We start from the raw sequence: 144,179 nt of genomic DNA, 5'->3' as shown, positions 1-144,179 counted from the left end.
TGCCATAATTTGTGTGGGGTGGGAAGCGCTGCAGTGCCATACTGTGTATGTATACAGTATGGGGGTTTTATTAGTGGTGTCCAAGTTCTTATTTTCTGAATAATAATCATTTTCTTGTAACTCAGCTTTGCCTTGTGTTTTTGTACTTATGGTGGTGTAGTAGGGAAGGAGTGTTGGTTACTCACGCCCCGGATCATCTCTTTATTTTTTTTTTCTTTCTCTTTGCTGACACTCTAGGACGGCAGTGCATATTATAACCGTGCCGGCTCGAGGAGCGGTACACACTTCCAGCTCTCCTCCTCTACTCCATTGGTTCTCAGCCTTTATTCCTCCAGTGTACCACGAGAGCCCCCATACGCCGGCCCCCTTGTACTTTTGCTGCGGTTCTGGAAAAAGACGCTTGTCTCTTAACTTCCATTTATTAACAGAAACATCTTTACTGCAAGTGCCATTTATGGAAAAGCATAACACAAATTAAATAAACTATATATTTTTATTAAATGAAAGTTATTTGTTACTTTTGCCTGAATTTCTGAATCATAACATTAAATCTGTAGGAATTTGTTAGAGGAAACACAACCAGGAATTTCCAAAGGGCAACTTTGTCACCGTGTGCCGATATTATTGATGAAAGCAAAAGCTGCTTATTACTCACTCGGCTTAAGTTTCACTTTTTAAATTAAGCATAAAATAATTGAGTATTTTGAAACAAAATCAAATGCAGACATTTTGTCATAACGTAACTACAGAAGCTACGTCATTATCCCTTGGATTCAGCCCTGGAGGATTCTCATCATAGATACCTTTAAAAAGATCCCATAGCTGGATTCAGCCCGCAGACCTTAAGTTCAGGACCCATTCTGTATGTTAATTGTTACTGATTTGTGTATTTTGCTGCTGTTTTATAATTTTTTAAATCATCTTGTGGCTTTCTTAAACATTTCCTGGGGCCCTGAAGTGAGCTATGGCCTCCTTGGTTGAGAACCATTGCTTCATTATTTGGTCCTTGAAGTAAAATAACAATAAAGAGGCGTTTTGCTTTGCTAGTATTGACATATTTTGCGCATTTCGTTCACCAGATTTGCCTTACATTTCTCTTTTTTTGAATGTTTTGTTGCCTTTTGTCACTGGACATTCTAGCCCTTACATTCCTCTTTCATTCTTGTTGCTTTCTCTTTGTCGTCCATTCCATCCCTGTTTTGTTGGGACACACGTATGCCGTGTAGTTTTTCTATTTTACGCCAGATATTTCCTCACAGATGGCATTATGCATGGGCAAGGGCTTAGATGGTGTATGGACAGACATCTTTATGCTTTATAAATTGTCAAGTAAACTAAACGCTCCAGACGAAAATAAAGGTTTGGGGTTGCTGCCCCGTATAATATCAGGTCTTGGTGAGTAGTCACTTTACACTGATACTGGTCTTTTCTGCAAATAACAAAAGACAATTGAATGATACAATGAATGAGCTTTTATATTGAGGTGACAGGAAGGAAGATGAGGTAGATGAAAGGAACTGGAAGTGATGTCATCGAGGAGGGCCAGAAGTGATGTCATCGGGAGGGGCCTTAAGTGAGGTCGTCTTGGAATGAGTGGAAGTAGGAAATAAATAGTAATTCCTCTGCTGGTCTGTAGAAAGAGGGACAAAGGCATTAGTGCTTGTTTCCAACCCTTCATGTCTTGTGCTTTCACTCTCGATAGGACCCTTTGGCTGTCCCCTAAGCACACGTAAGCACACAATATATAAATAGAGTCAGTCAGAGCTGTGTGAATAGGGAGCATCCACAAGGCTTTGCCAATATCGGTAATATCACCTTCGAGCACGAAAGGTCCCTGTCGGTAACTCTGTCTCCACTTTTACCTCCAGGACCGACCAGCCACCGGACCTCTAATGACATTTCCTCTGTTGCCAGACCAGAAGTCTTGTCCCTTCTGCCTCAGATGGAAAACAAAGACGGGTGAAGCTGCGGGTCAGCATTCAGTTGTATTTGGTCATAAATGTTGTAATAAAATGCACTTCATTTTTCATTCCAACAAAAGGCGCCTCACAAACATTAGCACGGCAAACCTTTATGAAAGCAATTGTTCAGTTTGTCACAATGAGATTATTGATTTATACATTGATGGGCAAAATGGCAAATGTATCCATTTAAAATCAAATCCTTAAAAATGTGCAGAATGTGAGGGGGTCTCTAATACTTTGTGAAGCCACTGTATGTTACGTGATGCACTTGGACACATCATTAGCGATGTTACCAAGGTGCTGCATGTTGCGGATTTTAGCTTTGAGTTTTTCTTCACATTGTTTATCATGCAGCCAGGCTATTAAATGATCAATGGTGTCCGCAGTGCTTTCTGATTGGTCAGGCTCCTCAGCTTCATGGGTCAATCTGAGGGCCGGTCCAATTACCTCAGTCCAGTGTCCTCAGTGGATTACTTCAAGTAAAAGTTTTTCTCTCTCTTTGTGTTATACTTAATGGTGAAATATGGACAAAAGTCAGACAGTTAGGGTTACTCTTCAGGTTTTTGATTTTCGTTCCACTGATTTCCACTTTGCCTTCTCGCGTTAACATCTCCCAGTTTAGGTGCTCACAATGATGGCTGGGATCATCAGGTAATGCGGGTCTTTCAAATGTCAGACACCCTCAACCGGGCAACAGAACCTGAAGCAATCAGTTCCCAGGCTGGAGTCCAAGGAGCAGCAGAAACCAACAGTTGCCCCAGCTAATCCACAGCCATCTCATGGCTTTCTCTGCTGCCTGTGTTGTTTCTCTGATGGACTTTCTTCTGTGTGCACCGAGGATGAATAGGAGGATGAAGGCTGACTTGCAAAGCCTCTGCAGCCCAATATTATGAGCACACACTGTGCACGCCACCCCCATCTATGGCACTCCAAAATCTGGATACCCAAGAAAACGTGAGCTCCAGCACGGCCACTTACCCTGACGTTTCTGAGAACAGCTCAGTGTCTGGTGTGATAAAAAACCAAACCTTGACACAAAAAGAGGTTTGGGGCAGCGTCCTGTATACTTGGAAATGGCTGCGAAATTGAAGAAAGAGGTTGTCTTTATAGACAAGAGTCCAAAACAGAACTGAGATTTGGCACAGGGTGGGTTTTAAAGTCATAAGAAGGAAGTGACATCTTCAGGGGTAGAACCAGAAGTGACGTTCGAGGGTCCAGGTGGAATTTCCCGCATTTGGTCTGCGGGGTAAAAAGAGAAAGGGTCAGTGGACTCTGCCAACCCAATGGTCTGACCGGGAATTACCTTCTTTCGAGCCCTTTAACTGTCTCCCATGCACATGTGTGTGACACTGGTCTTAGGGTGGTCTCTGTGATGGTTTCTGGGAGCTGTTGAAACATATCTGCTTTCAGAGGCTGCTCTAAGTAGCACCCCTGCTGCTCCTTATTGAAGTTTGAGCTTCCTAATTATTAAGATTAATGCAGAGTCGCCTATCTGCTTAATCTACACGTGTGACTTCCTGGAGTGGTGGTGCTGTGCTGCCAGCCACTGGGCCCCGAGTGTATGCCAGACATAAAGAAGAACAATTCCCATCTTTGTCGGGTGATAAGCAAACTTTCAGCTGGCATGGAGAGCCACTGCCAGCCGACTTTAATTTGCTTTTGCTTGTTCCGGGGGTCATTTTCTAATTACTGACAATCATCTGCTTTGTTTGTAAATTGCCTTTTGTGTTAATAGCCCGCTGCAGCAGTTTGGGAGCTTTTAACGTGATTACTTGAAGAACATCTAGACAAGCGGATCTTTCGCCGTGTTTTGCATCTAATTGTTATTTTTGTTTCCTTTTGTATAGAAGCAGTGAGTGTTTTCCTTCATGAATAATACAGAGGCATTCAGCAGTGAAGCAACGCTGAAAGAATAAAGACGCAGGTAATGTAGGAGGTGGCAGCATCAATTACAACTTTCCAAGTGCGTTGCGCTCACTCGTCTGAGTGCGATACCATTGGGCGGCTTGTGCTTTTCCTCTTCATATGTTTTTGTCTGTCGTGCGTATTTTTGAACAATCATCTCCAGTTCAGCTTTCACCTGCTTCCTGAATCACACACAGGATTAGGTTGACTTTGATTTTTAAAAAAATTTGAATTTATTTATTTATTTTAGTTGAAGAAAATAAGATTGCATACAATCAAGTCAAACTTTTTTTTTTTTCTAATTTGACTTGTAGCCGCCTTTGCATAAGGTGAATTCAGGCACGGGTAAGACGCGTGTCAAAGAAATCTCTCAGTCCAAAAGTTTGTTTTTAAAAATATTTAGTGAAAGTTAAAGGCAAATAATCCATACAAGAATAAAAAGAAAAATAGTTACACACAAAGAATAAAGGCAAAAAAAGGGAAAAATGTATCTTCTATAAACTTAGTTTTTCTTATGAAGCTTTGGTTACTTCTGTACTTAAAGGTTATTTATTTCTTCTTCTGTATGCTTTAAAAATACGGTTCAAAACTTAGATCTTTTAATTTACGAGTTACTTCACACTCAAAAGACCCTTAGGCCGTTGGCACTTAGATATGTGCCAGGCTCAGTGACGTGCATAAGCACGAACGCGAGCACAAAAAGAATTCTTTCAAGGACACGGTTAAAAAACCGTATGCCTCTGTACCTTACACAAGGCGAGGCTAAACACTTACTAAAGAACTAAAGTTTACTCAAAAACTGTTAAGAAATGACAGGAAAATACCAACACAATTCTATTCATGGGGGTTTTAGGAACCTCCCATATTTTATGCATTATCATCTAGTAAATATTCATACATTTTATAGAACTAGGAAAATGGCTCTTACATGACCATAAAGTCATTTATGGTTTGAATGCATACAATCAAGTTTGACTTTCACGCCATAAATGACTTTATAGCCAAATTAGAAAAAAATAAATCAATTAGAAAGTGAAAGAAAAGTAGGCAAGAACAAAAAGAGACAAAAACCTGAAAAACAGAATTCGACCTCCACACGAGAGATGGAAAGGAAAGCCAAGAGATCAGTGAAAAAATAAAAAAAATAAAAAGAAGGAAAATGCCATACCTTCCCACCACCCCCTTTAGGTTGACTTTGGATGAAATTCTGCACTACTGGGGACTGGCACCACCCGTGTTTAGGTGTTCAATCAATCCATTCAATTCAATTTTATTTGTCATTCAATAGAACATCCGAGATGTGCTGCAGAACGAAAAGACGATGCACAAGACATTAATAAAAACTCATGGTTAAAATCAATTAATTCTAATTAAAAGTGCAGAAAAATTCTGTTTATAAGTGCATAATTCTGATTTAAAGTACATTCAGTGAAATGCTAAAGTGCTTCATTTAAAAGATGAACGGCGGTAGGAAAAAAAACAGTTTTTAAACCTGGTGGTTCTGCATTTCAGGCTGTGGTATCTTCTGCCTGAGGGCGTGAGGGAAAAGAGTTCAGAGGCAGGATGAGTGGGGTCTCTGGAGATCCGCACAGCTCTGGCCAGACGGCGTTGTTTTGCCAAGTCTTGTACATTAGGCAGTGGGGCTCCAATGATCCTCTCAGCAGCCCTCACCACTTTCCTCAGTGCTTTCTGGTCCGAAGCGCTGCAGCTCTCCTGCCACAGAGACCTGGTGCTGGTTAGCACGCTATCTATGGTCCCTCTGTAGAAAGTTGTGAGGACCGACTTGCTAATATGAGCCCTCTTTAGCCTCCACAAGAAGATCAGGCACTGGTGAGCCTTCTTGATGATGGAGGAGGTGTGCAGGGACCAGGTGAGCTTGTTTGTCACATTTACTCCTAGGAACTTGGTGGACTGCGCAATTTCCACAGCAGTGTTCTTGATGTAGACCGGGGTGTTTGTCAGCTGTTTCTTCCTGAAGTCGATCACCAGTTCTTTCGTTTTTTCGACATTCAGTGTCAGATTGTTTTAATCACACCATTCCACAAATGACTTCACCTCCTCTCTGTAATCCCCCTCCCCATCACCTCGAACGAGACCCACCACTGTTGTGTCGTCCGCATATTTAATTATGTGGTTTGTGTTGAACCTGGCAGAACAGTCGTGGGTGAAGAGCTGGGGACTCAGAACGCACCCCTGTGGAGAACCTGTGCTCAAGGAGATGGTGTCTGATATATTCTTCCTTACCCGTACGTACTGAGGCCTGTCTGTTAGAAAGTCCAATATCCAGTTTTGCAGAGGTGTGCTCAGTCCCAATAGGCCCAGTTTGCTGATTAGATTCTGAGGGATGATGGTATTAAAAGCCGAACTAAAGTCAACAAACAGCATGCGGACCAGAGCGTCTCTGTTCTCCAGATGTTCCAGCGAAAGGTGGAGTGTAATGGATATGGCGTGTTGAGATGGGGCCTCAGAGTGTCCTCAAGCGAGTCACTTCCCCTGCCACAAGGCCCATGGCACTCAGCCCAGTGGTCATACAGTGAAGAGGACGTCCGTTGTGCTGTGAGAAATAACCAACAGGACACATGAAGGGGAGGTCTTTTCGACAGGAGTATCTTCATCAACAATCACACACACCCTCGGTTGATTTTTTAATGACAGTCTCAGATGAGAAGGAGATGCCGATGCTGCCCTTCTACTGGCATCGCTGCTGTGACGTCACGAGTCACAGGACTTGTTAACCAGGCCACAATGAAACAAATACCTGCGAGTATACTAAAATTATTAGCAGCAGCTCAAATCATTTCTCTCTATTATAAAAAAAATATCTTGAGACGAGAAAAGAGTTTTTTTTTGTGTCCTGCCATGAAACGTGATCTTTTGAAGTGAGACAGAGAGACACTTTCACATCCCGCGAGATGGTCAAGTCACATCATACTTACAACCTTTGGAAGCAAGTCCTGCGATACGGTGACTTTTGCAAGCCACACTCTACTTACAACCATTTTCAAACAACACCACGGTCATCTAACCTCTCAGTTGTTGCAATGCTTTTGGCAGACACACTTCCTGAGCTCTCAGCTCTTAAAAATTTTATACGATCTAGATGACATGTCAACAACTTGGCGAAGAAGAAAGAGCAGCGCGTCGAAAAGAGACCCAAAAGCATTGGAGAGAAAAGAAAGCAAAAAAGAACAAAAATAATCTCTGTGCAAATTCTGAAAATAAGGAAAGTAATAATCAGCCCGTCCCGCAAGACTAGACTCTGGTCCAAGAGATTTAACCAGACCCGATGCTGGAAAAAGACAAAGTAGGACGTCATAGACAATTCAAAAATGTTGGCACGGTACACATGCAGAGCAGGTTAGAAATAATGGAAGTAGGAAAATTCGAAAGTCTCAAAAAAATTATAGTAAAGATCACAGTAGCGCAAACAAACGGAAATTATTACTCTGTGAAATAATGGAACAGCGAAAAGAGATTGAATAGTGTTTGAGAATGTCTGAGCGACAAGGCAGTGAGACAAAAGGACAGCTGCTGTACAGGTTTTTTAATGTTCGAAGCGCCGCGCGAGACGCACATCACGCAACACGGGAGCAGCAACAAGCCAGAAGCTAATGCAGCATAGAGGAGGTAAGCAACTGTATTTGCTCCCATTGCATCAACATTTAAGAGGGGGGTTCGGAGGGGCAAGCGCATCTCCTTGGGGTGCGTTGAGCCCCCCTCTTCACAACGGCGTGTAGTGCTTGGCAGGGGGTTTATCAAGCAAAGCAAGCAGGGGGCAAAGTCCCCTAATTTCATTTAAAAAAATCAAACAAAATATGAACTTAACATGTGAGTGAAAACATCACAGCTCAACAACACAGAGATCTAGAAAAACAAATTAAAATACAAACTACTTCACGACGGAGCCTTCTGTCGATACGCCAGTATCCGGCCCAAATACAAAGATGTACACCTCAGTATTGGCCTGTGCAGACAGAAAGAGTGAGGGAAGAGGGTGAAGGGAAAGGTGAGTCGATAAGGTGGTGTGGGAGAGGGGGAGTGAGAGAGTGAGGGAAGGTGGTGAAAATGAGAATAAAGGAGAAAACGAACGTCAAGCTCACTGAATGACGCCAAGAAAAATAGACTCAGTAAGGCGTTTGAGTTGATGTGTGAAAACGTGAAGAAGAGAGTAACTGAGTGAATTGAGGGAACGAGGGAGTGAAGGAGTGAGTGAGTGAGTAAGTGGGTGAGAGAGAGCCAGGGACTGAGCCAGCAAATGGTTGAATGAATGAGGATGAGGTGAAAGAAAGAGTGAGGGAGAGAATGGACAAGTAATGAAATGAATGAATGAAAAAAAGACTCAGTAAGGCGTTTGAGTTAATGCCTGAGAGTGTGAAGGAGAGAATCACTGAGTGAATTGAGTGAACAAGGGAGTGAAGGAGTGAGAAACGGACTGAGTGAGGATGAGGTGAAAGAAAGAGTGAGGGAGAGAATGGACAAGTAATGGAATGAATGAATGAATGAATGAAAAATACAGTCAGTAAGGCGTTTGAGTTAATGTGTGAAGGTGCGAGTGAGGCAAATGAGAGAGTGAAAGAGAGAATGAAGTCATGAAAAACAGAATCAGTAAGGTGACTGCTTGAATTAAGTGAGTCGATAAGATGAGTGAGTTAATTTGCATGTGTGAGAGAGGGAGCAACTAAGAGAGTGAAGGAGAGAATGAACAAGTAATGGAATGAATGAATGAAAAATGGAGTCCTTAAGGTGGCTGATTGAATTAAGTGAGTCGATAGGGTGAGTGAGTTAACTGGTGTGTGTGAGAGAGGGTACAACTGAGAGAGTGAAGGAGAGAATCAGTGAGTGAGTGAGTGAGTGAGTGACACAGAGAGCCAGGGACAGAGTGAGCAAATGGTTGAGTGAGTGAGGATGAGGTGAAAGAAAGAGTGAAGGAGAGAATGGACAAGTAAATGAATGAATGAAGGCATGAAAAATGGGACCAGTAAGGAGACTAATTGAATTAAGTGAGTCAATAAGATGAGTGAGTTAATTGTGTGTGTGAGAGAGGGAACAACTGAGAGAGTGAAAGAGAAAATGAGCAAGCAATTAAGTGTGGGAGTGAAGAGTGAGTGACGGAGTGAATAAAAAAGTGAGTTAGTAAGGTGACTCAGTTAACTGTGAGGAAGAGTAAGAGAGTGAGTGAGGTGGAAGATGGAAGAAGGTAGAGAATGATTGAGTAATTGATGAGTGAATGAAAAATGGAGCCAACATAATGACTGAGTGAGTGAGAGAGTCAGGGACTGTGGGAGTGGATGATTAAGTGAATGAGGATAAGGTGAAAGAAGGAGTGAAGGAGAGAATGGATAAGTTATTATAACTGAGTAAATGAATGAATGAGAAATAGAGTGAATAAGGTGACTGATGTAGTTAGGTGAGGTATAGGCGAGTAGGAGCGAGTGAGGGAGTGAATCAGGGAGAAACTGGAATGAATGAATGAAAAATGGAGTCGATAAGGTGACTAGCTGAATTAAATGAGTCAGTAAGGTGAGTGAGCTGTTTTTCTCAAAGGCGTTTATCAATTCATTTAAGATGTTTTTATTCTATATATTGTATATGTTTTTCAACATAAACTCCTTTATTTGTGTATTTGCTCTCCTATTCTTCTCATCCCCCTATGCAGACACATTCACTTGTGCTCTTCAGTAATGCGGCCGTCATGTTCACCTGTCAGGACCTCCGCTGTTGTCTTTGGATTTGCTGGTCCTCAAGGTATTTCAACATGCTAGACCCAAAACTCCAAACATGAAGAGGGTCACATTAAAAAAAAATATCAAATCAGGCTCTTCCTTCCTCATCACGAGTTTCATTTCTTTGCTTATTTTTCACACTCAGTAAACACACAGGGACCTGGATTGGGAGAACAGCATAAATAATTTTAATGACTATAAGAATAAACAGTATGGACAGATAACATCCATCCTCTCCTTTGCTATACCCAGTAAAGGAGTACAGGGAGCTGAAGCCTATCTGAGCAGCAGCAGGTGCAGGTTAGCAGGTTCTTCTCAAAGCCATCCCTCTCAGCAGTGCAATCTCAATGTTTTGCTAAATTTAATGATCCAGTGCAGAAGACATGGCAGGATAAAAAGCAAAGAGACCTTGGCAGTCATCAGTAGATCCTCTGCTGCAAACTGAATCGAGGTCCCAGCAGCTGGGAAGCAACAGTGCTATACAAGTTGTGACCTTCAGGGGGCATAGCGGCACCCCACACTCTGATACAACTGACAATACCACAGTCACGGGTTCAAATACAATCATTTTTATTTTTTCCATTACCTTTACAGGCCCTTCTGGAATCATCCCACAGAGTACAGCACAACAATAAGAATGAAAGTCTTCCTCCTTCTCTGTCCTACTCCTCTTCCTCCAAGAAAGTGTTGTCTCCTGCCTCCCGACTGCAACCCCCATGATGTGAGGTGGAGAGACTCCTTTGATTTTGGATCCGGCAGTACTTCCAGTGTTAGGGCATGGTCCGTTGGAAGCATTTCTGGATCATGAGGAAATCCCACAAGGTGCTGCAGATCTCGACAGGACCCAAAAAGGCCATCTTGCCAGACTACATATCCCAGCATGCCTTGCTGGTGTCCGTAAGGGTGCCAGACTCCAGAGATGCTGCCATCTCATGTTCAGGGGAGCAAATAGTTCATATATTTTATCTCCTCCACAGCCTTCCAGCAGAATGACCTCCTGGCCTGGCAAGGGTCCTTAACTAAGTCCTTCCTGGATATCAGCAACTTTCTGCCAATCTATTGCTTGTTGGCCTCTGTTTCTGCCCCGGTATTGGCTTGGCTTCCCACCCGGGTAAGGAGCATTGAACCATCCCAGCCAGGTTTCCCAGCCCATCCTTTACAAAGGATACCACCATGTTGCCTCACATTCACAATTGTAAATGAATTTTAACATAACAATGATGTTAGATTAAGATGAATTCTATGCATATTATTAACGGCTGAACAAGACAAGTCAGTCAGTCAAATCATCTCAACTGAGTAGTGTGTCTATCTTATATGGAGAGCCCAGCCACAAAGCAGCCCCCTAACAGAGGCGGATTAAGACAGCAGCAGCTCATTAAAATATAAGAGTTGACGCGTGGGGGTCCCGACTCACATTACCAATAAACAGGCTGCCTATGTGACGCGGTAATGAGACAGCGCTGCGACTTGCCTCCGTTCCCTTTGAGGGTTTAGGCTTCAGAGTCCTAAAGCGGTGCTGCATTAGCCAGGTAAGCCTGGCATTTGAAAGGCTTAGGCTGAAGAGTCCTTTAAAAGAAATAAAAATAGTGAACGTGGTAAATGAGAAAATCGGAATTCTTTCAGAAAAGTTGACAAATGCCTTCCTGAAGAGGCTCTGATGAGTACAGCAGTGCCATGCCAGAGGCGGCTCAGCAGGCGAGTGAGGTAACACGCTGGCAGCATCATTGGGTATACGCGTCATCATTTGTGGCGACATCCTGATTTGAAATAACTGAATTCTCACTGAAAAGCAACTCCGGCGGAACAGAATAAACCCCCGCGAAGTCTACTTTAAGCAGCGAGGCATAGAGATATTTTGGTAGTAGCTGAATTTTCAGATTTCAGTTACCCTTACTGGGCTGAGAGGAAAATCTTATCGACATACGATGTATGCAGGTCTACAAAATGCACACTAGGGTCAGTTAAAATGTCTCTTTCATTGTACTGTACGTAATACGGCCTCTCCTGGAGATGTTTTCACTTCCCTCATCACAAACCCGTTCACTCAGCTCAATTTGTATAAATGGATCCCACTGCCACACTGCATGAAGCTGAATGTGACTCTGCATGTGTCCGCCGGTTGAGCGCTCCCTTGATCACATTATGTTAATATTCTGGAATGTAAACGGCTCTCTCACCGGACTCAAATGGTCAACAGCCTTGTGTTCACAAGAATTACTTATGGATGCTTTGAAATCACTTTGCTCTTTTCCAATTCAACGTCTCCTGACTCACCTTTATGAGAAGACCCCACATATGGTATACTTTTCTACTTGTCTATTTATGACCCCTATTTTTGGCCCTCTATACCCAAGAAACTCTCATTGTTAGGCCATTTTTGGACCTTATTTTGTGCAGGAAGTTACACCCTTAGGATAAACAGTAAACCAACAGGTTGTCTTCAGTGAAAATGATCATAAGGACTTAAAGTTGTGCGTGCCACATCAACCAACACCAGGGGTACATCTCCTAATGGATACGAGGGGTCAAAGCTTCTCCATGCCTCAGAACTTCAAAAAATGCACGATCAGGCCAAGAGCTGTCAATCTCTGTGCTCTGCCCACAGCAAGGGAACCGACAAGGAGATGCATTTCCGTGGCTCATTCAAAGGTGACAATGCGCACACAATGCTTGATTCTTTTCATAATAGAGAACAGGAGCACCAAATAATAAATGGTCTACAAATGACAGCACACTGCAAGACACCAATTGCTCCAGGATAAAGTCACTCAATTTTAACCAATCACGACGCAGCCTTCCTCTTTGTCTCACCCCCTGAAATGCCATCTCACACTTCAGGGCACCCCAGGCTGGGAACCTCTGCCTTTTTGAGCATAGTTGTATTCACTGTTGCTAGCTTCATTGCTATTGTAGGGTGCCCAGACGTCACGATGTGTAACATCACAATCATGGCAGAATAAAGTTCAGAGTCATTCACTTTCCAGTTGTCCAAGATTCTGGATTGCAACACAACCTTCTTGGGGTGTTTAGTGGTTGTTTAGTTGCGGGCATTCATTTTCCTGACAACCAACAGCGTGTTGTGTGAAGTGTTAGCAGGTATGGAGAGTTCAGATGCAATCTCTGTCTTTTTTTTACTTTCTTTTAGGGTAAGTCTTGGAATCGTCCAAAAATTAGATTTTGTGATTTTGATGAATCTCAACATTTTAGACCTTCCCGAGTCCGAAAATACCATTTTTGGAATTATGTCTGGGTGTCTGTCTCTGAGTGTTTGTGTATGTAAACACAATAACTTGAGTACTTGAGTACATAATATAAACATAAAATCATTATCTTGCGGTTTGTTTCTCAAATATCCATCTCCATATCTGAGTATATTTTAAAGAGAATGTAATCTGGACCTTGTAATAATCCGTAGAGAAGAGCTGATTTCTGTGAAGTCTGAATCATGAAATGTTACTGATTTTGAGTATCGATTTACATTTTTGCAAGGAGGAATCAACTGGACGCAACACCTGTTGCTTACACTCAGTCCATCTCTCCTGCTGGCGGTCCTGGCAGTAGCACAGCAATTTTAACTGTGAGGTACATCTATTTGTTAAACTGCTACGCAGATGTTATTGGGAGACAAAGATTATTGATTGGGTTTCATTGCTTAGTGGCATGCCGGCACTTGTTGCTTCATGGGGGTTTCCACTCCCCCAGACCCATCAATCATTGATCATCGATTATTTCCTTGTGGCGCTTGATGCTTCACTAGATACCTCAATAAAACTTCAATTAAGCATCTAAGTTTCACAGGGGACCCATTTCCAAGGTTATTGACATTTATAAAAGCTTATTGTTTTGATTTCAATTAGCTCATCTGCTGTACTATTTGTGGTTCAAATATTAAAAACTTGACCTTCACCAAAATTTTTGGTTACTTTTGTAGGGGGTGGCAATGTAAACATTTTCTAAGGGTGCGGGGCATAGAAAAGGTTGGGGACCACTGGTTTAAGTTGTCATACTTGGCATTTCAAGTATCACAACTATAACATTTTATAAAGTGTGTTGTTCATTAACTTTTATTATGCCTTTTATATATTAAGGTGTCGCCACATGCCAAAGCTCATCTCAGGTACATTAAGAACAAGGCAGGAGACAACTCTGGGTGGGCATTCAGCCCCTCACAGGGACACCCACAACAGATGACTTTTGAGCGTCCATTTAAATTTGTTTGCATGTGTTTCTGGCATATCTCTCTATTATAAAAGAAAATCTTGAGACGAGACTATTGCCAAGAGATTTTTTCAAGTCCTGTCCTCCTCTCAACCATTTCCGGTTAACGGCCCACGCCTGTGGTCCTCTCACCTCTCATTGGTGTGAATGCTTTTGTCAGACACTGTTCCTGCGCTCTCAGCTCTTATACATTTTAACATTTTTCTCACTTTAAGATCCCAATTAAAGAAGACATATTATGTCCAAATCTTATTGAAGAATTTCATCCCGAAGGGGTATCAACAGGAGAAATGAGTACATGGGCAATCCTAGCACCGAGAAACGATGAAGTCAAACAAATTAATGTGAAAATTGTCAATCGGTTACACAGCAAATTGATTAAATGCGTATCATTAGACTGAGCTGAAACAGTTGGTGGTGATTGTGTGGAAGATGAAAACATCAACTTACAAAATTCTGAAGAATATCTACATCCATTAACACTGTCCGGTCTTCTACCAGGCCAAATTACTGTTGAAAGAAGGATGTATCGTAATGTTATTGCATAATTTATATCTGAGTGATGGGTTGTGTAATAGGACAAGATTAGTTGCATTCAAAATTGGTCGAACAATTCTGACATGTAAAATTTTAACAGACGACAAGAAAGGTAATGTAGGACATCCTCAGCGGATAACACCAAAGGAGATGTTGATATGCTATTCGTATTAAAATGTTTACAGTATCCCGTTAGAATAGCTTTTGCTATGACAATTAGCAAATCATAGGGACAAACATCTGCAAAAGTCATTTTATTTATTAGAGAGAAACAAACGATATTCACTCATGGGCAGTTATACGTTGCATTGTCACGATGTAACTACAAATACGGAATCAAGATTCAATGCAATATTGAGAAAAGTTAATTCCAAATGTTGTATTTACTGAGGTTTTACAGTTAAAGTGTAAATTTAAAAAGTATTTGTGTGTTAATTTCAAAGCCAAACAGAATGAAAACGTATAACGCAACAATTACCTCTAACGCAACATGAAACATAATTTTCTTTCAATTTATTATGTTTACTATTTTTTTTACTGTGGTTAATTACTCACTGAAATGTAAAATAGTTAGGTCTATTATACATATGTAACAATTCCCATGAAAATAACAATCTGTTTAAATTGTACATCCACATCCCCATACGCGAGCGGTAGAGTCGTGAAGTGGGCAGCACATAACGCCCGCCGGGGGATTGGCAAGCGAAGCAAGTAGAGGGTAGAGCCTCCTAGTCTGAAAAAAAAAAAATTATGGCACCAAAGAGACCCTAGAACAGGAGGGGAGTGTGAAACCTTCATGGAGACCCTGACCAAAGGCAGCAGCAGCAGAAGCTTCACAAGTTCCTGCCACAGAGGCCATGGACCAGGATTTGGTTCTGTGGCGGTCTTTCAGTTTTTCTTTTCTTATCATTTTATTTCTCCCTCTGATGTTAAACCAATCAAAGCATTTGAAGATGTTACCTTCACACTTGCTGTTAATTTTGTCATACAGGAGGAGTTTCACCTCCACCGTGGTCAGCTTTGTGAAGAGACACGACTGAAATCCAAAGTACAGAAAAAGGAAATTAAAAACGCTGCAGCTGTCACTAGCAAACAAAGAAGGTGGCACTGAAATGCATGGACATCTTTTGACATTTTTTCCCCTTTATTTTAAGATCAAAGCATTATTTAAACATTGCTTTGTGATGCGATGCGGAAACCTGACTTGGAGAACCTGAAAGCTGTCAGCATTTAGAAATAAAAAAAGAATTAGAAAGGAAACACGGATCCTAACAGAACTGTTCTTTTTAACTGAATGGCCCCTCGGCGCTGAGGATCCTGGAGGCTTTTCTTGTCTGCTTCAGAAGTTTTCTTCCTCCTCATGAAATGTCGGTTACAAATCAGGTTAATAAAAAAATAAAATAAGGACATGAAATCTGAGGAGCCCCTCACAGAGATGTATGTATTTGGTGATGGACTGGCTCAGAGTGACCAAACATTTGGTGAAGATTTGGAAAAGTTACAGGCAGTAAATCAATGGTGGGACACAGCATCCTTAGTGCCACACTTACACACACTGGAAATGACTGACTTCAAACATCAGGGTCATCCACATCTCGTGTTAGGAGTACCACCGGTGTCACTTTACCCACAAACTCACTCACTTGTGGGGCAGATGACCCCTCTCATACCTGAAATTTCTTGGAGATTCTGTGAGCCCAACCCTTGGTGGTCCCCGTGTATTGAACACTGGCATGTTAGTTTGGTTTTGTCCTTCTTTTTGTAGAGCCCTGTGATGCCCTTCACCTGCCTAATGCCATGCTCACACCCCTTACTCACCAATATTAATGTTCTTCCATTTCCTGAAACTGCATTTTCCATCAAAGGGTTGTGAAGAGCGGCCACCTATCCAAGCACCTTTGTGCACAACTAACGCCGGGTGAGGTGCCAACTTATTGCAGGGCACGCATACATGACTGGTGTTGTCAATCAAAGTAAAATGTTCATGTCTGGTATGTGGGCAATGCCCAGAGGAGACTGACAAGGGCACAGGGAGAACCTGCAAAGTCAAGCCCAGGTCGTTAAAGCCGTACAGAAGTCGTATTAACAGCCGTGCCAACTCCTGTAATTTACTAAACCTGCTCACTCCAATGCAAGGCCTGAAGCCGTTCTTGAAAGCACAAAGCAAGAGTGAATTTTGCATGGGTGCCAGTCCACTGAAGGGCACATTGAGACACAAGTTCTGTTCCGATCTGCTTGTCCCCCTAATGTGCAAATATGTGTAATGTACAGAAGACTAGGATTCAATGCTGGGTTGTATGTAGAGGTCATCTAAAGTCTAACAATCCTGACTGGCCACTTGTTATGTCTTACATATCCAAAGCCAGCATTCATGTCAGATGGCACAGGTGTCAGGCCCACCTAGGGTTGTACAAACCCACCCCCATTTATTATATTTGATCCTAATAACCAGAGAGGCATTAATAATAAAATAATACATTTTATTTATATAGTGCCTTTCCCTTATTATTTATTAAATCAGACAGTTATACTCAGAGAACCATTCCCTTTCAAATTACCCTCTCAATTTTTTTTTATTGGGTTGCTTTGAAACAAAAAATAAAAATATATCTGCATTAACTCACAAAAATGACAAAAGCAAAGTGATTGAATGGAGAGCGTCTTTATTGAAAAAAGAAAAAACAAACTACATTTTGACCGCACCGGGTGGTGGATGTGTGATGTCTGCCTGAGCCCAGGTGACCCCTGATCCACATGCAGCTCTCTCTGTTAAACATGGCAGTGCCTTCTTATAGTATTGATGGGAAAGAAAATGAAGAAGGATCGATCTGTCGTTACTTCCGCAGCCTTTCTGGCACCTTTTTGTGTTTGTTATTTTGTTAGCATTGAGGTGTGCGCACTGCAAATGGCTTCATATTAGATCAATATTGATGGGTGCTGACTGGTTGGCATTCTGTGCAAAGAAGAGTTCAGTTTACAGAAATAAAGTGGGAAGGCGTTGTGTCAATCTGGTGTTCAAATGAACCAATGACCATTCAAGATTCTAAAGAGAGGCGGGGCTTCTATTTCACACTGACATCAGTCTCCATTTTTGTCTTTAGTTCAAAGTACCTCACAAATTTTAAACCCCCAAAGATGGAGACTTTTGATAGCACTGTCCTGAGCTGTTTATTTCTGCATTGTAAGGTGGAGGGGTAAAAACATAGACTTTTAAAAATGCAGACTCTAATGTCTAATGTGCTTATTATGTAGCCCTTCCCTGATTGGATGCTGCTCATTACCTGTCATTCCCTGATTGGTCACCCTTCGCGGAATAAAACCATATTCCAATAAAGCTAACCTAGACGAGTTGCATTCCATGGTATTTGTTATGTCAATTACCTATTTGTATCTAAATTGCATTTTGTATAATTTGAATGCTGCATACACATGCAAAAGGCAAATAATTTACCAGTTGCTACAGATTTTGTGATAAATCCATTGGCCGGAGGCTTTACAATCCCTTCACGGATTGTTTTCGCCATTGCACATATTCCCAGTGTAGGCAAATGTCTACATCATGTGTGTTTTTGGTCATTTTAATGTGAATGGAGGTAGTTTCTATGGACGGAGATCATTTTAATTTAAAATCACCATTTTTAAATGAAACATCATAGTATGGATATAGCTATTGATGGCTCTTGTGCAGTGTGAGTGAAATGCTGTTGAAACTGAGTGAATCTGGAAACGAACCACTCTGAAGCTTTGTGAACATCGACTTTTGTATAATTTATAATGTGTCGTATATTGTGGATGAGGTCTTGGTAAGGTTAGCATATCACAGTGGCTACATGGGAGGACTCAAGCTGAACAAAACACCAATGGCACTCCTCTAACAGAATGATTATCATGTGGTCTGAACTTTTAAGGATAATAGGATTGGCTAGAGCGCCCCCTGGTGTCCCAGAACTGGAGATAGTTCTAAGGGGATTGAAAATGTCTGCAAAAGTGGTCAGGTGTTGGGACCTAAAAGGTCAATCTGGTCATAGAAATGAGAGAAATGCTAGCTGGAAATGGAGAAAAGGTGCTGGATGTCAGAAGAGAGTTGGTGGTGGGAAAGTGTAGCGAGCCCCCCATTTGTTACACAAGGGGGCAAACCCATTAATTGGGGCCCAGATGATCAGTAGGTTTATTGGCTTTCCCCTTAGTTTATTTTTACTTTGAGTTCCTTCATTATTGTCCCTCCTTCTATTTATTATCTGTTGTGGTGTACACGGCCGTACAGTATTTGAGTTCACGGATGACCAAACACACCAAAGCACTTTTGATTAGCACTACGTCTGTCCATACATTTTATTTTTGGTTTCCATGAATATAATTTTCGAGTTGCCACTGTAACTCAAGTGGAATAAGATGCAGAGTAAAGATGCCCCACGGTCAGAGACTGCATTCATCACTCAAGTCCTCTTTTGCCTCAACTGACTAAGGTGGTTGCTTTCCACTGTCTGATTGTGATGAGAATCCAAGCCTGGGTCCTGAGAGAACAATGGGATGTATTGTAAATGACAAAGAGAGCAAAAGAAAGAGAAACAAAAAGAAAGAGAGTGCCGCTTGTATGAAGACATCCTGGGTACTCATCACTTAGAAAACAGGAGCTAATGTGGAGATGGTGCAAGGCTGAGATGTTGCTGTCATTTTCACCCTTGTATTTCCTACCCAATAACATAGTTCCTTATATCCCACAATTATATTTGTGCCTAAAGTACACATGTCGTTCAGAACAAATTTACTTGGGAAACACTACCACCCCCTTATTCTGAGAATGCAGAGGTGGGATACAAGCCGAGGACATTGCCAGTTCTGCTGCTCATCTTAGGAAGCTCTCCATTAGTCCACTACAGATCTGCCTCATTTAGCTTGTGATACAGCTTTTCATACCCTGCGTGTCACCACCTTAACTGGTGAATCCTAGAAGTACCTCCAATTTGTCTCTGCTGATCAAATTTATTAACATGCTGATCTGTGGCATCTAAAAGCTCAGAACTACTTTCTGGTTTCAAACCGAGAACCATTGGATTACAAATGAATCTTAAGGAGCTAAAGAGAGAGCCCCCATCACTCTGTGGATGAGACAACTTCTAAATTGCAATGGTGCATCTTCATATGGCAGTCCCAGGCCTGCACTCCTCCATGTGAACTGCTTGGCATTGGAACCTTTGGAGATGTGGACATTCATAATGTATTGACTCCCTTTAACAGCTAATTATGTGTAAGTATGAGACTTTGCTAAAAAAATCTGTCCAGCTCTTCTACCCTTCCCTCGATATTGACATTAGCTATGATAAACATGCAAATAATGTGCCCTTCAGAGAGGGCATCACTAGACAAATGTGATGGCCTTGAGAGCGAGGCCACTCAGTGAGATTTTCAGGCTACGAATGCAAGTCCCTTCTCGATAAAATACATTCTGTGCCAGACAAGGTCTGACATCTTTCGCGACTGAAGACCCCAATTAGCAGTGATGTCATCAGGCACCTGCTTGACTGGGTCATATGACTTGGCAGTATCGAGCAGAGCTTATTGGAATGAATACTTTGCTTATTTATCAGACCATGTCTCAAATCTTCTAACAACTATATTTGTGTTAACTCTCAATTCTGTATTACTGAACACCACCAGTTGAAAGATTCAACATTTAAATTAAAATATAATGCTCACATTAAAGGGATATTTACATTTTAGATAGAACTTCAAAACTTTATTTGCCCTCAGGCAGAAATTTGACAAAATAAGAAGATAAAGAATGTATTTTATCCAGAAGTGACTTGCAATTATAGCCTGAAAATCTCACTGAGTGACCCACTCCCAGGGTCGTCTCAGCTGTCCAGTGATGCCCTCTCTAAAAAGCACTGGTAAGGTATGGCAATATCACCAACAAGTTTATTATTTTAACCAAGATGACCAGCGTTTACAATACACATTTCCAAAGAGCACCATTGCTGGGCAGGTCCGAGTCTCCTGCCTTAATAAAGCTGAATCACGTCACCACAGACAGTCAAGATGGTCCACTCCATAGGTTTCGTTTTGAACCCTTCACTGAACTTTGTGGCTGCTACTCTCTCTGACTCCTTAAAAAAACTTCATTAGTAGGCTTGCTCAATCTAACCTAAAACGTTCTTTTAGAGAACATTGGAAAAGCTTGGATGATACCAGGCCATTCAGCCCAGTCCTAGCCACCTAATTACTCCAAAAATAATATCAAGTTGAGTTTTGAAGGTCCATAAAGTCTCTGTGTGAAGAAAATCTTTCTAACATTTGTGTGAAATCTGCCTTCAACAATTATACAACCATGTCCCAGTGTTCATGTTGAGCAATTTAAAGTAGTGGTCTGGATCAACTGGACTAATTCCTTTCCTAATTTTAAATCCTTCAGTCATGTCACCTCTGTTTGCTCAAACTGAAAAGGTTCAATGCCTTCCATCTATTGTTATGGCTTCAGTCCTAATCAGCCTCGTCGCTCTCCTCTGGACGTTCTACGATGCTATGTGGAGACCAAAACTGCACACAGTGCTCCAGGTGTGGCTTCGCTAGTGCATTCTGTAACTTAAGCAATACCTCCCTTGACTTGTACTTCACAATTCTTGGCATATACTGTAGCTTAGCCTAACATCTGATTAAACTTCTTGATCACTTCTGAACACTGTCTTGACATAGATTAGCAAATTTCATCAAAATTTTGCTGTGAATTTTCTGCATTCGCACTTGCCTTTGTTCATTGAATTATTTCTGGATAATTTGGCTGGTTTATGAGAACTTTTTTCTTCAGCGCCCCATAATGCTATGCAGACCTCAGTATGTGCGTCTCGGGAACTGCAAGTCTATGGCAGAGCGATGGGCGCTGAACAGACTCCTGTCAATCATGGAGAATCCACTGCATCCACTGAACAGGATCATCTCCAGACAGAGGAGCAGCTTCAGCAACAGACTGCTGTCACCGTCCTGGTCTACTGACAGACTGAGGAGATCGTTCATCCGCCACACTATGTGACTCTTCAATTCCACCCGCGGGGTAAACGTTAACATTATACAAAATTATTGTCTGTTATACCTGCATGTTTATCACTCTTTAATTTAAATTTTTTTTTTATCAGTATGCTGCTCCTGGAGTATATGAATTTCCCCTTGGGATTAATAAAGTATCTATCTATCTATCTATCTATCTATCTATCTATCTATCTGTAATGCTAACCGTTTGTATTAAAGAGTCTGTTGGACTTAGTTAGTTGTAATACATATAAGTAAATAATACAGGTTCTCAAATTTTTATTTTTATGAAACATCCATCCATCCATTATCCAACCCGCTATATTCTAACTACAGGGTCACGGGGGTCTGCTGGAGCCAATCCCAGCCAACACAGAGCACAAGGCAGGAAACAAGCCCTGGGCAGGGCACCAGCCCACCGCAGTTTTATGAAACATATACAGCATAAATAATGTGTTATCTCAGCTTGTCGCCAAATGTGCAGGCCGATCTTCGAGTTTCAGTACGAGAGAAGGAGGTGTGTGCCCTATGCTTGCATAATTAGCCACGTGGAGGTAAAAAACAAACCTTGAAGGAGCCTGATGCCCCGCCACCAAACACAGGAGACTCTTTGAAATAATAATAATAACAAAAGATTTATTTCTATTTACAAGATGTTTCTATCTTTTTGATAAAAGAAAAAGTGTAAAGCATCAGCACAGGCAGTTTGGCGAGCCTTCAACGCGACTTCAAAAAAAAAACAGAATGAGCCAGCGACTTCAAACATCAATCACGCCACTTTGAATTTTCTGCCTTTAAAAGACCTATTATTTTTTTTTACATTGGGCTACGATTTCGACATTTCTGCTCGGCTTTGACGAAATATATGACTGCATACTTTCTTCTTTGCTCTCACGGTGGCACAATGGTGCAGTGGTTGGCACTGCTGCTGCACAGCTCAGGTCACCGTTTTGGTTGGCAGTGTAGCTGGCAGATGTTTCCCTAGCCCTCGGGGGCACTTTAAAGACGACTGCACCATTATAATCCTGTCCAATCTAGTTCAGTTAGTCCTTCCCTTTGACTTAAATGCATTTCGGTGATATTTGCAAACACTTCCGTGATTTCTCTGAACTTGAGGCGAAGTGAACACCGTGGAGTTCGCGTATCACTAAGTGATGAGTCCACAACGACTCCCAGGTCCTTCTCATAAGGGCTGCTTTCATGTTTCAGACCTCCCGTTGTGTATTCCAATCTAACATTTTTACTATCATACTCTGTGTATATTTACTTTAAATATCATCTTCCACAAATCCACCCAAGCCTGTATGCTGTCCAGGTCCCTCTGTAGCTTATCTTATTTCCCTTTGAATCTGATACTGTCCTCTCTAATGTGGCCTTTGTCTCAACTTCACTTCAGTTTACTGGAGTTCACATTCCAGCTTTTCTTAGTTACGCTTAAGTTCCTTTCTTATATTCTTTATCGCATATTAAACGCTGTTGTATTTTGTGTTTTTACTCTGAAAAGTGCTCTTGTTTGTGTTGTGGTGGAGCACTCCATCAAGAGCACTATGTAAGACATCAGTCATTCTTTTTCTGAAAGCACACATGCTTCTTTGGAGTTGGATCCTAGCCTGGCAGCACTAGGCATGAGGCAGGAAAGAAAGCCATGGGGGACACCAGTCTAACTTTGGGCCTGGCAGGATGATGCCCAACATTTTGCTGCATCCAAGCAGTGCCACCTTTACACCTGGCGCTGCTGTGTTGTTCTGATGTGTGACTGGATGTTTCTAGTGGGGAGGGTTTCTGGTCTCTTTCTCCGATGTAGAACCCTCATCCTCATCTGAGTTCACCTCTGTTATTTATTTGAAAACTAGCAGTGTCAGATTGGGAGGAGCGTGAACATGACTGAGAGAATAAAACTGAATAATAAAACAAAACGTGAGCTTTTACAAGTACCATAAATTTACACAGTCTGTTACAGACTCAAATACCGTATGTACTCATGTAAAAGTTGGGTCTTGAAACGCGAAAAATTGATCATAAAATCAGACCCCAGCTTATACGACCGTTCAAAAATGTGACACTTAATTATTTTTTTTATATCTTCTTGCCTCCTCCAATATCGCATCAGTTTCACAGTCCCATCAAATTTTGCTGCAGCAGTGCAGTTATCAATTTCTTTTGCTACTTTAACGACGTTTAATTAAAAATCAGCTTCATATTTTCTTCTGATCGAATGCTCCATCGTAGATAAGGGTGTGATATACAAAAAACACAAATCAGTGCCATCGTCGCTTTGGAATAGTTTGGGTATTACCGTGTGGCCACGTAGGCACAATACATAAAAAAAGGCAGTGTGTGCCGTGGTTGCTCTCTCAGGTGGGCATATCATAATCTCTTGGACCAATAGTGTGAGTTTTCTGCATTCAACTTCCAAGACCAAAATTATAAAATACCAGAAATTATACGGTAAAATCAAGTCCCGACTTATCTGCGAGTATATACGGTAAATCAAATGTATGTTTTTATTCTATAACATAACAGTTAATGCATGAAAGCCCTGGGATCGAACCCGCCACCTCTCAACTTGGAGACAGCAGTTCTTACCTCTATGTACTGTATATGAGGGTGTGTGTGTGTCGTACCCTGTCCCAATTTCTTTTACTTTGGTTAAAATCTTGAAAAAAAGCACACCTTGTTTTGTTATACTTGTACCTTTTGTGAAAGTGTTTGATATTTGGACTTCAGTTTTCACACATTATACACTTCACATCAGCATTTGGCCAATTATTAGTAGAACATGAATAAAGTTTCTGTTTCAGTTATGTGTTCAACATTTCTTGCCTGGCATTTCCTGTCATCCATCATTTATCCGGATCATTGTAGACACGGAACACACATGAAATGTATGTATTCCAAATAATGATATACTGTATTATTTACCCCATACAATGCAAGGCACCTCACACCCAGCAGACTTGAGCTCTGTCAGGTAGGATGAGATAGTAGGCTGCCTGCTGCTTGTGCTGATCGACACATTTGCAAAACAAAACGATGCTGATGAGGAGGTGCAAAGGAATTTAAGGTGGCCCAGGATTACGAGTTTTTTCGTAGGCTTCTAGTGTTAAACCCTTGGGATGTGAAAGGAAGTGCCAGGTGTGAGCCTGGTCAGCTGGAGCTGTCACAGAAAAAATTGATGCTCATCACAATTTAATTCTCCCATTCAATTTATTTGTGTATAACGCCCTTTACTGAGTACAGCTGACACACACTTATAACCACCGTTGGATGACAGCATGGGTTCTCCTCCTCTTTGGAGCAGAAATTTTTTCTGATACCAACCTCCTTTAGTCAACCATTAACGACACACGATGGGGGTGGTCACCTTATTCTAACTCCGGGTCAAAGGACTTGTGGGGGCAACTGGCTAACCTGCATAAGCCTAGACATTGGTCATTAAACAGGGATGATGATGATGATGGGTGATGTTCTGGGTGATGTGTCTCCGAGACCACTTATTAACATATATGCTGAAGTTTTACAAGACAATAAAGGGCACCTCAAGGAGCATTATATTCTAAGAACTGACCATTAAACACCATGCCACGGTGGTCCCACAGCACTTCAAGTCGTGTGGTGAACAGCAAGCAAATGAAAACTGCAGGCAGATGGATCTGCATGTGAGAAAGTGTAGGGAACCCTAGGGGGCCACGTGTTGCTTTTTGAATTTTCAGCAGATTTTGTTTTTGCCATAAATAACACACCAAACATGCTTACTATGATACGCGTGGTGCACGGGGAGCCTTTGATATTTATATATTTATTCATCGATTTTCCTTTTCCTAATTTAATTTTAGCTTCATTCCTTTAAGAAAGCACTACCTCCTGAAGAAATAGGAAACTGGTGTCAACTAAGCTTACCGAGACAAATAATTAATCTACAGCTTATGATTTTATTTTGTAAAAGCATAACAGTTCTTCAGTTTCATTTTGCCTGAGTCAGAGCACAAATGTTAAAGCGATAAACACAACAAAACTGGTGTGAAGGATGTGCCTCCGCCCTTTTATTGAACCATTTTTTTCGCATATCCGCTCATTAATTCAGGGTCAGAGCTTATCCTGGCAGTACTGGGCACAAGGTGGGCAGGGTGCCAGGCCACAGGCAGACACCTATGTACACAGACACCCGCACACTCACTCAACCAGGGGGCAAATTACAGTCACCCATCCATTTTCCAACCCGCTGAATCCGAACAAAGGGTCCAATGGAGCCAATCCCAGGGCACAAGGCATGAACCAATCCCGGGCAAGGTGCCAACCCACCGCAGGACACACACAAACACATCCACACACCAAGCATACACTAGGACCAATTTAGAATTGCCAGTTCACCTAACCTGTATGTCTTTGGAATGTGGGAGGAAACCGGAGCACCTGGAGGAAACCCACGCAGACACGGGGAGAACATACAAACTCCACGCAGAGAGGACCTGGGAAGCACAAACGGTTCTCCTAACTGCGAGGCAGCAGCGTTACCACTGCACCACCGTGCCGCCATTACAGTCACCCATTTCTCTTAATTATATGTATTATGGAGGGATATCCAAGTGGAAAAAGACTGCCCAGATGGAAATGGGCAAAAAGGAAACCTTCACACTGGCACTTTTTGACACAGGAGCCACTATTGGACGGTGGACCCTCTCATGCATGGTGAAATGGGCCAATGCAACAGACAAACAGTGGTGTCCTTGGCAAATGTGAAAAGCAGCCTGTACCATTTAGGCTGAAAAGACAGTCGCATATGGTGGTAAAATTTTGGGAGCTTTGGGGTGGCATTCTTTTTTAAACAATATAAACTCTGAGGGTCTTCCTACTCTCTGAATTATTGCAACTACACTCTGACTTATTACAACTGTCTTGCTTCCTATAAACCCAATTAAATGGATTTTTATTATTTTTCTATACTAGTGATGCTTGGTCTTAACATCTGACGAGTTCCATGCGCCTATTATGAGTGGTCTTCCAAATTCTGGGATGCACCACACTCAGCTTCTCAGAGGGTCTCTTTATGCGGAAGGTTCTTGATTCTTTATTTTTTTCAGTATTGTTTTCAGAGGCGCCTACTTGCCATAAACACTGGGGACAAAAATCATTGGTTACAATATATATAATAATTTAACAATAACAAGAACAGCAACAAAAAGGACAATAATAATAATAATAATAATAATAATAATAATAATAATAATAATAATAATAATAAAAACTGGTGTAACATAGGGCACACAGACACAGCCAAAAAAACTAAGTGCTAACAGCTAATCTCAATCGAACTAAAATCATCTCCCAAAACTTGCGTTTAAATTTGGTAAATATCGTTCTCCGCTGTTCACCACCGTCTATGACATTCGCCGTCAGCACACTAAAGCAGTTCTCCATAGTCCATCACTCAGTGGTAAACCCTCTCTGAAATCATGTAATGATTGAATAGTTACATGTCGTTATTTGCATATGATAGTGAGGATACAGTAAATAGGAGTCATGGGTAAATATTTAATGATAATCATTTTATGTAATTTAAAAAAAAATTATGATAATATTAAGCTCGTCGACTTATTTCAATAACCTAAATGAAATGTAAATATTTATGGAGCTACCTTGATAAGATTATGACTAGATTGTCACCATCATTGTAAGCTACCTTTTAGTTTAGTGATTTAAATAGATCACTACAGAATGGAAATTGCAGTTTAAGTGATGTCTTGATGAAGGGATGTAGCTGTGTCTTTTCATTTAGAGAGGTTACAAATGTAAAATAAATAAACAACCCAGTAAAGTCTATTAATATGGCTCAGTTCCTACCAGGTTTTTGAAATGACGCCCCTCAATAGTGTATTATCTTTTTTCTAAGACACTCTTGTAAACAGATGTTGCTCTTTTCACCACCCTTGACGTTCTCACATTGTAAATTCACTGTTTTCTTTCCAACCCTCCCTAGCCCTGGCTCCTATTCTCATCTCTCCTGGTTTCCAAGTATATGTTTGGCTGTGATAATTCTACTCAAAACAAAGGGGGCTGGTGGGGCACCATTTACAGCTTCGCTCAGGGCAACAAAAATGCTTAGACCATCTCTGCCTCCATGAAAGCTGAAGGATACGTGACCCAGGAGATACCAAGGGTACTGACCCTGTTCTCGGACAACATGAGGCCACACAGAGCTGGCAGAAGATCACAAGACCACTGGCAGTTCTAGATGCTTAGAAGTTAGAGTTCATGTAAGGAAGAGGACAGGGAAGAACTGCAGGAGTCAATGACTTTCCAATTCAGCACATAATGTCTGATTTAGAGAAGTGGAGCCATCGTGCCCCTTTCAAGTAATGGCCATCTGATCAGCAGCTGTAGTGTCTAAGTCCCAACACTTTAAAGGCTAAGGTTTGCCAAAATACAATAATACTCTCATATGGTGTCCTTGTAGTCCTAGAAAGGCCACTGCTGAGCCTGACAAGTGTTGCCGAGGCTAAGACCCTCAGAAGGATCTTAAAGCCACCAGAGTATAGTCCAGTGCAAGAATGGAGTCTTGAGTCAAGAGGAGATTCGGGAGGATGGGACTTGGGTCACGAGGGAGACAGGAAGCTGTCACTCTCAGTTTGGTGGCAAAGGACCAACAGTCCAAGGGTGCAGGCAAAGCAGTAGAACTTCATCGTATGAAAATTAAACTTTTACATGAGTTGATGGCACAATTTAAAAATAAAATGGAAGGAAAAGAGTGAAAAAACTGGAAGTAATAGCCCATGCCTAGTGATGTGCTTTTTTTCTTTTGCAAGAGGAGCATTTTTGTTTTGTTGATGTGTTTCAGCCCCTGCTGCATGACTGTCTTCATATATTTGAACTTTTACAAAAGATGAAAATGCCCACGAGTATCTCTCAATCGCCCCACATCCCACGTCCTTGCCCTGTGATTCCTTCACTGTGACACACTGTGGCGTGAGGGAGCCAGCTGCATGCTCTATGCCACCCTTGTTCTCTCATACTCAATGTTGGATGCGTGCATCCTGTACACTCCCTTTGTCTCATCCATGGAGGGACAATTAGAAGTGAAATGTTCTCCTCTGTGTGCCCTCATGCTGTCTCACCCACCCTGGTATGTGGTGGAGCTGTCTGCCTCCAATATCCTCCCTCCCTCGCTTTCTTTCTTACTCCTATGCAAGTTGCTGTTAGAAAGAAGGGGACGCAGGCCTCTCATGTTCTCATCCGAGCCCCCAAACGTGGCCTGTACAAATGCTCTGTCTTAGTCGCAGTGTGCTCTTCTCATGTCTAGATGTCAACTGGCTGATTGTCATTTTTGTGAAGTAATGCTGTGTTGTAAATATGGCTGTGTTGGATTGAAGCAAATGCAGTACCTGCAGTTGTAGCTTCATCTGCAAAAATAACACAGAATGCTGTATTTGAAACTACACTCATATATGAGGTGACTGATGTACATATTGTCACCCATAGGTGCCTGTGGAGCACCTTCCAGACTCAAAAAAGGTATGCAATGCAGGGCAAATGAGGGCTCCAATGCTAGCAATACTGTTGCCTTTCTCCTCTGTAGCTCTGAGAAGCTGCCCAGTCAGGGCACCTAAGCCACACCCACAGTCAGCCAAGCCCCGCCTCTTCCTGGTTGGGACAATATATATTTGTGAGGTCCTGGAAGATGGGGTCTCAGTCTGAGGAACGCAGTCCCACATGACGGAGCTCCCCGGGAAAGCTGATTTGTTTATGAAACCTCAGGGGATACGAAGGTAGTTGTTACGCATTGTTTTGTTGTGTCACCGCACGGCCATTTTTGTTTCATTTTTTGAACACTTTCAGTAAACAGGATGGCCTGGTTGGCACCCCATTTTTCTTTGGTTGTCCTCTCCCTCATTTGCACCTCATACTACATAATGTGCACATTAATGGGTATAAAATAAACCATGTTTGCATTTATTTTTAGTAAAGGGCTATCTAGGGACATTTTATTATTAAATTGTCACTATGAGAGTGAGTTAGAAATGGAACCCTTATATAAGATGGGAGCTTACTGTGTAGATACATATTTTTTAATTTGATATTCTTTATTAATCCCTGATGGGGAAATTGTCTTTTCAAATTACCTTTGGGGGTTTAAAAAAAGTCAGCTGTGGAGCAATTTTTAGGTTAAGGCGCTTGCTCAGTGGCCCAACAGAGTAGGATCCCTTCTGGCAGTAACAGGATTTGAACCAGCAAACTTCTAGATGCCAGCGCAGATCCTTAGCCTCAGAGCCACCTCTCTGTATATTATATACAGGTATATACATTCTTCAGTACATAGAGGACCAACAAGGTGGCATAGTTGCTAGTACTGCTGTCTCCTAACTTTAGAGTCCTGGGCTCAAATCCCATCATGGTCACTGCCTTGACACATTCTCCCCATGTTCTGCACAGGCTTATTCTCCCAAAATCCTGCTTTTTCTCCCAAATCCCAAACCCTCCAAGATAGCCTAGTCAGGGCCATCTTAACGCATGGGCACGCTGGGCAGTTGCCCGGGGCCCCATGCTAATCAATGTATGTTGTGACTTTCTAAGTGGTTGTGTTGGTAGGGGCCCCAGTGCACTGCTTTGCCGGAGGGCCTATAATGCTTTTAAGATGGCCCTGGGCTTAATGGGAGTGAGTGCAGGTGTGGGCATGAGTGTGTGGGTGATGGGCTACCTAAAGACAGACAAACCCACACTGACAAATAAAGGGCACTATTACATGGCAGTGGGATTAGATAGGAGTGGTACAGGATGAGAAGCTAATTCCTCAAGATGTAATGATGGATGTGACAAAGGCCCACAAAGTGACAAATTGTTAGGAAGCCTCCCTCAGGAGAGGTGGAACTCTGTGGTGGGGTATCTTTATATTAACGATAAATTGGGGTAGAGCATGCAAGAATGGCTAATTATGCTGGCCGTACAGTGTTAGTTACCATTACAAGGGTGGGCTACCTAGTACCGATGAGTAAGGTGACGTATGTGCTTCAAGTCAGTCATTCCCTCGTGCTCAGATACCATTCAGTGAGTAGATGAAAAGGTTGAGGTATAAAAATTCAGGATGGTCAGACATTTTGGAAGTGAAGACACATTGTAATTTTACACATTATAGGTTGTACGAAAGAGATCCTATATCATATACACACACGCACAAAGCATTATGCACGTGTACAAATATCCGAACAGGTATGGAATTCTACAACACAATGAAAGCTGTTGTGCTTTACTTTTGCTTAGGATCAACGAATCCACATAAAATCAACCAAATGAACTCAAAATACATTTAATAGCATCGCTTGAATCGTATAAGCTTCTGGAAGGCCTGTTTGAACTCATCATTGAAAGCGGTATAGATTACCGGATTGATGAGCGAGTTAAGGTAGCCCAGCCAAGTAAAGAAGTCAAACAACACAGGGTGAAACCAGCAGGTCTTACAGACAGGTAACACCAGGCTAACCACAAAAAAGGGCAACCAGCAGAAGATGAAGGCTCCCAGGATGATGCCCAAGGTCTTAGTGGCTTTCTTTTCTCTGGCTGCACAGATTCGCTTCCTTTCCAACACACTGTCTGCCAGCTTTATTTTGACATGGTTCATGAAGACTGGAGAGCCACCATGCTGAAGCTGTCCTTCCTGGTTTGAGTTTGAATTGATGGAGCAGAGGGAGGAGCCAGCAGACCCTCCAATCAGCTGAGCAGTTGTGAAACGCTTGCCGCTCGAAGAAGGGGTTTTGAAGATCCTGGATCGTGCGGCCACATAGATCCTGCCATAAAGGATCATCAGAAGGACGGTAGGGATATAGAAAGCTCCAAAAGTAGAATAAATGGTGTACATCACTTTATCCGTGTTGACGTTGCAGTCGGTCAATTCCTCGTGTGCTTTTGCCTGCCTCCAGAACAACGGGGGCATCGAGATACAGATAGAAATCACCCAGACCACAGCAATCATGATGGCTGCTCTGCACGTGGTCCTCTTTTTGGAGTACTCAAGGGCATCTGTTATGGCCCAGTATCGGTCAAGAGCGATGACGCAAAGATGCAAAATGGAAGCTGTGCAGCAGGTGATGTCCGAAGAGAGCCAGATGTCACACATGATCTGTCCAAAGGCCCAGGATTTGCTGACAGTGTAAACAATGCTAATCGGCATCACAAGGATTGACACCAGGAGATCTGTCACTGCTAAGGAGCCAATGAGAAAATTGGCAGGAGTGTGGAGCTTTCGGGTCAGAATGATGGTGATGATGACAAAAATATTGGACAGGATGGTAGCCAGAGTCAGAATTCCTAGGACAACCGACAACGAGATCTGAACTCCCAGCAGGCTTTGGTCATCCAAAGTGGTGGGCATCTTACTATAATTCTGTGAACTGTTAGCAACAAGGAGGCGCTGGGAGTAATCAGCAGATTGGTTGATTTGGTCCATTATCAACCAAAGTTAAAAAAAAGGTAATTCACAGCAAAGGAGGAAGAGTTGGTTGCAAAATCATTTTAAATTAGTTGGGGAAGGACAACGAAACCTTAGTGCCTAACTTCACCCCAAGTTTCATCACCTGAGTGCTGTGTTCATAGTAAGTTGATAACCTGCTTGGGATACAATGGTTATTAACCTTAGTGTCGCTTGGACTGGAAGATGAATTCCTAATATGTCAAAAATTCTCGATCCCAAGGAATGAAAAAAATGTTCGATATCGGCTTAGCATCTTGTAGCTTCACAACATACGAAAGCTCGATTTTGGTGATGTCTAAGAAGCTCAGCCCACTTCGGTTAACAGACTCAGCTACATATCACCAAAGGTAAAGACTCCAGCCTCTCGGTCACCATGAGCTCCCTTTATTTTTAGGATCGTTTGTCCTTCTTTGCTCATTCCTGTTTCAATTCGCTTCACGGTAGATCTCTTGGCTGAGTTCTTTTATCTTCTGTGACAGCCCAGTGGCTTGTGCTTTTGATGCCCAATGACCTTCGTTTCACTTTGCTTCCCTTTCGGCTGTAAACCTACGTCAGACAAAAAAAAAAAAAAAAGAAAAGAAAGGAAAATTCAAGTTGAATAGACAATATGAGACGTGATCAAAAGTCAACAAGGTAGCACAACGGGCAGTTCTGGAGTTGAAAAAGATTGCCTGCCAGCGGCAGCTTGCTTTTTATTTGATCCATTTAATAAGGTGTATGCCGGAAGCTGCAAGGCACCGAGACAAAGAAACTTGACAGCTAGAGGATTTCAGATCAATGCCAATTATGCGACTGTACTCGATATTAAAATCATAAACTTGCACAAAGCGGCTAATGGGGGTGACGTAGATGTAAATCAAAAAGAATGCATTACTGTCAGGCGGCGATCAGGTAGGCTGATGAAATTTCTCATTACCCGTTGCATATTTTCCCATAGGATTAAGCAGAGAATTTCTTTTTTTTGTGTGTGTGTTTCTTGACCCTCTCTCAGGAGATGATAAAACAGCCAAAAATATGAAATGTTAAGTCCCAGGCTTAGTAAATAATGTGATAAGGGTGTAAATTCTCCGAATGTGAGCACAGTTAATCTAGTGTGGTATTTTCACATTTTTTTTTATCTCCGCTAAGAGCAAAAAGCTTGATGTCATTTCAAAGGTCTTTCTTCAACTTAATCAAGGCTTGAAAGATATACGCACAAGGTAGACGTCCTAAAAGCAGAGCGACTGCAGGCTTAGCAAGCTTTGTTACAAGATACATTGATACGCATTTTTATCCATCAAGACCAAAACTGAATTATGCATTCTCAACAACCTTGCCGTCTCCTAGTCTCTAGTAATATTTACCTGAAAGAGACATCGCCTCAGCCCGTTTCGTATTCTCAAAGTCGATGCTTCACATGTGCACCAGAAAAGTGTGATCCTTATCTAGCTCATATATTTTAAATAATGCTGTATGGCCTAGAGGCGCAAGTTGAGTCAGTAAGAACAAAGTTAAGTACCGTATGTGATCACAGTGTCCACAGCCGACTTGTTGGATGACCCTTCACCTGCCTGACCACCAAATGGAACATTTCATTTGATTTTTAGACTGGCTGATTCCATTATTGAGCATTGAGCACTTTATGGGGATCGGCCCCAAATGAGAGTGCATTAGGCTGCGCTGACATGCACACTCATAGTGTTGTGTTGCAGCTGTTTTTTTTACCCCTTGCTTGTTTTTATCTTCTTTTTTTGTTTTAATTATTCTTTTTTCTCATTTTGATGTAATTTTTCCTATATTTGTCTATGATTTAGTAATTGTGCACTGCTGCTTTAAATGTGCCACTGTTCTATATATTTTGTGGGTGGAGCCCCAGGAGGCGGGGCCACCATGACATTACTGCTGCTGACTTTTTATTGAACCAATGAGAGAATCTCAGGAGTGAACCTTTGAAAGTTGTGGGAGTCTTTTCGTGAGTATTGTTATTTCTTTGGATTTCCTGATTTTGGTGATTGATGTGCTTTGTTTATTGGATTTTCATTTTGGGACTTGTTTGACAAATTTAAACTTTAGAACATTAGATTAATCTAAATGAGAACAGGCCGTTCAGCTCAACAAAGCTTGTCAGTCCTATCCACTTAATTCTTTTAAAATAACATCAAGTCGAGTTTCGAAGCTCCCTAAAGTCTTACTGTCTACCACACTACTTGGTAGCTTATTCCATGACTTAGTGGTTCTCTGTGCAAAGAAAAAGTGCGTAATGTTTGTGTGAAATTTACCTTGTGTTCTTGATGAACTTATTTTAAAGTCACCATCTCGATCTACTGGACTAGTTCCCCTTAAAATTTTAAACACTTCAGTCAGGTCTCCTCTTGATCTTCTTTTGCTCAAACGCTAAAGGCTCAGCTCTTTTAATCTTTCCTCCTAAGTCATCCACTGTAGTCCTGGACTCAGCCCAGTTGATTTTCTCTGGACCTTTTCCAGTGCTGCTATGTCCTTTTTGTAGCCTGGAGACCAAAACTGCACACAGCACTCCAGATGAGGCCTCACCAGTGCATTATAAAGGTTGAGCAGAACCTCTTTGGACATCAAGGCGCTATATAACCTAACACTCTGTTAGCCTTCTTAATGGCTTCTGAACACTGTCTGGCAGTTGATAGTGTTGAGTCCACTATGACTCCTAAATCCTTCTCTTAAGGTGTACTTTCAAATTTCAAACCTCCAGTTGTGCATTCAGACCTCACATATTTACTTCCTACATACTCCTCTACATTTACTTATGTTAAATTTCATCTGCCACAAATCTACTCAAGCCTGTATGCTGTCCAAATCCCATTGTAATCATCCAACATATTCTAGATAATCCTTTTTATTACAGCTTTTTTCATTTCTGTGATACATATTTCAATTTTTAAAGATTCTTCATTTGGATTGTTTTCACAAGTCAATGTTTTACTGTTTCTCTTTCCTCCTTTTTGAGACATTGTTGTAAAGCTGAAGTGTTTATATTTTGAAGTTAAAAAGCGAGCTTCCCACTGTTAGGCATGTGTAAGCTGCAGCTTGCAGGCAGCCGTCTGAAGATTTGCGCCTTGAGGAGAGCCACTTCTGGGATGGCCAGTGAAGGTCATTTTGAAGGCTTTACACCCTCTTGCCGTGTTCGAAACTCCTTTACAACACATATCGATTTATTGTCTCTGTCATTAGGATGGTGTAATATTATGATAAAAATATGTACTTAGATAAAAAATAACACTTTAGAAACAAACAGTTTTTGTAATTTCTGCAGGTCAGACATACTATAGGTAAAATCTTAGGAAGGACCTATTGAAAAGCAAGTTCTTGCCAGCTGGCCTGAGGGAATACAGGTGGCTGAGATGAAAGGACATAAACAGGCCAGAATTGTTAATGGTGGCTGAGTCTGCCTGGGAATTACACAGCCACTGGTCCAAGAGGCATGTCAAGGATGACAAAACTGGACTTAAATGAAGTGCAAATTGTCTGTCAGCTGCTCCATTCATTCAAAAGGCCATTCCAACCAAGAGCCATGCCAGAACATACAGTATCAGATAAGAGATCACTCAACATACTAAGATAGAGAACCACCTGGTAGTCTAAGCAAAGTGAAATGAATATTATCCCAGTTGCATTATTATTATTTAGTATGTGAATTTCCCCTTGGAATTAATAAAGTATCTATCTATCTATCATTATTATTATTGTGCCATCACTCACATTTCTACTCTGTTTATATTTTTGGCATATCTTATATATATGATTATATATATTTGGCATATAATACACTACCGTGGCTGTTCGTTTGTCTGTCCAGAATTTTAAATCACCTGTAGCTCGCAAACCATTTCACCTATTGACTTGAAATGTGGTATACATAAACTACATGACGTCTACTATCTGCTTTCGGGATGACAATTTTTATTACTGTTTTTATTTATTTTTTTATTTTATTGTAGAATCAACTCTCGGGAGCACGTAGCAGGCCGGGCCGTGTGCCGCATGCGTATGGCGCCGTTCTCATTCCCTATCACCTTTGCTAATCATTCTTGAGGCAGATTGAAGACTTAAGTGCCAGCTTAAGTGAAAATTCAAAGAAAACGTACTAAGTAATTGCAACACAGAAACTAACTTAATCAGTTTTAATGCGAAAAGATGCTGACGAAAGAAGTGAAGCAGCGGGCCGCTAGGGTGGAGAAAAGAAGAGCTGCTCAGGAAGCAGCAAGCATGTCAACCTTTGAGCAAACGAATGCTAAACGTACAGAGAAAGAGGATGAAAACTAGGAATGCTCAAGTCAAGTGTATTCACTGCACGTTATCGTGCAGTACGCCGTTACTGGTTATCCATAATACATGAAAAAAATATGGAACTTCTTCTCTGCCTGTTCTGGTGCTCTAATCTAATTTCATGGGGTTACAGTTGTAAAAAAAGATGAAAGTGCTGAACTACAATAGCAATCAACCATGTCAGTGTCAGTGAGTGTTAAGAATAAACATACAAGACTATGGGATTTGGAGGATTCTGTTAAGGTCTAAAGAGTCCAAAAGGGAAAACAGGGTCACCACAGGATGACACCACGACAAAACTGTCTCTAATCAAACAATCGCTCACGTCATGAAGTCTTGAGAAGAAGGAGGAGGAGGACCCACAGAAAACTCACACAGACAGAGGGAGAATATGTGGACATCACACCATGATACGGCCAGTATTTGAAGTGGAGATCAAGAATCAGTCTGGTAGCAGTGTTGCCTCCAGATGAAATGCAGGATATAGAAATCTGTGTCGCTGGAAAAAGTACAAACTGTTGTTTCTCCTCTTGTTGTGAAGAGAAATGTCTACTCATTTGTGGCCAAACTTCTTTCACTCCCTATGTGCCAGTGGTGCAGCTGAAAAAGCACTTCTAAGAGGAGATGATGGAAGAAGCCTGCAAGACTGGTGTTCTGTCTGACCTGTCGTTTTGTTTACCATAAAGTTCATTTGGTCTGCCTTTTATAACTGACCATGGACCCTTCAGAGGTTTAATTTCTTCAGGATGCTGCTGACGGAATTTTTTGTTTTCTTTTCCTCTGACGTCAACTGGCCACAGTTCAACAATTAAGTAATGAACAGACATTTCTGGGCTCCATGTATATTAATAATTTATATACAACTTTAATTCTGAGTCTTTATGTGTACTCCTCACGCAATAAGTCATTTGTAAAGTTTGTATTTATTTTGACCCCTGAACCTGTCACAGCAATTTAAACAGTGTAGAACAATAAACAAAAAATGAACTGAACTGTACTGAGTCTAATGTACTCACAACAAACCCAATGTCACTACAAATCCAAAAGACGGTTTTCCATGTAACGCTTTCTTTTTTGTCAGGTTTCTCTAAGGTGTACACAAAATCATTTCCCCCCTTTATGTTCTCCTCTCCTAACCCTGGGTGCTCTTGCTGTTTCTTCAACAGAGACATCACATTTTTTTATCACATATACTACTGTTAAAAAACACTATAGCACATTTACTTCTGAATTTTGGAAAGCTAGAGTATTAGGGTGAGAAAATATCATTTTGTATATTTTTAATAAGTAAGTAGTGTAGTGCGACAATGTGTCTCATAAAAAAGCACCAATTTAATACGATACTAGGGTCACACCAGTGAATCAAGTGGCAATAACAGGCCATGGAATGTCCAACAGAGTTGAGCTACAGACTTCCGGAGCTCTGCTTCGTTTAAGAGCCAATCACATTGTACTTATCCAATAAGAAGCCTTGCATTACGCACGGTGGGGCAGTGGACAGCGCTGCTGCCTCACAGTTAGGAGACCTGGGTTCACTTCCCAGGGTCCTCCCTGCGTGGAGTTTGCATGTCCTCCACATGTCTGCTTGGGTTTCCTTCGGGTGCTCTGGTTTCCTCCCACAGTCCAAAGACATGCAGGTTCGGTGCATTGGCAATTCTAAATTGTCCCTAGTGTGTGGGTGGGTGTGTGTGCATGCCCTGCACTTTGTTTCCTGCCTTGCGCCCTGAGTTGGCTGGGATTGGCTCCTGTGACCCTGTAGTTAGGATATAGCGGGATGGATGCATTACGCGTCAGTCTTGTTATACCCTGTCATTTGAGATTTTCTCAACAGGTGGGTTATCAAACTGAGGAATAGTGACGACTGTCAGGTAGGCATGCAGTACTGCAGGCATCAGTCAGACCCTTCCTGGAGTTATCACTTTGTAAATCATGTGACATAAATGTGTATTCCGATTGGCTGTCCTGAATTGCAGAACTCTAGATGTCTGCAGCTGGACTGTTATAAAAATGTCTCAGAATGAAGTACCAATCATCTGACCTGTCCTGCTGTTTACTATTAAAACATAAGAACTGTTGTGGGGAAAAGAAGGAGGAAACACGAGAAGGACCAGGAGAAGAGACATGTTCAGAAACGAGAAACAAGGTCAAATACATAAGGTCTAGAGAGTAAAGTTGCAAATTCAAAGTCTGAGTCAAAATTAAAATAAAAATGTGCTTCTATAGCAAGAGTTTTGCTGTGAAAAATGGTTTGTTTTTAAACCAGGAAAAATGGAGATTCAGCTAACATGCATTCTGTAAATCATAAAGGTCAACAAAATCTCGAATGAGACTATGATGACAGGTTCTTTGTTTTTGGCTAGAGGTGCTTCTGGCCTTAGATTGAAGGGAGTCAATTAAACAGAGAGGGGATTTGACTAATGTGGCTGCCATTTTCGCAAAAATAACATTGATGAGACCCAACGTGATGCATGGCATATTTTGCTTCCACATAATTCAAGTATCCACATGTGTAAACAAGATGTGACATCTCCCAGAGTCATTCTTGATAAAGCGATTTTAATAAGCAAGAAAGAAAATGATCACAGACCGCTAGATGTCAAACGTGATTAAAGGCTTTTAGCGTTTGTTGGCATTTCCAAGAAGTGCAAAGTCTCACAACTTGAAGAAACCCCTTGGAGCAGCAATCAGACAAAAGTGAGCAGCTCGGGCTCTGAAAATCAGTAACGTGTCACTGGATAGATGAATGAGATCATCAAAATGACAACCAGCTGAGTTTATGGATATAGAATTCACAAAGCCTACGGACATTAGCAGGAGGGCCCAGAACTTCTTTACTCAGTTATGGAATGGATAGCTAAGCTCTCATCACACAGTCATCTGTTTTCATAACCTGCTTACCCAGAGCAGAGTTGCAGTAGCCTAACCCAATAAGCGTAGTGTGTACTGCAGGAACAATCCCTGGACAGGGTGCCAGTTCACGACCGGGTGAACACACACACATACGTCAGGGGCTAATTTTGCATTATCAGTCCACCAAACCTGCATAATTTTGGACTGTGGGAGGATACCAGAGCACCTGGAAGAAACCCATGTAGATGCAAGGAAACATGCAACCTCCATGCAGGGAACACCCAAGGACATGAATCCTAGTCTTCTGGTTGCAAGGCACCAGTGCTACCATTTCGCTATGATGCTGCCACACACAGTAGATTTACATTATACACCCCAGATACATTTATTTTGCTACCAAACATTGAAGATTTTGTTAGAGTGACCAAGCGAGAAGAAACTGAAATCTAAGCGAAACAGGAACAAAATAAGAGGGGAGAAATCGTCAAACTTTCCGTTCACCTTGATTGTCCAAGTTGTGATCTGACGGTCCCTATTGTCCTACTCTTCACTACACTACCTACTAATTTATTCCATATGTCTATGATTTTCAACATTCCTTCATTTAAGGTTTGATGAAAGATTAAACATTTCCCTGATTCTGCTAACCATCATCACACAAGAAACTTTGCTGCCTATTGCCAATCTTTTGTTGACTAGGACTTTCCATGTCCATCTCAAAGTTACTAAGTGAGCTGAAAGGACAAACTTGGGACAGCACTGACCTCAAGAGTAGCACAACCAAGATTTGGAGGGGTACCTTAGGGAGGAACTCTGACCTGGTCTCCAAAGCGATGGCTCCTGGGCAGCTTCATGCCTGCCACAGAAGAAATGTGTGCATTCAACTAATCAACCTGGAGCAACGCTGCATAAAGCCAACATTATATTTCCACTAGCAGTAGGAATCGTCGGGTAGAGGGGTTCTTTCATCGGATTGGCTGGCCCAGCACTGACTGTGCTGTGGAATGGCCAATAGGGGGAGGCAGCTTGATGACCAAGGTCTCCAGTACTCTGAACAAATCCAAATCGCATTATGTGATATCATCTACTGTTGAATTCTGCTCTGTACTTGTAATATTATTATTGCACTATTGTATTGTATTGAGGATTATTGTGTATACTCGTGTTTAAGTTCTCCTGCGGATAAGTCGGAGCTTGATTTTACCATATAATTTCCGGTATTTTATAATGTCGGTCGTATAAGTTGAATGCAGAAAACTCACACTATTGGTACAAGAGATTATGGTATGCTAATGGCCACCTGAGAGAGTAACATGGAAAACACGGCCTTTGTTTTCTATGTATTGTGCCTACGTGACCATACGGTAATACCCAAACTATTCCGAAGCAACATTTGCAATGTTTTGTGTTTTTTGTATCTCACACCCTCATACACCTTTATCGTAAAAGCATCTCTTATCTACGATGGAGTGTTTGATCAGAAGAAAACATGAAGCTGCTTTTAAATTAAAAGTCGTTGAAATGGCAAAAGAAATTGATAACTGCGCTGCTATAACAAAATTCGATGTGTCTGAGAAACTGGTGCGAGACTGGAGGAGGCAAAAAGATGTAAAAAAAAAAAAAATCAAGTGTATGTCTGAACGGGCGTATAAGTCGGGGTCTGATTTTACTATCGATTTATTGGGTTTCAAGACCCAACTTATACGTGAGTATATAAGGTACTTGTGTTCTGTTCTGTGTATTGTATTGTATTTACCCCCTTTATTTGATACCCACTGAATGCCCAACCTACCTGGAAAGGGTTCTCTCTTTGAACTGCCTTTCTTCCATTTTTTTACCTACAAGGGTTTCTCTTGGGAGATTTTTCCTTGTCGTCTTCTTAGAGACTCAAGGCTGGGGGGCTGTCAAAAGGCAGGGCCTGTTAAAGCCCATTGCAGCACTTCTTGTGTGATTTTGGGCTATACAAGAATGAATTGTATTGCATTGTGTATTGTAGGAAGGTCTTACGTTGGTTCTCATCTCAAAGTCACTTTCTGAAGTCAATGGAAAACCTTGAGCACCGCTACCCCAAATGGGATACAGGCAGATGGTTGGTGATGAGTTCTGTCTAATTCATGTTTTTCAAAGGCTGATGATGAGTCTGTCTCATCACCAGCCTTTGAAAAAAGTGAAACCGGAGTCTTTTAGTCTAAATAACACCCAAAAACCCCTCGAGAACACGACAGCAGCCTTGATGACATTCTTTGATTAATGGGATTTTCTAATGAACTGAACAACAGCCTCTTGGTAAAGTGAAAAGAAAGGAAACTTATTTAAAGAGACTTTAAGGATAGAGCTATAAAGCTACATTGTGTGGTTTTTCAAACCAGCATCCTAAAATTAAAAAAAAAATAATACTAAAAAAAACAAAAAAAAAACGAGTGAACAATTTCATCTGCTGCCATGGGACACAATCTGCTCTTAAATGCAAGCATAAATAGACAAGGCACAGTTTCTAATGCGCGTCTAATTGAGGGTGAGGAGTTACAAGTAAGCAAGCCTTTGATCATTAAACGCTTTTAGTTATTTATAAATATTTATTACCAATTGGTCTTGGAAGAGAAGACACCCATTACCTTATAGACAGACTTCTAAATGAGAGGACCTCGCCTTCCAGCCTGCTGACCTACAAAAGTATTGGCACAGGTGCTCAGCGGCAAATCGTCTTCATAGATCTTGCCAACAGCAAAATTAAAAGTAGCTGAAAGTTAAATGTCATAAGGAAAATCTTAGATGGGCAAGAGTCCAATGAGATCTGGGGCAACTCCTATCATCTAGCATGAAATGTACAACTCCAAGTAGTTGTACATACCCAGGAGAGGATGGATGGTCGAGAGTTGTTAGCAATGCTTTGTATTTATCTTTGCTCATTCTTTATGCAGATTTTAGTTGTTTCAAAATGCTGCTGCAAGAATTACTACAGAAACTGAATACATAACTCCAGCTCTCAAGTTCTTATATCGGCTCTCAGTTAGGCTTAGGGCTGATTTCAAATCCTCCTTTAATTTATAAAGCCTGAAAAGCACTGCTTACTTATCTGAGCTTATCATTACTTACAAACCATTGAGATCTCAAGATGCCGTACTACTTTAGAGTCCAAGTACTTACAAAATAACAGTGGGAAGTCGAGCTTTTAGTTACAGGTCCCTAAAACTGTGAAATGATCTGCCTGCTAATATAAGAGATTCCCCTTCAGTCTCAACTTTTAAAGCCAGGCAGGAGATTCATGACTTTAGTTCAGCATACCCTGACTAGAGCTGCTGATTTGCTGTACATACTGCAATTCTGTTTGTTAGTCATTTGCACAGAAACATAAGTACCACAATATTTTAAAAACTGGCGCTAACCCTCCTCTATTCTGTTACTCATCTCGATATCTGGAAGTGCCACTTGCTCTGCTGCCAGGTTGCTCTCCTGCGTATCTATCTATCTATCTGAAATCCAAAGTCTGTCTGTCTGTCTGCTTTTCATGAGGGAACTACAGTACTTAACGGATTTAGGTTGTGTTTTTTTCTATCATTTGCTTGAACATTCCGGTTGATTTTGTGCTGTGTATTATAGTTTGCTTGCGGCACCGATTTATTTGTGCAAATCCGAGAGAGACGCTGTGGACTGAGAGGAGGGGGAAGCAGGCGGGGCCCTCCTCACTTATGCACCAGCTTCCATTCAAGTCGCTCTACCTCTTGCCACGTGTTGGAGCATACCTTGCCTCCACTTAGCTAGCGATAACTGCTTGTTCAGCAGACATTATCATCTAGAGATTTTTATATTTATACTAGCAAAATACCCGCGCTTCGCAGCGGTGAAATACCCGTGGATTAAATAAAACCTACACAATAACTATAAAAATCGTAATAAATTAACAATGAAACAGCGGAGAACCTGTGAATTAAATAAAAAGGTTGCTTCGTTGTTGAAGCAAGGAAAAAGGACTTTCTTATATGTCGTTCGTTTTTAAAACAGTGCAGAAGCTGTGAGAAAGCTGCTTCCTTGGCGAAGCTCATAAACGAAAGAAGACACCGCAGTGAACACAGAAGAGAACCCTTGGATTAAATAAAACCTACACAATAACTATAAAAATCGTAATAAATGAACAATGAAACAGCGGAGAACCCGTGGATTAAATACAAAGGCTGCTTCGTTGGCGAAGCAAGGAAAAAGGACTTTCTTATATATCGTTCGTTTATAAAACAGTGCAGAAGCTCTGAGAAAGCTGCTTCCTTCGCAAAGTAACGACTGAAGACGCGGTAAGTGTTCGGCAAGGCAGCTTAAGCACTGCATTATGGGATCTGTAGTTTATTGTGTTACCAGCGCTTCATATCCCCGGGCCATTAATAACAATAATACAGTATATAAAATGATCTCGGGGCGGATATAATTACACGCGGGCGGATGTGGCCTCGGGGCCTTGAGTTTGACACATATGAACTAAATAGAACTTGAAAAGATATATTTTTTCGTACATCGAGCCCGCGTGCTATTGTGGTTTTGCCTGCATGCCTCAATAAGTCATCCTCCCCTCGCTCTTACTTTTTTACCGTTCATCTAATGAATACACTGAGTATGGCTTTACCAAAACAATCATTGATGGCGAATAAAGTATCCATTATTCGAGTATGTAAATCGGGGTATATATATACATATATATATACCCGCGTATCGCAGCGGAGATGTAGTGTGTTAAAAAAGCTAGAAAAAGAAAAGGGAACATTTTAAAAATAACGTAACATGACTGTCAATATACAGTAATTGTTTTGTGAGTTTTACTGAGTGTTGCTGTCATCAAGGATTTGATTCTCATTATTTCTTTCAATCAGGTTCGTATTTGTAGGATGTGTTGTGTTCAAGTTGCATTCCGTGTTTGTCAATCGTTGTAAAGATGACAGGTTTCATTCATCGATTCGTTTCTTACTGCATCAATAAACAGCTCGTCTTCTTCTTTATCTGAGACCTGACACACTGCATGCACGGGTTTTTTTTTTACACTGTCTTCCTTTAGCGGGACATTGACTTTTTCCACCGTGTGCTTTGTTTCCACAGTAGCAGCATTTATGAATATGCCTGTATGTATCAGACGCTTCATATTTTTTGCTGCCTTTTCAATTGTGTAATTAGTTTTTTGTTCAGCGCTCTTTGGAACTGTTGCTTTTTGTCTGTGCACTGCGTCAGTTCACGTGAGCCACTCGGTGTACATGCATCGAAGTTTGCCAGCTGTGCTGGTGCCATCTCGTGCTATGTCCATGGCTGTATCTAATGTTACCGAAGTCCCGGCACTTAAAACTTTCTCTCGCAGTTTCGCTGAGTTTGTGCCAAACACCACCCTGACCATCTCATCTTCCTCTGCATAAGCACAGTCCTTCACCCGTGAATATTTAGTGGCAGTTTGCTATTGGATTGCCACTGACGGACGGCATTATATGGGTAGGCACTAAATTAGAAACGCCAGCGGCAGCCTGTCTATGAACTTAATTTAAAGTGTAGGTTTACATCGTGCTTTGTTTCCGAAGTAGCAGAACTCATGAACATGGTTGTATATGTCACTCACTTGCTTCTTATTGTTTCGCTGCCTTCTCAATTATATAATGCATGTTTTCTTCAGCGCTTTTTGGGCCTCTTCCTGGTTTTCTACTGCGTGATTACGTGGAAGGCGTGATGATGTCACACGAAACTCCGCCCCCATGGGTTTCAAGCTCATCTCCATTACAGTAAATGGAGAAAAACAGCTTCCAGTTATGACCATTACGCGTAGAATTTCGAAATGAAACCTGCCCAACTTTTGTAAGGAAGCTGTAAGGAATAACCTGCCAAATCTCAGCCTTCTACCTACACGGAAAGTTGGAGAATTAGTGATGAGTCAGTCAGTCAGTCAGTGAGTGAGTCAGTGAGGGCTTTGCCGTTTATTAGTATAGATTTTTTATATTAGATTTTTTATTTTGGCCTTTTTATAACTTCACTTTAACTTAATACTGATACTCTGTATGTTCAATTCTTCATAATAACTATTCATGGTGGCTCTAAAATCCGTACTGACCCCTACTCTCTCTTCTGTTTCTTTTTCCGGTTTCTCTGTGCCTGTGCCACCACCAACCTACTCAAAGCACCATGATGCCCCAGCATTGATGGACTAAAAGCCAGAAGTCCACGTGATCATCATCATCATCAAATCCTTCCGTGAAAACCATAAATACAAAGAGGACTGTTTCATTTATGTTAGGTAGATTGCCCAGAGGGGACTGGGCGGTCTCATGGCCTGGAATCCCTGCAGATTTTATTTTTTTTCTCTGGCCGTCTGGAGTTTTTTTGTTTTTTCTGTCCCCCCTGGCCATCGGACCTTACTCTTATTCTATGTTAATTAATGTTGACTTATTTTATTTTCTTACTGTGTCTCTTATTTTTATATTCTTCATTATGTAAAGCACTTTGAGCTACATTTTGTATGAAAATGTGCTATATAAATAAATGTTGTTGTTGTAGAGATTGTTTGACGTTTTTGAGAGAGAGATCAGAGCTACGTGTGTTTTAAAAGGTAGCTGCTCATTGGCAGAGATTTCACAGGCACATGTTTTTCTCCCTATGTGGGGGACGCTCTCCCATCAGAGGTGAACACGATCAGATACAGTGCTAACTAACATTTGATGTTGGAGTGTATCTACCTTCCGCTTGGCCAGAATTAGATTTTTTAAAATTTTTTTTTTAATTTTTATTGATTTTTAAAGTTTGTCCTGTTTTACTACTATGTGGGTGGAGTCGTGGGGGACAGCTAGTCTCAGATAAAGGAGCATTGCAATCATCAGATGGATGGAAAGATTCTCTCATCAGATTGGATGGCCAGCACAGACTCCACTAAAGAAAACCCAGGAGCAGGTAGGACTCCAGGATGGTGACTTTAGTTTTGACTTTCCTTTTTACAATTGTAATTTTCACCCTAGTCAAATGGCAAAAAGTTCATCAATTAATTACTGGACAGATAGTGCTGGTTTCCATTTAGGTTTAATAAGTTTCTACCATGTACTTTGTGCGTTTTAGCAAATCTGCATTTATATGTGTACCAGTTCTGAATTTTGTATGCCTACTTGCTTTAGCTACCACCTAAGAGTAAAATTGAGAAATTAGAACATTAGAACAGTTGTGACGAGAACAGGCCATTCAGCCCAACACGCTCATCCATCCTATTTTCCTGGGATGTCCAAAATAACATCAAGATAAGATTTGAGGGTCTCTAAAGTCCTACTCTCCACCACACTGCTTCATCATTGATTTTATGTATCTGTGGTTCTTTGTGTGAAGAAAAACTTTCTACAATCTATTTAACTTCCCAACTATGTCCCCATGTTCTGCTTGAAGAATTTATTTCAAAGTAACAGCAGGGATCCATAGTATCAATTCCCTTCATGAATGTAAAAACCTTTCTTAATCTTTGTTTTCTTAAACTGAAGATGTTCAACTTCTTCAGTGTCTCATCACAGCTCATACTTCTAGCACTGTAATCAGTCACTCGACTCTGGACTTTCTCTAGTACTGCTTTGGCTTCTGTGTACTATGGAGACCAGAATGATACGCCGCATTCCAGGTTAGGCCTCACTAGTGCTGTGAGTCTGCCAAAGGAACTTCTTAAATGATGGAGGATTCCAGAAATCCTCCACAGAAGAGGGAGTACTGCACTGGGAGAGACAGAGGACCTCTGCGTGCAAGTGTGGGAAGACAGGGAATGCTAAGGGGCACACAACTACGACCACCAAGGTGGTGATGTCTGAGCAACAGATGCTGTAGAAGGTGACCCTCTGGAAGAAAAGGTAACAAAAACTCCAAGTGTACTAGAAGCAATATGCTAGACTGGTTGACCATCTACTTAGTGAGAATGCGAAAGAAGGCAGCTAACTATATTTTAATAGCGACATCTGGGGTGCACTCAAACCAAATAAGTGTGAATAAAGAATGAAATTAGCATCTTTTCAGATTATAGCACACTGATCAGAAACATCTATGTATGCTGTGTGCACCCTCGGTTCAAATTCTGCACTTGGTCACTGTCTCTGTGGGGTTTACGTGTTTTCCCTCTGTATGTGTGAGAGGGGGGTTTTCTCCAAATGTTCCGGTTTTTCTCCCACATCTCAAAGACCTGCAGGTTAGATTATTCTAAATCAACCCTGTCTGTTTGAATAGGTCATATCCTTAGTGGGTTTAAGAACATAAGAAATATGACAAACAAGGGGAGACCATTCAGTCCACCAAGCCTGCTTGTGTAGCTAAGAGCTAAGCTGTCCAAATGTCTCATCCAGATGCTTCTTAGAGACTGTCAAGGTTTCTACTTCAATTTTATGACTCCATAGTTTGTCCAGATTCTCACAACTCTTTGTGTAAAGAAGTATTTCCTGACTTCAGTCATTTCCACTGGTGTCCTCGGGTATGTGATTCACTGTTAAGTCGAAAGAAATCTACTTTACCAATGGCGTTGAGGATTTTGAAGACCTGGATTAGGTCGCCACACCGCCTTCTCTGCTTGAGACTAAGCAGATTTAACTCTGTCACAGAAGGACATGTCCTTAAGTCCCATGATGCACTTGGTTCAGGCGCTTCTAAGTCCTTCTTGAAGTGTGGTGACTAGAACTGTGCACACCACTAAGCTGTAGGGTAAGGTTGAGTAGGCACAGACATGGGGGATTGTCATGACTTCAACAAGATCTTACTTTTAACCCCCCCCCACCTAGGGGCACCATATACCCTTGAGCCAGCCCTTAGTTTAGGCATAACATCCCCCAATTTATGATATAACTTCAAATTTTATTTTCCCTGTTTTTTGCTTCTGCACATTGCTTAGATGATGAGAACACTGGGTTAACATAAACCCCTGAATCCTTTTCAGATTCTACCTCCACTAGGACAGTGTCTAACATCTTTTCTTTATAAATGACGTTATATAGGGAAATTCACTCGAAAGAGGCCCTGAATATTTCATAATAACACTTGCAAGGATAAAGTAATCTGAACGAAACAATGTGCAATGTTCTCCTCAGTATACGGAGCTTCGAACAAGCTGGTATGCCCCTGTGTCGGAGCGATGAGGTAGGCACCTGACAGCTGTTGTGACATTTAACCTCCGTTTGCATCTTCTGGATCCATACTGCCCGTACCCCTTCACTCATTCACTTGACTTTTCATCATGATGGTCATGTAGAGTATTGAACAGCGCGTCTTCATGGTGCAAACCTATTGGGTCACCAATTTGTCAGAATCAACTGGATGATTGTGAGTTAACGGAAGGTTACTTCCAGCAAGATGGAGCAAAGTGTCACACATCGGCAAGGAGAGTGGCAGAAATTGAGTGCTTCCTCGGCAACAGGGTAATTTCAAAGGGACTTTGGCCACCACGGTCACCGGATCTGACACCAACCAGACTTCTTCCTTTGGGGTCTGCTCAAAAGAAAAGTCTATCGGAACAAACCTCGCATTATGGAAGATTTGAAGGAAAACATACAACATGAAATTGCTGCTATTCCTGAGACGCTTGCCGATACGTTCAGGAACGTGGAGCACTGATTTGAAATGTATGTGGCTGAAAATGGAAACCACTTCCAGCATCACATGTAAACAATTACACATACGTCAAGGTATATAGCATATTTCTTTGGTTTAGATTATTTCATCCTAACGGGAGTTACAACAGAATACTTGGTGCGTCTTTCAAGTCAATCTCCCTGTATTTGCACACATCGACAATCGACTGACTAGACTGATAAGGTAGAATGTCCTCCCAGTGTACTTCAAATGAACTTAAACAAGACTCAGGAGCTTTTTTTTAGACTTTCTGAACAAGCAGAGGAGGTAAAATTTCTGAATGTGTTTTGTGGTTACCCTGTGGTAACAGTCCTTCTAGGTTTCTCCTTAATAAACTTGATTTGCACATTTCTGCGTACTAGCTTGGACTTTTGTGGGCCTATTTTTTCTGCTTATGCATGCATATTACTTCTCATTGGGGAATGGCAATTAAAGTCTTTAGCCACACTTTTCACGCTATGAACAGCAAACCACTTCATGCTCTTAGCGTTCAGAAAATCTCCTCTTAGATCTGTCAATGCTCATGATGTTCTTCCTTAAAATCACCACATTAAACAGATCTTGTGGCAATACTGGTCTAAGATGTGGTTCGAAAAATGAAATATTTAGCTGTATTATAAGTCAGGCAGTGTAGCGTAGGGGCTGGGGGTCTGATTTTAAGCCACAAAGATGGTCTCTATCTCTGACTCACACATGGCACCTTAGCCTGAAACATATTTATTAGTCAACCCCTAGCACCCTAAAGTGTGTTGATTCCAAAGTCGTATATTGCAAAGGCATCAGCTAATTCCAAAGAATTACCCAGTGAAGGGCACATGGACATGAAGTCATGGTGGTGTTATTCTGGAAGTGTCTTGTTGTGGTGTAATTATTACTAACTACTGACTGACTGTCATGAACTCCTCTCATTGCCAGCATATGTCAAGTTGTCTTAACGTAAATTAATTTTTCTGCACTGACGTTCACTTCGGTGTATGCACAAGAATAATCCATTCGCTCGTACAGAGCTCACTCTACATGAATACGTATGCTGAGGCCTGATGCAAGATGCAACGTGAATAATGACCACCAAGCAGTAGTAAGTTAGCACATACAGCAGCACGTGTGCAGTATCTGACCAATGCGATGGTACTGGACATACTTACTTACTTACCGACCCTGTAAACCCTTTACATAAGGGAATAGATTTCATTTATTTTTGCCTCACAAGCACCATTTGGGTTTGGCTCAGCAGCACCCCACACAACTAAAGAGTGTCTGTTTGTTCTACCCATACTCTGAAGTCACTGTCCCAAAAGAAGACCACCACAACCTGACTTCACGTCCAACAACCTACCATCAGAGGAAAATGATTAGACGTACAGGAATCAAAGGCAATATATAGCTGGTGAAAAAGGTGGTGGGGGGTCTGTAATTGGGGGTGAATTAATTAGGAGGGGTTCAGAAGATACTGGTTATGAAGTCTTTTTTTTTTGGATGTTCTTCTTTTCAAGCCTGCATATGTATACCGCTGGATTTGCCTTGCATGGAATGCTGTAAACTGCATTTCTTCTCTCTGTGGTCGACTTTTTGCTTTTGGCATTGTAAAAGCGTTTGCCGGTTTGTGCGCTATCTTGATACCATACAATACCTGTCAAATATTACAAAAAGTACACAACATATATTACGCCCTAATTGGGACTTATCAAGTGTATGCACCTTTGCTCCTCCCGTGGAGATCGAACCTCAGCTCCTGAGGCAGGGTGTCAGACGTTGTGGAGAATGTTTGACGACTAGCGGACTAAACCCAAGTGTTACCTGGTAGGTAACCCATGCAAATAATCAGATTGTGATCAGACCTGTGAAAAAAAAATAATATATATATATATAAAAAAAAAATATATATATATATATATATACATATATATATATATATATATATATATATATATATATATACGGGGTTGAGTCAAAATTATGTTAACATTTGAATGGCGGAAACAATTTATTCACAAAACATACTTCATATGTGCAAGATGATTTACAGGAATGTCTCAACCTGTTTGCCATCACGTGCAACACATGTGCCATATGTGGTACATAAATTGTCCACAAAAATTGTATATAAGTATATACATAGCAGTACCATTAGCGTTTAACATAATTTTGACTCACCCTGTATATATATATTTATGTTATGGCCAAAACCCGAAGTTCTGCCAGTTCCCGAATTGGCCGACCATTTCGCATTCTGGCCGAGAGGTGTGGCCAAAGTCCGAATTACTAGAAATGACCAGTGTATGTGCTACTTTGGCCGGCCATTTCGTGAAGTGGCGAGAACTCCCTGGCCGAAATTTGATGTGCTGATGTAAGACTGTCTGCTCAAGATGCGAAGATGCTTAAAAATTTCAGATGCAGATTCAGAGGTTAATTTTTCCATTCTGCACAAGAAACTGCTGACACTGGAATCCATAGGCACAGAACAAATATCACTGCGAACCGTTACGTCTTCCTAATCACTGACCAGCGGCCAAGGCTACACTTGATGCAATTGCACTACTAAGTGCACAACAAATTGCTGCTCATGCTTTTTTTCTTCCGACTTTGGTCAATCACCCCATGCTATTTTGCAAATTGGCTGGGCAAATCCTGAAATCAAGGAAAAGATTGGGCATTGTCTGGTCAATTTACAGCAACATTGGCCATTTCCCGATTTGGCTGGACACTTCCCACTTTGTTAGATTTCGGGTTTTGGCTGTAACAAATGTTTATATATATGTATATATATATATATATATTGTAACGTAAGAAGTTATATTACTCCCAACCCATCACAGACTGACACAGAGACACATGTAAAAACACCACCGTCAGCCAGGGAGGCTGCCACCAAGCGTTCCGGGGGAGGTATTGAGCAGCCTATGGTTGCTCCCCTGGAAAATATGTCGAAGGGGCTCTCTGGCCGTTCATGGGACCCGGCCGTCTGCCACAGTATATATGTGTACAGGGTGGTCCAGATCTAATCATGCAGATCCAGATCGTCTGGATGACTTCGATATATGTGGGGATGATTCCAGTTCGGCGCTTGTTAGTTCTCACATGTTGTTAGTTCCCACACTTCTCGGTGGTCCAGGATTTTTTGGGTGATTTTCTATGTAATAAGTTTAATAAGTTATAGCGTAATAAAAATTGCATAATTAGATCTGGACCACCCTATATATATAGATGAGCTGTACACTCAGACACATACCCTTTATCATCTCAAATAATCACCTTTACATTCATTATAATCTTCCTCTCAGCTTTTAAGGCAGCACTTAACCTTCTCACACAGGCACCTTTCACACTCCCCATAGACTTCAGCTGAGGCCTTGTGGCCTAACCCTTCATCTCCACACAGTGGACTCTTTTATTGTTATTATTAATAATATTCTCAGATTTGTTGGTCTAATTGCACTAATCAACACCTGCAATATGCTAGAAATGGTTGAATAAACGCGTGGACCTGAAACATCTGCAGCAGCATTAAATCTTCAACTACTTTAGAGAGTTTTTTTGACTTTGCAGTGTATTTATTTTGACTTTCTGCTTATGGAGGTCTTGAATGACTTTAACCTGCAGACATGAGTGAGCAGGCAAAACCCAATCATTTTGATTTAAACTGAATTTCAACTAACTGTTCACTGTTGGCATCTTTTTCTTATTGACCAAACTAACTTTGACGTGGATGACCATGTAGCAGTCGTCACTAGGGCTGCGGTGTCACACAGTGCGGTTCGTTCTCAGTCGTCCTTTTCAGTCATTTTGGGCTTTCATTCCCACGTGTCTCACAATCATCACTTACCATAGAAGTTGCCTTCAATGTTCTTCTAAAATATGTACAATCACTTCAATGCCATTTTATTAATAAGTTTTAAAAGTTTTGTTTTTCTGTAAACTAATAATAAAGCATTATGCACTACTGCCTGCTGATTTTCAGTTAATGGACATTTTTCGTGCGCATGGCAGGCAGCTAAAAGGCTCAAAGGAAGGTAAATCCACAGCAGGCCAGGGGGTGGCGAGGTGCACTCATCCTTTCTCTCTTTCCACTGCAGGCCAATTCTGGGAAATTCCACCTCAATGACATCACTTCCGGTCAGGAGGCCAGTGTTGTCACTTCTGGTCTCAAAGATGCTACTTCCTGTTCCGGTCTCGATCACCTCACTTCTTCTGCCTTACTTTAAAACCGTCATCTTCACCTCACCCAGACAGTTCTGTTTCTGTACACAGCTGTACAACCAATTTAACGTTCTGCAGCCTGGTTCAAGTAGACAGGGGGCTGCCCCAAACCTTTTTGTGGCTCTTTGTCTTTTCTTTGACACCATGCAAGTTCTGACTGACATCCAAATTGAAGTCCCAAACGTGTGCAAGAGCAGAACTCACTTGTGGCCCGAGATCCACCCGTATCAGCTTTTACCAAAAAATGAATGAAGACAATGTCTGCCATCTACACTGTAGAGGATAAAATGGCTGTGAGGGGGTCACAGTGACGCCCCGTGACACCAGAGCTCTCTGCCCTGTAACTGTGTGGAGTCTGCATGCCCTCTCAGTGCCAGATCGCTTTTCTTTGTGTCCACTAATTTCCTCCCATGTCCTAAAGGTGTGTGTGTGTCTGTTAGATTAAGGGGTGACTGTAAACTGGCTTCACTGAGCGAGGATGCCCGGTGATAGAACAGCTCCCCCCTGTCCCTGCCTTGTGTTTTGGCCCCTTTTCCCCTGAAATGGAGGCTTTTTATGTTCTTTTACAATCAAATTTCAGTGTCTGCAGGCTTAAACTGAACGAAAAAAAAAAGACATTTAGTGTAACGCGTCTCAGTCTCTTCCCTTTATCAGATTTAATTTCTAAGCTAATCAGAAACATCTTCTGGGACAGGCAGCATGTGATTTGCTCCATTTCCTTTAATGGACAGAAAAGTGACTGGATGTTCATCCTTGTGCCTGTGAATTAACTCATTCAGCAGCAAAACCAGCCCAGGAACCCCCCTTCCCCCCCGAGACCACTAACTTGAATGGGGGGGTTGGGGCGCCCCGACAGACATGTACAGTTGGGCTGAGTATAAGAGACCAGCACCCCACTTTGCTCAGTAAAGCCGCCCCGATTCTACCGAGAAGGCAGACCAGACATGTTCATTATATGGGCAGATCCATTTTCCTGAACTCATGATTTTTTGGGGGGTCTGGCGCCTTTCCCAGAAGTGTGACACAAAAGCACGAACCTCCTGAATATCCTTTTACTTTATTTAATTAAAACACATTTTGCTTGGGCCTCTGGTCTTGCCTGGTTGTATTGTTCTTCTGGGCACGGGGTCCAGTTGTGGGCACCCCTGTCTATTACAGTACTAATTTGGAGGAAAACCCCACTCAACTATGAAAAGGATGATCAAACACCACGTAGGCAAGGATCTGAACCCAGAGCTCAGCAGCCATGATAGCCAATGTGATAGCCATGGGTGAAAAATGTTTGGCTTGAATGAACATCACAATACAATTTGAGGATTTAGCTGTGGAGAAACAAAAATGACTTTTTAAATTGCACTCAAATTTTCACTTCTTACTGCTGCCTCAAAGTGACTTTTTTTTAATCCTTTGCCTTTTTTTAAGAGTTTTTTTTCCTCCACAGTTCTACCACAGTCATCACCCTTGGAGTCTGAGCGATCAATTGAAAGTTGTTAAGCACCATTCAGATTTCATTAGACGGAGTGGGCCAAATCATGAGAACATATTGGATATTGGGGGAGCTTGGTCCTGGGAGGCACACAGGCCGCACGATTTCACTCTGCAAGGCAAAAGACCATTCAGGTCATTTCACTTGTTTGGTTAGCAATAAGCAATCCTGTCCGGAAAGCCACCATGAACCTCTCGTCAGCTATAGGACTCACTTCACTAATAATGTTCAGAGTCCCACTTGCCTTTAGCAGGAGACGTGCTTCCCTGGGTCTGTCTTTTATACAATTCCTCTTCATTTCTGCCTGGATACTCGAGTACATGAGGCTCCATTCAAATGAGAGAATTCTAACTGATCAGATTCATTGAGAGCTTTCAAGGCATAAACCAAGGCTCTGCTTAGCCATTGCTGGTCAAGACTGAAGAAGCTCGGGTTCATAATTTAGCCGCATCAAGGAAATGGAACAGCTGTCAGCCATTACAGCTTTTCACTTGCCAGCACTGCTTACTTCTCGAAGCATTCATAGAGCCACAGGCGGTGAAGAAGAGGCTGCTTTCAAACCATTGCAAATGCCAAGATGAAAAAAGGCACAAAATAACAGATAGATAGATAGATAGATAGATAGATAGATAGATAGACAAATAGATAGATAGATAGATAGAAAAAAGGCAGTATATGATAGATAGATAAACATGAAAGGCACTATATAACAAATAGATAGATAGATAGATAGATAGATAGATAGATAGATAGATAGATAGATAGATAGATATGAAAGGCACTATATACTGTAATAGACAGACATACAGATAGATAGATAGCCCACTTGTACACTGAATCCCCTCAGGACCCCCTTTCACTTTTCAGCTCTTTCCTCTCACTTGTCTGTCTTTATGGACTCCTGCAGTTTTCTTGCACGTTGACATTCTGAGCTTCTAATTCTCTTTTCTGCTGCCCTCAACCTGAAAGACTGAAATTGCAGCTCCAGAGTCTCTCTTTGCTTCTCTACCTTCAGTGCATGGAACTAAAAAAATCAATTACAGCACAGAGCTCAGGCAGTAAAGCAGTTTTCTATCCAGGCTTTTTTTTTCTTTTTTTTGACAAGATTAAAAAATCATCAGTGCACAGGACAGCCATGTGCAGTCACGTACGAGGCCTCGCACTTTTCTTTTACATGTTTGCTTCTGTTTCTTGGTACTCGTTTGTCTACATTTATGGGGTCCTACAACTCAGTTACAGTTTCCTTCATGGATTTAACTTAATTTGTTCTTTAATTTCACATTTCAGGTCCTTGATGTCTTTCCTTCTTGGCTTGTGCTGCTCAGATTTGACTGAAGATACGCTGACTCTAAAAGCTCCAAGGAGAGACAGGAAACATGAACGGTGGTACCAAGTAGGAAAAGATGAACAGAAACAGTACCAGCCACAGAGGAAGTCACTAAAGAATGTGACCCTGTCACAGTCACATTGTCATCATCTTGGTGTGGCATAGCAAACAGTTCTTCAGAAGATAGCCAAAGTCAGCCAAAATCTATGATGTCACTGTGCGCTTGGTCAGTTAGTTGCTAACAAAGACAGAGAGGGCTGAGTGCAAATGGCTGGGAGAATCAATGAAAGGAATACAGCAACTTTCTGCTTTTCCCAGTATACAGTTAAAAATAACAGGGGCCTACCCTAGTGATACTAAACACAAGGCAGGAACCAAACCCAGATGGGATTCTGTTCACGTGAACTGCAGAGTGATGGCAGCAGACAAACCCCTAACCCTGTGAACTCTGACCTCCCCGGTGTTTCGGCACTATAACCCTAGCCTTCCTAGCTATTTCTGAAAAACAAAAAAAGTAAAAAGTAAAACTTTATGATATAGTGTGTGACAAAGGTGCTATATCGGCGCTGGACCCGACACAGAATGACACCAGTGGCAGATTTTTAAAAATAAATAAACTTTTATTTTCTTTGCCTGGGGGCCACATCTTCACCGTGTCCCATGGGCACAACACAGTCCCACAAGCTCAAATGGCACAACACAAAATAAATTCTTCTTCTTTCCTCCACTCCTCTCTGGCAGTTTTGTCTCCCTCCTCCCGACTCTGGCTCCCAGAGTAACGACTGCTGGATCCTTTTATAACACCCCTGGAAGTGCTCCAGGTGCTCGTTGACCTACTTCCAGCAGCACTTCCGGGGGTGACAGAAAACATGCCCAAGAAGGCTCAGCAGTTGTTGCAGCACCCCCAGGCGGTACCCTCAGCTCCCAACAGGGCTGTAACCAACTCTAACTCCAGTGAAGCCCTGCAGGAGTCTGAGGCACTGCTGCAACCCAGGGGGGCTGACATCTAGCGACCCGGGAGAGGTATTGTGCGGCCTATTTCTGTCCCCCATTCCCAAGGGACGTCTGCCACAAGTGATTAGCCACAATTTTTAACCAAAAAATTCATACTGTAGAAAAGTGGTCTCCACCTATGATCCTTTTAGGGCCCCAGTGGCTGCAGGTTTTCATTCCAACCTTTTTTCTTAATTGGTGACCAGTCTTTGTTGCTAATTAACTCCTTTTCTTTTCATTTAAATTGACTTGTTTTTTTAAGATTTGTTCCTCTAAATTTCTTCATCGTTCCTCTCAATTGCTTCATTTCTTGCCTTAAATGGCACACAAACAGAAATGAAATATAAAGTGAGTGAACCAACAGAAGACCACCTAAGTCAGGGCCTCAAACTCAATTTCATTCCAACCAGTTGCTTCATTAGGCACTGAGCCTCGTTGTTAATTAAACCCGCTCTTTAATTCCATGGCTTGTTGCTGATCTCATTGTCTGATAGCAGACATTTCAGAAATGATTGATTTTCTCTTTTTTAAGAGCAGCGTTAAAATGTTTCATGGACCTGAACACATCAACATTCCTGAGACCCTTCATCTTTGTTTATTTTCATATACTGAATGATGGACACTGTCACAGGTGTCTGGGGGTGGTACTCAGCCAGGACGCCCCGGAGGACCAGAGGAGGGCTTACGCCTCCTCCAGACCACGTGGGGGCGACCGCCCTGGTGGCTTTGAGGACCACGGGAACGGAGCTTGGAAGCTCAACCCTATAGGGGCCTGTGGTATCACCGCCAGGGGGTGACCCAATGCCTGAGGAGTCCTGACCCCTCAGCACTTCCACCACACCCAGAAGTACTAGGGGGAAGAAGACCAGGGACACCTGGAGTACTTCCGCCACACTGGGGAATGCCAGCAGAAGATAATCTGGAGGCACCTGGAGCACGTCCGGGTGGGAATCCATTCAATGGCTGGTGTCAGGTGGAAGTGGACAGAGCACGCGAGGAGTGGATTGGAGGCGGTCAGAGACAAAGAGGAGGCATTGGATAGAGAGGCCTGGACTTTGGGGGAGTTTGTGGGTTGTGTGCACACTAAATAGTAGATATGTAAATAAACGTGTGGTGGTGCTGAATACGATGTCTGCCTGTCTGTGTCTGGGCCAAGCTCCACAACACATGTAATGCTTTGGCTCATTTTGTATCTCATTATTGTTTGACAGCTAATTAAGGACAAAGAAACAGTTAAGTGGTCTGAGTCTTCAAGAGCAACTCAATGAAAATGAATTCAAAAGAAGTGAATCAGCAGTAAAAACAGGTGACAAGTTAAGAAAAAGGTTAGAATGAAAACCTGCAGCCACTGCGGCCCTCCAGGACCGGTGTTGGGGACATCTGCTCTAGAACAAGCCACGTCACTTGCAGTCTCGCAGTTGTCATCATTCTCTACTATCCATTGTGAGGACCTAATGCCAAAACTGCACCTTTAAGTGATGCACATCAAGATAGTGTTTCGTCCCAGAAGCCATGCCCAAGAACACTTCCTTCATGATTTTCAACATCTTCTGATCAATTTCCCCCTGGTTCCCCTTCCTTGCAGATCTCTCCATTCTGGCATCAAGTACCCAAACTCACTTGAATATGGTGTGATGCCCTCTGGGGACTGTGGCTGGTGGGGACCGGGGACTGTGACACCATAATGGAGACATCGTAAAGTGAGCTCAGGGAGGAAAGAAACCTCCGGTGGAGCAGACGGGCAAACACTCTCATTACCTGCTTGTACTTCTTTACTCACTCTAAGCATCGATTGTTTTTATCTGTTGCAGCTACTGTATATGGAGGACAAACAAAAAGAGTAGAACTGGAATCGCTTCCTTTCATGTCTTGAAACCTATGAGAAACAACAAAACTGACCTGTAGCTATAAACACAGCATAAAGCAGCATAACTTGTGTAAATGGCCGGAATTCTGACGAGCTGGGTTATGGCAGCAGAGAGGTGTAGCGGCCTTTCAGCAATATGTCTCCACAGCAGTGGACTGCGAGATTTAGAGAGTAGAGTGGCGTATTATAATGCTATACGTAGGCCGTTCATCAGGCCAGCGGGGTTATGACGGTAGACAGGTGGGCCGTTATACCGGCCTTTCACGTACAAATCACATCACTGGCCCAAAAAACACCCCGCTGGGTTCAATGGGTTAAAGGTTTGGTATCACATTACTTTAACATGGCTTCCTCATAGCTTCATCTTAGTCTATTCCTGATGTTCCGTATAGTCAATTAATTATCATTATTATTCATGGTATTCATACTCAAAATCCGTACTAACCACTACTGTTCTTTTTCCGGTTTTCTGTGTTGTTGCGATCTGTGCCACCACCACCTGATCAAAGCGCCGTGATGTCCCTACACCGATGGATTGAAGGCCAGAGGTCCACATGACCATCATCATCAAGTTCTTTCATGAGAACCCTGAATACAATGAGGACTGATTGAAGTCATTTATGTTAGGTAGAATGCCTAGAGGGGACTGGGTGGTCTCGTGGCCTGGAACCCCTGCAGATTTTATTATTTTTCTCTCCAGCCATCTGGAGTTTTTTTTTTGTTTTTTCTGTCCTCCCTGGCCATCGGACCTTACTTTTATTCTATGTTAATTAGTGTTCTCTTATTTTAGTTCTTACTTTGTCTTTTTTTCTCTTTCTTCGTCATGTAAAGCACTTTGAGCTGCATTATTTGTATGAAAATGTGCTATAGAAATACTGTAAATGTTGTTGTTGTTGTTGTATCGTAATACCATTTATCTGTACCAGTGGAAAAAAGAAATGTCAACACAGTTATAAAAAAGTACACGAAGTCAAGGCCAGTTGTCATTAAGGAAGAGACATCGATACAGGAAAACGTAGTCGGCCAAGAACCACAAGAGACACCTGAGCAAAAGGTCACTTTGGGCTTGTGTCAGGTTTCAGCCAGGGTGTGTTCCTCGGCTTATGTTTATTTTTGAAATCTTTTTTTATTGTTGAGCGTTATTTTTCTGATGTTTATTGCATTTAGTATATTTTTTATTATTATTACTTTATTTACTTACTATATGTGCATTATGTGTTCCCCTTTGTTTCTTGTGGGTGGAACCGTCAGAGGCGGGGCCACCCTGACATCACATCAGAAGGACCGCCCACCCTATATTAGCCTATATATTGTGTTTTCTTTCATTAGAATTTGGAAAGAGTGCATCGGTCGTATTGATTTTCTGGATTCTGGGTGTTTTGCTTCTGTTTGAGGTTTTTGAGTACTGGATATCACGCTGGGTCTTATTTGCAGTGGATTGCCTTTTTAGGCAAATCATTTTTTGTCTTTTATATGTTTTTTTTCTATTACTTCTTCTCACAGCTTTCTGTATAAAGCTTTTTTTTTTGTATTTGCCAGAGGTTTTTCATGGTTCCTATCCCTTGAATATTTTAGAACTTTAAAGCCTGGTCCCCATTTTCGGGGGCTGGACGGGCCAAAGCCTGCCAATTAAATTAAATTAAATTAAAATTAGAGTTTAGAGTCAGGCTGCCTGGGGTGATGCCTATTTCTGGACAGCCTAAGGAAGGCCTTGGTCTGCTTTATGGGTCTTTGGTAATTTTGAGAGCTGTCAAATCACAACAGCAGTAGAAACTGCCACTGACTATTACTTGTCATCTGTAGGAGCAAAAAATGGGGTTGTGTTTGGACATTTCACTATGTGTCTACCAAGGAATGAAACCTTTATGGAAGACAAGCGTCCCCTGAAGAAAACCTGTTCTGTATATTTTGAGCTTTTCTTTGGCCTTTGTGTCCCACATGAGGATGACACACCATTAAAGAGACAAAGCTAATCAAAAATAGTAAACCCATCTGTGAGAAACACAAATCCAAAGAATACTTGAAATCCTTAATTTGAAAGGCCCCACTGGCACTGACTCCAGTTTGCCTGTTTAAATGGCTTGGATTTCAGCACAAGATATGTCACTTGTGACTGACAAGTTGTAAGTAGCACTTACAGAACTGCCACATGCAATACACTTCAAAACAAGTTGCCTTCAGTTTCCTGCTATTCTGATAAGTTAGCTGGTAATGAACTGCTCTGCGGGACATGGAGATGAATGTAGACGAGTCTGCCTGGAATGGCAGAGAACTCAGAGCAGGACATTTGGAGCCTCGCTGGAAATAAGTGCTATCGTCATTTTAGATGTTGCTGGAGACTCTTAACAAAAACAATCACCAAATTGTTTTAACAGTTTCTCTGCCTTGATGATGAACACCCGCCAAGCTGCAAGTTTTAAAAGAACAGACACAACTTAGTGCAGATGATCTATTCACTGTACTTCAAACTGTCACTTTGGCATGCATTCCTAGCAGTTTATTGGTCCTTCAGCCTAGTGCCTCTGCCAAATGTAGGGTTTCCACCTTTGTCCTCAGTTCAAAGAATATTACGGAATGTATACGACACCCCCGGTACCCCAGTGCACATTACCATGGTCAAATCTGTCAACATATTATTCTGCTCAGAAACTTCTTATATTCCTGAAAGAAGGTGAAAAAATGATTCTGTAATGTCCCACCAGAGACAGAATCACATACTCTATTGTAGAGCATGTCACCACACTTTAGTAGGAAGTGCAACTCTATGGTTTTTTAAGATAGAAGAAAGGAAATGCATTTTGGGAAAAGCAGACACCTTGCTTGGTGTCACATTTTTTGTGGAGTCCCAAGAGCGTGAAAGGATGTGAGGCCTCAAAAGAAACCCTTAAACCAAACCAGAGGTCTGCCCTGGCTGGAGTACAATTACTGTTTTATGTCTTTTTTGCTCATTTTGGATTCCTTTGTTTGCGTTAATCTCATTGGTCATGTATTCATATTAGAACAATCTAGACGAGAACAGGCCATTCAGCCCAACAAAGCTCGCCAGTCCTATCCACTTGTTTCCTCCAAGAAAACATCAAGTTGAGTTTTGAAAGTCCCTAACGTCTTACTGTCTACCACACTACTTGGTAGCTTATTCCAAGTGTCTATCGTTCTTTGTGTAAAGAAAAACTTCCTAATGTTTGTGCGAAATTTACCCTTAACAAGTTTCCAACTGTGTCCCCGTGTTCTTGATGAACTAATTTTAAAATACAAGTCTCGATCCACTGTTCTAATTCCATTCATAATTTTAAACACTTCAATCATGTCACCTCTTAATCTTCTTTTGCTTAAACTGTAAAGGCTCAGCTCTTTTAATCTTTCCTCATAACTCATCCCCTGTAGTCCTGGACTCAGCCTAGTCACTCTTCTCTGGACCTTTTCTAGCGCTGCTATGTCCTTTTTGTAGCCTGGAGACCAAAACTGCACACAGTACTCAAGATGAGGCCTCACCAGTGCATTATAAAGGTTGAGCAGAACCTCCTTGGACTTGTACTCCACAGATCGTGCTATATAACCTCACATTCTGTTAGCCTTCTTAATGGCTTCTGAACACTGTTGGGAAGTTGATAGCTTGGAGTCCACTATGACTCCTAAATCCTTCTCATAAGGTGTACTCTCGATTTTCCGACCACCCATTGTGTATTCAAACCTAATATTTTTACTTCGTATGTGTAATACTTTACATTAACTGACATTAAACTTCATCTGCCACAAATCTGCCCAAGCCTGTATGCTATCCAAGTCCTTCTGTAATGATATAACGGATTCCAAATTATCTGCTAATCCACCTGTTATGGTATCATCTGCAAACTTAACCAGCTTGTTACTTATATTCCTATCTAAATCATTTATATATATATTAAAAATAGCAGCGGCCCTAGCACTGACCCCTGCTGGACTCCACTCTTAACATCGGCCAGTTCTGATGAGGTTCCTCGCACCATCACCCTCTGCTTCCTGTGTTTGAGCCAATTCTGCACCCATCCACACACCATCACCTTGAACTCCCACTTCTTTTAACTTGATGCCCAACCTCTCATGTGGCACCTTATCAAATGCTTTCTGAAAGTCCAGATAAATAATATCATAAGCTCCACTTTGATCGTATACTTTTGTTGCCTCCTCATAGAATTCCAACATGTTAGTAAACCACAACCTTCCTCTTCTGAACCCATGCTGACTGTTCAGAATAACTCCTGTCCTTGCCATGTGTTGCTCAATTTTATCCTTAATAATTCCTTCCATATGTATCTATGTATCTTCTTTTATATTCTGTGTGCTATAGGGGTGTTCCGTCAAGAGGCTGGGACATCTGTCCATCACCATAAAAGACTGCCCTCATCCTTATGAAGGCTACAGAAACCAGCAGTCCCTGGCAGTTCATTATATGCGCTTCTGTTGGGGTGAGTTTTCTCGAGTGTCTAATCTGTGCTTTGTGATCTTCTGAATTTTTTGTGACCTTTTGCTCTGTTTCTTTGATTTGACCTCATGGATTTCAGATTAGGATTGTGTTTTCTATTTGGAATCCCTATTTTGAAGGCATTGTCTTCTGTGTCTTTTGTGCTCTTCAGAACTTGTTCTGCTACAGCACATTTTTGTGGATTCTTTTTGTTTGTTTGTGCAACTAGTCGGGTGTTGATGGTTTTGCCTACTCTAGTGGGGATTTTGTGTATTGTTTTGGTGACTTATTGTGATTTGGGTTTCTAGCTCATAACAGTCTGAATGAGGTCTCACCCCAGGCAGCCCAGCCAACCCAACTCCACAGGCAGGCACCGGCCCAACCAGGTCCAAAAACTGGGCAAAAGGGTTTTTATAGTTGAGAATAACTGTAATCCTTCAAAATACACAAAAATAAAAAACAAAATGCCATTCAAGGGAGAGGAACTGCAAAAACCTTTGGCATGGATTGACACAGCCAAAGTGGAAATCTACTCTCTCTATATATAAAATCCTAAGCCTTAAAGTGCAATGATTTTGTACAACAATTTTATGTCACTTTTTTGTCATGCTTATTATTATTAAAACCTACATAAATATGTTTGGTATCAGTCTTTTCAGGATGTATTGAACTTGTTAGATTTTCAGGTTCTTATTCCGTTTTTAAATTATAAACTAAAAAAATATCAAGAACTCACATCCCGCGAGACGAGACTTTGTGCCAACAGATTTAACCACTCCTGGGGCCAGAAATAAAAGACAAAGAGTACATGACAAAGACTGCTGCTGTACAGGCTTTTAAATGTTTAAAGTGCCACACAAGATGCAGATCACATGGCAGCAGCAGCAAGCCAGTAGCTGATCAAGCAAAGAGGAGGTAAAAAAAAAATTATTTGCTTCCCATTGTATCACCGTTTAAGAGGGGGTGTCAGAGGAGTGACGGTGTCTCCTATGGTGCGTTCAGCCCCCCTCTTCACAACGCAAGCGACAGAGACGCGAAGTGACTGGCGTGTAGCACAGGCAAGGGGGGTTGGCGATCAACGCGAGCAGGGGGTAAGTCCCCTAGTCTTTATCAATAAGGATGTTTATTTTAAAGGTGCCAAAAATGCACAAAATGGTGAAAAAAGAAAAAAAATTAGGCCAAAGGACTTCCCTACAAGGCAAACTTACAAATTGAATAATTAAAGAAAACATAATGAAAGAAAAACATAGTTTTACAAAAAATCTAACCAAAACAATGGATACTTAATAAACAACAAACATAATAAATATACAAGAAACAAACTTAAGCCAGGGTAATAACCTTTCCTGAACCACAACACAAAGCCCAGTCCAAATGCTGAATTATTGGAGTCCATGTGTCCAAGCTGTTAGGCTTGTGCCAGGTGTCTTCCACAAAGGCAGAGGTCACACAGCACAAGCCTCCTGGTGCCATCTCGGTGGCAGGAGCCTGGGGGACCACAGGGGACTGAGACACTCTATAAAGCGCAGCTGACTGCACACACCAAAGTATTCATACCGATTGTGGCAAGCTGCAGAAGAGTCAGTATTATTTATTTAAAAATATAATAAAAAATAAAACATGGAAGTAAGCAATGAAACATAATAAATACATCTAACATGTAAGAGATAGTTATCAGAAATAATTGGACTGTTAATGTACAGTCAATTATTTATAGAGCACATTTAAAACAGCAACAGTAATGCTCTAGTCCAAGTGCTTACTATAAAGTATACAATTGACATAAATAAAATAAATAGAATAAAAAACAACACAAGCCAGCAGTAAATTGAAAACAAACAAATGACAATGAGGAAGGAACCATCAGTATCACTAAAGATCACAGAAAGCTAGAGAATAGAAATGCGTCTTCAGTCTCGTTTTAAACAGTTCAATTGAGGGGGCCTCCTTAATGTAATGAAGTAAAGAGTTCCACCGACGAGGTGCAGCAGCAGCAAAAACTCTGACCCCCTTAGTTTTACACTTAGTACGAGGGACAACAAGAGACAACTGACCAGTAGGTCTAAGCTCTCTGGATGGCTGGTGTATATCACACAATTCAGATAAATAAGTAGGAGTGAACCCATGTGTTGATTTAAAAACCAGCAGCAAAATTTTAAAATCAATTTTGAAACTAAAACAGGCAGCCAGTGTTAGCCAGAGGCTGAAACTGGAAATACAGAATCAAACTTTCTTGCCCCAACCAAAAAATGGACAACAGCATTCTGGACCAACTGTAACCTGCGTATCAGGGATTTGCTGATCCCAGAATACAAAAAGTTGCAGTTATCAAGCCTAGAACTTTCTCAAGATCCCTAAGAGATAAAAAAAAAACCTTGGCTAAAAGACAAATCTGAAAAAGTAACTCCTGACCACAGAATTTGTTTCTCAAAAGAGAGGTTACTGTCAAAAACAACCCAAAGATTCTGAACATGATCAATACACCAGAGATCTGTTAGATATCAACTGGAGGATACTGTTATCTTTGAATGATTATTTTCATGTTTTCATATGTGTTCTGTTAAACTTAGATCAAGAAATCATTGTATTTGTTTTTTTTTTATTTATTTGTTTGATAATTATGATTCTGGATCAGTGTTTGGAGACTTGTTTCCTGTTGGAATGCCTTTTAGACAACTCCTTTTTTACGTCTTTTTGCTCTTTTGTGCATTTTGTAAATTATCTTCTACGTTTGTTAAATAGATGCCTTTTTATAAAGATTCTTTGTTCACCCTTTTGTGCACAAGCCAGAGGTTTGCATTTACCTTTTCCCGAAAAATGTATTACGCTCATAAGAAATTTAAAAAATGTTACACTCATTAACGCAAGCGCACTCTGTCCAGTTTATTCGACACACACCCACAAACACACATATTTATCTAAAGGTGTGCCTGAGGTCATCATGAAATGATGTGCAGATTTAACTGGACAGCTGGAGAAGAACACTGCTGGGCTCGTGCTTGTGAGGATTCGGAATTACTGAAGTCTGTTTTGTTTGAGGCAAAAGAAGGGGAGATTTTTAAGTTGATACAAAATAAAGGATCATATATATCCTTTAGATAAATAGATAGATAGATACTTTATTAATCCCAAGGGGAAATTCAAATTTATGCCATGAGCATTGAGACCTTTCCACAGTAGACAAGATGGACTGAGTTTAATAGTGGAGTTGCAGAGATTTCAGAAGGTATAGAAAGAAATTAGATAATGTAGCCAGAGTCAAAACACTAAAAATTAATTAATTATTCATTACATTTTAGGGTTTTCAAAAAATCTTTCCATCATTTTATAACAATATGTATTAGATGCTCAATGTGTAAAGCCATCTTTAACAACAGTGGCCATGAAGTTGGTATGATGTGAGTCAAGTGTGTCTCACTTGCTTAACCAACACATAAATACACAAAATGGCAACAACCACAAAGAGTAGAAACTCAGATAAAACAAATGCACAAAATGGAGGTACATATGAAAAATAATCTTAAAAAATGTTAACAAAATAATAAATACGTTTGAAAACCCATGACATCGTCTGAATTTCATGGACATCACTGTTTTTTAAGGGTTTGTAAAGGGGATGCTATTAAGTGATGTCCAGGGCCGTGTGTTATGGGTTATGATTATATTTTTTAATGTTTTTCCCATATCATTTTGAAAGTTAGCCCTACAATATGAATAAAGCTTGTCTTTATTTCTACAAAATATTTAGGACCATTTTTGCTGACATCCTGTTTAATTATGAAAGCCGCCATATTTTGTCTCCCATCTTTAAGACATCTCCTGCGTTAATAGGATTGTGTCCTCAGACGTCATAACCTACTTGTCACCTTTGTGGTAAATTCCTCATCCATGTTTCCAGGTACCTAAACCCCTTTTGACGCTCGATTTTGTGATATTTATCTTATACTCTTTTCTAAGTTTCATTTTGGTTTGGACTCATCTGAAATTCTAACTTTGAATTTTGGTTCTTGATTTAGTTTTGGTACTGTTGTAGACCTCTTAGCTTCAAGTTTTTCTCAAATTTTTTAAAACTCTATAAATAGTACACTATCAGAGCACCATGTGCCACATGATATCATGAATAATTGTGTATAAAAGATGGACACTTTGACGCATTTTCCGAGTTTGTAGATTTATCTTAAAAAAAATCTCACCGTTTCTCTCACAAATCTTTTCTTGTGTCTCTGTTTCTTTTTACAAATTCTGCCTTCTTGTGATTGCGACAGTATACAAGTGGCAAAGGTGCGAGGTCCCCAAAATTGAGCCAAAGGCAGGCTGACATCCTCACTAGGTTGCTGAACACTCCAGGCAGCCTAAACTCCTACTTTATCGGCTGGCTTTGGCTTACACCAGGCCAAATGGGGCTTTGACTTGAAACGTTCAAAATATTCTTGAGAGTCTAAAAAATAGTAATAAATATGCTTCACAAGTGGAAGAAACATAACATTCAAGCTTACAGAAACAACTCCCAAAAAGAATAAAGGATTTAATCACAAGAATTTTGAAAAAAATATCGAAACATTTTTTTAAAAAATTAGAAGGAGTCGATATTAGTTCTCTACAGGGAATTCCAATTCAAAATTCACAACAATATTTCTGAACAAATGAGGAACTTGAAAAGCCAGAGATCAAAAGCAAAGAGAACACAATACTCACAGCACCATTAAAATCCACCAGAGTGAGTTCAAACAAACTGCTCTGCTTGCCTTTATACGGTTGGGGTGGTCCTTAAACTATGAGAGATCAGTGGCCCCGCCTCCTGGCAGAGCCGGTTTGAGGATTTTTGCTGCCCTAGACAAAGCTGTAAATGGCGACCCCCCCACTAGCCCATTTGCTTTGAGAGGAATCATCACTGCCAGACCTATACATTGAGACCTGGAGACATGACAGCTAAGTATTTAGGACATCAACTTCACAATCTGAGAATATCGAGTTATAGAAATGCCTATTTATAAATCGTGGGAGAAAAATACACTCTTGAGGGGTGCCATTTCAGAAAATATGTACGAATCAGCCTTTATTAGTAGTCTTTTCTGAAGAAAATTCAAATAATGAAGGACACAAACTATTGGCAAAACCATTATATCTTTTTATAGTTTTCTATTTAAATCACCTGTTAAACATGTGCCTTTTGATGATGGAGACATTCTACATATTTTTTTTTTTTAGCTAAGACGTTATAATAACATATTGTCACAAAAATGACACAAAGTCATCAAAAAGGTTTGGGGCAGCCACCCTTATAATGTGCCCTGGCTGCAAAAGAGTTGAACAATTATGAGATTGTTCACAAGGCAGAGTCCAAAACAGAACTGACTTTGGTTGCTAAATATGGAGGCATTATATGAAGAGACCAGAAGTGACATCATTAGTGGTGCTGGAACCATGCAGGATTTCCCAAGGATGGTCTGCAAGGGATTGAGAAAGAAAGTCAGTGCACCTTGCTGTCCCCTGGTCTGGCGTGGAATTACTATCAATCAAGCCCATTAGCTGTCTCCCAATAGCACGTGTGTGACAATATACATGTCATTTTAAATTAACTTGAAAACTGAGCATAATGGCAACATTCAGTGAAACTGAGAATATCATAATTATCGTTAAATAGGAATCTGTACCCACAATTCCTGTTTACCGTATGTTTGTGTACGCAAATAATGCAATCTACCCATTCAAAAAAATGCACAACTGCTTTAGCATGCCCAGAACAACTCTCACAAATGGTGGTGAGCAACAGAGGATGATATTTGCTAAGTTTTAACACAAGTTGTAATGTATGTCCATTTGGGAGATGATCATAGTTTGGGTTAAATCAGCTTTTTAGCAATTCACTCAGGAGCTACAGTGCTGTTGCTGTTTTGATCGCTTAATTTTATTTTGTGATGTCTATCTCTTCTGTGCTACAGTTGGCGGATTATTATTATTATTATTGGCATCATCATCATCATTGTTGTTGTTCATGTTATTGTTGGACTGTGTAGAGTCAAACATCAAACATCGCTCGGACAGAAGGCAAAACCTGAAAGACAGATGGGATGGCCAGCTGGACGAGGAGATAACTTTATGCCTGGCTAGGTTAACTGGTTGGACGGACCAGCAGAAGCTGAGAGTTGGGTGTGGTTTCAATGCCAATACGTCAGATGGCAGTCGTCCTCATATGGTAACCCAGTTGGGACACCCGCAGGGGTGCTTGGGAGATGGAGTCCAGAAGGGAAGCCCTGTCTGGGTCCCTGGGGATTGAGACAGGGCGCTATTGAGTGAAGACCTCCCTACTTTCCTTATTACCTGGAAATGCTCCCAGACAAACCTGGCATGGCACTGGAAGCATTCAAGGGTCTGGCATTAAAGGAAGCCCGTTGCCACACATGGAAAGCCAGAGTTGGGAGGATGAGGATAAAGCTTCCCAGGAGGAGTGGAGAAGAAAACTGCGATAATCTAGTAGAGAAGACTGGCGTTAATATATACTGCTCAAAAGAATTAAAGGAACACTTTTTAATCAGAGCATAGCATAAAGTCAATGAAACTTATGGGATATTAATCTGGTCAGTTAAGTAGCAGAGGGGGTTGTTAATCAGTTTCAGCTGCTCTGGTGTTAATGAAATTAACAACAGATGCACTAGAGGGGCAACAATGAGATGACCCCCAAAACAGGAATGGTTTAACAGGTATAGGCCACTGACATTTTTCCCTCCTCATCTTTTCTGACTGTTTCTTCACTAGTTTTGCATTTGGCTACAGTCCGTGTCACTACTGGTAGCATGAGGCGATACCTGGACCCTACAGAGGTTGCACAGGTAGTCCAACTTCTCCAGGATGGCACATCAATACGTGTCATTGCCAGAAGGTTTGCTGTGTCTCCCTGCACAGTCTCAAGGGCATGGAGGAGATTCTAGGAGACAAGCAGTTACTCTAGGAGAGCTGGAGAGGGCCATAGAAGGTCCATAATCCATCAGCAGGACCAGTATCTGCTCCTTTGGGCAAGGAGGAACAGGATGAGCACTGCCAGAGCCCTACAAAATGACCTCCAGCAGGCCACTGCTGTGAATGTCTCTGACCAAACAATCAGAAACAGACTTCATGAGGGTTGCCTGAGGGCCCAAATGTCTACTGCCCTGTGCTCATTGCACAGCACCGGGAGCTCAATTGGCATTTGCCATAGAATACCAGAATTGGCAGGTCCACCACTGGCATCCTGTGCTTTTCACAGATGAGAGCAGGTTCACCCTGAGTATATGTGAAAGACGGAAAGGGTCAGGAGAAGCCGTGGAGAATATTATGCTGCCTGTAACATCGTTTAGCATGACTGGTTTGGTGGTGGGTCAGTGATGATCTTGGAGGCATATCCATGGAGCGACTCACAGACCTCTACAGGCTAGACAACGGCATCTTGACTGCCATTAGGTATCAGGATGAAATCCTTGGACCCATTGTCAGACCCTACGCTGGTGCAGTAGGTCCTGGTTTCCTCCTAATGCACGACAATGCCCGGCCTCATGTGGCAAGAGTATGCAGGCAGTACCTGGAGGATGAAGGAATTGAAACAATTGAATGGCCTTCACGGTCCCCTGACTTAAACCCAATAGAACATCTGTGGGACATTATGTTTCCGTCCATTAGTCGCCGCCAGGTTGCTCCTCAGACTGTACAACAGCTCAGGGATGCCCTCATACAGATCTGGGAGGAAATGCCCAAGACACCATCCGTCGTCTCATTAGGAGCATGCCCCGACGTTGTCAAGCATGCATACAAGCTCGTGGGGGCCACACAAGATACTGAAAAGCATTTTGAGTAGCAGAAATTAAGTTTTTGAAAAAATGGACTAGCCTGCCACATCTTCATTTCACTCTGATTTTAGGGTGTCTACACAATTGAGCCCTCTGTAGGCAGAAAACTTTTATTTCCATTAAAAGACTTGGCATCCTTTTGTTCCTAAGACATTGCCCTGTCGTTATTTGTATAGATATCCAACTTCATATTGAGATCTGATGTATCTAATGTGTTTCTTTAAAGTGTTCCTTTAATTTTTGTGAGCAGTGTACTTTATTGGAAATGGATTGTGCTGTAGTTCTTGTGTTTGGTGCTTCATACTGTGCTTGAAGGTGGGGAACAATTGGGAAGAGTTTTCCACAGAAAGAAATGAAAGCCTTGTTTGGTGCCACACTTGTACCTGTGTCTGCTGTGTCAGGTGTAGGGGAGCTGGAGCACCCCCTGGTGGTTCACAGATCTCAGATTACATTTCCATTAATATATAAATAAAATGGCAAAATTCATATGAATAAAAGCAAAGCTGCTGTAGTCGGTCTTCGATTAGGTGAATTTATTATTTTTAACATACTGAAGTTTTGTAGCACAAAATAACATGAATTAATGACTTCTCTCAAGCCAGTGCCTCCATTATTCTAAAGCCAATTTAATAACCAACAGCTTCCAATTACCAAAATCATTATTATGCTCAGCATGAGACAATCCTCTCAAACACAAAACCAGGCGATGTAATTTGTGTATGCCTTGAGATCTTTGTGATGAAGTGCTCCAAAGTCTGACACCTCTGTTTTCATCTCAGAAGGAAGCAAAGGTTCTGTTTTATTAAAACATGAGCTTTAATTAGCTGAAGTTTAAGTGCCTGCTTCACACATTTTATTACTAAGACAATATATACCTAGTATATAGTAATTCTTTTCTAATCCAAAAAATATCTCAACGACAGACGCAGAACATCATTTAAAACTAGAAATTATTTACTGCAGCTTATTGTTAACCCTATGTTTTTTAGTTCAAGAATTAACTGAAATGACATAATTTTTTTTCACCAAATAAACTCTTTTTGATAATCTTAAAAGGGAGTCACAAATTTATCTGTTAACATGAAAATATTTGAATGTAGACCAGCATATAAATGAATATAGATAAACAAAACAAAACAATGCTTACTAATGATTGAAATACACCTGAGGCATTTGTCAGTTCAAATGGCATTCTGAAGCACAAGCAGTGCTGCGTTAAACACTAACGCTCTTATCTTTATTCATTTCTTAAATCTAACTTATTAAAGATTTTTTCAATTCGTCTAACAAAGAAAATATTATAAAAGCATTGTCGTTCTTATAATAATCTTTTTTAACAATCTGTAACCAGCAAAATTTTTAGAAACATTTTTCTTATTAATAACAAAAACAAGTCAATGGTTAAACTTGTAGAGCAATCGAATAACTGCAGGCACAGACATGAAAGGTTCACAGGTAGATGCAAATATAAACTTTACAAACTACTAATCACACATTTAGTACACATAAAGTAACATACTGTATTTGATTAAACAGGCAAGGAACAAAGTCATTCAAAACGATTTTTAGCTTATTGTACCTATATAACTTTCATTTCAGGAGTATAAAGCATAAACTCTGCCCTCAGACAAAGGAGCTTCAGTTAGTAAACCTGCAGCACAAGCATATGGTCAGTATGGTGGAAAGTCAAAAATGTTCTGAAACTGAGCTGGCTTTGAGTGGAGTATAATGGCGCAGTGGTGTTTTAATTGTCCCTGAGGACTTGGAAAACATCTGCCAATTATGGTGGACTTAAACTTATGGCTGCAAGCACTACACTACACTGCAAAAAACGAAATCTAAGCAAGTGAAATGTACTTATATCATGACGTTAAATCTTTTTTACCTTATTGTAAGAATTATTGACTTGTCAAAAAACTTGTATTTACAATTATTTAGCATGTTTTGAGAAATCTTGTCAAGTAAATTTTTCTTACCCCATTGGCAGATTTTTTTGCTAAATAAAAGCAAAACAACTCCCGTTTAAAGTATTTTTGTCTAGTTTTTGCATATGCATTTTTTGCAGTGTAGCAGTAAGTAAAAAAAAAATATATATATATATATATACACAGTAAAACCTTGGGTTGCGAGTAACTTGGTCTGCAAGTGTTTTGCAAGACAAGCTAAAATTTGTAATAAATTTTAACTTGATAAACGAGCGAGGTCTTGCAATACGAGTAGTACGTATACGCTTTGTCCACCGAGCGTCAGGTGGGGATTGTGGGTAATCGTCTCCCATGCTCATTCTCAGTCGGCGTGCCTCACTCATATAGTCAATATCCATATGAGCGTATACTGTTTCCTATAGCACGGTGACCACATGTGTGTGCTGTAAAGTGTGAGCCCCTGTCATGCACACCAAAACACGAGGCTGAGTCTCAGTACTTTAGCAAAACCAGTTTTATTCAGCTTGAAACGGGAACAGCACGATTATTTATTGCTGCGGGATCTACCGCTTCTCCTATACAGAGACACAGCAATTAGGCAAGGTTGTGACCAGGTTATTGGCTAAGTGATAATGTGCTCTTGCATTTATATTGTTCCTTGCACCCATCAATGGCAGGCGCTTATAGCTTGACCACGATCTTTTCGGATTCACTTTTGCGGTGAACTGCTACAGAGCTGGAAGCCTGCGGTTGCTTCGGGATGCTCTTCCGTGTGTCGTTCCATTGGGGGGGAATCCCAAAAGAGTTTAGAAACCTTACAGTTTGTGAAGCATTTTTTTTTAAATTTTGTGTCCAAGTGTAGTGACTCTTCAGGCGAAAGCAACTGTCATTGGATAGGTTTCCTTCTTAAGTCGCAAAAAATGAAAAAGATTCCAGTGAGCCAACAGATAGCAGGGATTCCGTTAGTTAGACTGAAAGTCGTCCTACACAATAACCCTCCTCCTCCTCTCTCTGTCTCCTTCACACCAGCCACGATTCTTTTCAAAGGTAAAGTGCAGGTTAATTTGTTTTACGTATTTGTACTTTATATTTTGTGTTAATCATTTTTATATAAATATTTGTGGATTGTGAAATGAATTATCTGAGTTTCTGTTATTTCTTATGGGGAAATTCACTTTGATGCATGAGTGTTTCGGATTAGAAGCACATTTCGGGAACGAATATAAACCGAAGTTCCACTATATATATATATATATACAGTGGAACCTCGGTTTACGAGCATAATTCGTTCCGGAAACGTGCTCGCAGTCCAAAGCACTCGTATATCAAAGTGAATTTCCCCATAAAAAATGGTGAAAAAGATGATTCGTTCCACAACCCAAAACTGCGAGATAAGGAGAGAGAAAGAGAGAGAGAGAGAGAGAGAGAGAGAGAGACACACACACGTGTGCGAGTGAGATAAGGAGAGAGAGAGAGAGAGAGAGAGAGACACCCGTGTGCGAGTGAGATAAGGAGAGAGAGAGAGAGAGACAGACAGAGACAGACAGACAGACAGACACACACACACACATGCGTGTGCGAGTGAGATAAGGAGAGAGGGAGAGAGAGAGAGAGAGAGAGACACACACACACACACACACGCACGAGATAAGGAGAGAGAGAACCATCAGCTCAGTTGTGATCACATGACACTCAGCAGACAAAGTGTATCCATACTACTCGCATTGCAAGACATCCAACCAACCAGAAGCATTACCTGGTAGGTAACCACCTACATAATCAGTTTGAGATTCAGAACTGTGAATGTAATACTCTAATCATCTTTTCCCTGTCAAGTAAGTGAACCATCCGCCATGGTGCAACATCAGAGGATTCACCTCAGGCACTGATATCTGAGTTTTGATCCCCGTAAGGAGCAGCTAAGGCGTGTACACCTGATGAGCCTCAATAAGGGTGAAACACGTCATGTACTCTTTGTATTACTTGGCAGGTACTGTATCACATCTCCGAGTTCCAATATTAAGGCATACATTAGCCACGTGATAAAGCAGCAGTGCAGGCCTAGCTTGCTTCATTACTTGGAAGTCACAGCTCTGAGTGCAACTGGAATGCCTTTTTATTTCCCATGTATCTTTGCGGACTCTTTGCACTTTTCTTCCATCAAGAACATAGAAACACTTTAAAAACAGTAATATATATATTGTTATTATTTCAAAGTGTTAACTGTGCTTTCTTTCTCGGCTCCTTTAAGACTTGTTAGCTGCAGCACATGGCTAATTATGCATTGAAATTAGCCATGTGGTGGTGTGCGGTCAGAGCTCAAGGTTCGGTGTTATATATGTGGCTGTACTCATTATATTGTTATTATGGGCAGCTAATGAACCCTTCAAATGAAAATAATGCAAGCTTTTTACTTTTTTTTTCTTTCTTAAACGCATGCAGGGTGGAAGGCTGGAGTACTGATTGGGTCGTGATATCACGCATGCCCAAAATAATTCAGCAATGATCTGACTGTACATGTGAGTGAGAGTTATGCACATGGATGCTGCAGCTCTGTGATGTCATACTGGCCTGACAAAGCATCATGGGGAGCTGGAAAAAAATGATTGTCTAATTGGACCATGTGGTGAATTTCCAGGTAAATATTCAGTGAACATGGACATTATTAAATATAGCATATTTGCTACTTTTTAGTGTAATCAGTTTATGCTACTTGGAAACTATCTTAGATAATAATCTTAATGGGACTATAAATACAAAATTCATATATTCAGTGCTTATTTTGCCTCTGTTAACTCAGACTATTTAAACTAGACAAGGACTTCATGTTCTCCCAGTCTCAGTCTGTCACCATTTTCACTTTCATTGTTTGCTTTAGTAGTCCAAATATAATCAAAAATTAAAAACTCCAGCAGGTTACCAAAAATGAAGCTGCAATAATTGGGGCTGGCATACTGTAGATGATTTGGAGTGCGTCTGTCAGTTGGAAAACCTGGAAGTCATCTCAACTGATGACAGACTCCTGTCGCACACAGACCATGACTTCAGGGAGAACAGTCGCTTTAAACTCCTTTCTTCATGGTGCCATACATCTTTGTAGTAAGGAATATCGGCGATAGTAAAAAATTGCAGAAGCATTGCATTTTTCATACAGTATGTATTACGTAACCATTTTAGGCAAAAATGTACAATCATACTGGTAGGAGTAGTTAGCAAAGAATTTTTTTCAGATGATGTAAATGTTTTAGAATTTCCGTGTGAGTTTTAACCTGTCGTGTTTGTTTTATTTGATTTTATTTCTGTTTATTATTGGATGCAACTGAAAAAGCAAAATTCACATTTTCTTGTGTTAACCTGATTAACTATAAACTTTGAACTGTGATTTATGAGTTCTTGTAGTCTTATCACTACCATTTGTCTTTTATACTATCCAAAAAATTGACAATTTCTTTAACATTACGGTAACTGTTGGCTTCTTACAACCTCCACCCAGATGAAAGCAAACATCAGGAAAACTTGAACGAATAGAACGTGTTATTTTCCTTTCTGTATATTACATTTCCTACTTACTAATTTCAATACATTTCACTCGTTGTCTCTCTCGATGCGCCCGTATCCTCATATTAATTGTCTTTTCACAAGCCTCAGGCTTCGCTCCACTTTAAGCCAACTAGTATTACGTCCTGCTGTGGCCCCTAACTGCAGTAAATTAACGTTTGGTTGCCTGCAGGCTGTCCACCACTTCCCTCTTCTGCTCTTTCTAAACTTCTCTTGCGCTGCCTCGAGATTCCCAAGCTGCATCCGACAACGACCTACTATGTCAAATTTAATTTATGAATTTATTCCCCCCTTCTCCCAGATGCTAACTTGCCTACTTCTCACTTTCTTCATGACTGTTTCTAATATTGCCCCCAGCTCCCTGGTGTCAAGTTGAATTACCTTCTTCATTTCGTACTCTTTTGTAATATCTTTTACAAATTCTAAATTTCCACCATCATATTCTCATACTTTCATAGAATTAAAAGAAGACAAATGAAGGTGAATTAGTTAACTCACTGACTGCTGTCTCTGCTTTGTCCTTCACCCCCCATATAATTATAAAAAGCCCCTAAAGTCACTGTTTTAAGCCAATGTCACATTATGTCACTTCTAGTCATAGGGTATGTCATGCTTACCAACTGTGGCTGCTTATCTTGTTCGTGAAAATTGCTGGCCGTGTCACTTTTAACATCCCCACCTCCCAGAACAGTTTAGCGCGCCCCTTTTTGTGGCAGACAGTGATGTTCGGCCTGACAGAGTTTGTGTGTACAAAGGGTTAATAGGTACAACGAGTTTGGCTGCAATCTCTGGCATTTTTTTTTTTTAATCTATTTGCTATTCTGTCGTGGTATGTAAAACACAAGACATCAGACAGACGAGCTTCTCTTCCGTCTGCGAAGTCTAACACACGCCTGCTCTTTATTTTTCATTGCTGTGTTATATGAATTGTACTTCCAGATGATCATTAATTGGCTGTCAGCTCTCGTACACACAAGCCAACCACTACAACTAAAGGCAAAATCAAACCTGTTAGATTATCATGAATGTGACAAACTCGGTCACATGATGTGATACCCAGTCACAAAAACAAGTTTATCACATTCCTGATGTCACCATCACCACTTTGGTTTTAAACTCCTTTTGTCTCTGATTTTGATCGTCATTTTTTCCTCAAGTTTTGCTTACCTATTTTTAAATGTTCCTCTGGTTTTGACCTGGCTTCACTCTCGCTAAGTATCAAGAGTTGCTATTATCCCATGGCCAAAGCTGTCTCTTTCTCATCACAATCCATAGAGACTCTGTCTCATCCCAGTATTATATTTTAATGTTATTGTAGCGGTATTATATTTTGCTTATGGGCACCGTCATTTTCCGAGTCCCATTGTTGGCACCTGTCTGCCGGTTGCTAATGTTGTCATCTACAGAGTTTCTACGTGCAAAACAACTCCAAAATGCCCAATAAAGGGGGAAACTGTCAAACCCTAGCCAATATTTGGATGGCAAACGTAGAATCTTTCTAAATATAAATATTTATTATACAAAAATGCTCCGTGAATGCAAAGGCAATTCAAGGCAAACAATATTCTATTACACGAATATAAAGAAAAGCCAAACAAACAGAGCAAAAGGTAAAAAAATTGAGAATATTTACAAGAAAGGCACTCACCAATGCCAGCGCAGTCAATGAACTGCAAGGGATTGTGGGTTTTCCTCAGCCCTTACAGGGCTAAGGGCAGTCCTTTACAGTGATGGGTAGGAGGCCCCGCCTCCTGGGGGACAAAAAACAAAACACAAGGAAAATGGCCGAAGATACAGCGATTCATGACTAAATAATCCATAGTGGTACCATTACAAAAATGAACATAACAGACAAAAATGAGACCTTTGAACCCCAACCGGGGGGACCCTGGCTGACACACAGCAACTAGGAGGCAGAAGTTGCATTGTCTGGCCTCACTGATGCAACGCTTCACATACAGTGCCAGAATCGCTTTCATCTGAGGTTGGGATAAGTACTAAAAAAACATTTATGTGTATCTTTTTCAATGTTCTGGTTTTGAAATTCTAGCTTTTCTTTTTGACCTCAATTCCTGCTTACAGTTTCAGTTTTGAAGACAGATTTAGATTTAGACTCTTTTCTGTGTTACGTTTCATGAAGTTTTTTATAGTTAATTTTTGTTTTATGTTTACTTTTTCAATGTTTATGTATCATGTAACCAACGCTATTGTTGCATCATCCGATGCATTTTTGATGTGCAATTACAATGGCTCATCAGTTTTTTGGCCTCTCTGGTTGGTGGAATCTTTTGCTGGACACAGGGGCCAAGCCAATTTATTTCTAAGTTAAATTCAGCCATGCCAGGAACAGGCTGTGTTTCTCCATGAAGAAAACAAACTTCCGTATTCTTTAGTTAGTGGCAAATTTGGTTTAAAAACCGGGCTGTTAGGTGCCGATCAGTTCTTTGATTTTTTGATTCTCCTTTTGTTTTCCGATTTACTGCTTTCCCCTTTTTGTTTCAGACACTCAGTATTCCTCTTTCTTTGTGGGTCCTGATTTCTTGTTCATTCCTTTTGAGTATTCTCCGGCAAAGTGTTCTAAATCTCCTGGCAGTCCATTTAGCTCACTAAAATCCCTTAGGACGTTGTCCCTAATCGTTCTGACTTTGATTTGCATTTCATCTCCCAGTCCGTTTAATAATTCTTACTTCTCAGTTAGGGTGGCATGGTGGCGCAGTGGTTGTGCTGCTCCCTATTAGTAAGGAAATCAGGGTCTGCGCCCTACCTCCATGAAATTTGAATGTTTTCCCAGTGTTTGCATGGGTTTCCTTCAGTACTCCGGTTTCCTCCCAGTTTAGGTGGACAGGCAATATTAAATTGGCCCAAGTGTGTGGATGAGGTATGTGTGTGTGTGTGTGTGTTCACCCTGCGATGCACTGGCACCCTGTCCACGGTTTGTTCCTGCCTTGTGTTCTGTGCTGGCTCGATTAGGCTCTGGCTTCTCCCAGCAACCCTGTTCAGGACAAAGCAGGTTAGAAAATGATTGACTGCTCAGTTATCTGGCAGTGCAGATGATCACTCTTCATGTCATGGCCAAGATGCTCACTGTTATTAGGCTTGTACGTCATCACTGCCTGCCTATATAAGATGGTGGCGCGCATGTCTTGTTTTCCTTGCTTATTGATCAAAGACATCATTTCTTATTTTTTCCTCTTGAGATTTTTCAATTTCGAAGTCAAAGAAAAGATAAATGACCAGCAACTGAGTATTCTGTGATTTTGATTTTTGGATTACATTTTGAAGTTTTGACATTTGTGCCTGAGCTTTTTCTTTAGTCTGTTTTGGTTTCTTGCCTGTTCAATAGATATTCTCGGTCTCTCTCTTTCAAGATACAGTATTTTCTTTTCTCTAAACATTTAGCCAACTGCCTTTTTCACTTTGCTTTTTCCATAGTCAATGCACAAATCAGCCGGGGTCAAAACCTTCTTTCAGCCCTTCAGTGGAGAGACAGTCTGTGGGCCCTGACCTGAAAGCCTTGTTAATGTGTGCAGGCCTCACATCACGTTCAATCAGATGTGTGCTACATAAAAAGAAACTTAAATTAACCAAATCTTAACATAGTGCAGAAGTCAAAACGTTTGTGGAAGTAATAGTTTGCAGAGCCTCTTCCTTTATTGATTAGCTGCTTCGAAACGCCCGGCTTGTGAGCCACTACAGGTCTAATGGCCGCTTGATTTTTCTTGCAGCTGTAGACGCAGTGTTAACCCTTTCTGCCTGTAAATCAAGAGAGTATGGCCACCACATGCTGTGCTCCTCAGGAGAGAGGGACGTGTAATCCAACTTTAAGAGTTTCTTCTGGATTCTTTGCAAAGGAAGCATCACAAGGTAACGGGAACGGTAAGTGCTACTGTGCAGACATGTCCTTTAACGTCTCTTAGGCTACCTAACTTCTTGGCCAGGCTTTACATTTTGATGTTTTTGGATTTTTGTTTTATGTTTTCTGCTCTTCAGATTAAATTCACTTTGGACATTTATTCATTTCATGTTGTTTGTATTACATTCTTTGTGCAAGTTGTTAAGGATGCTCTTCTATTAACTGGGCCACAGGTGTTAAGAATACAACACATGAAAAGGCTCAAATGAAGGTTAACTCCAGGTGTAAATGCTTGGAGAAGGAGGTCGTCTTGCAGTCCACCAAGATACAGACACTGTAAATCTTGAGCCCCAAATCTAGGAGCCAAAGGAAGTAACAATCCTCAAATCTAGAGTGTAGCCCTTGCTACCAGCTTAGTAGTTCAATTGAAGGCCAATGTCTTGTAGCAGAAGAAATTGAACTTTGTTTCTTTCTTCCTACATGTTTCAGAACCTGCCCAGTTCCTTTATCAAAGACTAATCCCGCATGGGCAATGATGAACTTTGGCTTAAATACACATTAGGAAACATTACCAAAACATAATAAACTTTACACATCATAATCCTTTCCACACGCACAATAAAAACACATTTTATACTGAAGCATGGAGAAAAAAAATGTAAAAACTATGAGGAATTAAGTTGAATGATACACAAATATATTCAGAGTTGTAATATCCACACAGGTATCTGCAAATCGCCAAGGCTTGGATTTAGATTCCATTGGTGGTGATTCCAATCAATTTATTAACAGCCAAACTAAAAGTAAAACAGTAATGCGTATGTTAGACGTATACACATAATATCCAAGTATCAAAATTCCCAATAACGCTGTGGTGGGACTTGCATACGTTATTATGTAACAGATAATAACTCCCAGAAGACGATATACTGTATAGTCTTTATAGTTAGTACAACTGCAAAAACATTGTGCCCACTAACGTTCATTTTGCACTGGAGCAAAGTTGAGAAAAACGATGGCGGACAGAAGTACATAAATATCAAAGGAATCATCCCAAGTCAAATGATTCATTTAAGCCAATTGGTTTTTAAATAAAAGGTCCATCACATTTCTCTGTGTAGCAGGATTTTCTCATAGTCGCCGACTCTAGGATACGGTTGGACTATCTCCAGAACGGTGTATTTCAGGTCTATGACTGAATGATTCTATTCCTTAAAGTGTTACGAAACAAGTTGCTCTTCCGACAACCTTCTGATACTACTCTTGTGTTCCACTGTACGCCTTTGGACCACTTATTCTGTTTTGCCCACAAATAACAATAAACAGGGGCAGAAAAGTAAATATATAATACCAGTAACGGCGCACTGCACGTGAATACACTTGACTTGAGCATTCCTAGTTTTCCTATTCTTTCTCTGTACGTTTAGCATTCATTTGCTCAGAGGTTGATGTGCTTGCTGTTTCCTGAGCAGCTCTTCTTTTCTCCACCCTAGTGGCCCGCTTCTTCTCTTCTTTCGTTGGCACCTTTTCGTGTTAAAACTGATTATGTCAGTGTTTGTGTTGCAATTACTTAGTACATTTTCTTTACTTTTTCACTTAAGCTGGCACTTAAGTCTTCAATCTGCCTCAATAATGATTTAAGATATGAAGAGAAAGTGGAAGTGATGGGAAAGGTGGTAGGGATGAGAAAGGCGCCCTTACACATGTGCCACACGCCACCCTGCTGGCCACTGCTGAGAGCTGATCTGTACTAATAAAAGGCAAAGCCCTCACTGACTGACTGACTGACTGACTCACTCATCACTAATTCTCCAACTTCCCGTGTAGGTAGAAGGCTGAAATTTGGCAGGCTCATTCCTTACAGATTACTTACAAAAGTTAAGCAGGTTTCATTTAGAAATTCTATGCGTAACAGTCATAACTGGAACCTACTTACGTACATATATACGGCCATAGCCTGCAGCTCGGTCGCCGTGTGAGGCGGAGTTGCGTTCCGCATCATCACGCCTCCCACGTAATTGAGTGCCTGCCCATATAAGGCCGTCCATCAGCAGCAATCCAGTAGACACGCTGCCGCTAAATATTCACGGGTGAAGGACTGTGCTTATGCAAACGAAGATGAGATGATCAGAGATAGACTAGTGTTTGCCACAAACTGTGCGAGAGAAACTTTTAATTGCCGGGTCTGAGTTGACATTAAATAAAGCCGTGGGCATAGCAAGATGGCACGAGATACCACAAGCACAGCTGAGAAACTTCGATGCATGTACTCCGTGCGGCTCATGTCAACTGACTGTGAACGCAGTACGCAGAGAACAAGCAAGAGCTCCAAAGAGCACTGAACAAAAAACGCATTACACAGTTGAGAAGGCAGGAAAAGAATATGAAGCGAGTGACGCATACAAGCATATTCATAAGTGCAGCTACTGTGGAAACAAAGCACATGGTGGAAAAAGTCAATGTCCAGCTAAAGGAAGACAGTGTAAAAAATGTGGTAAATTGAACCACTTCGCTAAAGTTTGCAGGACTGGGAAAGGTAAACCCGTGCATGCGGTGTGCGATGTCTCAGATAAAGAGGAAGACGAGCTGTTTATTGATGCAGTAAGAGAGGAACAACCCTCTGAATCTGAACAAGCCTTTGTAGACATATCAATAGGAAAGCAAGGTGTAAAGCTGAAGTTTAAATTACGTTCATAGACACGCTGCCGCTGGTGTTTGTCATGCCTAAGATGAATTCCATATTCGCGAGATGCAAGTTTAATGAGAAGACGCAGGGTATAAACGAGACTTTCGATCACTTTGTAATGGAGTTAAAATTGCTGGTGAAGGACTGTGCTTATGCAAGCAAAGATGAGATGGTCAGGGATAGACTAGTGTTTGGCACCAACCCAGCAAAAGTGCGAGTGAAACTTTTAATTGCCGGGTCTGAGCTAACATTAAATAAATCCATGGACATCGCAAGATCGCACGAGATAGCACAAGCACAGCTGAGAACCTTCGATGCATGTACTCCGTGCGGCTCACGTGAACTGACTGTGAACGCAGTACGCAGACAACAAGCAAGAGCTCCAAAGAGCGCTGAACAAAAAACGCATTACACAATTGAGAAGGCAGCAAAAGAATATGAAGCGAGTGACGCATACAAGCATAATCATAAGTGCAGCTACTGCGGAAACAAAGCACACAGTGGAAAAAGTCAATGTCCAGCTAAAGGAAGACAGTGTAAAAAATGTGGTAAATTGAACCAATTCGCTAAAGTTTGCAGGACTGGGAAAGGTAAACCCGTACATGCGGTGTGTGATGTCTCAGATAAAGAGGAAGACGAGCTGCTTATTGATGCAGTAAGAAAGGAACAACCCTCTGAATCTGAACAAGCCTTTGTAGACATATCAATAGGAAAGCACGGTGTAAAGCTTAAGTTTAAATTACGTTCATAGACACGCAGCCGCTAAATATTCACAGGCAAATCCACAACTTAATACCGGGAATGCCTGTTAAACATCTTAGATTCATGAGTGCCGATTTGGGTAGTGATCAGTTCGATGAATGAAACCTGTTATCTTTACAACGGTTGACAATGAAGATGAGATGGTGAGGGATATTACATTATTTTTAAAATGTTTCCTTTTCTTTTTCATAACTTCTCTAACACACTACTTCTCCCCTGCGAAGCGCGGGTATTTTGCTAGTTCTACAATAAAATAAAATAAAAAGAGGAATAACCTTGGAGGTCAATCATCATCCCGAAAGCAGATAGTAGATGTCATGTAGTACATGTGTACCAAATTTCAGGCCAATCGGTCAAATGGTTTGTGAGTGACAGGTGATTTAAAATCCTGGACAGACAAATGAACAGCCAAGGTAGTGTATTATATATAAAGATAGAAAAGTATTTTTTTAAAGTTGATGATTTGCATATATTCAAAGAGAATCATGAGCAAATATGAAAATAAACATTATATCCTAGTGCACATTAGTATAGTAAGGGTTAAATCACAAAAAGGCCTGTTCCTGTATATTTTTTATTTTTCTTGGCAAGCTGGAAACCACCAATATTTCTTGAGTGAAGGTCAGGTATGGAGAGAGGGGCTGACAGGCAGAACCATCCCTTCTCTCCAGCTGGTGAACGTGAGCTGAGGACTAGAGATAATAGTGGCAGTAGTGGACGGGTTCAAGGTGGGCAGAGGGCCTGTCAAGTGGCCATGATGGATAAGATCGAGTGCTACACTCGGCTAGGATGGCAAATATTGGTGGAGATAATTAGAGACAGGACCGAGATAACGGGAAACTGGGAGTCAGAAAGGAGTGAACTCTTGATAAGAACTGTAAATAAAAGTAAGATGGCCCCATTGCTGGGCGCTCATTTCATTTGAATTGAGACCGTGTGTACATCACGCTTGACAATAAAGCTTGATTCTGCCTGCACATCCAGAGGTCTTCGAGTGTCTTCTTTGAGCAGCGTGTTTCTGCCACAACAATAACAACCTTAGTCCCACAATCAGATCGATGCTTCAAAGTGATGGTAAAATTAGCACTCGTTATCTGATCTCCTCTGTGTACGTTGCTGTAACAACTGCATTGTAGACACATGGGGTTAACCTTCATTTGAGACTGCTCTTTCTTGATACATTAGTTTTCATAGGATTGATTTGGATATGTTGTACAAAAAGAATGGGGAGGGGGTTCATTTTAACTATGAGGGTATTATATTTGTATAACAGCTGTGTGTTTTTGATGAAGAGAAATGATGAATTTGGCAGCCATTTTATATTGCTGTGGTGCGGTTCTAATATCAGTATATGGGTCTATGTACAAGGTGAGACACAAAAATAACCGGATTGGTCAAAGAAAAAATATTTATTGAGGAATTACAGCATTCCAAACATTGTCACCTTCTATATTAAAAGAAAAGTTACACATTACTTAGGTATTATACATAATATATTTCAATCTTCAACTAGTGCCATCAACAAAGCACAATTAGAATGTGGCATTGCAAACCACACAACCTGATAGTGGAGTTTCAGGAGGCACATAAACTTGTAGCTAAACTCAATTCTCTCTCTGATCGGCTCTCTTCAGGTTGTCAGCTGGTGTGCCCTCTCCTTATCCAGCTCATCATCTGACTTAATGGCGTGCTCCAGTCACACTTTCTGGCTCATACATTTTAAAAACGTCCTCTCTCGTCCCCAAAGCTTTTTCTTCCTGGAGGCGGAGGAGTACTTTAACACAATGCTTCTCGTATTTCTGCATAGAGTTTAATCAAAGCACCCTTGCAAAACCAATTGCAAAAACTTCTACCCCTTCCCAGGTCCAGTGGCTCACCTATATTCCCCCAGGCTAGCTGACTAGTCTGTTTTTGAGATTTTTTATCATTACTAGCTCTAACTAGTAAGTTATAGTAATAGTAAGTTCTAAAGTATTTTTTATTTCTGTCTCATTATATTTTTACACTGAAAAGTAATGTGGGCACCTGCTTTAGTGAGTGACACTCAGGTCTGAAAACAACCAGTTGGTCTGCTTATGCCAAGCAAGTAAGTAAAATTCAAGTATACATAGAATGTTAATTTATCCACCCGCTAATTTTTTAGATGCCGAATTTCTGTGTCATTTACTTGCATTCAAATTCCAGTTTACTGTCAGCTGTACCCAGTTGTCCATGTGCGGGTATGGTACCCTTGTAAGGTGCTATAAATTAGCTATTCTAAAGTCTAATTGGGTTTGAAGCAACTGTCCACGTGCAGGTACATTGTACATGTTTGGCGCTAAAAAACAGCTATATAAAAGTCTTATTGTGCTTAAAGCAACCATCCACGTGCAGGTAAAGATGGCGCTATAAAGCAGATATACGTAACATTCATGCAGTACACACATACAGTAATAGTAGGCTATAACCATGTACTGAAGGCAAACCACAATATTGAACAGAGGAACTGCCATTATAAAGCTGAGAGGTTTCATTGGTCACTTCTCTGAAAGGAAAGACTAATCTAAACTTTAAGGGTTAAGGGCTTATTTTGTCATATTTACAAAAGTGAATGTGAAATTGTTCTTCTCAGTCGCATCGAGACAAAAGCAAGGAAGCACATCAGGTTAAAAAAAATCACAAAGTAGCAGGCACATTTCATTTCAAACTTCATTTATAAACAGTCCTTTGGTATCTGCTTTTAACAGTTTAATGTAATGAATCTGAACAGAGATATTCAAACCCTCAGGCTATTTGGATGCCGCAGAGATGAAGCTGGTTTTAACGCTAGGAAGAAGGAACATTCGGAAACACAGGCAAGGATCCAAAACCCACTAAACTTAAATGAGAATCCAAATTTGTACTTGAGAAACTTTGTGAAGGTCGAAACACTAAACTTTCAGCTATTACTGAATTCAAGTTTTACCCCATTTAATTTAGCAAGTCTAGAATATTCCAAAGCATGGACTCCATGAGTAGGGTGACATCACCTTCAGCATGGGAAAGGTGCTATATAAATAAATTGTATTATTGTTATTACTATTATTATTATTATTTTATCACTGCTCAGATCATGAATGCCATCATGCCTGAGCATCACATGCCTCTAAACTCCATAGCGATCATAAAGAACATGGTGGTGTCGATGAGAAAGATGAACAAAATGGTGGAATACATAACAAACAAAATTTCGGCACACAAAATCAAAATGACTGTAATGTATTTATAACTAGAAAATGATGCCTCAGATTTGACATTACTATGTTACAGCCAGGGTTTATTCACTGGCTTTTGTGTAATTCCATTTTCATTGTTATCTTTAAAATTACTTTTCGTGCTTTTGTGTATTTTCTGTTAGATTTGTTTATTAGTTAGCATTTATTTCCTGTGTTTTTAAGTGATCTTTCATTCCTTGTGTTTTGTGGGTGGAACCCCCCAGGGGGCGGGGCTACCTTGATGTCACAACTGAAGGACCGCCCCCAGCCTTTATATGTGAAGCTGGAGAGTTGGGTCATCGGTGGATCATTGACTGTTGTCAGAGTTTGTACAGTGAATATTTCTTTTCCTTTTGGTTTTGTGGTTTTGTGAAATTTTGCTATTGTTCTTGGATTTCTTCATTTCTTTCTTTCTTCATTCAATATTAAGACTTGTTTGCCCGGGATGGCCTTTTTAGGCCAATCATTTTTGCTGTTTTTCCCCTTGTTTTCTGTATTTGTGCATCTTTTGCTACACTTTTCAAATAAAAGTTATTTGCTAGTCAGAGGGAATGCCCACCTTATGATACTGATTGGTGTGAAAGAAAACACAAACTTTGCATATTATACCATTTTGGCAATCACTTGGGATTAAATGACAAGCTCCAGGCTGCCTGAAGGAAGGCCGGGTGTATAGGCTGTGCTGCCAAAGATAAGGGAGAATGAATGCTGAGCTAACAAGCAGGATGAGCATCGGTGGGGGGTGAGGCTTTAACTAATTAGAGTAAGGAGTGTGAGGCATCCAACACATGGACAGTGTATGAGCTTTGTGATTTAACAAATCAGTGAAGCATTATACTGTGTGATCAAGGGGTGTCATTTTTGTAGCCAATAAAAAGTATTATTTTGTGTTATAACTGAGATATGTGAGCTCAGGGGACATAAATAAGACTCTGAAGTTCTGCTCTGGCACCATCCCTCCTGATTTTCCATTAATTGCAGAATTGTTCCTTTTCACAAAAAGAAATAAAAACAAATAAAAAGCTTCCTCCTCCCTGGTTCTTTGCGGTGACTATTTATGTTGATTAAACTTCTACCACATTGATTATTTGATTACATTCAGTTTTGACCGATTAATATGTGGTCTCGAATTGAAATGCAGTCCATTCAGAGAAGACGCTAAACAAAATGCAGTTTGTTTACTTTGATTTTAGCTATGACATGCAATCTATGGACATGCCTTAAAATTCAATAATGTCAATGTCAATTTATTTATATGGCACATTTCAAAACAGTGCTGTACAATAAAAAGCATAAATAATAAAAACACATATAAAAAAAAAACATAATAAAACTAACCAGTAAATACCATGGAATAAAAATGAGTTTTTAGCTTCCTCTTAAACACAGTCAGAGACGATGATGATGATGATGATGTCCTTATACCAAGAGGTGAGCTGTTTCATAACTTCAGTGGAACACAGGCGAAAGATCGATCACACTTCAGCTTTAACCTCGTGCACAGAGTGGTGAGCAAGCGGCAGATCTAACGCCACGAGTGGGAGTAGAGGGTACTAAAAGGTTAACCATGTGGGCAGGGGCATGTCCATTAAGAGCCTTATAAACTAACATTAAAATTTTAAAGTCAATGCAGTAGCAGATGGGAAGCCACTGTAAGGCCACTAATACTGGCATAATGTGCTCACGTTTTCAAGTGCCAGTGAGAAACGTGGTGGCAGCATTCTGGACCAACCGCAGTCGAGAAGGGGCTCTCTGACTAATTCCGCGACATAAGGAACTGCAGTAATCAAGTCTTGAGGAAATATAAGCGGGAATGACCTTCTTCATATCATTATGGGATAAAAAAGGCTTAACCCTGATAAAAACACGTGCAAGCAACGGCATTTACTTGCTACACAAAGTTAAAACACTCATCCATTAAATCCGCCAGGTTTTTAGTAAAATGTCTATGGCAGACCGAGAAAGAGCCAAGAGCCAATTGTGTCAGTAGTACTGAGAACGTTAGGAGACTGAAAGACAACGATTTCAGTCTTATCTTCATTCAAGCTTTAACATCATCTGAACAGTTCAGAAGTGACTGAAGTGGTCGATCAGTGAATCCCCTGCTTGAACCGAAGGGAAATCTGTGTGTCATCAGCAAACAATACAGCAAAACTGACACAAAAATTGTGAAAATGAATCCATCAATTTGCTTCTAATTATAACACCATGAAACTGTGCCAAATGAAATGCACCACGTGTGTATGTATTACATTGCAATGTGGTTAACACGTGCATTGCATTTTTGACCCCTCTAGCTCAGTGGTTCTCAATCTGTGGGGCGCGAAGTAACAAAAAGGGACATGCGAAGATGTGAAGAAAAGAAAAGAAGAATCGAAAATATGAAAAATACATCTATTGAAACCAAAACAAATTAACTTAAACTACTGTACATTCTTATACTAGAAGAATAAATATAGAGTTAGATAAATGTCGATAAAAGTTAAGTTGGTATAATAAAATATGCGTCTATGATATATCATTCATTAAAAAAGAACAAATTGGTATTAGTGGGCTCCTTTCAAAAAAATGTTAGGGGGCGCAATTAAAACTGTTATGAAAACTCGGGTCGCAAATACTTAAAGTTGAGAAACGCTGTTCTATCTCTTGTTTAAAGGTACAATTACATTACAGTTTATTTTTTGAATAGCGCTCTTCACTGAGTTCTCAGTTAAAATACAAGTACAGATTATGCTAATTATGAAATACCGAGCAGGTACACATATAAATGCAGATTTCTTAAAACACACAAAGAACAAGGTAGGAACTGATGAAACAAAAATGTCAACCAATAATATTTGTCCGTTAATTAATTGAGGAACTACAGCCAGTTGACAATGGAAGGGATTAAAACTGTAAACGAGGAGGTCAAAAATAAATTCACCGTCCTGAAGACCTCAGCCTACCCGCTCCTGGGTTTTCTACAATGGAGTCTGCGCTGGCCATCCAATCTGATGAGACAAACAATCCATCCAATGGATCGAGCGCTATGACTTTTCATTACCCTGGCAGTGGAGCAGTGGCACCAAATGCCATATCCAGATACCGAGAAGAGAGACAGACAGTTCCTGCCTTTGCTTAGTGATTTTTTGGATTTGTTTCCTTCTAGGTGATGCCTTTTCATCAAATTAATTTTGCTCTGTATTTTATTTTTGTGTAATTTTTTGGGCTTTCCCTTAAAGATAAGGTGAGAAGCTCAGTCATCCGGGAGGGGCTCAGAGTAGAGCCGCTGCTCCTCCGCATCGAGAGGAGTCAGATGAGGTGGCTCGGGCATCTGATCAGGATGCCTCCTGGACGCCTCCCTGGTGAGGTGTTCCGGGCACGTCCAACCGGGAGGAGGCCCCGGGGAAGACCCGGGACACGCTGGAGGGACTATGTCTCCCGGCTGGCCTGGGAACGCCTTGGGATTCTCCCGGAAGAGCTGGAAGAAGTGGCCGGGGAGAGGGAAGTCTGGGCTTCTCTGCTTAAGCTGCTGCCCCCGCGACCCGACCTCGGATAAGCCGAAGAGGATGGATGGATGGATGGATGTAATTTTTTGCAACCCTTCGGAGTCTTCTTAATAAATCTTGAGACACCTGTAGAACTTTGCTTTGTTTAGGGGTATGTGGGCTCACAGTTTTCCTTCGTTGTATTTTTTTGACTCTTTTTGAACTTTAAAAACCTTTTTGAGCCTGTGCAGGCTTTTTGGAAATTAACAGTCAACAGTAGTCTAGTGCTGAAGTGCATATGAGGACTAGTATGCTGACTCAAAGAGAGACGGTGAGAATTTAATAAGAAAGGACTTGGAGATGGCACACAGTCAAGAAACATGCTCATTTCGTTACTGGAAGACCAAACTATGTCATATGAAACCAAAACGCTAACCCAAAATCAAAGTTCTTAATCAAAAGTAGAAATGTAAGCCATAACTGTCACAAAGGTTTGTATGGCATCTCTTAAGAATTCTATACTGATGTTATATATTATCTGAAATTGGAAAAAATCAAATTCGCACTTAGAGGATCTGTACAAAACTTTTTCAAAACCTGGCGGGATCTAACATTAATAACATTTTAGAATAAGCATTGTGAAAGTCCAGCCCTGGACAGAGACAGGCACACACCGATGGTTCCACAAAGCACACATTTATTTACACAAAAGTCCTCACAGCACACAGTGCTCCTGCACCAATCACCCTCTTCTCAAGTCCTTCAAAGGTCCTTCACCGCCTCCACTCCTCTCCGCTGAGCTCTGTCCTCTTCCTCCCAACTGCAGCTCCCGACTGGAGGGAGGTGGTCCCATTTTATATCCACCCGGACGTACTCCAGGTGCTCTCCGATGGACTTCCTGCGGCACTTCCTGGTGTGGTGGAAGTGCCTCATGATCACCCGGAAGCACTCTGGGTGTCCTCAGTATTCCTTCTGCCAACACCTCCAGGTGTGGTGGAATCGATACCGTCTGAGGCTCCACAATTGATTGGGTGCCCCCTGGTGGTGGCCACAGGCCCTTACAGGGTTGAGCTTCCATGCTCAGGCCCCGTGGCCCCCAAACCAGCCAGGGCGGCAGCCCTCTTGTGGTCCTGGGGAGGCACAGACCCTCTCCTGGTCCGTCCAGGTGTCGCGACTGGGCACAGCCCCCAGCCTACCACCACAGCATTTAAATTGAGGATTCTCTTCCCTTTTTTAACTCTATCTATTTATTTACTTATTTTTCCTACTATTAAAGTTTTATTCTGTTGGCCTAGCTCTCATACTCAGGGGTGGGGATTGATTTACTTCGAACCTAGTTTTATAAAACTTGACTTGCTTGCATGGAATGTTATTTGATTTTAATAAATTCAATAAAAAGTTAAAAAACAAAAAGAATCATATTCTGTTATGATCTTAGAATGGATGCACCGACCTTTTTATACAGTCACTTCAGTGATGTTGTCCATTCCTGGGAAAAATCTGGGTGTGGTTGTCATGGCAACAGAGGATGCTATCATTGGAAAATGGAAAACACCCACAATAAGTAAAACACCATCCCTGTTATGATTCTGTGGACTTGTGTGATTGTTTCATCTTCGTTTTGTTCACAGCTGTCTGAAGGGCTCTATCATATTTTGCATGCATTTCATATTGCTATTTTATTTTCAGATGTTAATAAAAATAATTGTGCGGTTTTCATCCATTTTTCCTTTTTATGGGTGCTGCCATTTTGAGTCACCATCGGTACAAAGTGGTTGCTATTGATTGTATCTCTGGAAATGATGGAATTAAAATGCAGCGCATCAGAAGTGTCATTACCCAAGTTTGCGGATATATTTAAAAAAAATCAACCTTTTGTGTGTATGCAAGTATTCCAAGTGCTTCAGTATTACCAATTCCTGATTCTTTGGCTTTTGTTTCCTTACAATGATTCTTTGATTGTTGACGATAGATAGAACATATCTCTGGATTCGACTTTAGCTTTGGTCATCCCCATTGTAAGAGCTTTAAGTTAAACTCATATTAGTGTTTGCTTAATTTGAATAGAATAGAATTTTCTTTCATAGCTATAAATTATGGTATAGCCTTTCACCTGCTGTAATATGAGATAGACCTTTCTTAGCTACAGTATATCTGTAATATGGTGTGCTAATTGAATCAGTGTGCGTTTTAAAATGGGCTCATAGCTAGCACGGACTGAAAGACCCATTTGAAGTTTGTAAATGGGATAGACAGACAGCTTACTGAATGTTTAGAAATGGTTCAACTGTATGAGTAACCTTAAAGAATAAAACAAGACAAATAAGCTTAAAACAGAACATGCTAATTTCATTCCTGGAAGACCAAACTATCAGTCAGGGGAAACCAGAACACTAACCAAAAATCAAAGTTCTTAATTGAAAGTAGAAATGTAAGCCATAACTGTCACAAAGTTATGTATGGCATCTCTTAAGAATGGAATGTTATTTGATTTTAATAAATTCAATAAAAAGTTAAAAAAAGAATCCTATTCTGTTATGATCTCGGAATGCATGCACTGACCTTTTTATACAGTCACTTCGGTGATGTTGCCCATTCCTGGGAGTGATTGTCATGACAAGAGAGGGGGCTATCACTGGAAAATGGAAAACACCCATAATAAGCAAAACGTCATCCCTGTTATGATTCTGTGGACTTGTGTGATTGTTTCATCTTCATTTTGTTCACAGCTGCCTGAAGTGCTCCATCTTATTTTACATGCATTTCTTATTGTTACTTTATTTTCAGATGTTAATCTCAATTTTCCTTTTTTATGGGACAGCTAGTGCAAAGTCATTTTCAATTTCTAAAAGATTGTTTAATGAGAAAAAAAAAAACAAATGCTGGCAATAGATTCCTCAAGATAAAAAAATAAATGAATAAACATACTTTTTCAAATTCTTCACTAAACAACTGGAAGCTGGTCACTAGATGTGACCAAGAAGGCATTGGTGTACAACAGACGACATCAGAGGACAACCTATAAGCAAATTTTACTGCTCAATGGTTCATCTTTGGTGGCTCATCTTTCTATTACAAAAAAAAATCCTGGGAGAGAAACACTAGGAAGATGAGATGTGATCTTCACGTGCAGATCACGGGAGACACTTAAAAGACCCGCAAGACTAGAGAGATTGGCCACGGAGCATCTCGCTGGGACCTTAAACATGAGACTTTGTGTCAAGAGACTGACCAGGACTGTCTTGCAGGGCCGTAAAACATGAGATTCTAGCAAGACACGCCCTACTTACAACCAATATCAAATAAGACCACGGGCAGAAAAACACTCAGTCGTGTAATGGCTTTGAGCACACGCAGATCCAGGGCTCTCAGCTCATATATAGTGTATAAGGACAATACGTTATAGATGAAACATCGACAACTAAGCAAAGAAAAAAACAGCGCGGTGAAAAGAGACTCAAAATGTTGGAGAGAAAAAAAATGAATAATCTAGGTGCAAATTCAGAAAATAAGGAAAGTAATTATCAGCCCGGAACAAGAGGAATTGAAAAAAAAGCACGTCCAATCGGGCTCTGAATTAAAAGACAGAGAGTAAAAGACAAAGTAGAACTTCATAAAGACGTTCAAAAACGTTGGCGCTATACACATGCAGAGCAGGTTAGAGATTATGAAAGCAGTGGAATTCGAAAGGCTCAAAAAAAAAAAAATATAAATGTGGAGAAAGTTAAATAATATGAAAGTAGAAAAATTAGAAAGTTCAAAGTAGAAAAAAAGAAAGTTCAGAGTAGAAAACAAAGTAAAACATTAAAAAGAGGTTAAAAAACAAGGGGGCCAAACACATGCAGAGCAGGTTAGAGATAATGAAAACTAGAATTCAAAAGACTCAAAAAAAACGTAGGCGTGAAACACATGCAGAGCAACATACAGAATATGAAAGCAGAAAAAAACGACAGTGTCTAAACAAAGGAAGTAAACATCGCATTAGCGCAAAAAAAGAGAAATTATTACTCGGAGAAATAACGAAAAGACGAATAGAGATCGAATATATGGACATAGGTGATATGTCAGAAGTACGTAAATATTGTAAGACTTTGAAGTTTAAGTCAGAGAATTTCAAAAATGGGGTTTACCTCACATGCATTTATTGGTTACGTTGCAAAAAAAAAAATATTAACTGCTGATGATGTAGATCATTTTGTCTGTGCTGAAATTCCAAACAGAGAAAGCTATCCTGAATTATGGTACAAAGTCATTAAACTCATGTCTCACTGGCCTCATTTAAAAGATTCAGCATATTAGGACTTAAAAGATTCCAAAAATTTTTAAAGGAAGTTCTGAAATAAAAGTGAAACTAATGAAATAGCAACAATTCAAAGAAAAAAAAATCTTAATAGTGTGTATCCAGAAAACCAAACATGGGGGTTGGTGAGCGAAGTGAGCAGGGGGCGAAGCCTCCTAGTGAAGTTTAAAAGACATTCTTAAATGAAGCATAAATGAGAATCAGCTTTGTCTCAGATGTTTCTCCTAAAATGTCTTAGGAGAAATAGCTTTAGACAAAAAAGAGACATAAGATTCAACTGAGGTAAATGGAGTCAAACTTGAGAATTTCATTTGAAATTTGAAATTTGTTTTGTTTTAATCTCTTTCAAGATTTCATATTTTTTCTTATAATTGGACTGATATCTTTATCTGAGGTGACTTACAACATCTGAGATCTGATTGGTTCCATTTCTATTGTTTTTCTAATTGTAGCACAGGCTGATGAAGTGACTTGGTGTCAGCAGTGGGATTTAAACACATAACCTCAGGGCTTGAAGTCCAATGTCATACTTCCTTCCAGAATGACTATGATCTAATTGAAGCACAGCCATATTTATTAGACCAATTAATTATTCCGAAGCGAGGACTCCAGTTATGTAATCGTAGTAAAGTGTTTATTACCACAAACAGCTGTCCATGCATTTCATCAGATATTACTAGACGCACAATGCAAACACTTTCAAAATTACAAAACAAATGTCAAGAAACTACTTGGAAAATCGGAGTCCCTTGTGTGACTTTGCTGAGATATCTGCTGAAACTCAAGAGGAGACCCTTGTTGAGGATACTGGGGGATTTTTTTTTCTCAGAAGAAAAATCCGAGGAGCAGGGGACTAAAAGAACATGTCTCCATTTTATTTCTTTCTGATCTCATTGTTGGCTATAGGTTGGGAGCAGGCGCTGATAGCACAGTTGCTGCACCCACCACACAGCGAACCCACCTGCACTGGGACCCGAGTGCAGCGGCTGCCACCTCAGCAACATACTGGAACAGCGTGAGGTTGTCTTTTTTAACAGTGGCTGGAGCGCCATTCCTGCCACCACTAACCAAGTTTTCCATGTAAGGTAAAGGGCCTGCTTGCAGATAAACATCATGACAAAGCAATTACAGGTTAAGGGCCTTGCCCAAGGGACCCAGTGGAGTGGAATCAAGTCTGGCAATTGCGGGATTCGAACCAGCAGACCTCTGATTTCTGGCGCAGATCCCTAGCCGTAGAGCCACCACATTGTCTTGGAGAAGCGAAAATGATATTAAGGAGATTTCTTTTTAAATTTTTCATTCCTATGGGACTGCAAGAACTCAAATTAAAAAAAAACAAAAGCCTGAGATCAGAAGCAGATTGGGATCAATAAAATGGAGGAAGCGTAGACAGGATACTCAGCCAAGGCCTGAGTAGACACTAAGTGGTTTAGCAAAGCTAAGACAACACTATGGGCTAAATTTTGCTTAGCAGCTAGAGAAGCTGTCAGCGGCGAAATATGGGGGCACCGGCAAGAGAGAATCAGCAGGGACCTCACCGACGAATTTACAACTGGACAGCTGACGGCCTCCTAAATGTCCTTGGCCAGCAATTAGGTATTATATTAAAAACTGTTACTAAAAGCTTACGTGTGCAGATTTCTGACAGGAAACCCACTAATTCCAGGCAGGTGCCTTGGCACCCTGCCACCCTGACTCTTGGAATCGGCATTTAACACTCACTTTCAGCAGTTTTGGCCTCTTGCCTGTTTAGACGATAAGGATGTGCCGGGCTCTTACTAGCTCTTCATCTACAAGTTGCCACTGTGTTCTGGCTTTCCTCCATTGCCTTTATATCTTCAGTTTTGAAATTATGTTAAATGATATCATTCACACTGCTAATTGTCCTTGGTGTACAGCAAAGTTCAAAGACCCATGCAATACCTGAAATTTAAAGGATAGCCTTTTTAATGAAGACCACGTCCTGTGGGCAGTGACCAGTCTTATTGTACTTTGTGCTCATTTGTCACGTACAGTAAAGTAGAAGAGCTGCTTATTTCAATATTTGCCAAATTTATTCCACTGGGTAGAGACCCACTGACCAGGGATGCTTCCTGCCTCGTGTCTAGTGCATTTGTGTTAGGCTGTGCAAGCCCCTCCCACCCACAACCCTAAACTGGATTAAGCAGGTTTGAGAATTCAGTTTATTTTTGTACAGCACTCTTCACTGAGTGTAGGCACAGAGCACTGTCACAAGTTCTCAGGTAAAATTCAAGTATAAATAGAACTTTAATTCATCCCCTTGTTATTTTTCTCAGAAGCAGAATTTCTTTGTCATTTATTCGTATTCAAGTTCAAGTTGACTGTCGTCTGTACCCAATACAATGAGATTCATACTTGCGTGTCTCTCACAGCATAGTGACAGCCATACAATTAGAGCAAGACAATGAATAAATGCCTGATACATCGAATACAACATCAGACAACACATAAAAGAAGCTGCACGGGCGGCTGTCGAGTAGCCTTATCACTAGACAAGATATAAGCTGGCCTTGAATCACATGAGGGTTAATGGCCCTGAAGTGAGGAGGAACAAAAGATAGATAGATAAATACTTTATATTAATTCCAAGGGGAAATTCACAAAAGTCGGTATTTAATAATGCAGTTTGCCATTCTAAGGCGGCTTGTATTACATAACGCCTATGGACAAAGTATTTAGACCCCTGCAATGTTATGTGCACTTTATTGTGAGATTTAATTCTAATTGGATCCATTTGACATTTTTGCCCATCAGTCTACACTCGATAACCCCTTATGTCAAAGTGAAAGCATATTTTCAGAAGATATGCAAATTTATTAAAAATGTAAAAACCTGATATCTCTCATTCTCTCACTCCACTTTGCATTCGCTGAAATTCTTCTTTATCCATTGTGCTTTTGCCATTATCTTTTAACAAACCACTGAACGGAAGGTGATATTTATATTGATTTCCATATTCAAATATGCAAAATTATGGGAGTCGTCGGGGTGGGGCTGTAGGTGAGTGCACATGCGTTAAATTTCAAATTCATTGGGTTTTATGAAGGGGAAGTGCGTGGAACTTGGCATACGCACCGTTTTATCATCTGGGGCCTCATGTATAACGCCGTGCGTAGAATTCGCACTATAACATTGCGTAAGCACAAAAGCCGAAATGTGCTTACGTACAGAAAAATCCAGATGCAGGAATCTGTGCGTACTCCTACTTCAACATTCTTCCGCTACATAAATCCTGATCATCGTGAAAAATAACGCTCGTGCACACGCATTATGTAACGCCCCAAATCCTCCCAGAATTACGCCTCTTTGAATATGCAAATCAATATAAATCGCTCAGCCTTCTGTGAAAAGACAATGGGAAAAGCACGGGGGAAAATATAAGAATTTCAGCGAATACCAAGTGGAGGCAAAGGAAAAACATACAATTTGTTCAAATAAACCGTGGTATAATCAACAAAAGGAAGTTGATCGAGTGATATAGCGTGTTGGAGAAACTTGAAAGCTCACGTTCACAAAATCGCACAGTGCCAGAAATAAAAAAGAATTAACATATTAAAGTCGCCGTGAAAAGGCGAGTTGTAGCCCACTGTCTGAGTGTCATATGAAAGCTTATTAGGGTACAGAGAAGAAAAAGGCACACAGTGGGGAAAAAGCAAGAAATGTCAACTTCAATCTTGACATTTCCACTTTAATCACGTTGTTTATTTTGTCATTAAAACAGAATATCATAATCTTCATCTTAAAGTCGTTTAATTAACCAGTTTCTCAAATCACATCGTAATTAAAGTAGCACGTTAAATGCTTTGTTTTGTATTTGATCTTTTATGTGCTCTGTGTGTGTGAATCACTACTTGCTTCTTAAACCGGCTCTCTTCCTCCAACTGGACACAGAATCCATTACATTCGTGATATTACAGCTCTCTGAATAACTAAAATACTGAGATGTATACGTGATATCATTTTTATGATGATAGGAGTTAAAGCACGTTATTAAACATGTTTTTCACTTCGATGAAATAATTTATTGCAGCAGTACTCAGGGGCAGCTCTAGGCTTGTGGTGGCCCTGGGCAGAGGAAGAATCAGTGGCTCCTTCGCCCGCCAATGTCAATATGGTATCTTATGCACGGTGGATGGCCACGTCTGTTGCAGACACTGCATAGCCGCCTCGTGCTCATGACACAAGCATTTAACTTTTGCCGAAATTTGTTGCTGCGTTTTTAGCTCTGTTGTTATTTTCTCTTTCTGTTTTATATTCAATATATATTGGCGTAGCCGCCACTGCAGTTCTTGCTTTTCTTTCCCCAAATACCCAATCACCACACAATCAGCTCTGTAATAGAAGTTAAGCCATCTGTAAGCTTAGCGCCGATTCTTCAAAATGTTTAAGGAACATTGAAATATCGTCGTAGTACATGTTTAATTATTCTATCCCTCACGACACTCCCAGTGAAGAATATAGATTATTTAAATGAAGTTAAAGTTTTATCTGTATAATGTAATAAACATATTTTGCTGTATTTCACCTTAAAAATTATATCGTCATCATATGTAAATACACGCTTTATAAAGTGGCTCAGGTTGTGCGATATTATAACTGTAGTGCAAGTTTACAGTGAGGTGATTGTACTTATAAGTACAAACAGTTCTACATGGAGCAATTGATTGAGTGCGTTTAAAGTTCTTGGGATTAAACTGTTTCTGAACCGCGAGGTCCGTACAGGAAAGGCTTTAAAACGTTTTGCCGTGGCTGAGACAGCGTGTCCTTAAAGCTGTATACTGATAATTCTCTTTCCGATCAGCTGCTGCTGTGATTCACACACAGATACAGTGATATAAATATTCCGAGTCGTGCAGTGAGAGTAATATGGAAAAAGATGATCCGCTGTGGCAACTCCTAACGGGAGGAGCTGAAAGAAGAAGGTGCAGTGAGAGTAACAACGCGAAAGCAGTTATGGTATTTGGAATACTATGGCTATTCCCTGGACCATTATACAGTAATCCCTCACTATATCGCGCTTCAACTTTCGCGGCTTCACTCTATCGCGGATTTTAAATGTAAGCACATCTAAATATATATTATGGATTTTTCGCTGGTTCGCCGCTTTCTGCGGACAATGGGTCTTTTAATTTAGGTTACATGCTTCCTCAGTTTGATTGCCCAGTTGATTTCATACAAGGGACGCTATTGGCGGATGGCTTAGAAGCTACCCAATCAGAGCATGTATTACATATTAACTAAAACTCCTCAATGCTATAAGATATGCTTCCCGCGTGGCGCTTGGTTGCTTCTCTCTATCTTTCTCGCTCTCTCTCTGCCTGACGGAGGGGGTGTGAGCAGAGGGGCTGTTTGCACAGAGGACACGGACGCTCCTCTACAAAATGCAGCTTTATCGCGGTGCTTCTGCATACTTAAAAGCACGTATTGATTTTTTGATTGTTTGCTTTTCTTAGCGCTCTCTCTGACATTCTCTGCTCCTGACGGCGCTCTTTTGAAGATAAGATATGTTTGCATTCTTTTAATTGTGAGAAAGAACTGTCATCTCTGTCTTGTCATTGAGCACAGTTTAAACGTTTGGCTAAAGGGTGTTATTTCATGTCTAGAGGGCTCTAATAATGTTAACACCGTGGGAGAGTTTATAAGGGCTTAAAATATATAAAAATAACCATACAAACATATGGTTTCTACTTCACGGATTTTCACGTATCGCGGGGGTCTGGAACGCAACCCCCGCGATCGAGGAGGGATTACTGTATTGTTACAAGTTAATTACAATCTGATGCATTACACTAATAAACAATATGCGGTTAGTTTCTGTGTATTTATAAAGCCGCGTCATGAAAATAATGAGTAATCACACAAGAACAGTAGCACTGCTTTGACGCTGGGTGCCGCCAGTCTGCAAAACCGAGCGGAGAACTTGCATACGACAAGGTATGAGGTACTGTGGAAAAGTGCATGGCTTTACGCCAAGTGTAGGTTTTATACATCGCGATTTGAACGTGGAAAAGTTCTTACGCAACATTTCTGTGCGTACGCACTGTTTATACATGAGGCCCCTGGATTTTTTTGTTCATACTCACAGTTCCAGTTTTGTCCGTACACCATGTTTTAGTGTGAATGCTATGCATGGAATTATGCATGAGGCCCCTGATCTGTTACAAGTCAATTGTGTAAATGTCAGCTTGTAACTCCTTGATTTTTTTCCCCTTGGTTCAGGATGCATGGGAGAGGGTGGGAATGGGTGGTTTGGGTTACTCTGTGTGCCATGTCTGTTTATTGATATATATCCTGTCAATTTGTCTTCACATAATAAAACGTTGATCACAAAAAACACAGTTTCCATTCCCTGTAGAGTGGACGACAAGCCACCAGAGGGTGACTGACATCACTCCCGTATGATCACCACAAGCTTTACCTCTTTCAGTTTCTAGGATATACAATCAACTCTGTGCTCATTATTGAATCTGCTTTAGTGAAGCATGGAGCTCTGAACCAAAGTACACCTCAACATGACTCAAGAATCATCACAACATGCTAATCATTGCAATCATTAATCATTAATCATTATTTGTTTATTTCAAGCCAGGACATCCTGGAGGAGACACAACTCATTTTCTTTGTCCCTTTTACAAGAGCAACTCACAGCATTAGAATGGAAACAAAATGGTAGCGAGTATGAAAAACGAGGAACAAATCAAAAATAAAAACAGCATAGAAGAAGACATGGTTTCTTAAATCCTGACAACCTTGATTTTGGGTTTTGAAGCCACCTGACTTACTTTGTTGAAGAATAGAATTCTGAGCCATTCTGAGATTTGCTGCATTGCTGTGTTACATTTCTATTACTCAAGGTGAGACAGGAGATGTAAAAGAATTATTTTTTCTGTATGAATTCATTTTAACATTTAGGTAAAAGCTGAAATGACACTCTATATCAAGCAGCAGACTTTGATTATAATCACATAAATATTCATAGAAATAATAACACTTGTTGTCAGCCAAGCCAAAAACAAAATGTTGTGGCACCAGCCGGGTCGCCCCTTCTAATATATACAATGTCCCCAAAATAAAGAAGCACACAATGCTGTGTAAAGGTACAACAAAATAAAGACCAGTAAAGCAACAATAAATTCAGGCCGGTTCAAAACTCTGTCGAGCGGTCAATATTTGGACGGGAGCTTCGTTCGGCAGTCGGCTCTCTCCAGAATGACACAGTTTTATATTGGAGGGATCCGGAAGGAGCAGAATTAGTTTCAAATCCGTGGGTGGTTTCTCAGGTCTGTGGGAGAAAAAGGAGATGATATCATCTGCGACAGCACCCCCTTGGGTCCCGGAGTGGTAGTGCTTACATCGGGTAAGCCTGGCATGGCAAACCTCAGAACGAACATGAGTGACACACTTAACCACAAAAAAAAAAGAAATTCTACTAAATCACCAAATCAAGTCTGCTGATTCCAAATCTGAAGTCAGATTTTGTTTATCACTTCAGGTTCTTAAGTTTGGCAAAAAGTAAATTGTGTACAATGCAGAACTAGTTTCTGCCCCACATTCCAACCCTACCCCTTTAGACATCAGAATAAGAGTATTAGAAAAGATGGTTAGGAGACCCATGAGAGTATTCTACCTCAAAGTGGTATGGGTTGTGTACGAAATAACTAAATGAGTGCCATTTCAAGAACAACAGACAGGCCAACATCACAAATGTTAACAACTTGTCTTCAGAAAGAAAAATAAGGTGAAACGTAAAGGGGGAAAGTAGAGAGGGGCCTAGCAGGGTGGGATGTGCAGACTTTCACCGAGTGTGAGTGGTAATACCCAAGGGATGAGTTTATGAAGGACACCCATCGTCAACAGCTAAAAAAAAACCTAACCCTGCCCCGAATCTCAATGTATGATGTCAGGCTGACATATTCGTAACAGCAAAACAGAAGAAAATATGCTGAAATTAAATATTTATGTTTCAAAAGATTCACCTTAAGCTCAATGTAGTACTGATTAAAAGGGCTTTTGTGCTTGTGAATGGTCGTAGTTGCCCATTTCAGAAACTTGACTGTACTCATCGATGCTGTTGGGGTTGAGGTGACCTTGATGTCTTGTTTCTGTAATAGAAGTGTCTTGATGGATTCTCTCTCCATATTCATCATTTACGTCACCCAAATTTGGTGGGAAAGAAAATCCAGATGCAATTTTAGTCATACAGAAATAACAAACTGAACAAAACTTATTTTGTTCAGGCACTGCCTGCCTTTTGCCAATCACAGTTAACAGTGAGACACTTTAGGGGTCAGTGCTATTTGTAATATATATAAATAGGAAAAGAAGTAACAAACTGGTTACGTCTGCAGATAATACCAAGACATGTGGATTGGCAGGTAATTGATAATCTGTTGAATTATCATAGAGGGTCTTGGACAGCATACATACTTGTAGCAGATGAAGTTTAATGTCAGTAAATGTAAAGTGTTACATGTCAGAAGTAAAAATGTGAGGTTTGAATGCCCAATGGGTGGTCGGAAAATCGAGAGTACACCTTATGTGGAGGATTTAGGAGTCATAGTGGACTCTAAACTATCAACTTCCTGACAGTGTCCTGACAGTGTTGAGAAGGCTAACAGAATGTCAGTTTATATAGCGCCTTGATGTGTGGAGTACAAGTCACAGGAGGTTATTCCGAAGCTTTATAACACACTGGTGAGGCCTCATCTGGAGTACTTGGTGCAGTTTTGGTCTCCAGGCTACAGAAAGGACATAACAGCACTAGAAAAAGACCAGAGAAAAGAAACTCAGCAATTCCAGGGCAACAAAGGATGAGTTATGACGAAAGATTGAAAGAGCTGAGCTTTTACAGTTTAAGCAAAAGAAAAGTTAAAAGGTGATTGGAGTGCTTCAAATTATGACAGTAATTAGTCCAGTGTATCAAGATGGTTACTGTAAAATGAGTTCATCAAAAACAAGAGTACACAGTTTGAGACTTCCATCCATCCATTATTCAACCCGCTATATTCTAACTACATGGTCACGGGGGTCTGCTGGTGCCAATCCCAGCCAACACAGGGCGCAAGGCAGGAAACAAACCCCAAACAGGGTGCCAGCCCACCAAAGAGTTTGAGACTTTTTAAGGATAAATTTCATACAAACATTAGGCAGTTTTTCTTCACAAACAGAGCCACAGACACATGGAATAAGAGACTAAGTAGCATGCCAGACAGCAGGACTTTAGGGTTCTTCAAAACTCAACTTGATGTTATTTTAGAAGAATTAAGTGAATTGGACTGGCGACCTTTGGGCTGAATGGCCTCTTCTCATCCGGATTGTTCTAATGTTGTAATCACTACATAAACCCAGAATAACATGCAGTGCAGCTAACATGAGCTAATCTGCAATTTGACATCTAAAATAATGTTAGCAATTCTCACTCTCTTTGTCAGGTTCTTGTGGCGAACAAGCCTGGTATATTTACTACAAAAGTAACAAAAATTGTCCAGATAGTTGACGCAGCTGGACCTATTCAGTTTAAATTTAAAACGGAAACACTTGTCCACAAAACCTTAGCAAGCTCCCAGCAACCCTCACCTTATGGTTACTGCTGACATCTGCTGACTGACGTGGCCAGATGTGTCCAAAAATATCCAGCTGCAGAGCCAGAGCACTATACGTCACCACAGGTCTACGCCGGAAGTTAATAAGACAGATGTTAAGGTTAAAGGTTAGTCTGGTTAGTGTGTAGGATAAATGGTTAAGGTTAGGGGTTAGTTAATGTTAACGGTTAATTTTATTAAGGTTAGGGTTTGATGTGGTTGGCGTGTCAATCAATTTGATTTGTGACAACCTATAAAAGCTTATTACCAAACTGCTGATCTAGACATGCGGTGATGTCACTTCCGCCTTGAACCTGTTGGCGTAGACCTGTGGTGACATATGGTGCTGTGACTCTACAGGTCAATACGTCTACAGTCACGCATGCATGACTCCAGGAATATTGTGAGAGCGTTTACGTTCGCTTCAGTCACCCGATTATTCACAGAAACACGGTTTCTAAAATGTCATGTAAACCGTTATTTCGCTTAGAGAAGCTGAGTTACTTGTCTGTGAGAAATCTGATTAACACATGTACATTTCTCTGTGACTAACTTGATTATTTGGCTGTCCAAATTGGGTTACAGTTGAGGAATTTGTGGTCATCGAATGCCTGTTGCTGTATTTATCAATAGCGCCTGATGACCCCGACTCTCTTGGTTCACTGACAAAATGTCTTACTTGTTTTTCAGAATGGATGGGTAGTAATTTTCTCAAACTAAATGAGGAGAAAACAGAAATCTTAGTGACTGGCAAAAATGAACATAATGAAGGTATTAGAAATAAACTTGATTCATTAGGCTTAAAAGTCAAGACAGAGGGAAATTATTGACTCTGACCTGAATTTTAAATCACATATTAATCGGATTTCTAGGACAGCATTTTTTCATTTAAGAAATATAGCAAAAATTAGAACTCTTATAACTTTGCAATATGCAGAGAAATTAGTTCACACTTTTGTTTTCAGTCAACTAGATTAATGTAACGCACTCCTCTCAGGCCCACCCAAAGACATCAATCGACTGCAACGCGTGCAGAATGCAGCTGCTAGAATCTTAACTGAGAAATGAAAATCCGAGCACATCTCTCCAGCTTTGATGTCACTATACTGGTTACCTGTGCCATTTAGAATTGACTTTAAAATACCGCTAATGGTTTACAAAGCCTTCAATAATCTCACTCTATCCTATATCTCAGAACGCCTTTCACCTTAAACTCCAAATCGTAACCTTAGATCTACAAATGAGTGTTCAGCTTATAATTCAAAGTGCTAAACTTAAAAGAAGTGGTGAGGCGACAGTCTGCTGTTATGCACCTAAAATCTGGAATAGCTTACTGATAGAATTTTTCCAGGCTAATATAGTGGAGCACTTTAAAAAACTGATAAAAACTCATTATTTTAACATGGTTTTCTCATAGCTTCATTTTAGTCTAACCCTGATATTTTGTATATGCATTGTGAGAGATGGCTGGCAGCTTATCCTGGTCAATACATCCACACCACCAGGAGTCCTCCCTGCAACAATGAGGTGCCCCGAATTCCCGCAGGGCATCGTGGACAATGGAGTTCGTCTTCACAGCCCTGCTGGATACCGTGGGGGCTGCCAGGGAACGCTGCAGGGAAACACATAGATTGTTTCTATTATATACTCCCAAGTCATGGGGATGGTAGGACAGAAGTACTTCTGGGCTGACGGAAAATATAAATCTTCACCTGACCTGGAAGTGCTATTGGATCACGTGGACTGAAGGATGGGAGTGCTTCCGGGTCATGGACTATATAAAGGATTGGGGGAAACCCACCAAGCAGAGCCAGAGTTGGGGCGAAGTGTGACAGAGCTGCTGGGTGGAGAGGAGGAATTATTATTGATTATTGTGTATTATTGATTTATTATTTTGTATTGTGGAGGTGGAGGTGCTTTGTGCACAGTATAGAAGAAATGAAATTATTTCTAATACTTTTACCTGGTGTCTGGACGTGTTGACTGTGGGTTACACGGGGCAACAGCGACCCCTAGTGCCACAGTATTTAATCATCAAAATCATTCATGGTGGCTCAGAAATCCATACTAACCCCTACTTTCTCTGCTGTTCTTTTTCCAGTTTTCTGCGGTGTGATCTGCGCCACCACCAGCTGATCAAAGCACCGTGATGTCCCTCCACTGATGGATTGAAGGTCAGAGGTCCACATGACCATCATCATCAAGTTCTTCCAGGTGGAGCCTGAAAGCCATGAGGACTGATTGAGGTCATTTATTTTGGGTAGAATGCCTAGAGGCCTTGGAACCCCTGCAGATTTTGTTTGTTTTTTTTCTCCAGTCGTTTGGAGTTTTTTTTTTTTTTTATCTGTCCTCCCTGGCCATCGGACCTTACTTTTATTCTATGTTAATTAGTGTTCCCTAAGTTTATTGTTATATTTTGTCTTTTTTTTCTCTTCATTTTGTAAAACACTTTGAGCTACATCATTTGTATGAAAACTAAATATTGTTGTTGTTGTTATTGCGCATATGTGTTAGCTTTCCACGACCACAGGTACGGGCGTCCACAAGATAAATTTCCTGAGGCAAATGTTAAAGTGATCTTATTATTCCTTCTCCAGCTTGAAAGAGGGTGTCTTGAAAATGAAATTGTCAAATTCACAGTGTCAAGTTTGAGAGGCGTGTTCAAGGTAAGAAAGTAAACATGCGTTACGTCATCTGATTACTTTAAAAGTGATGAAAAGCCTAATGCAATGCTGATTTTATGGAAGTAAACCTGTCTGCATTATTATTATTATCCCAGCAGCCCTGAGTGTAAGGCGGGAGGAACACATACCTGTATGGCGGCTCTTCACAGGGCTCCATCAAACAGCCAAGCAGAAAAGAGTGTGCTGTGTGCAGCCCGGTAGTAGAAGCCTCTAAATAAAATGTCAGTTTAGCTTTCATTCAGCTATTTGTTATTGAAATGCTGAGAGAGTGTGACCGGGTGGCGCAGCAGCCAGTGTTAATACCACGAATCATCGGTGGCTAAGGTCGAGGACGTATGAAGGGGATGGATGTTGTTTACTACATAGAACATGAAAGACTAAACATATCTAGAAAACACAATTGCAAATTCGTAGGTAGTATGAATATTATAGGCAATTTCCCTTAATTCTCAAAATTAAACTCTGCTGTTTCCCCCACCATTATTGCTAGTTTTGCCATGTGTGCTTGGGCACATCATTGAGGGAGTGGTGATTACAGATTGAGACAAAGGTGACAACAGTCCATCCCTTTAGCCTCTAAGCCATAGCACCGAGCTTATTTTTAGATATTTTGTAAAAGCATTGCTTGATGAGCAACACAGTTGTAGGGATGAGTTAATATGTTTTAATGCACAACACACATGGGACAACATGGGATTGGCCCCATTCCCTTAAGTACAAGGAAGAGATTGTGAGGGGCTCCATATCAAGGCTGTATGCTCCTCCAACCTGCTAGATGGCAGCAACCCTGGGCTTCATTACCTATCCGGACAGCCACAGGGAATGCTGGGAACTGTACTCTAGTGGGGCAGCCCTGTCGAGGTCCATCCTGCAGGGAGTTAAACACCCAACTTTATGGGACTTCCATATGACCCAGAAGTGCTTCCTGTGGGCAATGCCCTGGCACCAGAAGTCCTCCCCATGTCTTCAATAAAAGGTAATACACTGGCTTATCCAGGTGAGGCAAAGCTCGGAGAGAAGACAGGTAACACTTGTCTGGGAGGAGTAGCAGAGAATAGAAAGAAGAAGAGAGGAGTGTATCGTTGTATGGAATTCTAATAAGAAATTGAATTTTTAACTCCGGGCTGTGTTCATATTTGTGGTTCCCCCTGGTGATCACAATGTATACCCTTAGTTATTACATAACATGATATACCATTAAATTTTCAGATCAGTTTATTTCATGTCAGATCTATGAGGGTCCAGAGCATGTCCTAGCAGCCTTAGACCCACTTACATTGTGGCCAGTTTAGAGCCAGTGATTATTAGTACATAGAAAATTTTTGAGAAAACCCGAGTGCCTGGAGAAAAACTGACCTGGACACAGAGTTAGAATGTCCCATCTCCACACTGGCATCCAAACCCAAGGCTCTGAAGCATTAGCCATTGTGCTACTCACACAGCAAGGTATAATTAATAAAAGAGCAACAGGCGTGGGATTCAACTCCAGGACAGCAGGAGTTATAAGGCAGCATCACTAACCACCGTGCCACTGTCCTCCTTAATTTTCCTGTCATTTCACCTTCTTTTTTAAGTTCATGTTAAATAAGATGACTAACCCACTCTATTACCTTTCCACTGGCAGCAATTAGTGGCATCGTCATGTCATGAGGCTCCCATGACCTCAGCGTGGTGGGTGGGATGAGTTAATACAAGCCTAAAGGGGCCCTGCTCGGTCTCTGACATGCATTAGAGCCATTAGCATAACAAGCAATATTGTTTTTTGACTTTTTATTTCCTAGCGTATAATTATGGGATGTCTGAGAATGCCAAGTCTGCAATTAGTAATATGTGCTATTTTACTATCAATCTCTTTTAACCAATAACATTATAATCAACAAGAATTTCAATTTCAACAAGTGAGTATCATACAAAAGAAAGCAAGTAAATGGAGATAAATAAACATGTTTGTATGATCTGGATATTCTGCTTTACCCGAGGTGTGTCACACATGCCGTCATAACACTGTGACCTGCAGGGGGCGACTCCCAAACCCAGGATGATGCTCAGACACACCAACGTTCAAAGATACAGTAATAGGAGTTTAATAGAATAAGGTGAGCGTTTCAGGTGGGATAAAATGAAAGGAATATACAAAAGGTAAATATATAAGCAAAAACAACAAAACAATTCCCCCTATGGACCTAACTGAACACAAAAGAAGATTCCTAACTCTACACCTCACTACAGACCTCTGGTCGTTTCGTCTTCCTCCTCCAACCCAGGTGAGATGTTGCCTGTTCTTCTCTCTCTACCCCAAGCTCACCTGGCCAAGGAACTGGAGCTCTTTTTTAAAGAGGGGCCCAGGTGGACCTCTGGGGGTACTGGCCGGCCAGTCAGGAAGTACTTTCTGGTTAAAGTTAAGTCCTTCAGAAATGTGCCACTGCCCTCTTTAAAGGACAAACAACTATAACTGTGTCCCAAGTACAGCAGCGAGCAGGCCCAGAGGACTAAAGCCTGACCTCATGATCTCCTTTAACAGTCTTTAATGTCCAGTCTGGAGCATGGCCTCCTCCAGTCTGCAGATGTCCTTTTGGTATCCCATCCTGGCAATGGTCCGGACCAACTTCTGAACAATTTCATGACATCCCTTTAAGGCAGTGGTCCTTGCCGACTTTTAATGTCAGTAAATGTAAAGTGTTACACGTAGGAAGTAAAAATGTTACGTTTGATCACACAATGGGCGGTTGGAAAATCGAGAGTACACCTTATGAGAAGGATTTAGGAGTCGTAGTGGACTCTAAGCTATCGACTTCCAGACAGTGTTCAGAAGCCATTAAGAAAGCTAACAGAATGTGAGGTTATATAGCACCTTGATGTGTGCAGTACAAGTCCAAGGAGGTTATGCTCAGGCATTATAGTTCACTGGTAAGGCCTCATCTGGAGTATGGTGAGCACGTTTGGTCTCCTGGCTACAAAAAAGACATAGCAGTGCATAGAGAAGGTCCAGGGAAGAACAACTGGGCTGATTCTAGGGCTACAGAGGATGAGTTATGATGAAAGATTAAAAGAGATGAGCCTTTACAGTTTGAGCAAAAGAAGATGAAGAGGATACCTGACTGAAGTTTTTAAAATTAGGAAGGGAATCAGTCCAGTGGATCGAGACGGTGACTTTAAAATAAGTTCATCAAGAGCATGGGGACACAGTTGGAAACTTGTTGAGGGTAAATTTCACTCAAACATTAGAAAGTTTTTCTTCATGTAGAGACCCACATACATATGGAATAAGTGACCAAGTAGTGTGGTTTACAGGAGGACTTTAGGGACCATCTAAACTCAACTTGATGTTATTTTGGAAGAATTAAGTGGATAGGACTGGCGAGCTTTGTTGTGCTGAATGGCCTCTTCTCATCTAGGTTGTTCTAAAGTTCTAAAAACTTCTGGATGATTCATTGCCCTCCCATCCAGGCAATGGTCCATGCTAACTCCCGGATGGCAGGGAAAAAAATGTTGCAGTGCACCTCACCTCCAGGCTGTCCTTCACAACCCATATTTTACTTTTTTGTAGGGAAAGAATTGTAATCGTCCAAAAATTTGATTTCGAGATTTTGATGAATCTCGATGTTTTAGGCCTCCCTGAGTCTGAAAATACCATTTTTGGAAATATGTCTCTGTGTCTGTGTGTGCGTCTGTGTGTGCTTGTGTATGTAAACACGATAACTTGAGTACACTTTCACTTCGGTCATACAAGTATTAGGAACAAAAAGTACATTTCTATCAACTTTTGAGCTATTCTAATATAATATACTAATCAGAAGTGGTACTTTACCTGAAACGTTTCCCCATAAATATTAAAAATGTAACAACTTCACATCATATTATGGTAAAGCACCACATTCTAAGCATTTTTGTCACTTTGCATTTTTTCAAAAAACGACCGGTTTTTGAGATAATCGCAATTTTCTGTTTGACGTTCAAATGGTAATACATAAATATTTGAGAACGTTCTTGCTTTACGTAAATTAAATTTTGTGTACAAGTATTACAGTACACACATTACTAATGTCTCTTGCAACTTTTGACACACTTGCACTTATTGAAAATGGTAATTTACCTGAATTGTTCGCCAAAATAAAATGATCATGGCAAATTTTTTACTCATGCGGCTGCAGAGTCCGATTTATTCAACTTTACTTTTATAATAATTGCTCAATATATCCATTATTGGCATACACTTTATATAATTACTGTGTTGTGCTGAGCTGGAGCCGTTCCTGGAAGCCCTGGAAGAGAGGTAGGAACCATCCCAGGACAAGATGGCAGCCCTTCACAATGCATACTCCATCACACTTCCACGCTGACTCATTCACAGGTATAAGTGAGCCTTCTTTGAAACGTGAGAGAACGCCAGACGGACGTGAGGAGAACAAGCCAACATCACTTGACGTGAGTGGGCAGGGAGTTGAGCTTTAGAAGAATAAAGATAAGCATTGCACTAGAGGATTAGAGTTTTGCCTTCAAGTTCTGTTGTGACGCTAAGCGATCTGAAGATAATTACGTTGATAATACACTCTTTGCTTTCAGTCTTGACGTATGAATGAATTTTGGGTAATCACAGGTGTTTTGAGGCAGATCTTTCCACCATCAATCCAGTTTCTGATTTTGTCTTTCTCATTCATGTCACCTAGAGGGCACACACCAGGATCAGCCCCTCTTAGGCATATTGGGAATGCTGCATTATATGGCATATGGCTGAAAAAAACTCACTCATACAGTACCTGGCCCGGTCTGAATCTCAGCCTGGGTACCGTCTGTGTGGCATCGTCATGAACTGAAAGGGTCTGCATAGCTCCTGCTGCCGATCTCCGACATCCCAAAGGCTGGTGTTTCATTTTATTGGTGAATCTAAACTGGAATGACATAACTGTGTTTTGGGGCGAGCGTGAGTGTGCCCTGCAATGGACTGGCACCCCATTCTGCAGGTCTTATGCTCCGTATTGCTGATGTACAGTAGGTCCACCCTGCCCATTAAAATTAATGGATGGGTAGATAATAGGATGATTTGTACCACAAATGGGTGGTCTAGAATATGCTTATGAGGGTCAAGCTGCTATCATTAAAACAGAAGGGTAACTATATGATTGCCAGTCAGTGAGTTCAGAGATCGTTGCTTCAGAGTAAGTGAAGATATTTTGGATGGGAGTTTAAACCAAACACAGATTCAGTAGTTGGGCTTGACTGGTTGATAGTAGCCTGTCCTCCTCTCAAGAAGGAGCAAGGGTGTTAGGCTAACTAACCCCTGGATGTGTGCATGAAATGGCTCTGCGCTCAACTGGCATCCCCAGGGTTCCAATTCCAATGGAAGAAAAAGTGTCCCTCCAGTGACCCTGAACTGGATTAGTAAAGTCTGAAAATTTTGTTACGCTAGTATTTTACAGGTTATTTTCCTAAGGCTCTCAAAATCCAGTGTTAAGATCTTGTATCCCTGGATCCATCCCACTCTTCCATGTCACCAGATTGCCATTAAACCCTGTCCTTATCATTTGCCTTGCATGCCACGGGCCCACATGGATGCTGCATGCTGCATTTTTTAGGTTATCCCATCTCTGTGGGTCATCAGGCACTTGCCAGGGACCCCAATCCCAGAGGTGGTTCCTAGCGTGGGTCTCCTGCTATTTGTGGATGATGTTGTCCTCATAGCTTCATTATTCCGTGACCTTGGGGCTTCATTCGAATGGTCTGCCAACTGACAGGGGCTTGTTCTCTACATATGAGTAAGCTGCCCCAAGTGGAGGAGTTCAAGGACCTTGAAGTCTTATTCATGAGTAAGGGTAAAAGGCGATCATCAGACCCATCAGTACAGCTTCATGAAGACTCCAGAGGACACTGGAGGGGGAGTTTGAGCCAGGTCTAATGTCAATTTACCAATCAGTCTACATCTCCATCCTCACCTCTGGCCACAAGCTTAGGGTAGTTACTGGACAAATAAGATTGTGAGTAATAACGACCAAATGAGGGTCCTGCACCGGTCTCTGGGTAAGGAGCATGGCCATTGGGGAAGACTCTGGAGTAGAACTTCTGCTCCTCTGGAACAAGAGGAGACACACTTCGATCGATCACAACATATTGTTGTCAAGGCTGGATAAGTGGCTAGGATCCGAGAGGGTACACTAGATTGGCTCAAATCTTATTTCACTAATAGGTCTTTTTCAGTCTGTATTTTCCTCTACTGCTCATTTGAAATATGGTGTTCCACAGGGGTTTATTCTGGGTCCTTTGTCATTTTCTTTGTATTTTTCTAAACCCTCTGGTCCGTATTTCACAAATATGGTATTTCATTAATTTTTACGCTGTCGATACCCAGATTTATGTACCTAGGACTAAGGAGTCCTACATAAATGTTATGATGAGGTCAGACATTGGATGCCCATACATGTTTTGAATCTCAATCAGAGTAAGACTGAAGTTATCCTATTTGGACCAATGGCTTCTAATGGGGCTGTCAGGGATCAGCTCGGGTCATTAGCTGGGTTTTGCAAACCCCACGTAAAAAATCTTGGAGTTATCCTTGATTCCAATCTTTATTTTAATAAACAGATCGCATCTATTGTCAAGAGCTGCTCTTTACAGCTTAGACTGCCTGTTAGAGTCAAACCCTTCAGATTTGAAGAAGGTATGTCATGTTTTTATTATATCGCACCTCGACTATTGCAATTCACTTTATTCTGGAATCTTTAAATCTCACCTTTCTTGGCTGCAGGTGGTTCAAAATGCTGCTGCTCGTCTTCTTACTGGCTCTCAGAAAGTTGTGTCCATTACCCCAATTCTGGCCTCGCTTCATTGGCCCTCAGTTGACTTTAAGATTCAGTTTAAAATTTGACTTTTGGTTTTTAAGTCACTGAATGGTGCTGCCCCATCCTATCTGGCCAAGTTGCTGGTCCCGCATACACCAGTCCGCTCCCTATGTTCCTCTCAACGGCAATTGTTGGTCATGCCAAAGTCTAAGATGAAGACTAGTGGTGATCGTGCCTTTGTAGTTCTAGCACCAAAGTTATGGAATGCTTTGCCAATTGAAATGAAGTCAGTAACATCAATCAAAATGTTTAAGTCAAGACTTAAGACCACCCCTGGGATGACGTTACTTCCCCTTGACAACCCACCTCTTCCTCCCTCTTCACTATATAAACCCGATGATCCTCCTGGTCTCCAGTCTGTTATATGGCTCGATTCGAAGAGATTACTCTCGTTTCTAACCCACCATTATTTTGCCTTGCAGCAAACCTGACAATATACAGGGCGGATCCCCCCAAACCTTTATCTTGTTCCCTTTGTTTTCTTACACTATATATGAGTAACTCTGGGATCAGTTTATTAATTTTTCATATTCACTGTTTTTCTGTTAATTGTTTGTGTGTTATTTGGCTCCTTTAACTTATTTGGTTTAGTATTTATGTAATTTTGTTTGTTTTACATTTGTTTATTGATTTACTATTGATATTTTTTTCATTTTATTGTATAGCAAATTGTGCTTTATAAATAAATTTTGAATAAGTTGAACCTGTTTCCAGTGAGAGCTGCCCTTTGTCACCGATTCTGTTCATAACTTTTATAGACAGAATTTCTAGGCGCAGCCAGGGTGTTGAAGGGGTCCGGTTTGGTGGACTCAGGATTGGGTCACTGCTTTTGGCAGATGATGTTGTCCTGTTTGCTTCATAAGGCCGTGATCTTCAGTTCTCTCTGGAGAGGTTCGCAGCTGAGTGTGAAGCGGCTGAGATGAGAATCAGCACCTCCAAATCCCAAACCATGGTCCTCACCCGGAAAAGGGTGGAGTGCCCTTTCAGGGTTGGGGGAGAGATCCTGCCCCAAGTGGCGGAGTCCAAGTATCTTGCGGTCTTGTTCACGAGTTAGAGAAGAATGGAACGTGAGATCAACAGGCGGATTGGTGCGGCATCCGCAGTGATGCGGGCTCTGCATCGGTCTGTCGTGGTGAAAAAAGAGCTGAGCCGTAAGGCAAAGCTCTCAATTTACTAGTCGATCTACGTTCCTAACCTCACCTATGGTCATGAGCTATGGGTGGTGACCAAAAGAATGAGATCGCGAAAACATGCGGCTGAAATGAGTTTCCTCCGTAGGGTGTCTGGGCTTTCCCTTAAAGATAGGGTGAGAAGCTCAGTCATCTGGGAGAGACTCAGAGTAGAGTCACTGCTCCTCCGCATCGAGAGGAGTCAGATGAGGTGGCTCGGGCATCTGATCAGGATGCCTCCTGGACGCCTCCCTGGTGAGGTGTTCCGGGCACGTCCAACCGGGAGGAGGCCACGGGGAAGACCCAGGACACGCTGGAGGGACTATGTCTCCCGGCTGGCCTGGGAACGCCTTGGGATTCTCCCTGAAGAGCTAGAAGAAGTGACCGGGGAGAGGGAAGTCTGGGCCTCTCTGCTTAAGCTGTTACCCCCGCGACCCAACCCCGGATAAGCGGAAGAGGATGGATGAAATAAATTTTGATTTGATTTTGGCTTGAGGTGGTTTGAGACTGTAGGTTGGATGCTACTACCTCATGGGGTGGGATAATTGAACTAGCCTGGTAGGAGATAAGGATAGGGTGGCCTAGTCTTACCATCTCAGCATGGATAAGCTGACTGAAAATAATTATAATGACTAAAAAAACATGCAAACCTCTAGCAGACATGAATAGCATAATGTAATCCAATTCACTGTCATGGGAGGCCAAAACAGTCCTAGCAGCAGTGTGGACAAGGCAGGAAACATTCCTGGACAACAGGGCCATCTTAACGCATAGGCATTCTGGGTAGTTGCCTGGGGGTCCCATGCTAAACAACGTATGGTGTTACTTGCTGAGAGGTTGTGTAGGTAGGGGGCCCAGAGTGCACTGCTTTACCCAGGGGCCTATAATGCTGTTGAAATGGCCCTGCTGAACAAGGAGCCAGTCCAGCACACAGCCCACTCCTGCACACATTCACACTCACAATGGCTCACAACGCCAATCATCTCATCCAACAGACAGACACATGGATAACATGCAGATTCCAGACTGACAACAGCAGGGCACAGGATTTGAACCTCCATGAGGTGCAAGTATTTTTCAACCAGTCTTGCCCCTTTCCCAGTCGTGATACACTATAGCTCCTTCTGCAGCTCATTCCACCTCCATATGCTTTGCCGCACAAACAGCATGTAGGCTTATCGCATCACACAGAGGTCAGCGGGGTGAGGCATTATGATGCAGTGCGCTGGTGGAGGCGTTCGATCGACTGAAGCACCCGTTCTGCGCACTTAAGAAGGAGATGTCACGGAAAGCAAATACTTTCAACCTCTGCGCTTGTATAAGCCGAGTGTTTTTATATGACCTCACTTCTGAAAATACAGCATCAGTTTAGATCGGTGTTTCTGAAACAGCTTCAAAAATGATTTTATCATAGCAAACAAGAATGCCAACACATATTGATTAATCGATTAATGATGAATTCTAATTTTACTCTCTGCTGAAATGCGCCGAGCATACTGATATGTAACCTGACAGTCAGTGGGACAGGCACCATAAATCCACGCAATGCCTGGTTGCTTCTTTCTCATTCAATCCTGAACACGTTCACCTTCATTCATGGAGTGCAGCCTTAGTGTCCCAGCGAGGATCAGACATTCGCAGCCTGAAGGTCAATAAATTGTCAGATGGGAAATTTGAATGGATAATATCCATTATATATATATATATGGGGGAGTCAAAATTATTTTAACATTTGAATGGCGGAAACAATTTATTCACAAAGCATATTTCATACGTGCAAGATGGATTACTGGAATGTATCAACCTGTTCACCATCATGTGCAACACATGTACCATATGTGGCACATAAATTTTCTACAAAAATTCTATACAAGTATTGTGGAACGTGACCCAGACACAGACAGATGGACAATGGTTTAGCACCCAACACACTCATATTTATTATATAAAATATTTACAAATAGTCTAGTGCACAACTCAGTGCCTCCAGCACCAATCCCCCAAAGTGCCTTCCTTCTGGCCGCCTCCACTCCTCTCTCTCAGCTCCGTCCTCTTCCACCCAACTCTTGCTCCCGAATAAAGGAAGGGGCCCTCTTATATACCAGCCCGGATGGGCTCTAGCTGCTTCCCAGGCACTCCTCCGCGGACAGGCCTCTGTGTGGCGGAAGTGCTGGCTGCACACCCGTCTGTCCCCAGTCTTCTTCCCCCCGGCACTTCCTGGTGTGGCGGAAGTGCTGAGGTCCAGGGCTCTTCAGGCACCGGGGCGCCCCCTGGTGGTGGCCATGGGCCCCTACAGGGTTGGGCTTCCAAGCCCTCTACCTGTGGCCCCCAACACAACCAGGGTGGTCGCCCCCTCGTGGTCTGGAAGAGGCGCCAGCCCTCCTCGGGTCCTCCTGGGCGTCCCGGCTGGGTACCACCCCCAGCCGCCCGCCACAGTATATACAAAGCAGAACCTTTACATAATTTTGACTCATCCTTTATATATATTGGGGGGGAGTCGAGCTTTGTAATCCTTTTTACAAATTCTTTCTATCACATATACTTACAAAGTTACAATTATTTTAAATTGCACACGGACTTTATGGACACCCTGTATGTGTGTATATATATAGTGGGAAGCAGCCCGGACACAGACAGATAGACATGATTTTAAAGCACTGCACACATTTATTTACAACTATTTACAAGTGACAGCACACACCCCAGTGCCGCAACACCAATCACCCCAAAGCCCAGGCCTCACAATCAATGCCTTTCTCCTCTGGTCCGCCTCCACTCTTCTCCCTAGTGCTGTCCTTTTTCCACCCGACTCCAGCCATTGAATGGAGGGAGGCGCCCCCTTTTATCCCCACCCAGACGTTCTCCAGGTGCCTCCTGATAAGCTTCCTCCGGCCCTACCTGGTGTGGCGGAAGTACCGACTGCGCACTGGGAAGGACTCCGGGTGTCCCTGGAGTGACGGAAGTACTGAGGGCCAGGGCTCCACAGGCATAGGGGCGCCCCCTGGTGGTGACCACAGGCCCCTATTTGAGTTGAGCTTCTAAGCTCCGTTCCCGTGTTACCCAAAGCCACCAGGGCGGTCGCCCTGTCATGGTCTGGAGGAGATGTAAGCCCTCCTCCGGTCCTCCTGGGAATCCCGGCTGGGTACCACCCCCAGCCACTCACCACAATATATATATATATATATCTTCTATACTACTAAAAGGCAAAGCCCTCAATGTCTGACTGACTCACTCACTCACTCATCACTAATTTTCTAACTTCCCGTGTAGGTAGAAGGCTGAAATTTGGCAGACTCATTCCTTACAGCTTATATACAAAAGTTAAGCAGGTTTCATTTCGAAATTCTACACGTAACGGTCATAACGGTCGACAACGTCCGCCATGTTGAACTTTCTTATTTATGGCCCCATCTTCACGAAATTTGGTAGGCGGCTTCCCAGCGCTAACCGAAACCGATGTACGTACTTATTTCGGTGGTATGAGGCCACTGTCGGCCGCCACATTGAACTTTTCAATGGTCTTTGTTACTTATTGGCCCATCTTCAAGAAATGTGGTACGCAGGTTCCCAACGCTAACTGAATCCTACTTACGTACATATATACGTCCATAGCCTGCAGCTTGGTCACCGTGTGAGATGGCGGTGGGTCCCCCATCCCAACGCCTCCCACGGTGTTGGCTGCCTGCCTATATAAGGCGGTCCGTCGCTCCAGTCTCTACATTCCCTTCCTTGCTTCGCCACAGGATTCACGTCTCCCTGCTGATAACTGCAGCCTTTATATTTAATCCACGGCTTCTCCGCTGTTTTATTGTTCATTTATTACGATTATAGTTATTGTGTAGGTATTTTAGACTTACTTTATATTGTTCAGGTACCCATTTTCTTTATCATTCCAACCGTACCCGCATTAACATGTCTATCGCTCTTGATATCTGGAGAAACATTGTGTCTTATGTATTGAATGACTGGGACAGGTTCAAGGTGTGGACTGATGACGGTACAGGAGATAATTATACTACACAGGAGCACTAGAAGAGTGAAATGCTTAAGCCCTTCACCTATGGTTCTGCATGTGAGTTGATGGCTACCGCTGAATTGCTCGGTTGTCGCTTTCAAGTGTACCGAAATGGCCAAATATTTTACACCTTGTGACAACCGCCAATGCCTCTTAAACATCTTAGATTGACAGGTGACGATTTCAGTAGTGAACACTTTGATGTTTATGAATGTTTAAACTCTCAAAAGCTGGATGTGAAGTTATCGATGAAACTGGTTGTATACTTACAACGCCTGACAGATGCCGAATGTTACTTCAACACAAGTCCTACAAATACTGTCATAATTGAAACAAACCATGAAACTCAATCCGATTACGACAGCAGCAATCCAAGCTGTGAGATTTGAAACAAGATTACTGTTCACATGGCCAACTGTACGTTACATGCTCAAGAGTAAGCTCAGCGCACAGCTTGGTCATATTACAACCGGAGGGCCGAACTCACAATGTGGTATACAAAGAGATCCTTAACAAATAATTATTGGTATATTTTCCCTTAGTATAAAAAGGTTTAATTTTCTTCTTAATAAAAATTTTAAGGCAGTACTTCGCTGTTGCAAACCGTGGGTATTTTGCTAGTATATATATATTATAAAATCCTAAGCCTAAAGGTGCAATGGTGACGTTTTTATGTGACTTTTTTTGTCATGCTTTAAATCAGGCTTATTTTAAAACCTACATATATATGTTTGGTATCATTCTTTTCAGAATTTATCTAACTTTAATGTGATGTTGTTACATTTTCAGATTCTTGTTCTGCTTTATAAATTATAAACTAAAAAAATATCAAAAACTCAATCTCAAGAGATGGGACTTTGTGCCAAGAGATTTAACCAGGCCCGGGGGCTGGAAATAAAAGACAAAGAGTAGGACAGCTGCTGTAAAGGCTTTGAAATGTTCAAAGCGCCGCGTGAGATGCTGATCACATGGCAATTGCAGCAGCAGCAGCAGCAGTTGATCGAGCAAAGAGGAGGTAAACAAAAAAAACAATTTGTTTCCCATTGTATCACCATTTAAGAGGGGTTTTGGAGGAGCGACCGCGTCTCCTTGGGGTGCGTTCAGCCCCCCTCTTCACAACGCGAGTGGCAGAGACGTGAAGTGGCTGGCGAGCAAAGCAAGCGGGGGGAACCCCCTAGTACATGTTGTTATATTGTTAGTATATGTTTATATATCTAGATACAGTGGGTACGGAAAGTATTCAGACCCCCTTCAATTTTTCACTCTTTGTTACATTGCAGCCATTTGCTAAAATCATTTTAATTATTTTTTCCCTCATTAATGTACACACAGCACTCCATATTGACAGACAAAAAAAAAGAATTTTTGAAATTGTTGCTGATTTATTAAAAAAGAAAAACTGAAATATCACATGGTCCTAAGTATTCAGACCCTTTGCTGTGACACTCATATATTTAACTCCGGTGCTTTCCATTTCTTCTGATTATCCTTGAGATCACCTTCATTTGAGTCCAGCTGTGTTTGATTATACCAATTGGACTTGATTAGGAAAGCCACACACCTGTCTATATAAGACCTTACAGCTCACAATGCATGCCAGAGCAAATGAGAATCATGAGGTCAAAGGAACTGCCTGAAGAGCTCAGAGACAGAATTGTGGCAAGGCACAGATCTGGCCAAGGTAACAAAAAAATTTCTGCTGCACTTAAGGTTCCCAGGAGCACAGTGGCCTCCATAATCCTTAAATGGAAGACGTTTGGGACGACCAGAACCCTTCCTAGAGCTGGCCGTCTGGCCAAGCTGAGCTACCGGGGGAGAAGAGCCTTGGTGAGAGAGGTAAAGAAGAACCCAAAGATCACTTTGGCTGAGCTCCAGAGATGCAGTCAGGAGATGCGAGAAAGTTGTAGAAAGTCAACCATCACTGCAGCCCTCCACCAGTCAGGGCTTTATGGCAGAGTGGCCTGTCGGAAGCCTCTCCTCAGTGCAAGACACATGACAGCCCGCATGGAGTTTGCTAAAAGACACCTAAAGGACTCTGAGATGGTGAGAAATAAGATTCTCTGGTCTGATGAGACTAAGATAGAACTTTTGGCCTTAATTCTAAGCGGTATGTGTGGAGACAACCAGGCACTGCTCATCACTTGTCCAATACAGTCCCCACAGTGAAGCATGGTGGTGGCAGCATCATGCTATGGGGGTGTTTTTTCAGCTGCAGGGACAGGACGACTGGTCGCAATCGAGGGAAAAATTAATGCGGCCAAGTACAGGGATATCCTGGACAAAAAGCTTCTCCAGAGTGCTAAGGACCTCAGACTGGGCCGAAGGTTTACCTTCCAACAAGACAATGACCCTAAGCACACAGCTAAAATAACGAAGGAGTGGCTTCACAACAACTCTGTGACTGTTCTTGAATGGCCCAGCCAGAGCCCTGACTTAAACCCAATGGAGCATCTCTGGAGAGACCTAAAAATGGCTGTCCACCAACGTTTACCATCCAACCTGACAGAACTGGGAGGATCTGCAAGGAGGAATGGCAGAGGATCCCCAAATCCAGGTGTGAAAAACTTGTTGCCTCTTTCCCAAGAAGACTCCTGGCTGTATGAGCTCAAAAGGGTGCTTCTACTAAATACTGAGCAAAGGGTCTGAATACTTAGGACCAGGTGATATTTCAGTTTTTCTTTTTTAATAAATCAGCAACAATTTCAAAAACTATTTTTTTTTGTCTTTCAATATGGGGTACATTAATGAGGAAAAAAAATTAATTTAAATGATTTTAGCAAATGGCTGCAATATAACAAAGAGTGAAAAATTGATCTGAATACTTTCCGTACCCACTGTATATATATATATATAATGTATATATACGTATGTATATATATAGTGGCATACAGCTAAGGCCTATATCATGGAAGGACCAGGGCAGAGAGCATATACCTCCCCCGGAATTCTAGATGGCAACCCCTCCGGTTTGCAGCGGTCAGTGCCTTGGACTCCCAAAGACCTTGGAGCAGCCCTGTTGAGTTCCATGGATGCCCCCAGGGGGTGCTGCAGGAACAGCTGAGCCCTTTCATGTGGCAGAAGTGCTGCTGTCAGTAGATCACTGGGTGCCCTGTGAAAGAGCCAGAGTCAGGAGTTGGAGGACAAAGCTTGCCAGGAGGAGTGGTGGTAGACTGAATGAGAGAGAGAGAGAGAGAGAGAGAGAGAGAGATGGAAAAGAAAGGAAAGAACAGAAGAGTATTTTGTGCTTGTGCTGTAACTGTGCTGTACAGGTGGGAAACAGACAGGGGAAGGCGTTTCCCATGAGGAAAAATTAAAAAAAAAATAAAAGGTGTGTGCTGAACTTGTGTCCTGCATCTGTCTGTGTCAGGTCTGGGTGGCAGGAGTGCCCTCTGCAGGCCACAATAATGTATAATGGATATCGCTTTGGGCATTGTGGTGACTTTGAGTATGAGCTGTGACCTCCAGGCCCCTGAGTTCAGTTGTCTCTAGATGTGTTTTAAAAAGTACAGAGATAACCCTTAATGACAACCTGCTCCAGAACACACTGGACCTCACACTGGGCTGAAGGTTCACCTTCCAACAGAACAATGCAAACGCAACTCAATGGTGGCTTAGGGACAACTCTGGGAATGTTGTTGAGTGGCTCCCCCAAAGGCCATACTTAAACCCAGTTGAACATCTCTGGAGAGACCACACATCAGCTGTCCACAGTGGTCCCCCAGCCAGAACTTGAGAGGATCTGTACAGAAGAATGGCAGAAAATCCCCAAATCCAAGTGTGTGAAGCTCGACATGTCAAAGCCGAGGAGACTCCTGGCTGGAACGACTGCAGAAGGAGCTGCGACTGAACTCTGAATATCTGTGTCAATGGAAGATTTCCATTTTTTATATTAAAATGTTTTTTTTAGATTTCTAAAATCCTGCTTTCATTTTATCATTTTGTGGTGTTGAGTACTGCTTGATAAGGGAAAAATTAATTTTGAATTGATTTTAGCACAAGGCTGATGCATAACAAAAGGTGAAAAAAGTGAAGACTTTCTGAGGGAGCTTTATGCATCTGTAAGTGTTTGTAATGGGTATGGCTGTGGGCATCACACTGCCAGTGTAGTCAGAGCTGGGACCACCATCTCAGAATGAACAGGCTGCATGTTCTCCTGGCACTCACACTGATTGTCTCCACATATTCCCATTTTCTCTTGCATGTTTGAAAGAACTGCAGCCAGAGACGAGAAATTGTCATCGTGTGAGTGACACTGAGATGAGTTGACTCGTGTCTTACTCCTGCTGTAGTAGATTCCAGGAACATTATGACACTAATAAGACAGCTCCAAAAACATGCCAGTGGATGAAGAATTTGATTAAAAAAAAGAAACATAATTTTAATTCCGGACATGGCAGTATTCATTAGTTTGTAAAAATGTACATCTGTTTTAATTTAGAGGTTGATTGTATACTCTTAAAAATATATTCTGCCACCAAAGTTCCAGAAAGAACATTTTAGATCTTTAACAAGTATCCATAAATAGCCATGAATAGCTGACAAGAGACGTGTGAAGGACCAGGGGATAGCACCAATATCTTGCAGTTAGAAGACCAGGGTTTGGGTGCCTGGTCCTCCCTGTGTGGAGTTTGCCTGCTCTTCCCGTGTCTGCATTTAAGTTTGAGCTGTGACCTCCGGCCACTTGGGTACAAATGACTCTACATGTGCAGTTTGAAAAATACAGAGATATCCTTAAAGAAAACCAGCTCCAGAACACTCTGGACCTCAATCTGGGCAGAAGGTTCACCTTCAACAGAACAAACCAGAGACAACTCAACAGTGCCTTAGGGACAACTCTGGGAATGTCATTGAGTGGCTCACCCCAATTTAACATCTCTGGAGAGACCACACATCAGCTGTCCACCAATGGACCACCCAAGACAACACCAAACAGAGCATGAGAGGATCTGTAAAGAAGAAAGATAGATAGATAATGAAAGGCATTATATGATAGATAGATAGATAGATAGATAGATAGATAGATAGATAGATAGATAGATAGATAGATAGATAGATAGATAGATAGATAATGAAAGGCAGTATATGATAGATAGAAGGATACATAGATATGAAAGGCACTATATAATAGATAGATAGATAGATAGATAGATAGATAGATAGATAGATAGATAGATAGATAGATAGATAGATAGATAGATAGATAGATAGATAATGAAAGGCATTATTTAATAGAAGGGCAGCATGGTGGCGCAGTGATAGTGCTGCTGCCTTGCAGCAAGGAGCCCAGAGCTCACATCCCGGGTCCGTCTGTGAGGAGTTTGCCTGTTCTCCCTATGTCTGTGTGGGTTTCCTCTGGGTGCTCCAGTGTCCTCTGCTATCCAATGGCATGCAGGTTAGATGAACTGACAATTGTAAATAGGTCTGTGTATATGTCTCTGGGCACATGTGTGTGTTCCCCTTGCAATGGACTGGCCTCCTGCCCAGGGGGCTATTTCCTGCCTTTTGCCATATGCTAGCTGGGATAGCCTCCATACCCCCCATGACACTTGCTCAAGATTGAGTGGGCCAGAAAATGACATGACATGACATGACAATGGGTTCCTGATTTTACAAGGACTCTTGCTACATGTAATAACACTTTCTGAATTACCTCTTTCTGAGTAATAATGTTTATGTAATCTACTCTAAGGCTACGCGCAAGTTCAGGTTTCCTTGGTGTGTTCGTATCCTGCTAAGTAGCCTTCTGTACACTAAAGGTTTCTGTTCCATCCACATACTATGCTCTTAAAAATAAAGATGCCAGAGCAGTTCTCCAGAGTGATACCATAGGGGAACAATTTTAGGTTCCCAAAAGACCCATCCACAAGTATTTAGATCTATAACAGGCTCCATGACCATGGCTAGATAGTTACAGATTTATGAAATAACAATGGCTTATACTTTTAAATAGACTCACAATGACACAGTACCACAGGCTAAGTCCAAGTTTTCTTAATCTGTTAGTATCCTGCTAGGTATTCCACCATACATTAAAGATTTCTGATTTTTTTTCTCCATAAGGGGAACTTTTTCTAAGCACACAGATCCAAGTTCATATGCAAAAAATCCATTCCAGAATAAAATGATGCTTGGAAAAGCAATGGCTCTATGAGGAACCACACAAACCAGTAAAGAACCATAAAGTACCATTAAAGAACCGGGATTTGTAAGAGAGATAGGACACTTCAAAGCCTAAAGAATCAATCTCATATATGCAAAGAAGCCATCAGAGTTCTTTGTCAAACAGTGGTGCACCACACAACCCAGTAAAGTGCCATTTCTGACTCATCATCATAGTAATAATAATAATAATAATAATAATAATAATAATAATAATTTATATACTGCTATTCTAACTTACTGAAAGTGCCTGACGTAATGTGCGGCATTCACTTGGATGATGCGACGGCAGCCATTCTTGCCAGTGCATTCATAGCTATTAGGTGAGGATCGGGTGAGGGAGATGGCCTGCCAGTTACAGACAGGGGATGATTAATGGCCAGTGGTGGGCAGTGTAGCCAGGTGCATCGGGGTACACCCCACTCTTTTCGAAAGACGACCCCTAATCTTTAATGACCACGGAAAGTCAGCACCTCGGCATTTCCGTTTCATCCGTAGGATGCCATATAAGACAGCGCTACAGGGTCCTTTGCTCGAATCCTGCCCTGGCCCCTTTCTATGTGCTATTTGCAGGCTCTCCCCGTGTCTTTTTGTTTGTTTTTTTCTTTCTCTTGTGTATGTGTGTGTGTGTTTTGCCCTTTTATTTCTCGAGGAATCCTGTAACAGAACTCATGATTCGTTCAAACCCGCCTAAAGCATTTCACGGACTTAGCCGATGGGGCACAAACAACAAAGCCGTTCCGTATGGGGCGCCAGTCCGCCTCAGCAGATCTAAAATTGCAGGTTATTTATGCAGACGTATTAGGGAGGCTTATATTGTGCATCGTTTGCACTTTTTACTTTAGATTGTCTGTCCATCCATTTAGATAAAAGCACGGAGTCGGCCGCTACTTCTGTGCACGTATTTGTATCAAACGATATTTCCAATGTTCACTCTGCTGAAGTCAGATCCGTTTAAAAACTTACATAAATGAACCATAGAGTGCGCTCAAATCTATTAATCTATAAATGTAAACGACCTATTAATCGTATAGCGCTGTTCAAATCTATCTATCTATCCATTTACCGATTTGTCTAAAAAACATGGGAATCTTTCCGCTATCGACCAGGTTATGTGTTCCGTTTATTTTCTTTACTGCCAGTAGTGGCTTTTTTATTTTCTTCTGAAGATCAGCTTGTTTGTTTGCCTGTACATTGTGCTGGAATGTTCATGTAAAGCGATTTAAATTATATTGACTATTAATTTACGTAACGCAATGTTTATTAATTTTGGAAGCCCTACAAGTCCAATAGGTGCACTTGAGCCTGTCCTGGTAAATTCGGACACAACACGGCAACCAGAGGCTCCAGTCCACCGCAAAGCAAGGTTTGAATGTTCCGGGCGCGTTCATGTTAGTCCCCTTTTCCTATAAGCACATTTGAAAAAAGTGCTGTTAGTGACAATACATTGTCACCGTGTGAGTGACAGTGTGACATGCGAAGAGTTGACTAGTGTCCCGGTCCGACCTAAAATAACTCGTGGGGACGTGGTCAGAAAAGTGGAGACGCTAGCTCAGGGAAAACGTAGAAATGCCGCCCAGATTGTGCCGGGCCGTTCCTTGAACCCAAGACTGTGACCTGATAAGACAGTGGCGCTCACCCGCTAATGAAACAGAAAAGAATAAATCAATTGTACTCCAGACTTGCAAACATTTACATTTTCTTGGAAGACGCTTCACAGAAATACTGATCGGCAAATGCCGGTAAAGTTTTTAACCTTGCAAAACTTTGCGATTAACTGTATAACATGATTACGCAAAAAAAGAGGGATATTTCGGCACCAGTCAAGCACTATTTGAATGAATTCCCCAAGTGTTTCTCAATCCTCCTTTGATGGGATTGATCGTGTCTCGATTAATCCGATCTCTTTTCTTGAATGTAAGGACGAGGAGGACTTTATTCAGAATAAGCCGCAAATGACAATTCGAAGCAAATCTAAGCTCCCTGAACTCGTCTGTCCGAAAGCGCTCTCGGTGATCCAATTTGCCTCGATGGCGCAAACTGACAAGTGCGAGTCAAATGATATGCAATTAAAAGTAACAAGCAGAGTAAGACTAAAGAGACGAGACTCCAACTATTTCATATAGCGGTAAGTGTTACGGTGCGATGTTCTTGAAGTCCAAGTACAGCATGCAAATTGGATCCTACTCAAATATTGAACGAAATAGAAAATAAGCACTTAAAACCTACGTCGCGGTGGTCGAAGAAGCAAAGCCGATAAGCAGTGAACAAATCACTGAAAGCAATTAGTGGGGTCCCCTTGGATATCCAATAGAACCGAGCGCGTATATTTCCAAATAAAAATACAAAAAGCGAGGCATACATACCCTTGTAAAAACCGCTTCCTCCAGGACCTTAAACAGTTGTGAGAGATGGCACTCCGATTTAAGATTGGACTCAGAATTAGCGCATCTTGCCCCGGTGTGTAGCACAGCTCCTGTCTTCGGCGGCAGTGCATTACAATAAAGAAGACGGTCTCCTCCGGCACCCAGTGAACCATCGGCGGGAAGCTTCACCACACATCTCTCTCGAGACAAGCAGCCCGACTGTGCAGCAACAGCAGCACATCACGAAACATAAATGCGTACAGCAGACGTCCAGTCCCTGGCCGCAAACTCCCGAGCCGCGCTTTCGAATACATGTCTGGCTTGTTAAATGTTGTTGGTGGACAAGCTGCCCGCGCGCTGCTCTGTGCTCCCGTATTCCAGCGCCGTCACTCCTTCTTTCGTTTGGCGCCCACGATCTTCCAGGTCTCGTATGAGAAGAGTAACTAGAGAGCGTATAGCTGATGAAGCAAAACTCCGGAGTGTCTGGAAAGAATTATTCAGGGTCGTCCTGTACGATTTAGAAGCAATGCTGGTCAAAGACGAATGTCAGGCGATCTGTCCAGGCTAATGTGGAAAAGTCAGGTTAGCGAGCATATGAGAAAGAGGAAAGCAATTGAGAGGAAAGGTGGGAGATTCGAGACCCCGACAAGTTATTTGTCCATGCAAGAACAAAAAAGGTAGTAAATACTGGTGATACACAATGCGCAATCACATCCCGAAGTTCAGCTAGTGGGAAATAATAGTTGTAAAAAGGGTAGCCTGTTTTAGTAGATCGTTTCTTACAAGCCTTCAAATGGCTAACGAAAACGGACCGCTTCTCCAGTGTTTAACGGTCTTGGAGATAGAAATAAAGCGCCAGATATGCGCAGCAACGATGAGGAACTGGGACTGCAATCTTGTCTTATCATCTGATCTCTTAGATATGAAATAAGTCATCGAGTTCTCACGTAGTGAACACGTTTAGCAGGCAGGATACGTGAAGGGCGTCTCTCTTTTTCTTGGGCGAAAAGAACTTTCATCTACACAACTTTTAACAGCCTCAGATTCACAATAGCGTGAGGAGTCTTCGAAGGCGCCGATGTAAAATAAGTCCGCGCTAAGCGGCTGCATCCCAGCCTGCCGTGAAGGAAATAACAAGTCCGAGAGTCGGGCGACCCTCCTCAGTGATGCGGGGCGGTTCCGCAAATAAAGACGCTTCTCTGCAGAATAGGCGCTCGCCGCAGAGACCCGCTCTTCAAAGTGGATCAAAACAGAGTCCGTTTAGGGTTATCTATCTATCTATCTATCTATCTATCTATCTATCTATCTATCTATCTATCTATCTATCTATCTATCTATCTATCTATCTATTATATAGTGCCTTTCAGATCTATCTATCTATCTATCTATCTATCTATCTATCTATCTATCTATCTATCTATCTATCTATCTATCATATAGTGCCTTTCAGATCTATCTATCTATCTATATATCTATCTATCTATTATATAGTGCCTTTCATATCTATCTATCTATCTATCTATCTATTTATTATATAGTGCCTTTATATCTATCTATCTATCTATCTATCTATCTATCTGTCTATTATATAGTGCCTTTCATATCTATCTATCTATCTATCTATCTATCTATCTATCTATCTATCTATCTATCTATCTATCTATCTATCTATCTATCTATCTATCTATCATATAGTGGCTTTCATATCTATCTGTTGTGATAGAATAAGTCACAAGACAATATAAAGGTTTGGAGATTGGCCCCATATAATGTTTTCTTTCGGTCAAGTTGATAAATTAAGAATTATTATCAGACATTCAACATCAATTGTTTCATTCAGTCGGCTTTTATAAGGTGGCTACAGGAAATGACAGAAGCAGGAAGTGACGTCATTCTCGGGAGCCAGAAGTGACGTCACCACAGTGGAGCCGGAAGTGACATCATCAGCAGGAGCCGGAAGTGACATCATCACGGTGGGGTCTGGAGTGTATGGTAAAACGTTTGAAATATGGGTTGTTGCGGGTATGAAATGATTATTTTTCTTCTTTAGTTCTGCAGGGACGGAAAGAGAGGCATTAGCACCATCATACCACCCCCATCTTGTAGCCATTCACTCACCTCTGGACCTGTTCGCACATGTGTGACACTGTTTATCTATCTATCTATCTATCTATCTATCTATCTATCTATCTATCTATCTATCTATCTATCTATCTATCTATCTATCTAGTAAGTATAACTGTAGACTGTTTGGCATGAGCGGGTATTGGTCTGTACACAGCTGTTGTCTAAGATGGACTGTCACCGTTATTCGTGCCCGATGTTAGGCTCTGGCTTCCTATGTGGAACTTGTATTTTTAGACTGAACAAATTCAGCAAATGGAAGAAATAATAAAGTCGAGCCAATTGAAGGGGCTTTAAAAAGTCATCCAACTCTATAATTGTTGGTTTCTCGTGGTTTCTCATGTGGAAATCATTCGTTTACTCACTGCCATAATTAAAGTGCTGTTTTTTTCTGGTGTTAAAATGCCATGTTGCATGCCCCGATACCCCACTGTAGTGTTTTTCTTTCATCCCACAAAGATGGCTGAATTGCTGCCTCCCAGTAAGGCCTGCCGCCTGCCTGGCTTTCTTGAACCTCCTGATTGCAGTGTGTATAATCTGACAGACAGACTCTTATCTACTAAATCTGGGGGTGTTTTGGCTTTCTGATGACCCCACATTCCATTTTCTATGTTTAGTTTAGTTTTTTTTTTTTTGTAAATTTGGTTTTCTTTTGTAAAGACGTTTTTGAATCTTGCACTATTGGTGTTGCAGTCTGGCCACAGTCTAATTAATTTCCTTGCCATCTTTGTATGTTCTCATCGAGTAAAGTCTGCCTTTCAAAATGACACAGAGGGTGTGGATTTTCAATAATTTATGCATACGCCGTCGATGTTTATTTATAAACAATAAAAGCAGATAAAGAGAACTGCTGCTTCAAAAGAGTAAAACCAAACATTTTACTTGTAGGTATTCCAATGGAACTCCTGAAACATCCACTGACACCATGATGGTGTTTGAAGGTGTCTTCCAACACTTATGGAAGTAAGAATAACATTCAAAGTTCATTTTTTGGCAAAACCTTTACTGTAATCTGCTGTAACACACGTGTACGACAAAACTCATTTTCCAGCTGTAACAATTCTGGAAAGGAAATGTCTGAACTTTATGTTGAAGGGTAAGACCTGAATACTGAGTGAAGTCTGACAAAGTTATGGTCAGTTAAGACAAAGTTGAAGAAAAAAGGACAAAAACGAGGTCAAGTCTTGAGGGCTGCTGCAGCTTCCTAGGCCTCAGTCCTGGAAAAGCAGGGTAGGAAGATGGATGGATGGATTCTCTGAAACTGAGAAAAATCAAACTCTCTTGTCGAGGATCTTTTCACATCTTGTCAAGAATTCAATAATCGAGAAGTAAGCACACCTCACCTGTGCTGAAACGTTGTATTTTACTCTAAGGAGAACCTTTTTAGTTGGTGTGTTTTTGTTGAGCTCTGACCTCCATTAATTGTCTTCAGAACACGTTTTTATACTTACGATGTTGTTTAATACAATTGTGGTTTGCTGGTACGTTTTGTTTACTCCAATAACCTCATTAGACCTTATTTTGATCCCCAGATGGATTTGCTGTAATTTATACTTTATTTTGTGCGGATGCTGGAATGTTAGGGGCTCGTTTCAGGAGAGTCGGATTTTGTGTTCTTTCGCTTAACGCTCTCTGCCCTTGAAGATTAGATGCCCTTTAAAATCACAACCTGAGAAACAGAAGGTAAGAACGCCCTGTAAATGGTTTAAAAATTACAGTAAGCGAGAGGGAGCGGGTCTTAAGGAAAAGATCTGCAATTAGAATGTGTGAAGAATTGAATGAAGGCTAATTAGGGGCCTCTTAAACTGATCAGGGGGACAATATGCTTGATTTAAACACTTCTCCGAAAAACAAACATTTTAATTGGAGTTCCTTTTGCCCCCAGAGAGCAAGGTTAAAAAGATTAGGATTGATGGAAAGTCGGTGCTCCGTTCTCCTGGATGTAAAGGAATTGTAACTCAATGCTACCTGCAAAGAAACTGTTAATAAAAAAAATCCGGAGTGCTCTTCTCTAGACTTTCTCATTTACTCAGATATGAGGATGGATATTTGAGGAGTAAAATGCAAAACAATGATTATATTTTTATATTACATACATTAAAGAACCATCAACAACAAATCAAATTAAATTAATAATATATTAAACAATTATTATAAAAGTAAAGTTGAATTAATCAGACTTCCAGCTGCATGAAAAAAAGGTAAAGTACAACTTCCAGTTAGTGGCAAAATTCGGGTGAACTAAGTGAAAGCGTACTTTGTTATTGTGTTCACACACACACATAATTCTAAAAATGGTATTTTCAGGCTCAAGCAGGTCTAAAACGTCGATATTCGTCAAAATCTTGAGGTCGAATTTTTGAACGATTACAATACGTTCCCTATACTTCGTATACAAGAAAGTAAAAAAGGAAATGCCTGAAAATGTAAAGGCAATCCAAGGTGAACAAGTCCAAGCCACAAATCTAAAGAACAGTTAAAAATATAAAGCAAAGGCGTCAAACACCCAGTAACACACAAAGTACAAGAAGTAATTGCAGATCCCAAGCACATTCAAATGAACCACAAGGAAGTGTGGGGCTGGGGGCAGACCCTTACAGTGATTGACAGGTGGACACTCCTCTTAGGGAACCACCCACAAAACACAAGGCGCATAACAAGGGATGCACGTGGAGACTTAAAAAGAAAAGAATACTGCAAAACATAAAAATAAAGTTGAATAAATCAGACTTGCAACTGCATGAATCAAAGGTAAAGTCCCACTTTAAAACCACTTGAAATCTACCTTTTTGTACCTAATATTTGTATGCAAAATTTGGTTGACCTAAGTGAAAGTGTACTCAAGTTATCGTGTTTACACACACATACACAGACGACACACACACAGACATCATTCTAAAAATGGTATTTTCGGACTCAGGGAGGTCTGAAACGTCAAGATTCATCAAAATCTCAAGATCAAATTTTTGGACGATTACAATACGTTCCCTATACTTCGTATACAAGAAAGTAAAAAAGAAAATGGCTGAAAATATAAAGGCAATCCAAGGTGAACAAGTCCAAGCCACAAATCTAAAGAACAGTCAAAAATATAAAGCAAAGGCGTCAAACACCCAGTAACATACAAAGCACAAGAAGCAATCGCAGATCCCAAGCACATTCAAATGAAACGCAAGGAAGTGTGGGTTGTCCCCGCCTTTAGAGTGGGGCTGGGGGCAGTCCCTTACAGTGATTGACAGGTGGACCCGCCTCTTAATGAACCACCCACTAAACACAAGGCGCATGACAAGGGATGCACGTGGAGACTTAAAAAGCAAAGAATAATCCATCCATTTTCTAACCCGCTGAATCCGAATACAGGGTCAGGGGGGTCTGCTGGAGCCAATCCCAGCCAACACAGGGCACAAGGCAGGAACCAATCCCGGGCAGGGTGCCAACCCACCACAGGACACACACAAACACACACTAGGGCCACTTTAGAATCGCCAATCCACCTAACCTGCATGTCTTTGGATTGTGGGAGGAAACCCACGCAGACACGGGGAGAACATGCAAACTCCATGCAGGGAGGACCCGGGAAGCGAACCTGGGTCTCCTAACTGCAAGGCAGCAGCTGTGCCACCGTGCCGCCCGCAAAGAATAATGCAAAACATAAAAATAAAGTTGAATCAATCGGACTCTGTCGCTGCATGAATAAAAGGTAAATTCCCACTTTAAAACTACTAGAAAGCTACCTTTTGTACCTAATACTTGTATGCAAAATCTGGTTGACTGAAGTGAAAGCACACTCAGGTTATTGTGTTTACAAACACACACAGACATAATTCTAAAAATGGAGAAAAAAAACTCAGGGAGGTCTAAATCATTGAGGTTCATCAAAATCTGAAAATGGAAATTTTGAAGAATTCCAATACTTTCCCTTTACTTTGTATAAGAGAAAATCAAGGAGGTCTAAAACGTCGAGATTCATCAAAATCTCAACATCAAATTTTTGGACGATTACAATACTATCCCTGCATTTCGTATACGAGAAAGTAAGAAATGGCCTCCATGTCGGTGACTGGCACTGAAGACAAAGACAAAATGAAATCAGCTGGCTTTGCATGTGGAAACGGTGGCCAAAAACAGCTCAACAAGGTTCAGGCTCTCCACGATAAGTATCTTTATATCTCAGGTTATAAGACATACCTATTTTTATGTTAAAAATGATGGTTCTAAAATGGCACTTTACAGAGTCGTGTGGTGAAGCATTGCCCGACAATGGGCACCTCATCTTGGCATTTGGAATTGGCTCTTGCAGGCTTAATAAATAAAGGTGGATGGTTCTTCTGGGAAACAAAAATGGCTCCCCTATAGCATTGTTCTGAAGAACCACGTAGGTGCCTTTATTTTTAAGATTGCGGTTTGAATTCTATTCTAACGTCTTCTTCAAATTTTCCAAAAGCTGCCCGACAAAAGCGGACAGTAGCATCCTGACATTTTGCATCAGCATACAGCAAATGCAGAGATGCGCCATGGCAGGACACTTCACTCCTACAATGAGACTGCAGCTTTATAATTCATTTTCATTCAAAGCATTTGATATGCTGAATGTCGTCTAACGCCAATCTCTGTGTAGTCTTAGCAAAAGATAATGATGAGCCCATAAATGTAAAAATGTAACACAGTGACTACTGCTTACCTTTACTGCATTTCGAGCTTTTGTACAAAAGTCAGCTACTCGTGGGAAATGACAATCTACTAAAAAGTCCCCAAGGTTCTAAATATTTTAACATGTTGCCAGTTTTATTTTTGAATTAAAATTGAAGGTGTGTAGGAAGCAAACAGGATGGACAGGTGTCCCGGCCAGGAATCAAGACGATCCCTTACTTGGACGGGAGGCCCCTAGGGAACATAAAGACATCAGAATTAACACCTGCCCTCTGCATCAAAGAAGATGACAAGGAAGGGCTGTCCCTGGAGAACGTTCATTCCCCACAATCTCTAGATGGCAGCAGCCCTCCCTGACCATTCAGGAACCAGCAGGGAATACTGGGAGTTGTAGTCACAAGGAGGCACTGCAGGGAGATGCGCTCCCCAAAACAAGGGTCTTCTGTATGACCCGGAAGTGAAAGGAGCCCTGGCACTAGAAGTACTCCCGGGTCCTTAATAAAAGGGACCACACTCCCTTATTCAGACGAGTCAGAGCTGGGAGGAAGGAGAGCAACACTTGACTGGAGGAGTGCAGGACGGTGAGAAGAAGAGAGGTATTGTGGAGAGAGAGAGAGAGAGAGAACCTTGTGTTACTTTTGGAGGATTTTGGTAAATAAACCTTCCATTATTTGAACTCAGGACTTGGTGTGATTGTGTTTTGGGGGTTTGGGGCTCTCAGACGCCCAGGTTCCATCACAGGTGTTTCTGTAACTTGTGTCAGATGGGGGTGCCACAGAGACCCAGACTCCAAACACAGTGCACACACACAGCCAAGGGTTCAATATCAAGAACATTTTATTAACTACCGATTTTTCAGGTCATTCTTTCACAAGCTCAATTCATATTTTAATTCTCTGGAGGAACCATTTCCATCCAGGGGAGCTGCCATCTAGCGTCCCGGGGGATGTATTGCCTTGAAAAGGTTGATTTCTTCAGTTGCGGGACGTCACGGCCGTACTGAAATGCCAGAGGTCCATCACACTGATAGATAGATAGATAGATAGATAGATAGATAGATAGATAGATAGATAGATAGATAGATAGATAGATAGATAGATAGATAGAAAGATACTTTATTAATATTATTGCCAAATCTTGTTTGTTTATATTTTATATTAACTTCCTTTTATTTCATTTTGTAAAGCTACATTGTTTGTATGAAAATGTGCTATAGAAATAGATGTTGTTGTTGTTGGTTCAAGTCAAGAATCCTACTCCATTGGGCCCTAAACAACATGAATAAATTGCTCTTGTTTTTGTGTGCTTTATAAAGCTGATTCTATGCTCTGAACCCCCAAGATCATGCAAAGGAACAATAACTAAGTATACCAAAATAAAAACCCTTATGCCGCTTGCTCTATTGAAGAAGACTTAGACATCTGTGACCTGCCTGATTAAGTTAGGGACCCAAACCCAGCTTTATGGTGGGTTTGCATCTTAGCCCTAAAAAGCTTAAAGGTATGCAAACAACCCAATGTTATTTCTCCTGTTAAAAATTAGCCCAAAATGCTGCCACACTGACCTGCAATGCCGCTTGTTCCCCCCAAGGAAGACTTAAGCTGATGAGTCAGAGGGGATGTCAGACTCGCTGAGCGCAGTTGCTGATCTTTTTGATTTACAGGACTGAAAATCTCTGTGCATGTCACATTTAGCAGGTGTGTGATGACTTTCCAGCACAGTTATGCCCGGCCCCTTTTTCTAACAGCCAATAGCGTGCTGCCTGGTGGGGCCAGTGCTTTATGAATGCTGTCCAGATACAGCAAACTTCAGCTGCAATCTCAGCCCTATTTATTTACTTTTGCCCATTCTGTTGCAGTATATAATACATGAGACATCAGACTGGCAAGCTTATTTTCTGTTTGTCATGTCCAAAACCCCCATATTCCTTATTTTCAATCACTGCATTCAATGCTTTTATACTCCACGGCTGAGCATTCATTGGTTGTCAGTTCTCATGCCACCCATTCAACTAGAGATAACATCAAACCTGTTTGAGTTTGCCAGGGCGAGTTGCAGTTTAGTTAGTTTAGTGAGTCTCCGGGTATGTCAGACTACACGACTTCCCATCACAGGAGGGCGCTACGACTTCCCTGACCTGCTAAGATTATGTAAATGAAACCTACGACTGAAAATCACTTTACTGTAGACATGACCTTTAGACATTCAAGACCTGTCTGATTAGGTTAATGGCCTGTAAGAGAAACGACAACGTTAATGTGGTGGCATACCAGCCTGGTCACCCCGAATGAATTATTGTGGAAAAACAAAACACACGCAATGATTGTGGAGTCGACTTTGCAGATGAACAGAGTTCAGAATAGAACTGTCACAAGATGCTTCCGGATTTTGGGCCCTTCTAACAGGAAGAGGCGGGTCCAGGTGGACTGATTGACATCAGAGGTGTTCTAGCCGTCAATCAGAGGGAGGAAGAGAGAAAGGCATCAGCGCATAGTGCCAACCCCTGGAGCGGCAGTTGAATTACAGTCACTCGAGCATTTCAACCCAAAACGCACACATCAGTGTCTAGTGGAGGGTGTGTAGTGGGGTTGCATTCTTTTCTTACAATTTTAGTTCTAAACCTTATAACTTTATGCAAACTGAGCATTTTTATTTAAGGTTTTACTTAAAATAACCCAAAATGCCACATTACCAAGTAGTCCAAAAACTGCTACCCATATTGGCACTTTTCACCCTGTGGAAAGCAATCAAAACTAGCCCAACTGGGTGGGAAAATCACATGCCTGGCAATACTGCATACAGCCCCCTGATCTAACAACCCCCTGCACCCCACTACACACACAAAGGGGTCTAATTTAGGACTGTGAGATTCACCAAACATAGAAATGTGGAGTACCTGGAGGAAACCCACCCAGATACAAAGAGAGTGAGCCGACCCCACGTGGACAACACGGATGAAACCAAAAGACTTGGATGTGCAAGGCAGCGGCACAGCCCCCCGTGCCGCCTAGTTATTAATCATGCCAATTAGATTAAATTCAGATTAGTATGAAGTTCATTTTCTGGACAGGGAGCAGATAACATGTCCATCTTACCAACAGTTCATCAATGAAGTGAGACAAATCTGAAAGAAGAGGCTGATGAGCTTATCTGCCAATGAGTCACCCAGTAGACAAAACTCGGGAGCAAAATAATCGTAGCTCGCTATTAAATCTTCTCTTTTCCCAGCTCGGTAGACGGCTAGGGGAGGCGGCATCTGATCTGATGGCAATAAAATGTGCTGCGCTGCTTTATGTCATACTGGTCTGTAATTTATTCATTGTAATGAAGTCCTTAAAATCAATAAAATATAAATAAGAAAATAATTGTAGCAAAGAGGCAAAGCTATTTTACATTCACATTTATTATCCTAAATGACTCTGAGGTGGAGTGCTTTACGTCTTTGTGATTGTAACGTATTCATTGAGAAAAAATTCTTAAAATCAATACAAAAATAAAAAGCTAATATCAAAACTATTTTACATTTAAAGATATTGTTTATATTAACCTTGTTATGAACTAAGCACCAGAGTCCCAGCATTTCTCACTGAAATGTCCATTTGATTGAGAGGAAAAAAAAAACTGTTAAACCCCAGCTAATGACAAAGAGAGGAAATGAAGAATCTTTACAAACTTAAAATGCTATGCAAAGCCAAAGGCAGCGCAGAAGCCAACAGGTCCCAATGCACAAATCAAAGAATCAGAATGGGGTCAAAAATCCAGCAGTCGCAAAAGTGCATGGAACTGTGGGCTTTCCTCAGCCTTTATAGGCCTCAGGGCAGTCCTCTGTGGTGATTGGCAGGTGGCTCCGCCTCTTTGGGGAGTTTCCACAAAGGAAGAGAGCAGAAGACGCACCTTCTAGTAGACTGGCAAATTGAATTAACAGTTGGTGTGTGTTCACTTCCCGGGTCCTCCCTGCGTGGGTTTCCTCTGAGTTCTCCAGTTTCCTCCGACAGTCCAAAGACATGCAGGTTAGGTGCATTGGCGATTCCAAATTGTCCCTAGTGTGTGGTTGGTATGTGTGTGTGTGTGTGTTGTTGTGGGTGTGTGTGTGTGCCCTGCCCAGGATTTGTTCCTGCCTTGTGCCCTGTGCTGGCTGGGATTTGCTCCAGCAGACCCCCGTGACCCTGTAGTTAGGATATAGCGGGTTGGATAATGGATGGATGGATGGATGTGCATGTGTGTGTGTGTTCACCCTGCGATGGACTGGCACCCTGATCATGGGATTATTCCTTCCTTGTGCCCTTCAAGGAGCTTCAAACAAAAAACAAGTAACATAGCAGAAGATACATCAATGTATAAAACCAAAATAATTGACACTTTTAACATAAAAAAGATCAATATAACCAAAAATGAGATTGCTGAATCCCCGCTGGGGGCAGTGGGGGTTGTTTGTGGAGACCTAATATAACCAAAAATGACATTGCTGAACCCCTGCCATGGGGTGATGGGGGCACTTGCATAAACATACCTTGGGGGTGGGGGGGTTTGTCACAGTGGCCAATGGTAGCACTGCAGTAAGGAGACCAGTTGACTGGTGCCCTGTCCATGGGATTTTTCCTACCTTGCACCCTGTGCTTGCTGGGATAGGCTCCAGCCACCCGAGAACCTCCTCAGGTTTAAGCAGGCATAGAAAATGATGTGGTATGATGTTAACCTAAGGGAGCTTCACAAGAAATGCACACAAAAAAGGTCAGGCCATTCATGTTTCAATGTTATTTTCCTTGGCACAGCTTACCCACCAGCAGCAGTTGACACATTTACTCATATGGCCCGTTAAATCTCACCATGTAGCTTATGACTCACATGCCCGGTCACTGATCCAGCCGGCCACAGGGTTGTCATTCCGCAAACTTGATGATGCTGTTGCCCTCATGCTCTGCTACACAGTCATAGGTGAATAGACTGTAGAGCGGTGGATGGAGGTGGAAGCCTTGTGGAATGCAGATGTCTGTTAACAAGCATGGAGGACTTATTATGAATTATGAACAAAGAATTATGGAGGCCACTCATTGAAGAAATGTTTGTGTAACCTTCTCCAGTTCTGTGCCTCAATACAATCCCATCTCTAAGCTCTGCAGACAGGGCTCTCAACCTCATTGTTTGATTTTTTGCCAAACTTTGGGACTTCCTATAGAGAGTTGTGTGTGCCTTTCCTAATCAACATCCTGTCCATTGAATTGATCACAGGTCAGGTCAGGTTGGACAGCATGAACTGGTACAGCTCGTTGCTGCACCCACCACATTGTAAAACAGCTCAGGCAACCTCCCAGACAGATATGCAGTCCAGTACCACCCCTGGAAATGACCTTCAGTCTGCTGCAGCCAGGTGCTACGTGGGCATCCCCTTGGATAAGTGGATAGGACAGCTGAGTTTTATTAGGCTGAATGGCCTCTTCTCGTCCAGATTGTTCTAATGGTCTAATAACAAAAGGCGCAAAAGTGAAGGGGTCTGAAGCCTTTGAAAGTCCCTAAACGTTAGAACATTAGAACAATCTAGAAAAGAAGAGGCCGTTCAGCCCAACAAAGCTCACCAGTCTTATCCACTTAATTCTTCTAAAATAACATCAAGTCGAGTTTTGAAAGTCCCTAAAGTCCTACTGTCTACCACACAACTTGGTAGCTTATTCCAAGATTCTGAATTCACTGCAAATACTCAATGTACTCCATGGCTATTAATTGAAATAATATACTGTATTTTAAAATGTACACTGATTTGGGAATGATGTCCAAATCCCTTAAGTTACAAAGGAAGGAACGGAGTTCTCAATTAAAAGAAATGTAATATTATGTTCTATTACGGGGTAAAGGTAAAGGAACAGATGACCAGAGTAAGTGTCAAGCCACTGAATTTAAGAGGATCGCCAAATGTAGTCTGTTATCCTGTTTCTAAATTTTTAGATGGGCTTTGCGCTTCTAAGAGGACTGGGGAGGGGTGGCACTCTGCCAGTCTCTCAACACCCTAGGGTCCCCATCCTGGTTTCTTTATTGGCCTGCATCTGTGTGGGACAAGCATGTTCTCCCTGTGTCTGTGTGTTTGGTCTTCATACTCCAGTTTCTTGCTATAATTCAACTTGTCAGGATGTTGGGTCATCAAAAGAGGTTGGGTGTGCTCGGTGATAAACTAGTACCCTATGTAGATGCCAAGGTGGATGAATAGGCAAACCCCGGGCAGCTTGGTTGATGGTGCCTTTGATGGCCTGGAGGCCATAATGTGTGGGTGGACAGGGGGGAGATTGTCTATAATAATAATAATAATAATAATAATAAAGCCTATAAAATAAATCCAAATAAGTGTAGTTCGAGTCAGATGCATCCATGAATTATATATACAAGTGAAAAGTGAAAGAAGTTTAAAAAGTTCAAATTTAATGAAAAAATTTAAAATGAAAAATGTAACAAAAAGTGTTGTTAACAGGGAGGGGCAGCAGCAACATGCATTCGCCAGCATCCCCTCCCTAGACAATGCAGAACAATTCCTCCCCCAGTACAATAGATTGCAGTGGACCCAGTATTGATACCTGCAGGGATCCATGGGATTTGTAGTCCTGAGGGACAACCCTTGTCTGGGTCCTCAGATGCCACCAGAGGGAGCCGCAGAGAGAACAACTGCATGTTTTGTGGGGTTTCCGTGTGACCCAGAAGTGCTTCAGCCATTCACTGCTATGCCCCTAGAAGTGCCCCTGAAAGAAAGAAACCACTTGACCTCAACCAGGATGCAGAAGGCGACACTCACCTGAAGGAGTGAAAGGAGGGATCAGTGCAGGGCATCTATGGTTGTAAAAGTGCAACTGATTCATTTCTGAAGGTACTCTGTTGGGTGGGTTGGTGTTTGGGATGTGGGGCTCAGTGGCACCCCCTACTGGTTACAGGTCACTTCCTGCTCTGTCCCTCTTATTATGGGTGTAACATGGACACTGACTACCTGGAAATTTTAAACTAGTCCTGTATGAATGACTGTCAGGGTGTGCACCCTGTGAACGGCTGGCACCCCTTTCACGGTAGGCTCCCACCTTGTGCCCACTGACTTTGAACTAAAAAAGTGTCTTAGAAAAGGAATAGGTGGACGATGACCCTTAATGAATGTGTCAAGCTGAATGAGGAGGGCTGCGAACTAAGGAATGGCGGGCTTTAGACTTGCTGCCCCTCAGCAGTGGTATCTTCACTTGACCTGTACAAACTGACCATAGAGATCTAGCCTAACACTGGACTAGGGGGGCCACAGGGCAACAACCAGGGATGTGCAATCAGGGGAGGTCATCATGAAAAGTAAAAAAACTAATAATGAAAACATAAAATACATTTCTCCACTGGTCTGTGCTATAAATTTGTTTTCTATATGACTCCAATAATGTTGATCATTTTCCATCCATCCATTATCCAACCCTGCTGGAGCAAATCCCAGCCAACACAGGGCGCAAGGCAGGAAATAAACCCCGGGCAGGGTGCCAGTCCACCGCAGGGCACACACACCCACACAGCAAGCACACACTAGGGACAATTTAGGATCGCCAGTGCACCTAACCTGCATGTCTTTGGACTGTGGGAGGAAACCGGAGCGCCTGGAGGAAACCCACGCAGACACGGGGAGAACATGCAAACTCCACGCAGGGAGGAATGTTGATCATTTTTATAGTCAAAATCTCTGAATTTGTGCATTTCCTGTTCAAATACAGGTGAGAAACGCGAGGTGTGGCAGTGACACACTCGGGGTTGATGCATACAATTGGCGCGTGCCTGTTGCTGCCTCTCTGTATGTCGCCAATATAAGGTTTGTAGACACGTTTATTATACACCCTGACTTTCCACAATCTGGCTAATATCTTTGATGAATGTGTGTGACATATTTAGTGTTGCTGATCGGACATAAAACTGTAGTGAGAAGGCACAAGGTGAGGCCGACAGTACTGTGATGCCCTGAAGGGGGCGCATGTGAGCCCAACAGGTGCTCGTTTCTGCTGTTCTTCTACGCAGAGGCGCCAATAAGTTAGCGATATCAGAAAGTCAAGTGCGCTGCAGCTGACCGTTAATTTTTATTGTTTGTTCTGACCGACTGCCAAAATGGAAGATTAAGATTTTTAAAACTACAGGAAAATAAGGAGGACTTGTGGTTTCAGATTTTCGCGGAGATGGATAGGCACATGGATTTCATTTACAAATAAAGGTAAGACCATAAACGGTTTTCAATTTTATAAAAAATGGGATCAGACTAAGAAAAAAAAAACATTCCAATATTTAAAAACTAAATTTTGACCTTAAATAAAATAACCTTGTTTTTCTTGTTATCCTTTTGTTGAACAGTCGATATTAAAATTGATTAAAGCATCAGAATTAAACGCTTTTTAAAAACAACTACATATTTCCAAATTTAAATCTGTTTATTTGTACACCACACTACACTATCATTTGTATTGAATGAGTATGAATTGTGGAATTGCAACGGCAAATGTAGAACACATGGAGGGTGCCGAGCAAATGCGCTCTCTCTCTCCGCTCTCTCTCGCCGCTATAAATGTGACGTTCTTTCTTAGCCAAATATGTGCCTTACCTACAGTATGTGTGAGTAAAGAAATGCTGATGAGATGTGAAACATAAGCAGTAGTCGATGTTCAGGCTGCCAATTAATGAATAAGCTCCTGTTCAAGGTTCATATTTGTAAATCTGACTCGGAAGGAGCGCGTGTCTCTCCAGCCATGAACCTCACCGCACGTCACTGGCCACAACACCTGGTGGTCCATGTTAGTTCATCAACAGACAAAAGGCAAAACAATCAATGGAAGGTTGTAAGGATAAATGTGACCGCGGTGTTCTGAGTGAGAATAAAAGGCACTTTCTGATGGGTGCCCAAATCCGTCCCGGCTCTCGGATTAGGAGGGTGGCATGTGCAGAGGTGTCCTCGGATTGTGCAGATGCCAAATAGAGGACAAAATCTGTACGAGGGACTCACTGAGGTGATGTTTTGGGTGAAAGCGAGATTTTCATCACAAATCACACCAGATACTTGACTGACCTTGAGCTCCTCACTGCATTTGTAGTTAAGGAGGCCACGAGAAGATTTCTGCTGAGGTTACGGGTGACAGCATGTGCAGCACGAAGCAATCAAGAAGACACACGCTCAAGGAAGGTAGCGGCCTCTTGAAAGCTCTGCCGATGACATGCTTATCTCATTTGGGTTGTTACATTGAACAAACTGGGATTTTTCATTCATGTATTATTTTATTTATTATTTATTTATTATTTTTAGTATTTCACTTTATTTAATCATTTATCCTTTGTAAATGCATTTTTTTCTTGTAAAACACTTTGAGCTACCAGGGCAGAGTCACGAGGAAGCTGACGTCTATCCCAGCAAGCATCAGGCACAAGGCAGGAACAAAACCTACAGGGGGTGCCAGTCTATTACACACAAACACACACACACACACACAAAGTGCCAACTTAGCACTGCTGGTGCGAATATGTGCTATAGAAGTAAATATCAATGTTGTTATTATTATAGGAACAAGTCCACTTACTTCAGTTTAGAGACTGAGGGTTTAGCTTTAATGCATTATAAAGCCAGGTATTGTTGTCACTGTCCTTTTATTATTCTTCGTAAAGGCACAGTCATTGGAGTTGAGGAGCTGCACAGTTCACTACAAATTAGGCTGTAAGTATAATTTGTATGTGACAAAAGACATTTGATTTAATTATTCAGTTAAGGAGAGCAAGACCAGGGCCTACTCTGGCAATAATGGACCGATGGTATAGGTGCCAACCCTGGGCAGGGCACCTGGGTGTTGTAATATTATGCTGTCATATGTAAGAGAGCTATCAGAAAAGTGAACTAAACTGAAATAGGCAGTGGAAATTAAATACAATTGCCCACTCAAACACACACTTATTATTTTCTGAATTATGTAAAAGTGTTATAGGATTAGAGAGTCATAGTGCACCAGTTGGGATGGATAGAAAGATAGATAGATAGATAAATAGATAGATAGATAGATATGAAAGACACAATTAGATAGATAGATAGATAGATAGATAGATAGATAGATAGATAGATAGATAGATAGATAGATAGATA

General features: G+C 41.4%; 1 protein-coding gene across 2 annotated transcripts; it reads right to left on the bottom strand.

Moving 5' to 3' along the window:
* Positions 1-26,627: 26,627 nt before the first annotated feature.
* Positions 26,628-128,396, bottom strand: htr1d (5-hydroxytryptamine (serotonin) receptor 1D, G protein-coupled). Of its 2 annotated transcripts, none has more exons than XM_039740139.1 (2): positions 127,298-128,396; positions 26,628-32,378 (listed from the first exon to the last, which is right to left on the bottom strand). In XM_039740139.1, exon 2 carries the CDS (start codon positions 31,806-31,808, stop codon positions 30,672-30,674), a length of 1,137 nt encoding a protein of 378 aa, XP_039596073.1. In that variant the 5' UTR covers positions 31,809-32,378; positions 127,298-128,396; the 3' UTR covers positions 26,628-30,671. The 2 variants fall into 2 exon arrangements, with proteins under 2 accessions (XP_039596073.1, XP_039596074.1); XM_039740140.1 differs by lacking the exon at positions 127,298-128,396 and adding an exon at positions 50,253-50,367.
* Between the last annotated feature and the right edge of the window lie 15,783 nt (positions 128,397-144,179).

Source organism: Polypterus senegalus, chromosome 17 (assembly GCF_016835505.1).
Source record: "Polypterus senegalus isolate Bchr_013 chromosome 17, ASM1683550v1, whole genome shotgun sequence".
Lineage (NCBI taxonomy): Eukaryota > Metazoa > Chordata > Cladistia > Polypteriformes > Polypteridae > Polypterus > Polypterus senegalus.
Note: the sequence above shows the minus strand (reverse complement) of the source record. Positions and strands in the feature narration are given on the sequence as shown.

What these genes read in the sequence shown, in the direction of transcription:
- htr1d (XM_039740139.1), bottom strand. Translation starts at nt 31,808, where the DNA reads ATGGACCAAATCAACCAATCTGCTGATTACTCCCAGCGCCTCCTTGTT.